The sequence below is a fragment of the Hyperoodon ampullatus genome, assembly GCF_949752795.1.
Source record: "Hyperoodon ampullatus genome assembly, chromosome: 19".
Taxonomy (NCBI): domain Eukaryota; kingdom Metazoa; phylum Chordata; class Mammalia; order Artiodactyla; family Ziphiidae; genus Hyperoodon; species Hyperoodon ampullatus.
In genome coordinates, this window is record NC_136932.1 from 5512411 (window position 1) to 5615199 (window position 102789).

The window sequence follows — 102789 nt, forward strand, 5'->3', positions numbered from 1 at the left end:
TTCAAAGTGGCTGCACCATTTTACCTTCCTACCAGCAATATATGACAATTTGTTTCCTCATATCCCTGTCAAGACTTGTTGTCTATCTCTTTCATTATAGCCATCCTGATGGGAGTGAGGTGGTTTTAATTTGCATCGCTCTAATAACTAATGATCTTGAGCACCTTTTCATGTGCTTATGAGCCACTCATATATCTTATTTGGAAAAACACTTATTCAAATCTTTTTTTTTTTTTTTTTTTTTTTTTGCGGTACGCGAGCCTCTCACTGTTGTGGCCTCTCCCGTTGCGGAGCACAGGCTCCGGACGCCCAGGCTCAGCGGCCATGGCTCATGGGCCCAGCCCCTCCACGGCATGTGGGATCTTCCCTTACCGGGGCACGAACCCGTGTCCCCTGCATTGGCAGGCGGACTCTCAACCACTGCGCCACCAGGGAAGCCCCTTATTCAAATCTTTTGCTCACTTTTTTTTTTAACATCTTTATTGGAGTATAATTGCTTTACAATGGTGTGCTAGTTTCTGCTGTATAACAAATGAATCAGCTATACATATCCGTATATCCCCATATCCCCTCTCTCTTGCATCTCCCTCCCCCCCACCCTCCCTATCCCACCCCACTAGGTGGTCACAAAGCACCAGCTGATCTCCCTGTGCTATGCAGCTGCTGTTTTACATTTGATGGTGTATATGTGTCAATGCTACTCTCTTACTTCGTCCCAGCTTACCCTTCCCCCTCCCCGTGTCAAGTCCATTCTCTATGTCTGCATCTTTATTCCTGTCCTGCCCCTAGGTTCATCAGAACCTTTTTTTTTTTAAGATTCCATATATATGTGTTAGCATACGGTATTTGTTTTTCTCTTTCTCTTTCTGACTTACTTCACTCTGTATGACAGACTCTAGGTTCATCCACCTCACTACAAATAGTTCACTTTCGCTTCTTTTTATGGATGAGTACTATTCCATTGTATATATGTGCCACATCTTCTTTATCCATTCATCTGTCAATGCACACTTAGGTTGCTTCCATGTCCTGGCTATTGTAAATAGTGCTGCAATGAACATCGTGGTACATGTCTCTCTCTCTCTCTCTTTTTTAAAATTTATTTATTTATTTTTGGCTGCTTTGGGTCTTCGTTGCTACGTTGCGGGCTTTCTCTAGTTGTGGTGAGCAGGGGCTACTCTTTGTTGCGGTGCGTGGGCTTCTCATTGTGGTGGCTTCTCCTATTGTGGAGCACGGGCTCTAGGTGCACGGGCTTCAGTAGTTGTGGTGTGCAGGCTCAGTAGTTGTGGTACACCGGCTTAGTTGCTCCGTGGCATGTGGGATCTTCCCTGACCAGGGCTCGAACCCGTGTCTCCTGAATTGGCAGGCGGATTCTTAACCACTGTGCCACCAGGGAAGTTCACATGTCTCTTTTTGAAGTATGGTTTTCTCAGGGTATATGCCCGGTAGTGGCATTGCTGGGTCATATGATAGTTCTATTTTTAGTTTTTTAAGAAACCTCCATACTGTTCTCCATAGTGGCTGTATTAATTTACATTCCCACCAGCAGTGCAAGAGGGTTCCCTTTTCTCCACACCCTCTCCAGCATTTGTTGTTTGTAGATTTTTTGGTGATGGCCATTCTGACAGGTGTGAGGCGATACCTCATTGTGGTTTTGATTTGCATTTCTCTAATGATTAGTGATGTTGAGCATCCTTTCATGTGTTTGCTGGAAATCTGTATATCTTCTTTGGAGAAATGTCTATTTAGGTCTTCCGCCCATTTTTTAATTGGGTTGTTTGTTTGTTTTTAATTAATTAATTTTATTTTTGGCTGCGTTGGGTCTTCGTTGCTGCACATGGGCTTTCTCTAGTTGTGGTGAATGGGGGCTACTCTCCATTGTGGTGCGCGGGCTTCTCATTGTGGTGGCTTCTCTTGTTTTGGAGCACGGGCTCTAGGCACACGGGCTTCGGGAGTTGTGGCTCCCAGGCTCTAGAGTGCAGGCTCAGTAGTTGTGGCGCACGGGCTTAGTTGCTCCGCGGCATGTGGGATCTTCCCGGACCAGGGCTCGAACCCGTGTCCCCTGCATTGGCAGGCAGATTCTTAACCACTGCGCCACCAGGGAAGCCCCTGTTTTTTTGATATTGAGCTGCATGAGCTCCTTGCATATTTTGGAGATTAATCCTTTGTCAGTTGCTTCGTTTGCAAATATATTTCCTCCCATTTAGAGGGTTGTCTTTTTGTCTTGTTTATGGTTTCCTTTGCTATGCAAAAGCTTTTAAGTTTCATTAGGTCCCATTTGTTTGTTTTTATTTCCATTTCTCTAGGAGGTGGGTCAGAAAGGATCTTGCTGTGATTTATATCATAGAGTGTTCTGCCTATGTTTTCCTCTAAGAGTTTTATAGTGTTTGGCCTTACATTTAGGTCTTAATCCATTTTGAGTTTATTTTTGTGTACGGTGTTAGGAAGTGTTCTAATTTCGTTCTTTTAACTCTTCATTGCCGTGCGCGGGCTTCTCAATGCGGTGGCTTCTCTTTTGGCGTGCAGGCTTCAGTAGTTGTGGCTCGTGGGGTCTAGAGCGCAGGCTCAGTAGTTGTGGCACACGGGCTTAGTTGCTCTGCAGCATGTGGGATCTTCCGGACCAGGGCTCAAACCCATGTCCCCTGCATTGGCAGGCGGATTCTTAACCACTGCACCACCAGGGAAGTCCCCTTTTGTTCATTTTTAATAGGGTTGTTTGTCTCTTTAGTGTTGATTTTTAAGAGTTCTTTATATACAGTTGGTCCTTGAACAACACAGGTTTGAACTGCATGGGTCCACTTATATGTGGATTTTTAAAAGTACATAATACAGTACTACATGATCCAAGGTTGATTGAATCTGTAGTTGGAAACTGGATAGGGAGGGCTGGCTGTAAAGTTATACCCAGATTTTCAACTGCTCAGGGGTCGTCGGTGCCCCTACCCCTGTATTGTTCAGGGGTCAACCCTATTCTGGATACAGAGTCCCTAATCAAACATACGACTTGCAATTCTTTTCCTTCAGTCTTCCACAGGTTTTTGTTTTTTGTTTTTTCTTTGTTTTTTCTCTTTTTAAAAATTTTCTTAATGGTGTTTTTTGAAGTGCACAATTTAAAAATTTTGGTAAAGTATAATTTATCAATTTTTTCTTTTGTCATTTGTGCTTTTGCTGTTGCATCTGAGATCTCTGCCTAACCCAAGGTAGGAAGATTTTCCTGAATAATTTCTTCTAGAAGTTTTATAGTTTTAGCTCTTACATTTAGGTCTATGGCCTGTTTGAGTTAATATTTGTACATTGTATAAAGGAAGGGTCTAAATATGTCTTTTGGCATATGGATATTCAATTGTCCCAGAACCATTTATCAAAAAAGACTATCCTTTTCCCCATTGAATTGTCTTGGCACCTTTGTCAAAAATCAATTGACCAGGGACTTCCGTGGTGGTCCCGTGGTTAAGAATCCGCCTTCCAAACCAGGGGACTTGGGTTCGATCCCTGGTCAAGGAACTAAGATCCCACATGCTGCAGGGCAACTGAGCCCGCACGCCACACCTAGAGAGAAGCCCATGCTCTGCAAGGAAGAGCATGCGTGCCGCAACTAAGGCCCAACACAGCCAAAAATAAGTAAATAAATAAATAAATAAATAAAGAGTTGATATTAAGGAAAAAAAAAAAAAAATCAATTGACCAGAAATGTCAGGGGTTTTATTTGGACTCTTGATTCTGTTCTACTGATCTATAAATCTATTCTTTTTTGTTGTTGTTTCTTTTTTTTATTTAAGACATTCAGATATAATTTATACACAGTAATACACATCCTCTTGAGTGTACCGTTCTGTGAGTCCTGTTGTCCATCCACCCGAGATACACGCATCTCCATTACCTCCCCATAAGCTCCTCTGCTGTCAACCCCTCTTCCTCCTCCCCGACTCCCGATCTGCTTTGTGTCCTTAGCATTTTGTCCCCTCCAGAAAGTCATATAAATGGAATCCTATAGCCCTGAGCCCTCCGGGTCTGAGTTGGCTTCCCTCTCCAGCCCATCCTTCAACATCCAGAGTGATTTTTCCAGAATAAAAATCTGCCTGCTCCTCTGTGCCTCTACTTCAGCCCAGATGGACCCTGCAGGGTCTGGCCTCTGTCCATAGTTCCTGCTGGTCTGGACAGACAGGATGGATGGCTCTTAAACCCGGTTTACAGAACAACCACCCGAGGGCTTGTCAGTACCACACATTCCTGGGTCTCGGCCCCAGAAACCGAGATTCAGTAGTTGGGGAGGGGCCCAGGGATCTGCTTTTTTATACAAGCTGAGGGAGATTCGGAGGCCGTGGTCACAGGCCAGTTTTGAGAAACAGAGCCGAGTACAAAGCCTTTCCCCACACCGTCCACACCTGCCCAGCGGCACCTGTGTGGCCTCCTCTCCGTCCTGCTCCAGCCCACTCTGCCTACGCACGCTCTGTCCCATTTAGTCAAGGGCTCGGGCACTTGTTCCATCATCATGAAAGGTGCCCCCGCCTCCACTTCCCATCCACCAATCCAAATCTCTCTGCCCCAGACAACTTCCCCTCTGCTCAGTTGTCACTTCTACAGAGAAGTCTTCCCTAACTCCCTGGGTAAGCCATTCTCCCAGCATAGTTGTCTCCTGTCATTTCTTTCTTTCTTTTTTTTAAGTTAATTAATTTATTTTTGGCTGCGTTGGGTCTCGTTGCTGCGCGCGGGCTTTCTCTAGTTGCGGCAAGCAGGGGCTACTCTTTGTTGCTGTGCGTGGGGTTCTCATTGCAGTGGTTTCTCTTGTTGCAGAGCACAGACTCTACATGCACAGGCTTCAGTAGTTGTGGCTCATGGGCTCAGTACCTGTGGCTTGTGGGCTCTAGAGCACAGGCTCAGTAGTTGTGGCTTGTGGACTCTAGAGCGTGGGCTCAGTAGTTGTGGCACGCAGGCTCAGTAGTTGTGGCTTGCGGGCTTAGTTGCTCTGCGGCATGTGGGATCTTCCCGGACCAGGGCTCGAACCCGTGTCTCCTGCATTGGAAGGCGGATTCTTAACGACTGCGCCACCAGGGAAGCCCTCTCCTGTCATTTCTTATTATTTGTGTGATTCTTTGATTAACACCAGTCTCCCTGATTGGGCTGCATGAAGATAAGGGTGGGGTTTGTTTTGTTGCTCACTGTATCCCCAGTGCCAAGCATGGGGTTGGCATATACTAGGTACTTAACAAATATTAGTTGAGTGGATGAAGGAATGATTGAGTGAGTTGTCTGCTGTGTTCTGCACAAGCTGTCCAGTGGCCCGGGTGACCGTGCCCCCTCCCCCACATCTTTGCTTAGTCCGCTCGTACTGGTTTTTCCAAGGAAAACGCAGTTTGGAGAAAGTTGAGCCTGGAGCCACTCCTGCTTGGTCCCCCAGGGAAGACCTCTTATCACCCCTATGAATTGTTGGTTAACCCACTGTCACCCACTGGGGCTGGGAGGCGGCTGCTGCCTTTGATCTCAGCCTTCCAGGGCCTCTCTCCCTCCACCCTTGTGTTTGCCTAGTGCTGAAGGAGAGCGCTAAGGGGAGTCCCCTGGCACCTGGCCAGAGCTCTCCCCAAATCACTCCTCCCGCTATGAGACCTTGCCTAACCCCTTCGATTTTAGAAGGGGAAGCTGACACCCTGGACTTTGCTTAGAAGGGAAGATATATGCTGGGTGCCTCTGAGGGGCCAGGGTGCAGCCTGGGTGGCCAGACTGTGGCTGGAGGTCAAGGGGCAGGCCATGTTGCTGGACTCCCTCTGGCTGGCTTCCCTCTTTCGCAGAGTGCCCTTTGCTCCAGGGGGTACTGAGGCACTGTCTGAGCAGCAGACAGGCCCCCTAAATTGGCCAGTGAACAGACCAGGTTTGGGGAGGGGCATGGGGAAGAGTGGGCGGGGCCATTTCCCCTGATTTTCCAGGCCCCAGCCCCTCCCTCCCCGGTCTTGAGGATCCTAGATCTTCGCTCTCGAGGCTGTTCAGTTCGACTGTCTCTCCCCTGGCACCTGTTAAGAAGGACAAAAACAATCCCAGCCAGCGTAGAGTGTCGGGGAGTCCCCGCCCCTCCTCCTGTGCTTCCTCCTCCAGGCCCCGCCCCCACCTGCCCAAGATAATTTGTTTCCTTGGGCCAGGAGCCTGGACAACAGAGCTCAGCCTGCCCCCACTTCTGCGTCCAAAGTCAGGACAGCCTCCTACCACCTGTAGAGAAGAGGGAGCAGATCTGAAATCGAGTCCAGGTATCTGATGTTCCTAGACAGAGCCGGACTTCGAACGCTGTGTCCTGCTACTCCTGCTGGGGCTCCTCCAGGTAAGGGGACCGAGATCGGTCCCGGACGACAACCTGCTCCTACCCCCAGCCGCACCAGGGCCCCAGGCTGTGCCAGTCTCAGGGCCAGGAGCTGGCTGGCCGGATGCCCAGGTGGACAGGACGGGCGGCCGCCTGGCTCCCCCTCCGCTTCCCCCCTCAGTGATGTCAGGCCAAGGGCGGGGACTGGAGGGGGACAGGTAATTAAGGGCTTGGAGTCTCCCTCCCTAAACCGGTGGCCCCAGCCAGGTGTACCAACACCCAGGGTCCAGGTAAGGACCAGAGCGGGCACTTCATCTCGGGGGCGGGGAGCATCGGCAGATGCAGGATCAATAAGGAAGAAGATCCGACCTCCTGCCGTGTTGCTGTAGCGGCCTCGCTTTCTCTTTTTCTCCAGTCTCCCATCCCGCCCCCTCCTCACCATCCACCCCCAGTCTCTCCCTCTGCTCACTTCCCGTTCTGCCTGTTCCTTCGTCCTTCTCCGCATCTCCCCCTCCCTAACCTCCCCTACCCCAGACACACTCAGGAACCAGCTGATGGGGTCGGGGAAGCAAGATACCAGATTCTCTTCCCCCCCCGGAGACGCGGCTTTCCCGCTGAAACGAGCCCCTCCCCACATTCCCAGAAAGAGAGCTAGGAGAGGAGTCCGAATACCGAGGGAGCTGCCCCAAGTCTCTCCCTTGTTCAGTCTGACTTGACCCCAGTTTGAGTTCCCCCAAGTCTTTATTAAAGACAGACGTCTCCGCGGGGGCAGCGGGGCACCCTCCAATTGGGAGGGCAGTAAAGGAGAGGGATTCTTTCCCTTGCTAGACTTCCGTCTCTCTGGATTGTATCCTGACCCAGGAACACAGGGTCCTGCCCTCGGGTGGGAAGGTGGGGCTGGGGCCGGCCCGGGGGGCGGGGGGTGGTCTCTTCTGGCTTCAGAAAGAAGTGGTCTCGGCAGGCTGGAGGGCTAGATGCTGGGGGATCTGCAGCCCGGGGGGTTCTGGGGAGAGTGTGTGTGCTTGCGGGGCGGGGAGGGCTGCGTCGTCTGTCTGAGTAGGCTGAGGAAAGACCCGGTCCGAGTCTGGGCCTCCCTGGCACGTTGGGAATGGAGAATGCACCTGCCCGCCATTGTCAGGCCTTGCAACGCCACTGCCCCTCAAGAATGCCCCCTCTTGGTCTGCCTGTCCTGGACTCTGCTCTCCCCTCTCCCCCTGATACCCTGCTGGGGAGGCCCCCCGTGAAGGCTAGCAGCCTGTAATGATTAACTCCACAGACACTCCAGCATTCTTCCCAAATTAAACTTTAAAAGAGCTGCCCCCCGGACTCCCATTGGGCGTTTTTTCCTTAGTTAGGGAGTGGGCGGGGCCTCAGGGTCCGGGGCCCTCCCCCCAGCTCCGGGTCATCTAGGGCTTTCCCGCCTCCTCACCTGGGCCTTCACCCTAAGGGCTCCCCCACGGGTAAAGCCTTTCCCTCCCCCCCACTGAAACCCGATGGGGGCGGGGCGTGGGGTGCTGGGCCAGGCCGGGGCCTTCCCGCCACCTCCTGGCGCTTCCAGCCCCTCCCCCCACCCTGGGAGGTACCGAAGGTGGCCTTGTTTTCTACGGGCCTCTTATGCTGGGCCCTGCCACCCGCCCTCGGGGCCAGCCAGGTGGGGCAAGATTCAGGAAGTAAACAAGGAGGCTGAAGGCCTGGAGGACGGGAAGGAGGGTGGGGCGGGAGCCGCCAGGGCAGGAGAGGCTACTGGGGAAAACGCCGCTGGGATTCGCAGTAACGAGGGGACGGATTGATTTGGGGGGTCGATTTCTTCAATATAACCTTCCCAGGGCCCCAGTGTGAAAGCTTCCGCTCTCTTGGCGATGGGGGTGGAGGCTGCCCAAGCGGGACAGCTAGGACCCCATTCCTGCTCCCTTTTCTCTTTGGTCCCCACTGCCCCGTTCCTGTCTTGCCTTAGAAGGGTCTAGAGAGCAGGGTGGAGGGATCTGAAGGCTAAACCCATCCCGAGGCAGCCTTCCTGCCCACAGAGGCCAGACTCTAGTCTGACTTAATCTACGCTCTTCCCTGATTCCTCTTCCCTCTGGGATGGGGGAAGGCCCAGTCCTCTGGGCCCCAGACCACCGCCCTGTTGGTCTCTGGCTTCCTGGTGGAGGTAGCTCCTGCGGCCCCTCCGCTAGTCCTCCTCGGAACGAAGTCACCAGGGCCGTCTGCCAGAGGTTAGACACGGGTGCGAGTGGAGTGTTGACGTGCCGGTGTCTCTTGATGTTGGATGGTGGGTGTGTCTTCCCCTTCCTGGCGGGACCCCCCTGGCTTTCTCTCTCCTGGCCTTCCCCTGTCTGCCTGTCTGTGTCTGTCCTCTTGTGCGTCTTGACTTTCTACTCCTGTTCCCGAGTACACTTCTGGCCAGGACACCCTGGAGAGTGTATTAATTCGAAGGACCCGCATCCCCCAGGGGTGATGAGGATGAGCCCCATGGGCCAGCTGAGTCCTGGGTGCTAAGGGTGGGCAGCAGCAGCAGAATGAAAGTCTGGTGGGCCCCAGACAGGAGAGGGAGCGCTGCATGTTTCTCTGGGTTCCTTTGGGTGCACTAGGGGCACCCCTGAGAGGTCAGCTCCACTCCAGATGGGCTTCTGAATCCAGGCCAGGCCTTTCTTCTCTGCCTCCCGGGTGAGGGAGCTCCTGGGCTGGGTGGTGGCTACTGGGGCCCATTGCAGGTGCCACCTGTGCTGGAGGAGTTGGAGTTCGGTTAAGGGTGGGGAGGAGGAGATGATGTCAGAGGAGCCTCAGCGGCCCCCCCCCCCACATCCTCCTCCCCCCCCCATCCTGTTCCCGGCCCCTCCCCCATTCCTCCCAGGCCAGTAGGTTGGGGGCCGGAGTGGAGGGGGTGGATAGGGGCAGGGTTGTTTGTGTTGCTCCTAAGCCAGGAAGTTGTGCAGATGAGTCAAGGTTGAATGGAGAGCCCCAGGCAGTGCTGTCCCACCCCACCCTGAGTCACCTGTCCCCCAGACCTCCTCATGCCCTCACTTAAGGGTTGGGGACCGGCCTCATCCTGGGGGTACCTTAGGCACCAAACAGCACTGGCCCCGTGTCTGGAGAGCAAGCAGGGGGCTGAACTGTGCGTCCTCCCAGGTCCTCCCAGGTCTCAGCCCAGCCAAAAGGGTCTTGGTTCCTGTGGAGGAGGGGCCTGCAATGCCTCAACCCACTAGTGGGCACCTTTGCCCCATCTCTTCTCTCCTTACTCGTCCTGGATGCCGGTCGGTGATAAGACATGGGTAAGACCCTGGCCTTGCCTGGGGTGGCCGGGCATCTTCAGACCAGTGGGTGGATGAGACAGGTGCGCGGTAATTGGCACAGAGGCCCCAGCACCGTGGGGAGAGGGAGCCCTTCAGTCTGAATGTGGAAAATCCAGGAAGGCTTCTCAGAGGAAGTGGCTCGCCATTGAGGCCTTAAGAAATTTAGGCAGGACGAGGGGCCTGGGGAAGGCACACGAGGTTTGGGGGCTGCTAGGGCGAGGGTCCCCAGGCTAGCTTTCTCCCTCCCACAGCAGCTGAGCCCGCCTCCTGCCCTCCTGGTTCCTGTCCTTCCGCACCTCCTCCTCCCCTTCTGTGCATCACTCGGCACGTTGCCACAACAGGCTCTGACAACAAAGCGCTGGAAAAACCTGGGGCAGAGCCCAGAGGAGTGAATGCCCCACGTTCAGACAGGGTGACGCCGAGACCCTGAGCCCCAGGCCGTCTGTGCGTCATGGAGTCTGTGGCTGCTGCCTGGCTTGTGGTGGGGGACCCTCTCAGCTCTTCCCCTGGGCAACCTGGGCCTAAGGAAGAGCACTGGACTTGGAGCCCAAACCCCGGGTTCCACTCCCTGGCTCACCTGTGATGGGGCAACAATGCTTCCTTCTCGGGAACTCAGTGTCCCCTGTGTTAAAATGGGCACAATCTACCCTTCCTCAAAGGCTCCAGGGAATGCCAGTTAGCGGGGAGCAAGGAGGTGCTGTGTAAACTCTGGGGGGCACCTTGACAGCAGGGTGAAGTCAGGAGGTCTGGGTCCTCTTGGCCCCTCTCCCCAGGACCAGGGCACAAGAGCAGCTGTGTCAGCCCCCTCTTCTCCCTCAGATGTCATGGAGCTGGGTCTGTCTCCACCTCATCTCGGCAGCTCCTCAGAAGACCTGTACCCGGCCCCTGGGACCCCTCCTGGGACTCCCCCGCCTCCCGATGTCCCTCTGTCTGGGGAGGTGAAGAGGTCCCAGCCTCTGCCCATTCCGACCAGCAGGTAAAACGGGGTGACGGCTGAGGGGGGCGGGGGGAGTGGTCAGCGCCGGGGTAAAGCACAGAGGCTTGCAGTCAACTCCTCACTCCCCCCTCCTTCCCCCCACACCGCCCAGGAAACTTCTTCGACAGGAGGAGCTGCGGTCAACCTCTCTACCCTCCATCCCCAACCCCTTCCCCGAGCTCTGCAGTCCTTCTTCACAGAGCCCCATTCTTGGGGGGCCCTCCAGTGCAAGGGGGCTGTTCCCTCGAGACACCAGCTGCCCCCATGTGAGTTGTCCTGGGAAAGAAAGAGAAGGCAGGGAGCGTGGGGTGCTATGGGACAGGGGTGGACACAGTGCCGCCTCGGAGGAGGTGGGGGGATTTGGTCAGGGATCCCTGAGGGTAGAGCAGACGGGGGACGGGAAAGGACCATCCGTTGCCCTTCCCCGAGTCTTCTGCCGTTCCTGGGGCACAGGTCATAAAGGTGTACAGCGAAGATGGGGCCTGCCGCTCAGTGGAGGTGGCAGCGGGCGCCACGGCTCGCTACGTGTGTGAGATGCTGGTGCAGCGATCTCATGCCCTGAGTGACGAGAACTGGGGGCTGGTGGAGGGCCACCCCCACCTAGCACTGGGTGAGTTGGGGTGCAGGGGGCTGCCTGGCCCGGGAGTCAATGCTTCACACCTTGGGCTAGGCCGGTGGCCCATCCGGGAGGCCTCGTTGGTCTCCACTGACCCCTGCTCTTTGCCCTTGACCCTAGAGCGGGTCTTGGAGGACCACGAGTCGGTGGCGGAAGTGCAGGCTGCCTGGCCCATCGGCGGAGACAGCCGCTTTCTCTTCCGGAAGAACTTTGCCAAGTACGAGCTGTTCAAGAGCACCCCAGTGAGTGTGTGTGAGGGGGGTCTGGGCCCCGGACACCCTGATCCCCATCCTGGACCCTCAGTCCCTGACTCCTGGCTCCTTTCTCCCCCAGCACTCCCTGTTCCCAGAAAAGATGGTCTCCAGCTGTCTGGACGCACACACGGGCATATCCCACGAAGACCTCATCCAGGTGAGGGGACACCCCCATTTTACGGCATATCCATGACTCTGCAGGAATGCCCAGGGCTTCTTGGCCCTTAAGCCTGTGCCTTCCGTCTTTGGGGTGGAAAGCCCAGCACAGCCCTAAGTGACTGTGGACAAGTCACTTTCTCTGCCTGAGCATCAGTTTCTTTGTTAAATGAAGACAATAAATGTATGTGGAGCACCTCCTGCCATAAAGGCAGGTCCTGGGAAGCCCTCTGTGTGTGTGTGTGTGTGTGTGTGTGTGTGTGTGTGTGTGTGGCCACCTCTAGGCCTCTCACCCTGGTCTCCTCTGGCCTCAGAACTTCCTGAATGCAGGCAGCTTCCCAGAGATCCAGGGCTTCCTGCAGCTACGGGGGTCAGGACGCAAGCTTTGGAAACGCTTCTTCTGCTTCCTACGCCGGTCTGGCCTCTATTACTCCACCAAGGGCACCTCCAAGGTGAGGTCTTGAGGGCGACAGCCCCAGCCCCTCAGATGCCCCATCCCTGGTCCTTCTAGGAGCTGCCCCTTCTCTGTTGGAACTCCTGGACCTTTCACCCGCTAGGCCCCGAGACCCACAGCTGCTCTTCTTTTCCTCCCAGCTCACCTGCCTCAGGAGTTAGCAGTGGGAGAGGCAGGTGAACTGAGTTCAAGTCCTGGCTGTACTTCTATGTGCTGTGTGACTTGGGGCACTTCTCTGCTCCTCTCTGGGCCTGAATTCTCCCCAGCTGGCTTAGGGGGGCAGTGATGGGGGATAGGGTCTGCCTTTACCAAGTCTTGCTCACTTGTGCCGTGCAGGATCCGAGGCACCTGCAGTATGTAGCAGATGTGAATGAGTCCAACGTGTACGTGGTGACCCAAGGCCGCAAGCTCTACGGGATGCCCACGGACTTTGGCTTCTGTATCAAGGTGAAGAGGCTGGCCTGGTCTGGGAGAGAGCAGGAGCTGCTCAGGCACCAGGATCCTACATGGGGCTTCTAAGCTCCCTCTGGGACCCCCAGACTCCTCTCCCTGCACCCTGCCCTGCCCCACGGAGACGGGAGACGGGAGACGATCTCTGGTCCTAAAGGCAGATATAGGAGCAGCCAGTTTCCTCTCCCCGCAGCCAAACAAGCTTCGGAATGGCCACAAGGGGCTTCGCATCTTCTGCAGTGAGGATGAGCAGAGCCGCACCTGCTGGTTAGCGGCCTTCCGCCTCTTCAAGGTGAGGTCCTGGCACTGGCTTGGGGGCTGGCCCAGCCCTGGGGATCCCTGGCGTGAGGGAGGAGTTATAGCTCTGCCCTCAGGAAGGCTCCAGAGTGAGGGGGCATCACAGCCTTGCTCTCTCAGCATCCTTGGTCCAAGGCTGGAGTCTCAGCTCTGGCTTCAGGAAAGCCCCTTATCCAGGGGCAGAGATGTAGCCCCGCTCTGGGGGAGCTCTGGTCTGGGTAGGGGGGCTTGCCACCGCCCAGCTCCCAGCACCGGCTTGACCTCCGGCCTTCTTTCTCTCTCCACCTCCCAGTATGGGGTGCAGCTGTATAAGAATTATCAGCAGGCACTGTGCCGCCACCTGCGCCCACCCTGTGTGGGTTCCCCGCCCTTGGTGAGTGTGCCCAGGGGTGTTAGTGTGGGGAGACGGGGGAGGCACCCAGGCCCCGTGCCGGGGATACTTGGGTCCTGCTTTGACCCGTCCCCCCATCCTGTCCAATCTGCAGAGGAGTGTCTCAGACAACACCCTGGTGGCCATGGACTTCTCTGGCCACGCCGGGCGTGTCATCGAGAACCCCCGGGAAGCTCTGAGTGCCGCCCTGGAGGAGGCCCAGGCCTGGAGGGTTTGTACTGGGTCCCCAGGGAGTGGGGAGAGGAAAGCGAGGGGAGAGGGGAGGCCCCCGGCTGCGGACAGAGGCTCTGCACTCCCCAGGGGCCGGTACCACCCCAGCCACGCCCTGAGCCCCCGTGTCCCCCCCGTGCTCTGCAGAAGAAGACGAACCACCGTCTCAGCCTGCCCACCCCGAGCTCGGGCACGAGCCTCAGTGCAGGTGGGTGAGGGCCCGCCGCCCCCAGGGGTGGGGGCTGCCGTGGCTTCTCTGCGCATTCCTCACGGGGGGGGGGTTAGAATGAGGGTCCCCGCCCGGGAGTGACCGCCCCTCTGCCTCCCCTCACCCCAGCCATCCACCGCACCCAACCCTGGTTCCACGGACGCATTTCCCGCGAGGAGAGCCAGCGGCTCATCGGGCAGCAGGGCCTGGTAGACGGGTAAGGGGCAGGGCTGGGCAGGGCAGCAGCGCCGGGCACAAGAGACACCTGGGTCAAGGGGGCAGCCGTGTGTCCTCGGCTACTATTGCCCTGTCTCCCGGCAGCGTGTTCCTCGTGCGAGAGAGTCAGCGGAACCCGCAGGGCTTTGTCCTCTCGCTGTGCCACGTGCAGAAAGTCAAACATTACCTCATCCTGCCGGTGAGTAGTCCCAGGTTCCTGCTGCAGTGGAGATGCAGGACTCCCAGCAACCCGTCCTCCCCGCCAGGCCCCCTCCCCGCCCTGGCCCCCAGCGGGCCTGGGGTCTCCCGCTCTTTCCTTCCTCCTGCTCAAGCTGTGGGGACCTCAGCCCTGGCCCAGGAGGGAGCTCATTCGGCCCCGGGCCCCTCCCTGACCTCCCACCCCCTATGGCCACACCCCAGAGCGAGGAGGAGGGGCGCCTGTACTTCAGCATGGACGAGGGCCAGACCCGCTTCACCGACCTGCTGCAGCTTGTGGAGTTCCACCAGCTGAACCGCGGCATCCTGCCCTGCTTGCTGCGCCACTGCTGCACCCGCGTGGCCCTCTGACCACCACGCAGGCACTCAGCCCACTCTGCGCTGCCCACCCACCTCCGCTCCTAGGGTGCACTCGGAGGGGGCAGAAAGTGGGGCCAGGGTCGTCGTGAATGGCTGGGGGCTCCCCCACTCCGGTTTCCTCCTCGGCTCCTGGCCTCCCTCAGGCCGAAAGTGCCCCCCGCCCGGTCCACCCTTAACTTCTCCTTAAGGGAAGGCACTTGGGTGGGCATCTCCCCTTCCTGGCGCTGCTCTGGGGCAGGACATTATGGGAGAAATGGGGGCAGCCCAGGTGGTCTTTACACTCCACCCTTTGTACAGACTGAGAGGCCAGTTGACCTCTGTTTTATACTAGTGACAATAAAGATTATTTTTTGGTACTCACAGGGGGGAGTTCTGTCTGGCAAGGCACGGTCAGGTGGAGTAGAGAAGAGAGGTGGGCACCAGCCAAGGCCTTGAGAATGTGTCGGATGGATGGAGGCCACATGCTGGCCAAGCCTGGATGTGTCTTGAGGTCCTCTTTTGGTCATCGGAGAGTTTCCGGTGCCCAGCATGGAGCCTGGCCCATAGTGGGTGCCCAAGGATTGCTTGTTAAATGAATGAATGGACAGGGGACTGTCATCCAGGTGAGGTTTCCTGACAGGACCTAAAGCTATGGAGGTCACTCTAACGGGGCCTGGGAGCTGGAGATGAGTCAGACAGCATCCGTGTCCTTGGCAAGTCCTGGGGCTACCTGACGAGATAAGGGGTCCTGAGAAACGCACGATCTACCACCACCAAGTCACACGATGGCTCTGTTACCTTACCTCCAACAGGTCCCTGTGACGCACCCCCCACCCCCCGCCCCGTCAACCCTCTCCCTCCTCCCCAACCCCAGGTCTGCTGCCTGTTCTTACAGTTGGTTCTACGCCCTGCAGAAAGTCCTATAAATGGAATCCCACAGCACTGAGCCCTCTGTGTCTGGCTTCCCTCTCCAGTCTGTCCTTCAACATCCAGAGTGGTCTTTCCAAAATATCACTCTGCCTGCTCCCCCATGCCTCCACTTCAGCCCAGAGAGACCCTGCAGGGTCTGGCCTCTGCCCACTGCCCATACCAGCCCATGTTTTTGTCTAAGAGTTTTATAGTTTCGGCTCTTACATGATGGGGGAGCTTTATAAGAAAGGTATCAGACTGGTAACACCTGAACTGCTGCTCAATCTTCAGATCACAAAGAGATAGACCCTCCCTCCACACGTGTGAATCAACGGGGCATTATTGTTGCCAAGAAATCAAGCTCCCTGAATCCAATGACTAGTTTATCGGAAATAAAAGGAAAAGAGGAACACATGAAATGACACATGGGGATACAATTACCAAAATCCAGATTGGGAAACTACAGGACAGATAACCCAGTTTCTTCTTCAACAACAAAAAATTACAAGAAGAGAAAAGATGGGGACTCTCTAGGTTTCAAGAAATTTAGACATCTATCAAGCAGATGTAATGTGTTGACCTATTTGATTCAAATCCAAACTAGAGAACTGTAAGAAGCATTTATGAGCAATTGGGGGAAATTTGAACTCTGATGAGATATTTGATAATATTAAGGAATTATGGTTAACTTTTTAAGGGGTGATAGTGGTATTGTGGGTTTTTTTTTTTTTTTAAGTCTATACGTTTAAGAGATTCATTCTGAAGTATTTATGGTTGAAATGATGTCTCAGCTTTGTTTTTAAAATAAACCCAGAGGTTAGGGGAGAGAGTATGAGTATAGTCATAGGTTGACCATGAGTTGACATTGAAGCTGGGTAATGGGTACATGCGATTCATTAAATTATTCTTTAATTTTGTATAAGCTTGAAAATCTAGAATAATTTTAAAAACTTTAATGTAGGATCTCTCCCCAAATCTTTGAGATTCGTTGGCCCCGAGGTGGTGGGGTCCCATTTTGTAGGTGAGGAAACTGACTCCTCCTCAAAGAGAACTGCCCCAAATCAGTTAGTGGGAGAGCCAGGCCTGGACTGTTCCCCTGCCCCTGCCTGGCTGACTTCCAGGTGGAATTCCCAAGTGGCCTGTAGGGGGTCCTCCCCTGGAGAGCCCCCTCCCTCATCTGCAGCCCTCTGGCTGATGGGAGGTGTTGTCCTGAGGTGACCTTGAGAAGGACCAACCTCTACAGCCAGCCCTTGGGCCAGGCTTGGCAGCTCCAGCAGCCACTCGTGACCGAAGCATCTCCAACCCTGGCTAATCCCAGGCTGGGGAGCCAAGCCTGTCAGACAGAGGTGGGCAGAAAGGCCTCATGCATCCTCAGCCTGGAACCTTCCGGGGTTTACCCTGAAGAACTTACTGCAGCCCAGGTGTGAGAGGGGTGCAGATTTTGTTTCTTTTTAGCAGGATTTAAGGAAGCAGGGACCAGTGCAACCTGCTGCCTGCCACCTGCCACAGTTCCCAGAACCATCTTATCAGTGGCTGCCCCTCGGGCTCGAGCTGGCTGGTACTGGCTGTGTTCTGGCCATGGATGCCCAGGGCCACTTCCGAAGCATGGGTGCAAGGGGTCCAGGCCGGGGTGAGAGTAAAGGGGTTACAATGAGTCACCTCTTAAGCGTGTCCGGGTGTTTAGGCTGCATAAAAACAGGACACAGGGCTTCCCTGGTGGCTCAGTGGTTAAGAATCTGCCTGCCAATGCAGGGGACACGGATTCGATCCCTGGTCTGGGAAGATCCTACATGCCGCAAAACAACTAAGTCCGTGTGCCACAACTACTGAGGCTGCGCTCTAGAGCCCACGAGCCACAACTACTGAAGCCCGCATGCCTAGAGCCCGTGCTCCACAACAAGAGAAGCCACTGCAATGTGAAGCCTGCGCACCACAACGAAGAGTACCCCCTGCTCACCGCAACTAGACAAAGCCCAGTGCATCAATGAAGACCAAGCACAGCCAAAAAATAACTAAATAAATGTTAAAAAAAAAAAAAAGCTCTATTTAAAAAACAAACAAACAAAAAACAGGACACAGTGTCCCCTCACAGCCTAAGACACAGGGCAGGAGACAAAGCCCTTCTATGTCAATCAGCTAATTGGAGTATGTGAGACAGAGATCATTCCCATTTTATAAATGGGAAACTGAGGTTCAAAGAGAGTCCCCCCGAGGTCATAGATACAGTTAGGGACAGAGGTCAGACTCAGCCCATGTTGCGAGTGGTGAACACAGTTCTCCCTTGCCATGTCCCTTTTTCTCTGCCCCCTTCCGTCTCAGTGCCACTGTGAGGGACCTGGACTGCTGGGGACCTTTAGAGGTAGCAGCTGGCTCAGCCCTGAGCTGGATACTGGAAATCGGCAGCTGGACATCCTTGGTGAGTGGCTGAGATTGCTGGCTTCCTGGAGGAGAGGCAGCAGTTGAGAGTGTGGGAGACAAGGGCCCCTCAGCTCACAGAGAGACCAGGGCAAGATTCCCCAGCTCGGAGGATGCAGCATGACCCACAGAGGCCAGACAGCAGAAGGGACTGCCAAGGAGAGCTGCAGTGCTGGATAGCGGAGGCCTGTGGTGATGAGGAAATCTGGGCTGGCGGGAGGAGGCAGGGCAGGTAGAGGAAGTAGAGGCTAGGGCGTCAGATAATGTCTTTTCAACATCAAGTTATTGGGTTTGATTATCTTAAAAAATGTGCTTGTTAAAGAACATTTCAGAAACCGGAAAAAGACTTTGGGAAAGAAAAGGAAATTCCCCATATCTCCCCCTGCTGAGGAGGACGCAAACATTGAGAGAGGGTGATGCAGGGCCACATGCAGGGAGCTGGCCCTAAAAAGCCTGTAGTACGTCATAGACACTGGTTCCTGGGGCTAGTGTGGCTGCTGTGAGCCTGGCGCCAAGGTGCAGAGCTGTCCTTGGCAGCCACTGGGCCTGTAGGAGGGTGTGGCCACAGGGTTGGCCTCCCTGCCTGCTCAGGTATGGAGGGCAGGGAGGGCTGGTGCCAACTTTCTGGACTCTGGGAAAAGGTGGGCATGATTCTAGGGGAGCCCATCTCTCCTAGGATGTCCTGGGAGGGTCATCCAGACAGACAAAACTCTGGCCAGTTCATTCTCTCCCTGCTCCCCAGACATCCTGGTGAAATCTGTGCAGCCTCCAAGTTCATGAGTGGAGGACCTCCTGGTGCAGGCCTGAGGGTTCCACCTCAGGTCAGTGATCCTGCCTGGCTCCTTCCTCTTTGCTCCAGTGCCAGGCACACCGAGGAGGGAGGGAGGGAGGAAAGGAGAGAGGCAGGGGAGCCCAAGGACGCTCAGAAAGATCCTTTCTTCTGAACTGTCTACATGAGCACTTTTCAAGTGTTCCAGCAGGGGTTTGGGGGCAGGTTGGGGAGCTTTGCACTGCCTTTATATCTGGGTGTTCGGCTTCATGGTGTATTTGGAAAAAAAAAAAAAAAGGGGGCTTCCACTACTGAACCACCTATCTGGTCCAGCAGGCAGAAGAGAGGAGCCAGAGAGGTCAGGGGTTGGTCCAACTTGCACAGAGGTCGGGGCGTGGTGGGGTTCTGTAGCAGAACCTCAGCTTTGGGGCTTGGGCGTGAGGTGTGCGGTAGTCTCTTCAGACAGAGCTTTCAGCTGGGGTAGGGAGTTTGGAGAGGAGGCAAAAGAGAGACTCGGATCTTGGGGAAGTTTGATGTTGCAGACTGGCATCAAGAACCACAGGGGAGGGGCTTCCCTGGTGGCGCAGTGGTTGAGAGTCTGCCTGCCAATGCAGGGGACACGGGTTCGTGCCCCGGTCCGGGAAGACCCCACATGCTGCGGAGCGGCTGGGCCCGTGAGCCATAACTGCTAAGCCTGCGTGTCCGGAGCCTGTGCTCCACAACGGGAGAGGCCACAACAGTGAGAGGCCCGCGTACCGCAAAAAAAAAAAAAAAAAAACCACAGGGGAGTGGGTGATCCTGGGGGCTGAGGCTCAGGGGTCCCTCATGATCTCCATACGGGAAGGGGTGTTGGGAAGTGGTACCATTTGGGCTGAGAAGGGTTGTGCTGGACCAGGCCCTAATGAGGCCTGAAATTCAACCTCATGTGGGTTGAGCTACGATGGCTTCTAGCATCCTCTTGCAGGGCCTCGTCTACCCCAAGGAAGCGGCAGGTTTTTCTTTCCCGGGCACCTGGAGGGCTGTTTAGCCGGAGCTGTGTTTTCATGGTAAGCAGTTTGTTTTTACTCGGATTGGGTTTATCTTGATGTGGTTCTGGGGAGACTGAGGGAGAGTGGGAAGCCAATGCCACTCTGTGAGGGCCACCACGTGGATCCCTCTAAGGTCTCTGTAGTGGCGCTGGGCCCTGTGACCTTGGAGTGTGAGGGGTAGCTGTACGCGGGGACAGAACGGGCCACCTGTACCCCCACAGACCCGCAGCCGATGGACGTGTCCCTCTGCATCTACCTGCCCAACGCGCGCCCTTAGTTAGATCCAAGACAGGGTAGAAGTGCACATTCCTACCAGACGTTCCAGGGTATCTCCTTTCTCCCCTCTCCTCTTACATCCATCAGTCCGATACAGGTTCCCACCTTTTGGTTCCCTTCTCCCAAGCTGAGCCATCCGTCCCAGACATCTAAGGGATGAGCTGGGGGTGGGAAGGGGCGGCTGGGTGAGTAGGAGTGAGGATGCAGCCGGGGACCCATCGCACAGTCGCTCTGGCTCCGTAACACGTGCGCAAGCTGATCTGCACCCTCCGCAAGCCCCTCCTTCCTCCTCTCCCCCCGGAACAAACCGGCCTGCACGCGGTCGCCGGCGCCGACGGGTTCGAGCGGTCGCGGAGCTGCGGGCACCTGTCTGGACAGAGCCCCCTCCGCCTCTGAGGCTGAAAGGCCCGCCGGCTTCGCCAGGGGGGTGCGCTTGCGGGGGGGGCGGTGCCTGACTTTCAGCTGACCCGGCCCCGCCGAAGCCGCCGAAGATGCGCCGTCGATCCCCGGGCCAGCGGGAGTAGGCTCGCGCGGCGCCACAGCAACGAGCCCATCCGTCGCGGGACAAGGGGATTAGTTTGCTCTTCATTGCGAGTCGGTGGGCTGGGTGAAGGCCTCTAGAGACCAGGCGGGTGGAGGGAGGTCTGAGCGCCGCATCCAAGCACCGCGGGGCCTCCGGGGGCGAAGGCCAGGGAGGACCTCGCGGGCTCGGCCGTCCAGCTCCCTGGGACCCTCTCCCCCGCCTCCCGACCGCCCCGAGCCGGCTCAGCCGCGCGGCTGCAGTGACACCCAGTGGCGGTGGCGGGAAGTGCAAGCGCCTCTCCCTTGGCTCCCGTTGTTAAGGTCCGCGCCTCTCGAGGTTCCCACTCGTGGTTACGAGCGGGCACCCCCAGGGGAGAAGGCCTCGCTTTGCAGACTGCCCGGCGGGGCACTTCCCCTTCCCCTCCCCCAGTTTCCTCCCCTGCAGTCGCCCGAGCGCTGGGAGATCCTGCAAGGCTTCAGTGCCCGGAAGGGCGGAGCGGGGCGCAGCGGCGGCGCTGGGCTGTGACCCTGAGCAGTTTCACTTCTGGATCCTGCTCGGGGTGTGAAGGGAGAGTACCTGGGCTGGGGGAGGAGGGGGGACACACGGCTCGCCGAGGTCCAGCGCTCAGGACCCCGAGTAAAGGATGGGTTTTTACTCCTGGGGTGTCACGCGACCCACGCCTTCCTCCATTTTCCATCCCCCCTCCCCGCCCCATGGGTTCCACTCCGCAGTCCCCGGAGCTACCTCTCCTCCCCAGCAGCAGCCGCCTCCGCGGGGGCTGCCGACCCCCGGAGAGGCCCCGAGCGGCGTGGGCGGCAGGAGGAGCGAGCTGTGAAGCCGCAGGCAGGGGGTTAGGCTGCGGGCGGCTGAGACGCCGAGCTGTTTCTCAGAAGTGCCGCTGCCCCTCCCCTCACACCCCCCTCAACTCCCACCTCGCACCGCACTCCTTCCCCCTCCACCCGGCCTTCTCTTTCCTCTCCCAGGCACCCCCAACCCGGGAATCTGGCGTCTGAGTCCACGAAGAGCTAAGAGGGCGTCCTGACAGAGCACGGGGGCCCGGGGTTCAGACCCAACCTCACTGCCCATATTCAGAGTCTCCCACCATTCCACTGTCCGTCCCTGTCCCCAGTCCCCACCCCCAGCTTGTGGGCCGGGATTGGAATTTTATAGAACGGTTTTCTCCGACCACTTGGGAAAATCATAGGCCGCCATCACCCTGGCTCCAGCGCCCCACCTCCCGCCCAAAGAGGGAAGGAAGAGGGGCAGAACCTTCTCTCTCTCCTATTCTTGTTTCTGGAAGATGGGAAAGGTCTGGCTGGAGCAGTGGGGTTGAGGCCAGGCTGTCTCTGGTGGAAAGAACTTCCGAAATCCCTGATGACTCCAGGGGAAAAAATCAAGGCGCAGAGAGGGAAAGCAAAGTGCCCAGGGTCACCCGGAGAGTGGCAGGGCTGGGACTGGCACCCGGGAGTCCAAGTACTCAGCTGGAGTCTGCACGAGGCCAGCATTTGCTTTACGGAGACTACAGAGCTTTGCTGGATTCACTGACTCTGCCTGTTTTCCCCCAATGCACAGACAGACAGACAGATACACACACACACACACACACACACACACACACACACACACACACACACACACACACACACACACAGCCAGGAGTCTAGGGGAGGGCAGGTAAGGTTTGTGAGTGAGAAGAAGGTGGAGGTGCTGAGAATGTGATTCCAGTGGGGGTAGCGCAGGGACTGAGCCAACGGAAGGATGAGCCTGGGGGAGGAGGCGGCCTCTGCCCCCCTAGTTCCCATCCACCCCCGGGGCTGTGGTTTATTTGACTAGGCAGTTCTTCTGGGCCAGGGGGCCTGGGGGACTGGGGGTTGAGGGGGAAGGCGAGGTGATGGGAAAAGGCTGCTCTGGGGCTTCCTGCGCCCCCAGTCCTGGGGAAGGGGGGCAACGTACATCACCCGCAGCCCCTCTAACCCCCATGCTTTCCACTGCAGGCTCTTTCCTTGGTAATGTTCCTGTTATTCTGGGGGAAGCTCTGGTATTTGGGGGGGAGGGAGGCAGCTGCCTACTTCACAGGTCAAGACAGAGTTAAAAACAAAACCGCAGCAAATTCAACACCCCGTGTCCTTCAGGGACTTTCCATGACACCTTCCTTCCCGCCTCTCCCCCAAGCCAGGGAGTACCTCCCCAGAGGGCCTCCCCACCCCAGGTGCAGTGGCTTTTGGCTTTTATGCAAACAACTGTCTGACAGGGAATGCTCTGCAGCCTGACCTTGTGTCTGTCCTGGCTGCAGGACCTCCTCTACCAGTCCCCAGCGGCCCTGGCCTTCCCAGAACTACCCCCCCCGCACCCCCACCCATCGCAGCCACTCTTCCTCAGACTCTGGATTCTAGGGGATGGGAGGGAGGGAAGGGAGCTGGGTCTTGTCCCCCTGGCTGCCCTCGGGTGGAAGTTGCCCGCAGGTGGAGGTTTGCACCTCAGCCTGGGTGAATGGCCTGCTTGTGTTGAGGGATGGGGGAGGCGGAGGGTGCAGGTGTAGGGAGGCCTCCAACGCCAGCCCCCCACCCCCACCCCCAAAGCATCAACTTAGTTGCCAAGAGATAGTGAAGGAAGCTATCGTCAAGCTGGAAGGAAGTCCATTCAGCCCCAATCCCAGACCCAGCCGGCTGCCGGGCTCTCTCCTCAGCAGAGGAGTCTCCCTGCTTCCCTCTTTTCTGAGCTGCTTCTGCTTTGGGCAGGGAGTGAGGATGGGGAAGGCCACAGACTACCCTCTCCAAGCCTGAAAATCAGCTCCAGAGGGGCTATTTTTGAATGTATTTAATGCTCCAGTACACAGGCAGGCTGCAAAGCCATTCCTCTCTCCCTGGCCTTAGTGCTGAGACTGGAAAACCTGCTGGAGAGTCTCAGGGCGGTCTAGTGGTGCTGAAGGGAGGAGGATGGTGCTGAAGACAGAGCCAGTGAAAGCTGCCACCGACCTGGCCCCACGTTTGCTAGCCCCTAACTTCAGGAACATCTTCCTCCTGCCTCTTCCACAGAGGAGGGGAGAGGTAAGGTGTTCTGGATGAGGCTAAGCAGAAGGCCAGACCACCCCTCAGACTCTTTTCCGACCTCTTCTGAGAGAGAGCAGAGGATATCAAGACAGGAAGAGAGCCACGTGATCCCTATGCCATTCTCCTAGGAGTTTCCCCCAGCGCCTGAGGCTTGGGCCTCCAAGTACCTACAGACTACATTTCAATGTGGCCGAGTTCAACTGCAAGTTGAGTTTCCCAGCGTGGATGTTTCTGAGACCCCAGAGATGGAAAAATCAGGACTTGCCTATCTTTTAGGAAGGATCCCTGCTGGGAGGGAGGACGGGCTGGCGTCTTGGAACTGGGAGACACCGTGCCAAATCTGTGGAGCTTGTCACGTCCAGGCCCCGAACTCCTCAGATCCCCTTAGTGAACTAAGGGCCAGTGGAACCAGAACCCCACCATGGGGACATGGGGGCCAGCAGCAGGATACCAACGGCAGGTTCAGCAAGGCATCAGGCAATATGTTTTATTTCAATGATAATTCTGTTTATCTAGGTATCTGAACTTTAAGAAAGAGCCAGAGGGGCTAAATTAAGAAAATATTCCTAGGGGTAGAATTAATTCCATTTTCTGACAGCAGCAACGACAAATGATAAGCATGCACAATGACTAATTTTAAACACACCAGTATTTTTTTTTTTATTTTTCAGTGTAAAAATCAAACATAATACAGAAACTTTGAAAACTATCAGCAGGGTTGTTTGTGATGCGGGAACGCATTCATTATGGTTCTGGCGAGGTTAGCATTGCTACATTTCAGAAGCTGATTCTTTACACAGTCTTTACAGAGAAGTAGGGTACTACAGGGCTCCAAGGGGTCAGACTCCAGGTAAAATCCGAGAGCAGTCAAGAGAGAAGGTCACTGCTGGGCAGGGAGGGCATTTCTGAGAAACCCAGATGAGCGTGCTGTGAGCACAGGCTGTGTCAAAACCACTCGGCAAGTTCTCTCTCCCTCACTCCCGGTGGGAAGGCCACCCTGAGCCCCAAACCATGTTCCCTTCTCTGCCCCGCCCCCGCCCCATCATTCTGCAGACAAGGGTCATCCACAGACCACACATGTGGTGGCTTTGGTAACCAGAAATTTAAAATAAACTATGTTTTTTCCAGTAGCCAAAATGATCCCTCACCAAAGCTCACAGACTGAGAACTTGAGCATGCAAAACCACAGTCTGGGTGAAGGGATGTCTGCTTTTCAAATGACCTGCTAATTCTTTGCAACCCACAGTAATTTGGTTTCTGTGAACCCACAGAAGCAGGCCCACCGAAAAGGACCTTGTCTGCTAACCTGGAAAAGTCCTTGTGTAAATGAGTCATTGGCAATGGGATCAGTCATTTTTAAGGCTGCCCCATTTTCCTAACATGTCAAAATGTCTGTTCTCAGTCTTTTTAGGAGAGGAAGAAGCAAAGCTGCACCCATATTCAGAAAATGAACTAGGCCCCCCAGATGCATGGCATGGGCTTGGGAGAAGGTGGGTGGCATCATGGGACTGCTCTCCAGGCTTTCTAGAGTGGGGTCGATGGAGAGATGGACAGTGAGGACCATTTGAGGAAACTCTAAATCGCTTGAAGAATTAATGGTTGAGGGCTCGTAAGATGGTGAGAGAGCAAAGCTAGGCTACTTCCCTGGCTTCAAAGCCATGAAGTATCTGTACCATGTGGTTCACACACATTGGTTCTAAGGCTCAGCATATTCTTTACTCTTAGGCATTAAAACAACATGAAGGAAACATGTGTGTTAGAGATCAGTTGCCTTCATTGGCAAGTGAATTACTATCACGGTCCTAGTATGGTCTTTGAATATTTTCCACGTCTTTAAATCCAGATACAATACATATAGTGGAAAATTTGCAACCATCCAACATACTTTGCCCCCACGCCCACAAAAAACAGAGTAACTTTACCTAATAGACAAAATTACATGAAACCTCACAACGTCCTTGGGAGGTAGATATTGTTATACCCTTACATTTTAAAAAATCAAAACATTAATATTCCAGTTTCAAATAACAACTCAATATCAGCATATAAGACACTCCAATACTGTAATATTCAGAGGAAACTTGCCTCCAGCTTCTTCAAAGTGCAAAGACCTGTTTCTTATGTTTTTTTTAAATTTTTTTAAAATTTATTATTTATTTATAAATTTATTTGTTTTATTTATTTATTTTTGGCTGCATTGGGTCTTCGCTGCTGTGTGCAGGCTTCCTCTAGTTGCAGCGAGCGGGGGCTACTCTTCCTTGTGGTGCACAGGCTTCTCATTGCAGTGGCTTCTCTTGTTGTGGAACACGGGCTCTAGGCGCTCGGGCTTCAGTAGTTGTGGCACGCAGTCTCAGTAGTTGTGGCGTGCGGACTCAGTAGTTGTGGCACACGGGCTTAGTTGCTCCGTGGCATGTGGGATCTTCTCGGACCAGGGCTCGAGCCCGTGTCCCCTGCATTGGCAGGCGGATCCTCAACGACTGCGCCACCAGGGAAGCCCCTGTTTCTCATGTTGCTGGTATGATGTAGGACACGCTATATACAGCTTGCGTAAACAGAGGTACAGTCTTGTGCTATGAGCTCATACAAGTCAAAAGCCTACACCTCTCTTCTAGGCTCTTCCAAGTCCACAGTCTCCGACCCTGGGTTCACTCATCCTTCTCAGAACTGTTCAGTCGGTTAGGCCTTTCCCTGGGATGACCCAGGTTTAGCATTTGGTTTCAGGTCAAAATTGTCCTCTTTACAGGCACTTAAATCCCAAATCATTCTGCTTTTCTGAACTCTGCCTATAGAGATTCTCTGAACTATACTTTCTGTCTGAGCACAAAAATAGCTCCTAATTCTTTAAAAGATAAGAGAGCTCACTGTGTATCTCTTGTCTTCTGCACAGCCTAATTCTATTTTCTAGGACAGAAGTTTCATCACTCCACTTTCTTTTCTCTTCTTGAGCTCAAACTCCTAATTCTGAGTCTTTGTCAGAGAGCCTGGACACTCTGAGAACTCAAATCTTAAGTAAGAGTTTCCAAATCTCCACTAGAGACCAACGTACCTACTCATAGTGGAGTACACTTTAAAGGTAGGACTTCAAACACTAAACATTTAACATTTCCATTACAGTCTTACTGGCTGTCCTGGGATATATACCAGAAGTACTGCTTTTTTCCCCTGAAAACATTCTAAATCTCACATTGAGCAGGAGGAAAAAAGCAGAGGATAAGAACAGTGATACAGAGGCTACCTAGAAAAAATGTTATGTTGGCGTGAGATTTGTTAATAACACAGTGTTTCAACTGATTAAAATTTTGTGTTTTTAAACATTTCTCTTTGCAAAAGAAATCTGAGGTCGCTTTACTTCTGGGTCTGGCAAAATGTTAAGCCTTGCATTTAAAAGGTGAGACATTTTGTCACTGACAAAGTCAGAAGCTGAGTCAGGAACAGTTCAGAATGGGTAACAAGCATATGATTCGCTAGCTTATCTGTGTCAAGGCTAATACATCTTTTTGGGAGAATGACTTAGGGAATCTAAAGCCTGGTGGATTTATTAACATCTCTCTTTTTCCTGGTGGTGCTGGTGGAGGGTAATGGGGGAGACACCTCTGTTTGGTTCTCTGCCAGGAGGAAAACCTATGCAACAACTCAAATAGCGGTAAGGAATATTTGGAGAGCCAGCTCTCGGTCTTTTCCACCCTCATCCCAATTCTGCCACCTTGGCTGTAAGGCAAGTTTTCACGGGTTTGGTTGTTCCTCAGATTTCGGCTTCCTGGGTGTGTGGTGGGGGCCTGGCTAATAAGAGGGTTGGTGGGAAATGGAGAGAGAAGACCTATGAGGCTCACGCTCACAGGGACTCTGGCTGAGAAAGGAAACGTGCTGTCGGAAGCTGCCAGGGGACCTCACCGTCCAGCAGGGCCAGATGTGAATCTTGCTTGGTCCTCCTTTCTAGGCACCTTGCTAAGGTTCTCCTTTACCTTCTTTCCCACCCCCAGCAAGGGAGGGGTTTAAGTAGAATAAGGAGTGCCTGCAGAAGTAAGTGTTTACCTGTGTTGTGGGAACCACTACATACCACCTGGCTCAACTTCAAGATTTAAGAATGTGGAGTTTCCACATATACATTTTCTCTGGACTTGACACGTCCCAGTCCAGGCTCAGAACGCGACAACGAAAGTGCAGCCTGTGTGAGTGGTCGCCCCACTCAGAAAACTGACCTCAGAAGAATGGAAATCATTCAGAAAATCCATTACTCACAGAGAAAATGAGGGTGAAACTTACAGAGTCCCCAGGTTGGTGGGATGGGCCTTAGTTTCACTATCTTAAGGTGCAGGAGTTGGTCTCTTCACTAAACACTTTCCCACTAATCTGGTAGAAACGCTCGCTTTCCCTAGCTTTCCTACTAATCCTTGCTTCCAAATGCTCTTTCTTTTGTCCCCTGAAGAGTCAACATGATGTGTGATATTTCAAGAATATAATAAGCAGCTCTTCTTTCACAATGGGTATAAGCAACCTGGTGTAGCTTGGAGTCCAGGATTACGGAAATACAGTGAGGTACTGAAGACTACACACCGAAATACATCTAGTCTTTTAGCTGAAATCTCAAACGTGTTGGGACTGTTGCCATGGAATTTCACAAAATCTTTTTTCCTGAGACAGACGCCATGCTACAAAGAAGGATAAACCATTTGTGCAGTCTGAGGTGGAACATTTTAATTACTGGCAGCACATAAACGAGTTGAGTTTGAGCCTAATGCATAAAGCCTTTTCGAAATATCAAGGCAGATACATAAAACGCTAATCCACCAGGAACTGTGGATTCTTGGCTCTGGTAGAAATGTTCACACAGCTGACTCTTAATTTGTAAATAGGCTCCATGAAGTTGTTCCTGGAAGCAGAATTTATTTTCCCTAACATAGGTTCTTTAAAAGGAGAAAAAAAAAAAAAGGCTTTGGCAAGCAGCTGCAGGTGCCCGTTTGTGTGTACACTCTGGGGCAAGATCAAAATACCTTCCTGTGTTTTGTTCCTCCCCACCATCTTCTTCACACCACAACTCAGTGGTTAAAGGAAAAACTTAACAATACTTCCATTTTCACACCAAAGAAATGTGAAACATATATTCATATACATACTCTTCTGCTTAATACCCATACATTAAGAGCTTTAAAAAAATAATTGTGGTTACTGCATAATCACATAAATTTAAAGCCGCAAAGGACCTTCGAGAACATCTAAATCCAATTCCTAATTCTATGGTTGAGGAAACTTAGTTTTAAGAGTTAACTGATTTGCCCAAAGTCACCTGGCTAAGGAGTGGCAAATATGGAATCAGCAAACAGATTTTGTGACCCTCATTCCAGTGCTGATTTTACAATCATTACATCGCTTTTCCTGGATAGCATGTCTCCCATAATTAATGATAAAGATGACCGACACATCTGCAGAACCAAGATCAGACTTTCAGGAATCTTTGTGGAAAACAACAGCTCCATTTAAAATGGGGGGTAGGGGGGTGGGGGGGGTGGGGGGGTGGGGGGGTGGGACCCGCCCCCCACCTGCCTGGTCGAGGATATCCTGCCAGCAGAGGTGCTCCCTTCCTCACTCCAACCTGAAGTGCAGCTCTGGTCATGGTCATCCTCGGTTCCTTTCCTGTGGGGAGGGGGAGGCTAAGTCATCCTTTCAGGATTCTTTGGTATTTTTTTGGTCAAAAAATCATTGGCAAGTGTGCTCTGGGTTTGTACGCCAATATTCCATGAAGGAGATGAAGAACTTTCAGGTGGTTGTTCCTCCTTCCCTCCATCCCTGGTGGCGCTGCTGCTAAACAATTTCCCCCCTCAGAACCAAGCCTGCCAGTCGAGATAGTAGGAAATGGACGTCATCACCCGCAGTGGACACCCTCCTGGAGTTCCCATGACAGTCTGTATTTAAACCATTAGTTCTTCTGAGATAGAGTTTCTCCTCTGCATGAATGGTTTAACCCAAAGCAGCTTTTAATTGGAGACGGGAGGGTAAAGAGTAGAAGCAGAAGAACCATCAGAAAACTTGGGTTATTTTTGCTTGTGTGATAAGAAGTGGATCTGATGCTTGGAGACTAGGGGCTTCAGTTATTGGTAGCATTTTATGGCTGTTCTCTTCCTTATTGTTAGACTATAATTTGCGATGGAAGGTTTATATCCTAACCCTTTAGTCTTGTGTGAAGTGCAGAAGGGCAAGGCTTCCCAGCAAGGCCAGCTGGTCAGCGGTTCTTCTCTGTGGACCTGGGCATATGGCTAAAAGTCTTTTCCACATATGGCTGATGTATCTCCGAAACAATGCCTCATGCAGCACAACCAGGGGACTCTTCTGGTTGGCAACAGACTCCAAAGAATGCCTGTCTATTGCTGCAAAAGATAATGACCAAATACTTCATTGGCTTTTAAATGTCATAAAATTCAAGTCCCTGATGGGAAAACAAAGGTTTCACAAAAGTAGTAACATGATGTATCTGCAAACAATTGCTGAACGGGGACAGCATTTCTCTGCTGCCCATGTGAATGTGATCCTTTGGACACTAAAATGGCAAGAAAAGGGGATTGGAACTGAGTTTGTTTTGAGAGTGATTTGTTAGGCGAGGGGTATTACCAGCTTTTAAAAAGGATGTTGAATGCTCAGGTGCAAATCACCTCTGGGCCCAGATCTTCACTTCAGCATGGCTCGGTGTTCTCCTCTGGCTATGTGAGATGAGAACTCATAGCGGTCGTGGCTTCGATAGCCACACATGTTACACTCAAAAGGGTCACGAAAGCCGTGGCAACCCATGTGAATAGTGAACATCACGTAATCCAGGAAGAGGACTCGACAGTGGTCGCACCGGTACACATCCATCACCTCCCCTTCTTTGTTGATCACTTTGATGGAGTCTCTTGGGCAGATGGGTGGGGGCTTGAGGAGTTCATAAGAGCGGGGGACCTCCTTCAGAAGTGGCATCCCATTGCGGGCCCGAGGAGGGACCATGTGATTTTGCTGGTAGATGTGATTCTGGCGTTCCTCATGGTTGCTGTCAGTGTCCGTGGAGTCGTGGCCACTGTTGTTGGGGGAGAGGCCTCTTTCAGAAGGCAGGCTCTTCTCTGGCAGCTGGACGTTCTTCTTTTCCAGGTCCTGGGGGGCACCATTCGGCATCTCGGCACGGGTGAGGGCTATGGGATACATGCTGCTGATAACTGGGACCATCTCTGAGGTGGGAGCAGGCGGTGTCTGGACCAAGGGGCGCAGGGCTTCGGCACCAAGGTAGCTGATGGCGTTATTGATGGCCTGGTCCATCATTCGGGTCTGAATCATCTCACTCTCTTTCTCATACATATAGCTGGGATTATAGCTGACGTCAAAGCAGGGGCGCTTCTCACCTAGAACAAGGGAAAGAAAGAGTGACAAAAGGAACAACACAAAGGCAGAGAGTTTGTAAAATTATTTTCTGGAGTCCTTGAAAAGTGAGGAGGGACAAGTGGCCTGTTCAAGGACACTCAGCCCAGGCAGAATGGTCCCACACGGGTGCTGAAGGCTCAGGGGACAGTGATTGACAGCACATGCTTGGACAGTCAAAATAACTGAAACCAGCAGGCAAAAGGGAGAGTCAGAGATGTCACTAAGTTGAGGCTCCAATGTGAGTTGTTTCCACTGCTCATGTCAGAAGGGAGCCCTGGAGAAAAGAAGCAAGAGAACACCAGGAGGGGGCTTAAGAGGGGGAAAGGCAGCTGCCAGTGCGCAGGAGCACGGGGACCTCTGCACTTCTATTGTTCATGAACTCTGAAGACACGGTCAATCCCCGAACTCTTAGTTTGCTTGTTCTTTTCTGCTTGTAATACTAGGGAGCCGGGGGCCGGAAGTGCTGCAAAAAGTGGGGATGCTCTGGCCTCGGCAGCTTTTTAAATAGCTGCAGAGGCAGAAAAAACAGCCCCCAAAACTCCAACTTACCACTTCCCAAACACGTCAATTATCAAACTGACTGAGATTTAAATAAAAGAGCTTCACATGTAGAGAGTTTTAGAAAGGCTTTCTTGATGAAAGATCATGATGATTTGTCCTCTTCATAAAGTGTGTTATTCTTCTTTTGCTTGAAAAGATGTATCATTGATACATATGTGATCATTAGGACTTATCTCACACTTAACTGAAAAATTTACTTGTGGTCACCCTCTCCTATTTCTCATGTCAAACTGCTGAGAAATTTTGAAAACAGAGTTTAGCCACATTCAGGGCGTGTGGGTGTTGTGTGTTAGAAAACAGAGGCTCTCTGGCCACAGGGAAGGCAGGAGCGGGATCTTCAATGATGGCAGATGTGCTCAATGGTGAGTGGCTGGTAGAGGCAAGAGAAAGTGGGGAAGATGTGTCAGGGGCTGGAGGTGAGGCTAGCATTATCGCTGATGCTTTTTCATTCCATAGACATTGGATTCTGAGAGATTTGCTAAACCATATCCTCTCTTCCCTAACATTTCTTAGGCATGTTGTGGTTCCAGAACGAGTCACTGCCATACAGTAAAGGCTTCGGGGAAGACAAAACACAAGAAAACAAAAAGGATTGGAAGAACCAGTTTCTGTTCTTGAGGAATCTCCAACCTAGGGGGAGAGAAATCAGACTTGGCTAGATGGAATTAGAGAAAAATAAATGTTAAAAGTTGAGAAAGGGCTGCCTTGCTCTATGGAAGCTTTTGATTTTATTTTAAATGCCATGTGTGAGGCGTTTAAGCAGGGTGGGTGACGTGTCTTCTGTAAAAAGAATTAAAAGGGAAGGGCAGGGTGGTTTGTAAATATACAAACTGTATATTTAAGTGTTATGGGAACGCAAAGAATTCAGGAGTACTTGTGGAAGGGAAAGCATTCTTGGAAAACCTAAATTTTGAGAAGGGTCTTGATGAACTGGTAGGATTTAGATTTTCCGAGAGGTAGAAGAGATATCCTAATTGAGGGATGAGCATGAATCAAGACAGACACGTGGGACCGCCCAAGACATGGGCAGGGAGGGGTAAGAGAGTCTGGTTAGAGCAAAATATCAAGAAGCGTGGAAGAAAGTATTTTTCAAACTCCACTTAGCCCTCCACATTCCGCAATATTCATACCCCAGGGTGCTGTGGTGGTTGAGAGCATGAACTCTAGAGTCAGATGGTGTGGATTCGATGCTGCCTCATCATGACTAGTTGTGTGACCTTGGGTAAGTTACTTAACCTGTCTATGGCTCCATGTCCTCACGTAAAATGGGGGTAATAATTGTACCTACCTCAATTGGTAAGTGCTTAGAACAGTGCCTGGCACATAGAAAGCACTTGGTAAATGTTAGGGTTTTTCATTTTGTTTGAATCAGCTCACATTTCCTTTCTTTTTTGGCTGAAGAAATTTGTTTTTTAAGGACACTGTATATCACTAACATAAACAGAAAACCAGAATCACTTGCCACAAATAGAAGGTAACTATGAAAAATAAAGACAACGAAACACAGCCATTTATTAAAGTTTGAGCAGATACTGTCAGTACCTGGAGACAAAGATCCCCTCTCTTTGCTAAAAATAGAGATTATCAAGTGTGTGATTAGTGTTGAAGACAGTTAACATCTAATTACGTCTAAATCGTTCTCCTTGGTATAATCAGGAAGATTGAAAAAGAACTAAAAAGAAAATAACTTTCTTGCCATGTGGATCAAGGTTTTAAAATGCTATGTGAGCCTTGTGGAACTTTGCCTCCAACATTTTAGGAGATACTGAAAAAAGATAACACATGGTGAGACCAAATGATGGGCATTCTGAATAAACAACCACAGTGTTTAGATCTGGACAAACAGCAAACCTCTGCAAACCGCACTGAGCAAGAGATGCTTGTGGTCAAAATGTTATTTTCAGGATATTAATGTAACAGCAATGTGTAAGATGGACTAGAACAGTGAGAAATTGGAGACAAAAAGACCTGCTAAAAGATCCAATCTAATCAGATAGATTTGTCCTGTATCCCCACTACCTTAAGGCCAACCTGACAGTTTCCAGACAAATACCTGAGAGAAAAAATATGCACAGAAAATCACCGTACCTTGGCAACTCGATAAAAAGGAACAGAAACGTAGGCCTTTGCCAAAGTAATCGACGGTTCTTCTTTTCAACTGCCAGATTGGATAAGTCTCTGATTAGAGCTGTTTGGAAGAACGAGACTGAGAACATGAAAGCTGTCTAAAGTCACAAATCTTGATTCCCCTGAAAGTGACACAGAAATGATGAACTTTGGTTTCCTGGCCTTTTCAAGGTTACTGATGATTTTCCAGTGTGGTTGGCTCTACTCAGTTCCCCAAATACCGGGGGTCCCTGGAAATCTTTTTATCTTTTCGCCTAACAGAGAGGCTCCAGAAAGTTTCCGAGGTGGGGCAAGCACATCACAAACTCCGCTTTTATCTCTTCTCCCAAGAGTTGGTTTTACTTAACTAGGCCTACAATTTCATAATCTATACCAACTGCAGCACATGTCAGAAAACAGCTGAGTGCTGAAGTTGTAAGAGGCAAAACAATAAGAGGAAAATCAACCCCTGGATGAGTGGAAATATGTGACTGAGTTCTGTGGTTAACGCAGACCATTGTTCATTGTTAAGAAGATGGGAGAGCCTCAGATCTTCACGTGCACGCAACCTGCACTCATCAGGTCCCCTCATCTCCGAGTTACGGTAACTTGATTAGTGCAGATGATTATCAGTCACCTGTAGACACGATGACTCAATGTGTATGAAACTCAGAAGGGGTAAGCTACAGTAATTGAAAAGCCAACAACTCACGTTTCTTTAGTAATACTCATAAAAAAGGTTACTCAAACCACAAGAGTGTAACTGCTCCCAAACCTGCACAGAGCTTCTAGTCCAGCTTCTAGTCAAAATCGTACCACACATGTTTGAGTGATTAATGAGAGAAGCTTCGGGCTGAATTAGAGGTTTTCTCCCAATGATAATACAAATGGCAACAACAAGTCCTAAGTTTAGAAACCAAGGCTACTTGGTTGGGCCGTTCCCTACCTGTGATCCCTTTTAAAGGTGTCAATCCCTACTATCTAGGCTTTGGTAACGTTGAACTGAGCAACTGCCTGACCTGAATTGCTGCAATGTGGTGAGGGCATATGGTTGTTGGCTTCTAAGTGCCAACTTGAAAGTACAGAATCATAGCCTAAAGCTAAAAGGGACCTTAGCTGAGCATGTGGATTTAGACCTCTGCCTTTGGGATGGAGGGACAAGATCCACCACTCTAACCTGTTTACTTCTCTACTTCACAGTACTGAGCACTGTGCCTTATATATAATACCAAGAAGAATAGCTACTATTTATTGAGCCGCTACTATATACCCAGTGCTGTCCTAGGTACTTTGCATATTGTCTCACTTTACCTAAGATGAATTATCATCTCTTAGTCAGATGAAGCACCTAAAGCACAAACGGGTTGATTAACTTGCTCAGGTTGCTCAGCTGGTAAATGGAGAACCAGGATGCGATCCAAGGGCCCATATACCTCAGTATATGTTTGAGCATTAACTGCTGTTTCCTGGCTGCTACCTCACCCATGGCTGCACAACCCCACCACTAGCAATGACTTCAGATTCTCTGCTGGGATGGTTCCCATAGGCAGTAGAAAAGCAACTGTGCTTTGTTCCATATGGACCAGTAGCATGCATTCAAGAAGTATCTATGATGGGCTTCCCTGGTTGCTCAGTGGTTAAGAATCCACCTGCCAATGCAGGGGACACGGGTTCGAGCCCTGATCTGGGAAGATCCCACATGCCATGGAGCAACTAAGCCCATGCGCCACACTACGGAGCCTGCGCTCTAGAGCCTGTGAGCCACAACTACTGAGCCAACGTGTCACAACTACTGACGCCCACGCGCCTAGAGCCCATGCTCCGCAACAAGAGAAGCCACTGCAATGAGAAGCCTGCATGCCGCCAGGAAGAGTAGCCCCCGCTCACCACAACTAGAGAAAGCCCGCGCGCAACAATGAAGACCCAACGCAGCCAAAGATAAATAAATAAATAAAAATTAAAAAAAAAAGAAATATCTATGATGAACAGAGTTGTCATGATGTCCATAAAGTGCTTAACAGAGTACTGGCACATGTAAGCACTCAATAAGTGGTAGATCTATTATTATTATTATTGTTATTATTATTGTTATTTGCCTCACACCATGTTAAGTGTTTTGAAGGATACAAACTTAATTGCAACCCAGGAGGAGATGTAGTATGTACACAATTTCATTACAAATTAGTATCCTTAATACTATGTGGTGGAACAAAGTATAGAGTAGCCAAGAGAGTGGAGAGAGAAAAATACGGACCATGTCTCAGATATGCCACGTAACACGGGACAAATATTAATCTATTCCCTAAAGTCTCCTTGAAATCTGAGGTGGTAGTAGTGGTGGTGGTGGGGACAATTACACACATCACAAAAAGCAGACTGTTAAACTCGCCTTGAGTGCAGGGGGAGAACAGAGAAGAGAGAGAATTCAGGCAAGTATGGGAATGTAGACCACGTGGAGGTTTAGGGGGCAGAAGGGAGGGAGGCCATTCCAGACAGTGAGCATGGAAAGGTGGATTACAAAGAAGTGGGAGTAGTTCATCACGGCTGAATTAAAAGATTAGCCGGCTGAAATGATACATTTAGAAAAGATAACTTAGAGACCGATTGTGAAAGACTCAGAATGCCTGGGTGGCTTGGATTTTATTCTGATGGGGAGCCACTGAAAGATTTTTTTGAAGAGGAGGAGACATTATTTGCACATTAGAAAAATAACAATTCTGAGGTTACAGTCATCATGATGGGGTAATGTGAAATACTGGGGTTTTCTTTAAGCCTTTAAGTTTCTTCAAGTCACTTAACTGTATCTGCTGATGCCTTCATACAATTTCCCAAGTGTATCATCGATTACTCGTACTCCAAGCACATATCCTCCCCCCAGAAAAGGGCAGGTAAGTAGGGTAAATGGAATGTCTGATGACGATGATGGCTCTGATCTCAATCTAAATGAGACTGAAGTGGCTAACACGTCTTCCAGGAGGAGGAAGGCAGAGGGTAGGAAGCCACAGAACGAGAAGCAGGAAGGAGGAGAGAGAACAGAGAGAGCCACGGGGGTGGCAGTGAGGAAAACTGAGCTGGAAACCACGTTTTGCTGCTGCAGAAGCCTTAGTCCTCTGTGAGTCACCGTGAAGTGCTATTTGGTTGTCATCTGCCCTGATGGAGTCACCACAGATCTTTTCTCAAGAAAACACACCCTTAAGAGAGAACGACTGCCTTCTTCAAGGCTTTTTCTTCCACCAGCTTTCAGTGACTAGACCCTTCCCTTTCCAAAGCTCCTGTGTAGAACACATGACATGCACTGCTCTGGGTGACTTTCTGGGGGAGGAACGCCTTGGACTGCGGCACTTTATAGACCCAGGCTCTGGCCCTGCTCTGTCACCTACGAGCTGCATCTCTCCATCTTTCCCTTCCCCCTTCCCTCCTTAGTAAAAGAACTTCACTGGGTGGTTTCTAATATCCCTTCAAACTCAAAAACGTTATGACTTTTGATGCTTATAGGATTAGGGATTTGGGCCCTTTGGGAAGGGATGGAAGAAGATACGTTTTGCTTTTAGAAACAGGCATTAAAACTGCTTCCTGTTGCTCCGTTAACCAAAGCAGACAATTTCTCATTAGTTACTTCACAGGGAGAACCGACAGTGTTTGGTGAAGTGTCAAAACCTCACAACATGTTTACCGGTGGGGGGGGGTGAGTGAGATCTTTTGTCATGTTCTTTTCAACATGAAAACTTCCTTTAATAACGTAATACATGAAATTTTAAAAAATAGGGAGATGCTATGGTAACCACTTTGGTCTGAATAACACATCTGTTTTTGGAGAAAGAATGAAAATCAGAGAACGAAATATGCAGAAATGTAGTCATTTTCCTCCTCCCTTCAGGAGAGAAATCTGGCCTCTATTTTGAGCCAAGTATTTGAAGATGGCCTAGTTAGAAGCATAGTCAAGCAAGTTTGTAACAGGAGAATAAGATTCAGAAAAAAGACAGTCCCTAGAGGGCTTAGGTGCTAAAAGCAAGGTCTTCTTGTCCTTTGGAAAGAACACCTAAAAAGAATTATTTTGATGACGTAAAGATGCTGATGTCTAATGAATGTGTGTCAATTTATTTCCTATTTTATAGAAAGTGATTCACAATTTCTTGGAGAACTAGGAAAAAAGTGATTTCATTTTTCTCCTACTTGGGTAATTTAATTTTACTCTTACTCTTCAACAGAGGCATGTTTTTGTGTTTCTAAATGCATTTAGACTTAATCCAATCCATCCCTCTTCCTCAGTCCATCTCTAACGGATGAAAAATGCTATCTACTGGTAATCCTCTCAAGCCTGTTAGGAAAGTAACAGGCTGACCTGATGGTATAATTTCACCTTTACCCTCATAGTTCAAGAGGTCAGGGAAGCCAAGCTGTGCAACTGTCAACAAGGATTAAAGGGGGTGACTCATTCTTTTTTCACACTTTACCCATTGCCATCTCCCTGGCAGCTGAATCTTTTCAGAAAATGATGCCTTGGAGAGGAAAGACAGGAGAGAGAAGAGAAGGAGGGAAGACATTAGCCCCATATGTTTTATATCACTTCATCCCATATACTGCACAGTGTCAAAATGTTCCTTTATTTTCCCCTTGATATTACTATTTTCTATCAAAAGGTGGATTCGGTTAAATGATTGAAGGGGTTTCTTTTATTTTTAAAAAAATCTCTTATGGTTCAGGGAATAAGCTAATGCTAGAGGATTAGAACAGTGCTCAGGAACAAGAATATCACGTAGGGGCTTCACGTAGGTGGTGCAGTGGTTGAGAGTCCACCTGCCGATGCAGGGGATGCGGGTTCGTGCCCCGGTCCGGGAAGATCCCATATGCCACGGAGCGGCTGGGCCTGTGAGCCGTGGCCGCTAGGCCTGCATGTCCGGAGCCTGTGCTCTGCAACAGGAGAGGCCACAGCAGTGAGAGGCCCGCATACCACAAAAAAAAAAAAAAAAAAAAAAGAATATCACGTATATGGCAGGAGCTCTGTAAGCATTTGCATGATAAATGAATGGACGAAAGAGTAAATAAATAAGTAGTAATGTACTAAGTAAAATATATAAATGTTGAACTAATGCAGCTGTTTTATAGATTCTCAGATTAAATGACATCTTCCTAAAAAAAAACTCCTAAATTATATACTATGGTTTATAACATAAAATAACATACCATATCTGTACAACCTTGAGAAAAAAGTTATCTGAAGTTATACATATGGGTTTATAAAAAAGAAGTGGTGCTCATTACTGCTGCCTTTTATAATTCATATTGCAGACTTACAGAAAGGTAGAGCTGTGAGGGATCTTCTCGATCACTTCATCACCTGTTCGGTCTACTCATTTCACAGGTGAGTAAACAGAGGCCCAGAAAGCTTACGTGATTTGTCTAAACATACGCAGTTAAGAAATGACTGAACTGGAATCACAACCTCAGTCTTTTGGCTTCTAAGCCAGTGCTCTTCCTACTGCACTTTACCACAATTTATTTAAAAAAAAAAAAAAATTCCCCCAGCTATTCAGGGCCCCAAAGTCCAGAAGGTGCTACCTCAGCTCAAATCAAGAGCTAACTCTACTGGGTTTCCTGATTCCATCTCAGAGAGAACATGATGGTTCAGAAGATGACAGAAATCAGTACCTACAAGATCAGCACCTCTCCTGAGTCTGGAAATGGAAGAGTGAAAATCCTCTGGTCACAATGGTAATAAACAAATGGAATGGATCCCTTATGCAATAAGCAAAATGGCATGGACTTGGACATGTGAAACATGTGTTTTTAAACCCATGAAGATACCAAAGCAACTTTTATCTTATTAAGTAGGGCTTTAGCTCAAGGACAGGTTTAGGGCAACTATGTGAACTAAGTACCTTCTCTCATATTTTAGTTCTCTTAGACCAACATGCATTGACCATAACTGGATTGAAATTAAGTCACTTTACATTTTTTTTCTTTCCCATTTCTTCCCATGTTTCTCCCCACCCATATCAGCTGCAGCCATTTCTACAGTCAAAACATCCCCCAAATTAAATTATACTCATGGCATAGAATAACAATCCAAGCTTCCTTTTGTACGCCAGCCAGAACCTCTTCACGTAAGTACAGCTCAAAAGAGGTATGAGCAATGTTCTAAGATAATGTCTTGGAATCACAATTGGTCCACTGTGCCTAAACCCCATATGAAAGTCACTACACGCCCCCTGACATTTCTCACCAAGGAGAGGGAAGATGGTAAAGAGGAGAAGGTCTCTCTGAAATGAAACTCACCAACTTTAGTCTGACACAGTTTATTCTTAAAGTGACTAAAAGAATACAATAACTTCTCAGTCAAACAACATAAAATAAATAAGTATAAATACCAAGCTAGGAGGACAGGAATAAAGACACAGACGTAGAGAATGGACTTGAGGACACGGGGAGGGGGAAGGGTAAGCTGGGACGAAGTGAGAGAGTGGCATGGACTTATAAATACTACCAAATGTAAAATAGATAGCTAGTGGGAAGCAGCCGCATAGCACAGGGAGATCAGCTTGGTGCTTTGTGACCACCTAGAGGGGTGGGATACGGAGGGTGGGAGGGAGACGCAAGAGGGAGGAGATATGGGGATATATGTATATGTATAGCTGATTCACTTTGTTATAAAGCAGAAACTAACACACCATTGTAAAGTAATTATACTCCAATAAAGATGTTAAAAAAAAAAAAGCTAGGTAGCTTTGAAATATATGGGTTCTTTCAATATATCTCTATAATTCACATAAAATTAAAAAACTAATTAGACCAGAATTTTAAAATTACTTAGACCAGAATAAAGTTTAACCAGATTTAAAAACCAGGCAGGCACTTGATATCTGTAAAATCTATTGAAAAGAATAAACACAAAAGGACTGAAGTAAGAAATCAACAGCAGCAGCAAGTAGCTTTGGAAAAACAGACTGACAGGTTTCTAAAGTATTATTGGTGTTGAGGGAGGTCTATTTTCATGTGATAACTATTTTTGTTCAATATCACCGACTTTCAATTTATAGCAAAACCAATACATTCAATTCAGCTGCCTGCTTCACAAATACACATCTGTTTTAAATATCATAGTCACATTTATGTAAACATCTGGGAGAATTCAACACAATATTTCTGCCATTAGGCAGTCCTAACACTTTAATGGACATAATTATTTCTTAGCCATCTCATTCTTGCTGTATTTTTTGACAATGTGAAAACCAATGGTATAAAAATTCACTCCAGTAAGACAAATGATGAACTCAAACCTTGTTATTTAAATCTATGCATTCCCAACCACTTTCTCTTAAAACCAAGTCTCACTCAAATTCAAGAAAATATGGCAATACATTTTAGAGCATGAAAAAAGTTTGAGCGTGATAAGGGAACCAAGTTGTAAAACATAGTTGCAAAAGATTACAAAAATGCTATCTTGAACATCTTACTGGTATCAATTGCACAAACTCTCTCATGGAACATATGTCATTCGGAATAAAGAGGAAGGAACAGCATTTTTAACACCAACTTCATTTAAGAAATTGGATACCAAATAATCCCATCTTCAGTAGTTAAGATTCTTTAGTTAAAATATTTTATCATTTGCTCTAGTTACCAAAATGAATCCTGAAGAATAAAAGGTGTACAATGGAAAATCAATTACCTTATTTTAACAGAGACTAAACTAGGAAGGGCCTGTGTAGTAAGCATCCTATGTTATCTCATTCAAACTATCTGCTAACAACAGCAGGAAAAAGGGCTGTATTCTTACCAATGAATTTCTGAGGCATTGAGCTTTTTCGCTTTGCCACATTGCTTGCTAATCTGTCCAGAACGAGAGCTCTTTCACTTCCCATCTCTGCTTTGAGGTGTCTTGCCTCCGCACTTGCTGGTTTGGAAAAATGAAAAAAGAAGAGGGAAAAGAACACGTTGATAAATGGAGAGAAAAAGAAATAAACTGGAAGGAAAAGTGTCAACGGTCTGATGCAAACTCTGTTGTTACCTGTTATTACTGCTCAGATTCTTGCCTGGGGTACCTGCTGTGGTCAGTGAAGCCAACACCAGGGCACATTCAAATCTTGCAGTCTTATGCCGACATGGGAAAGCCCAACCCATCCCCAACCAGTACCTTCATTAGCAAGAGGAAGTATTAAATAAACAGCCTGGACGTGGTTGGTTGCAAAAAGATAGATAGATGGAGATCTTCTAACCCCCGATCAGCCTTCTTTCTGATTCTGAGTAACTGCATGTGACACCTGCAGACTGATATAATTCTTCTTAACAACTTTGAAAAAAAAAAGGACGGTAACGACGGTGCCCCAGATTTACTGCTATGTTTATGTTAATAGCACTTTTGAAAATAGATACACTTACCCAGACAGCAAGAAATCTACTCAGTGATTTGTGTATTGAAATTCTGAGTGGTTTTTTCTTTTTTCTTTTTCTTTTTTTTCCAGCATGCTCCTTTCAGTTCCTGTCTTTTAAATTATATTTTTCTGGTCTCTGCATTATCTGTTTCATATGCTCTTCACATTTCAAAACTGTCTCAGTTAAAATTTCCCTGAGCAACACTTCTGTCTTGAAATTAAAGAACAATTTGTATAATGCATCTTTATTATATTTCTAATGAAAAATGTGAATAAAAACTGCCTAAGAATATGGTCCAATTGTCAATCCACAAATAGACGTTTAAGTGATATAGGTCTGTTGTTCTCAAACCTGCCTGAACATTAGAATCACCTCAAGAGCATAGAAGACACACATGCCCAGGCCCCCCTTCAGATCAATTAAATCAGGATCTCTGGTGTAGGGGCCTAGGCAACAGCATTTTTAAAGCTCTCCAGATGATTTTTAAGATGCAGCAAGAATTGAGAACCGCTAGAAGAATATATAAATAGTGCCAACATCGAATCAACTAAATAGTAAATTGGAATAAATATAGTACAGTTTAGTCTGGTACAGCAGGCAATACCCAATAAGAGTTTATGTCTGAAGTTCAAAGAGATACCAGCTGCTCTAAATACAAGGCTTTTAATGTTAACACATGATGCTAGCCAAAGCTAGGGATCAGTAAACTTTTTCTGTAAAGGGTCAGATAGATAGTAAGTATTTTAAACTTTGTCGGACACGTATAGATAGTAAGTATTTTAAACTTTGTGGGACACGTACAGTCTCTGTTCCATATTCTTTGGTTCTTCCTTGACCTTTAAAAATGTAAAAACCCCTGTGCACAAATAGGCCGCTGGCTACATTTGGCCTGAGGGTCATAGTTTTGCTCACCCCTGCCTTAAGCAAACATGTTGTGATGCCACAAACATTTCCCTCTGTTTTATCATAAGCATTTCAGGATATCCAAGCTAAAATGAAGTATCTCTACATTCCTAATGTCTTTAAGGAAGAAGAAATTGAAATCAGCTTAAGTGACTAGAGTAAAAAGCAAGTGATGATTTTTACAGAATGGATTTTTTTCCCCCACATACATACACGGATTTAGGAATTGTCAGTGCTCATTCTGTAGCTGAGGAGTTTGCTGTGTGAAGAGATTCTAATATACAGAAAAAATGTCACAAGTTCCATGGTCTCTCAGATATTCAGTATTGTAAATGGACATGCCCAGAGAGAAGAAAACTGGCCATCTCTGAAGTAAATGAAAGACAAAAACTGACCTCAAGGAAGGGACTTCCCTGGTGGCACACACTGGTTAAGAATCCACCTGTCAATGCAGGGGACAGGGGTTCAATCCGTGGTCCAGGAAGATCCCACATGCCGTGGAGCAACTAAGCCTGTGTGCCACAACTACTGAGCCTGCGCTCTAGAACCTGTGAGTCACAACCACTGAGCCCACGTGCCTAGAGCCCGTACTCTGCAACAAGAGAAGCCACCGCAATGAGAAGCCCACGCACTGCAACGAAGAGTAGCCCCCACTCGCCACAACTAGAGAAAGCTCATGAGCAGCAATGAAGGCCCAACGCAGCCAAAAATAAATAAATAAATAAATAAATAGGTAGGTAGATAGATAGATAAAAAGAAAGACCTCAAGGGCAAGACTGTCAAGTATGGCCAGGGTGAGAGAACAAAGCCAAATCAGAAAGAGAGAATTCAAAGTCTTAAATATTTTTCATTTTATTATTGGCATAGCTTTGGTTCTGTTTTTTTAAAACTCCTTGACAGTCATTACACAATACATTATAAAGCTCAGGGTTTTAAAAATTCAAGAATAGTGGCTCCAAAAATGAGTAAGAGAAGAGAATGATGACAATGGCCATATTTACTAGACTTTGTGAGTTTCTTATCAAAAATAATTCTATGCTCTAAAGAAATAAATCCCAGCCTCCAGTTTAAGCTATTAACAACACTGTTTGTGTAAATGAAAACAATAAGGGTCCAAATAAGGGAACTGGGCAGCTTTGGGGCCAGTGGTAAAGCACTGCGACTTTAGCTGACCGATCGTTGTAAATAACGGGCACTTTAGTGACAGAACACTGCTGTTGAGTGAAGTGGGTTAAATTCTGTCCAGCACAGGGATAGGTTTAAATGACCAAACAGGAAACTATTATACATATTATTTCCTTTCACACAAACCACCACCAGATGTGGCACTACCCAGAGCCCCAAGAGCAGAGAGATGAAAGACAAAGGCCTGGGATTTGAAATAAGTTCCTAAGGCTGTTAGAAGGAGGCTTTTTCTTAGAAGCATCAGAGAGGCAGCTAGGTTTGTGCTTTGACTAGGAACACTCATTCTGGTTCCAGCAACTTTGAGAGGATTAAAGCCAGGTAAGGTCCTCCCCCACCCCCATGCCTGCCCCATGTATTTATTATCAAAAAAGATTTATAGTAAAACAAGAATGAAAAACAGTACTGTGGGAATTTTTAACTTTATCCCCATTTTACCACTACTCTTATTTAGTCTTTTAGTTACTCCCCGTCATTACCCAGAGATCTGTTTGTCAGTCCCAGTACTTACTGCAAGCGTTATGCTTCCAGTTTAGTTTTCTCATTTGGCTCTCAGCATCTCCCTACATTTTACCAAAGCCACCATCAATTACCACAAGCATCCTTCTGAGGACACATACTCTATATACTCTATATTTGGAAGGAGGCTAAAGCGGGGATACACTGACCTAAATAACATAATTGGGGCATGTCTCTAAATGGAAACCTTCAGAGATAACATCATCTTTTATCCCTGGTTACTCACCAAGCTTGTCATGACAGTCATTTCTAGGTAAATCTTACTCTGGAAATCAGTGACCAAATGCCTGACATTTAAAAAGATAAAATTCTGGAGACTGATAATTTGAGGCAAGGGTGGAGACTTTCCCATATTCCACAACTCTGGTTGGATTGAAAGGAATCCTCTGAAACTACTAATCTAGAGGGCTGCCATCTACCCACACCCACCCGCAGGGTCATTCACTCAAAATATCAGCTCCAAGATCCCAATCCTCATTGTACATGTGAACACACTCTAGAGATTAAGTTCATCTTTACTGAGTTAACTGTGTTTTCTAATTGGCAAGTTAGGCAAAGGCCAAAGTTTCAACTGACTATGGTATACTCTCATTTTCTTTCCCAAACTCTCAGTCTTGTGCCTTGCAGTTGTTGGACAGCTGCTGTCCTAAATGAACACCCTTTAAGACACAAAGAAATGCTTTGGAGTCAAGACAATCTCTTTGGGATTACAAGGAGCTTAGGCAGTACACTGAAAGGGGGAAAAGAAAAAAGAGGACTTGGCGTTTGGTCCTCTGCATCAACTTTAAGACCCAACTGTCTATTTATACAAATAGTCTAGACTTGTTATCCTGCCACATCACATCTCAGAATGTAAGTGGAGGGAAACCAGTTTGGCAAGATAGTAAGGGAACAAGATAATGGGTTTAAATGATGAAATAGGAAATCCGTTCCTGGGTGGTGTTTGGCAGTTTAGTGTTGCAAGGGGTGGGTGTGGGGAATATGGGACGGTGGCAAGGGACAATTTGCACACTTGGTTCATGAGTGAGCACAGTGGGAGGAGGACTATCATTCGGGGTCAATTCCCCTTCATGTTACTTGCCTACTAGTATATAGTGGATATACCCATTTTCATTAGCAAAATGATTTTAATGACATGTTGAAAAAATAAATAATAAAACTCATACGAAGTCAAAATTACAGAATAGGTTACTACCTTTAACCTCTGCAAAAGTGTTACTAGTTTGTCTGGGTTTTAGTTAACTGTTTGCATGATGCCATTTCTATTTCAAAGTGATTGCAGATTTAACTATATAATTCGTTGTGTTTTTGCTTTTGTTCAAAATCCTTCATTAGATCTTGAAGTGTTAAATGGATCTCAAATAAGAGGCATTTCTTCCTGTCTCTTCTATGGTGTGGTCAGCCAGTAACTGATGGAGAGTGGAACAAAGGGGTGTTATTATGCAATAAAAATTGTCTAACAAGAGACTCCTATCAAAGAGCAAGGCAGGTTCTAATAAAAAAGTTACATAAAACTGTTGCCTTTTTGAGCAAGTAGAGTGAATACTACTTGTTGAGTTAGTATTGATTTTCTAATAATCTGTTGGGAAAATAGACGTTGAAAACATTTTAAGCTTTTTCTTTGGACTGCTATTTGGTAAAAATATAAATTTATTCTGAAACTCTCATGCTTGTATTATCTCAACCGCAACAATGAGAATGAAGACAAAAGGTTTTGACTCCTAGATTCATAAATAAATATAATTATTCAATTAGTTTAAAAATCTTGTTATTACTAGAACTCATTGTCATACAAAAATATGTCCCACTCCAAGTATTCGTAATTTGTGTGAAATGAGGCTAAATGAATCTCTCTACCAGCTGTTAGTCCCTTTCTGGAATAAGGATCAAGCTAATGAGAAAATGAAATCTGTGATCGTCTATATTCATTCTTCTTTTCATATATACTCCATTAAGACAGAATTAGAGTATCTTGATGATGTCTGGTATAAAAACTTGGACTGAAGTAACACTATCACATGTATCTCTATTAGACCTTTATATTAACAGATCAAGTACCCGGTCCCTTGTTGGACTGTGGATACTTTAAGGGTAGGGGCTTAACCTTCACTCATCTTTATAAACAGCTCTGACACACAGCCTGGCATATGAGAATCCAACGCATGCTATCTGAACAAAAGAAAATGATCAGCAAGGCCAGAAGCCCTGATGCCCAACAAGACCTTCTTTTGCAGATTGGTCTCCAGTCCAAGGCCTTTTCATTTGTTCTGCTTCCATAAAGGCCTGCTTCCTGACTGGTGCAGGTTTGTCCCAAGGCTTGGCTCTCACTCTAGGCTGCACTTCAATTTACAATAAGCCCTTGATGAATAAGTGCCACATCCACAGTGCAGCATCATCACTTTAAAAGCTAGGGATGGGGCTTCTCTGGTGGCACAGTGGTTAAGAATCCACCTGCCAATGCAGGGGACACGGGTTCGAGCCCTGGTCCAGGAAGATTCCACATGCCGCGGAGCAACTAAGCCCGTGAGCCACAACTACTAAGCCCACATGCCAGAACTACTGAAGGCCGCACACCTAGAGCCCGTGCTCTGCAACAAGAGAAGCCACCGCAATGAGAAGCCCACGCACTGCAACGAAGAGTGGGCCCCACTCGCTGCAACTAGAGAAAGCCCAGGTACAGCAACGAAGACCCAATGCAGACAAAAATAAATAAATAAAATAAATTTTAAAATAAATAAATAAAATAAAAGCTAGGGAGGTACCACTGGTGACACTATATTGGTCAGGCTCAAAATGGAACACTATGTCTAGACTGGGACTCTTAATTTTAAGAAGGAAACAGAAATGGAAACCATGTAAGGAGCTGTGGCAATAATAAAAGGATTGGCTTGTGTTTGAGTAAACATTCTTTATATTTTGGATTTCAGGAAAAATCATGAGAACTATTTGAAATATCAAAGGTAGACAGGACATGCAGTATTTATTATATTTGATTAAGCTGTGACTTTATACATTTTCTAACCTGAAACCACCATAACGACATATTTGTTTTTTAAAAAAATCAAAAGTTGCTGACTTAGTTAACCCTTTATTTTTTTTGCTGAGACTTAAAGTGTGTTGCATGGATCCATCAAACCAGCCTCTGAAATGCAAATTAACTCAACCTCTGTAGTTCAGTATTTCCTGAATCACCTTATACCACTGAAGATAGTGAAAACATTTCTTTTGATACTTTTCTAATATGAAATTCCTAAAAAAGGTCATGGGAATGGGAAGTAAGGTGGTGACCTTACTTTAAAATCAGCAATTTTGAGCTTACTGTCCACAGAGGATATTTTACTCAATTTTTTCCCGTTTCCAGGACAATCAAGACATATATGCATACGTATGTGCCTATTAGTATGTGTGTTACTCTACTTTTGCTAACTAGATAATACATAACCTTTAAAATATATATAGCTAATTAAGCCATGTTTCCAAAAGTGGGAAAAAAACCAAATGTCCATGAACTGATAAATGGATAGATAAAATGCAATGAATCCATATAATGGAATATTATTCAGCCATAAAAATGAATGAAGTACTACCACGTGGATGAACCCTGAAAACATTATGCTGAGTGAAAGAAGGCAGACATAAAAGGCTACACATTATATGATTCTATTCACGTGACATGTTCAGAATAGGCAAATCCACAGAGACAGAAAGTAGATTAATGGCTGCCGGGGGCTGGAGAGAGGGGGAACAGGAGTGACTGCTAATAGGTACAGGGCTTCTTTTGGGAGTGACAAAAATGTTATGAAATTAGAGTGGTGATGGTTGTATAACTTTGTGAACATGTTAAAAACTACTGAATTGTACACGTTAAAAGGGTGAGTTTAATGGTATGTGAATTATGTCCCAATATGTCTTTGAAAATAAAAAAAAATAGCTAATCATGAAAACAACGAAAGTTCTAGTGATTTTTAAGTAAGTCACTGAATTTTTGATGAGTCTCAATATCCTCACCTCTAAAATGAACAGGTGATAGGGAGGGTGGGAGGGAGGCACAAGACGGAGGGGTTATGGGGATATATGTATACATATAGCTGATTCACTTTGTTATACAGCAGAAACTAACACAACATAGTAAAGCAATTATACTCCAATAAAGATGTCAAAAAATAAAATAAAATAAAATGAACGGGTGGGATTAGATGCTGTCTTTAATCCTTCTTGCTTTAAATATCAATGATTCTATTTGGAATATAATAGATTTTCATAACTTGAGAATTTCTCACAGTAAGAGCTTTGTCTATTGTCTGAAATATGGAACGTCAAGTAAATGCCCAGGTATTGCCTGACTAATCTTAAGCATGTTGCTTTAAGACGTCAAAACCCAAGTTTTAGGTGCCTTTTTTTTTTTAAGAGTAAACATTTCTTTTTAGAAATAAGGAGGAAATCCAACTCCTTGATAAAACTAAAGATGCCATCAGGATAAAAAGCAGAAGCAGTGCAAACCAACAGAATTCAGTTGGCTAGCTCCTAACACCATAAAACAGGCTTTATCTAAAACAAAAGTTTCCTCTCACTCAAAACGGGTACAGTTAAACTACTCATGATTTTTTTTTTTAACTACTCATGATTTGCCCTCCATTTTTCCTGAGTTTCACATTGTTTCTGTCACTTTTTTGTAATCTTTCTGTTTTAGAATGTTCAAACTATTCAATTGCAAATACTGCTGTCAAACACCAAATCCCACAAGGGTTTATACCTTCTCTAAATAAGCAACTGGTTCAAGTAAACAAATAAAAATATCAGGCAATCCAAGCTGCAGAACCAGGCTGATGGTCCACTATATGGGTCAAAGGACAACTGCAGAGATGTGACACAAAAAAGTTTCAGGTTATTTCAACTCAAGAATGAAAGGAAATAAAACCACCACTGATACATGGAAAGACATCCAGTGTTTCAACCAATTGTCCCTAGGTATGTAATTCAAAACACTGAATAAAATATGAAATTCCCAGAACCAAATATAAGCATCACAGTAAGTGATATGAGTTGACAAGTCCATGACCTGGGGGCCTTGTGCCAAGAAAATCCTTTTGGTTTTAATGCACTCTGCCCTAGCCACCCCTCACACTGCCTCTACCCTCCATCTTTACCATTTCAGTTAATGGCAACTGCATTCTTCATCACATCCACAACAACCTGTTAAGAAATCCTGTTGGTTCTATCTTTAAACTATACTGTATAGAGTTAAAACACTTTGTACCACCTCTACCATTATCAAGACACAATTTTTTCTTGCCTGAATTATTGCAATGGCCTTCTAACTGTACTCCCCAATTTCTAATCTTGTCCCAGATACAACCCATTCTCAGTAGCAAGTAGAGTGATTTTTTTTTTCAAATGAGAAGTCCAATCATGTCACCTCTCTGTTCAAAATCCTCTGAAGCTTTTTAATTTCACTCAGCGAAAAATCCAAGTCTTTACAATGGCCTACGAGGCCTGGTAAGATCTGGTTTCCTATTTCCTCTCTGGCCTCCTGTCCCACTACTCACTCTGTGCCAGCCACAAAGGGCTATAGCTCTACTTCTTCAAATTCAAGGCCCAGGTCCTTTGCACTTGCTGTTTCCAAGTTATCCGCAGGGCTCTCTCCTTATGCTTTTAAATCTGTTAAAATGTCAGCTCCTTGATGTTTTTCCTGATTTACCATCAGCCCCCAGTACCTGCATTATTTTTCTCAATAGCAATTACTACCTTCTATTGTGTAAGGTACTTATTCTCTTTGTTTTTACTCTGTCTTTCCCTGTGAAAATATAAACTCCAGGAGGGCAGGATTTTTTGTATTTTTGTCTACTATTGTATCCTACCACCTAGAACAGTGGATGCTCACTAAACATGTGCAGAACGGGTGTTGAATGAACTCACCAGTCTCAGCCAGGTCAGTGCTCTGAAGAAATGTACGGCAGCGCTCCTTGTGCTCCTCAAGGGAACTTCTCTGCTTGTAACTCCTGCCGCAAAACTCACATTTATAGGGTTTCTCAACTATAAGGAGAGCACAAGGGGTACTCAGTGACCCTCAGGGGTTATAGAACAAATGGTGTATTGGGGCCCTGTGAAAACTGTCCACTAGGAATGAGACTGCTGAGAGAAGCCAGAGTATTTGGATACTTGTGCACTTACAATTACTTTTAAATTTAGTCAGCTGAAATAAGGTTATGGCCTACGATTGACTATTATGTTATTCTTTGAAAGGACAGGGTCTTTTCACAAATGAAAGGATTTGGATGTAATGACTATCATGGAGCATAGTGTTTTGGCTCCCGATCCAATCTTGGTTCTTCAGGAAAAAAATAAAAATAGGAACTTTTTATTGTTCAAGGAGGTTAGTGTGGTTTAAGAATGAAGTAGGGGGCTTCCCTGGTGGTGCAGTGGTTGAGAGTCTGCCTGCTACTGCAGGCGACATGGGTTCGAGCCGTGGTCCGGGAGGATCCCACATGCCGCGGAGCAACTGGGCCCGTGAGCCACAACTACTGAGCCTGCGCGTCTGGAGCCTGTGCTCCGCAACAAGAGAGGCCGCGATAGTGAGAGGCCCGCGCACCGCAATGAAGAGTGGCCCCCGCTTGCCACAACTGGAGAGAGCCCTCACGCAGAAACGAAGGCCCAACACAGCCATAAATAAATAAATAAATAAATAAATAAATAAATAAATAAATAAAAATTAAAAAAAAAAGAATGAAGTAGGAAGAAATCCCATATTCTGTGACATCCAGCTGGCTGTAAGTAAAGAATGCTGCAGTTTGTGGGAGTTAGCCATTCAGTCTTTTTAGAACATTGACATATTTCGATAAATGTAGCTTGTCCTTGCTCAGTGGCTATAGCAAAGTCTGGGCTCAATCAATAAAAACTGACCTAACCAACTGAGGATAGTTTTTGTTTTCTTTTTTTAAATTTATTTATTTATTTTTGGTTGTGTTGCGTCTTCGTTGCTGCGCACGGGCTTTCTCTAATTGCGGTGAGCAGGGGCTACTCTTCATTGCGGTGCGCGGGCTTCTCATTGTGGTGGCTTCTCTTGTTGCGGAGCACGGGCTCTAGGCACGCGGGCTTCAGCAGTTGCAGCACATGGGCTCAGCAGCTGTGGCTCACGGGCTCTAGAGCACAGGCTCAGTAGTTGTGGCTCATGGGCTTAGTTGCTCCGTGGCATGTGGGATCTTCTCGGACCAGGGCTCGAACCCGTGTCCCCTGCATTGGCAGGCGGAGCCTCAACCACTGTGCCACCAGGGAAGTCCCTGAGGGTACTTTTGAATAATAGAAATAAGAAGGAATTGCAAAAATGACTTCATCTTAACTTCTAAGATAAAGCAAAAGTTTCCACAAAAGTTTATCCATACAATTCAGGCCACCTTTTAACCTCCTAACTCCTCCAAATGAGTTATTTTTTAAATTATGTATTTTAAATTATGTATAACTTCAATTCTGTGTTCAGGGCTAGCATTTCTGACTTGTCGTTGAAATGTACTCCATGATTTTTCAGAGTTTTAGGGACTGAGATTTTTTTATTTTCTAATCCTCTTGCTCGGTTTAAAACAGTGCCTTTGGGACTTAAAGCACTAAAAGATCCTTATGGAATCCCAAGTTAAAATAAATGCATCTCTGTTAGGGCTAAGAATGTTAAGTTTCTGCATAAATTGGGGTCCTCTAGAATCTGTCTTAAAAATGACTATTATTGTTGGATCTTACTTGGAAAAAGCAACAGAAAAGAACTACTCTAATTTTTTGGACCAAATTCAGTCATAATTCATTACTTTGAACAATGAGCTGTAAAAGAAACCCTTCTTTTGCCATTTATGATCTCTCATGGTGGGTTTCGTTGGGGCTGATTTGTTTAATCCTTAGTCTCTGAATTGTGACCAGTTGCGGGTTTGGGGCTGGGTTTTAGTCAAAGCAGAATGTGGATTGACATAAAAACAAAGCTTTTTTTTTCTTCAATTAAAATTTTGTCAGATAACATCAAGAACATGAGGTCCCAAATTTGAAAATAAACTCAGTTTTATTTTTCTAGGAGGGAAATTCTAAATGTTGAAAAAAATGTATCTTCTGTGGTTAAAATAAGGAGAGTGAAAACATCAAGACAGAACATAGCTTTTTATGAATTCTTACTGCTGCTCATCTTTTAGAGATTAAACATAAATAGGCTGATGAAGAAGAAAGTTGGGTTTAAGAAACTTAGCTCATATATACCTAAAACTAATACCATGTTATATTGTCAATTATATCTCAATGCAAAAAAAAGAAATTTAGACCAGAATGGCCAAAACTCCCCAATTTAGCCCAGACTAGCCAAAACTAACCCCCAACAATGAGTCATACCCAGTTTACAGTTTTACATAATTTACAAACAGTACATCATTTGCTTTATCCAGGCTTTTGAATGAAAAGTATGTGTGTATACTTTTAGGAAAATAATCTTTTAATAAAGTTTACCATAAAAATACTGATAGCTATAATTTTTTTTTGCGAAAATTAAAAAAGCATTTTTATAGGGCAGGCTTTTCCTGTCTGACTGTGATGTTCTCTAGGGGTGCAAAGATGGTACGGAGATGATCAACCCCATTGAGCCAGACGGAGAGCAATTAATGCCTTAATGGAAGTGCAATTAGCCCTAGAGGTCTCTGCTGTTGTAACCCTTCAGAACCGGAGTGACAGATTAAAGCCCCCATACTTAACTCTTTCTAGTTTCCGCAGTGGGCACTGAGAAACACACATTTACTAGATGTGGAATGCTCATTGCTCTCACTTACCAGAATGTGTCCTAAGATGACCTGTGAGTGCATCTCTTCTCTGACATGCGTAGTTGCAGAGGTGACACTTAAAAGGTTTTTCTCCTGTGTGCAGTTTAATGTGGCGGAGGAGGTTACCTTTCTGAGTAAAAGATGCCCCACACTGATTACACTGGAATGGGCGTTCACCTTTAAAAAGGACAAAAAAGAGATTTCTGATCACCCAGCAAGTGGCGAAACATATGCACAGATTAGATGCCTATGGCAAAAGCTCATTTTTTAGATAGTTTCTGTTCATATTGGGATCAGATGGGAGCTGTATTTCAAGGCAAGCCTAAGACTTACTTATGGAATCTTCCCTCCAGAAGAGAAAAAGCACTCACCTAGCAAGGCTACTTGAGGCATCTTGTCTTGGATCAGAGCAAAAAAATAAGAGTAGCTTTAGAAGTGCTTTCTAGATTTAAGTTTTTACATTACTTAGCATTCCTTTTGAAAATAATCTCAATCTGTAAAAAGAGTCACAGACTGAAGTCTTAACAAGGTATAAAGAGCCAGAAATGTTTTTTTTCTTTAATTCAAGAGATGTTTTTTAAAGTCGTCATATCCGATGTCAGATGAAATCTATTGGGCTCATTGGGAGTGTTATGTTTGTATGCATTTCTATTGACTGCCTTTTTGTTGTCTGAAAATAAAATTTTTTAAATTGTTAATAAAAGCTATGTCCTTTCATCTACCAAATTTGAACCCAATACAATGAGATCTGCTTTTTAAAAAGTTATGCAAAAATATATGAAAGACGCCTAAAAAGCATATCACACAATTTAACTCCCACTTATTAACTGAAGAAAAATATGTGGCTGACCTAGAACACTGTGCTCTCTACAGTCTTCTTTTATTCATAGCATTTGCAATATGTTTGCCAAATGTACCATGAAGCAGGAATAAAAATCACTGGGTAAATGGAAATACAGAGAAGGAGAGATACATCAGAATTATAGCAAAAGTCAATGAAAGCAATCAAAAGTAAGTCCTAAATTCCACCACTTCTTTTCTCATGTGGTTGAATTAGGACAGTTTTCAGAACAATGGATAAAGGAGACTATTTACCAGTATGGCTCCGCTTATGAACCATTAAGACATTGAAGCTGATGCAGGATAATCCACACACATCGCAGTTCATCTTGCCACTGGTTGGCCTGCTACTATCGTATGAGACAACGTGTCTCTCCAACTTAATGTTTTCATATTCATTATATTCTCTTGAATAGCTGTAAGGAACTTCAGGCTCTTCTGCAGTTCCCAAGGGTTCTGGCTTTAAAACATTCTCATCCCCTTCACTGTATTCATCTTTCACTTTCATTGAATCATCTGCAGGGAGGAAAATGCAAGAAATGAACAATGATTGGTTTTGGAGCTATCAAAGCAGCTCAAAGAGCAGAGACCCACAACTGACAATTAAATACCAAATGAAGCTAACAATATTGTACATCCACAAAACAAGAAAATACCATTAGGATGATCACTCGTTATTTGAATTCAGAACCATAGTCAGGGGAAAACACAGACACGTGCACGCGCATGCGCACACGCGCACGCACGCACACAAAGAGATGACAGCGTTTTAAGCCATCCAGAAAATTAGAGATAATAGATTTTAGCTATGACTGTTCAAAGCGACTATGAAAAAAACATTTTGAGCAATTCTTCTCCAGTACCGGAGGAGAAGAAAGGTTCTCAGATTTAGTACTTTTTTGGTGGCTGCAGTTACAAGGCAAGGTGATGTTCTCCTTGGTTTCAAGAAGAAAATGCTGTTTTAATTCTTCAGTTGCATCCAATTTATGCCACTAAGACTGAGAGTTGAATAGTTAACATGTTTTTTTTCTGATTTTAAGCCATGCTTTGCCTCTTCCTCTTCCATGTATACCAACTGCTAAGATGAGTCTTATCTCTCTCTCTCTTGGAACCGATAAAGAGAGAACACTGAATGTAGAGGAAGCTGGCAGTACTAGTGAAATAGTGTTGAGAAAGAGAAAAGGAGAAGTAATCCTTTAACATAACCTTCTAAGGAGTCATTTTCATTGACACAGGTAAATGAAGCTCAACCTAAGCAAGGGGAAGGGCACCTATACCCAAGTTAGGGAGGGCTAAACTCGAGGTCCTAGAATTGTAGCACTGGATAGGAGAGGTGGGGCTGGCCAGAGTGAGTTGGCTGATCAGGTACTATCTCAAAAAGAGGTGCAGCACTCTTAAGCTGAAGAACATAAGAAATGAAGAAGGTACATTTATGTACTGATACTAAGAAAACCTAAACATTTGCCTGATATAATAACAATAAATATTTACAAGGGATTTTTTCATATATATAAAACGCTGCATAAATGCTTACTTTAAAAAAAAATTCATTCTTAGAAACTGGAAATTGTAATGCTCCATGAGGCATCACAAATCAATGGAATTTCAGGGCTGGAAGGGAATTTAGAGATCATCTAATCCAACCCTTGTTTTTCAGGTAAGGAAATCCAGGATGAGAGACGTCTTGGGTGAGTAGTCCAAAGTTACACAGCCAGTTAATAGCAGATTAACTGTGCTTAGAACACTGAGCTTGGATTTGGCCTCACACTCTGACACATCAAGTCTAATCTGCCCCTTACTATCATATTCCACACTCCCCCATCAATGGGGTAGACTTTAAAAACCAAAACACGCTGAAGAGAAGATATTTTGAAAAACGACATCCCTTCCAAACAACACCAGTAAGTGCAGCTCCTGTTGCCACATAGGAGGAAGTATAACTGCAGCTGTGCCTGGCTTGCTACCTTCCACTCAAGTTTCAATTTTCACTTCTATCAAGGTTACCTTTCATCTATATTAACTGTGTTTGCTTAATAGAGCAAGACAGGGCCTAACCACCAACAGAGGAGCCATTGCTGCAACACTGTTCCACTGCTTCTCATCACGGTTCATGGTTCACAATCTTGCACTCTGTGATTAGAAGAAATGTAGGGCTGCAGGAAACATCCAACGTGTTTCAAATTTGCCCATCCTATGCATCTGGATTATACATGAATGGATATCTGTTTCCTACGGGAAACGGATGAGAAGGGAATGGAGAGAGATTCATTCCCTTCTTTCTCTGGACACATCTTGCCTGCTTTCAGATGGAATTTGTTTTCTTAAGTGGTTTTTGCTTTTTAAATTTTTTTTTTTTAAGAGAAGGATGCACCTGAGGCTTGTACCCCCCTCCCTTCCTCCATCACTCCAGCTGTGGGTGATATCCCACCAAAGCTTGAATGCTCTTTAGTTTGCATGTAGGCGTTTAAAAGAAACTCAACGGAAAACTTCAGCTACTGAAAACCAAAAACAGCATATAGAAAGGGCCAGAAGAGAAGGATCCTTTTCATTTTCGTTGTAAATGTTAATATGAACAGACTCAGGCCATTCTGTGGTCAGTGACAATTAAAAACTAGTAAGATCAGTGTTTCGGGTCTTTCTGAAAACACAAGACATGAGAGGGTTGCTCCTTCTCTCAGGATTTTGGCTTATAATGGGCTTGACCTAGAACTCAATACTACCCCGACCTGGCTCAAAACAAATTCTTGGCTTTTGTCATTTGGGACTTAGCCATAGAACAAGGAAGACAGTATTTGAGACCCAGGGCTCTAAGGGAACACATACAGACACATAGACAGGGCATTAAGGAAGTCCCTGGGACTTAGCGGACCAAAAGAGCTCCTGGTATAGTTATTGGTTTACCCTTGGAGTCCTACCAGTTTTAGATAAAAGAACTGGATGTCCTCTCTGCATGGTTACTGGGGATCAACAATTCATTATGGTTTACCATGTGAAAATAAACAGAGCTGAATATTAGAATACATTAGTATCTAAGATACAAAAGGGATTCCTGAGAGATTATTGGGCTTAGCACCCAGTCTCCAAATATAGTCCACCAAAACTACCAGAAACGACACTAGTCTGCTCTAAGGACTAAGAGATTCATTCCCTTCCTTGGGAGGAAAATTTACTGGAGCAGAGGAAAGGTGGGGGCATTCTACTTAGTATCCCTTGAAAACATTAAGAAACATATCTAAAACCAAACTTGTCATCTTTGAACCCAAAATTGCTGCTAACTTATGATGTCTTTATAGTCACACATGGCATCTTCCTTCTTCCATTCTCCAAGTCTTGAAACTGGAACCCTTTTCCGTCCAATCTCCACATCAAGTCAGTCTCCAAGTCCTATAGATTCTATGTCCTCAGGTTCTCTAGATGCCAACTCCTCTTTTCTATTCCCTTTGCAATTTAGTTTAGCCTCTCACCCCATCATACCTAAACTCATCCTCTCTCAACATTCCTTTCTAGATAGATTTCATACAAAAGTAATCTGTGCTTACTGCCTCTACGATCTCAAAACTGATATAAAATTCCTTGTAATCTGGCTTCTGCCTCCATAATTCACTGAATCTGCTCCCTTGAAGATCATCAGTAAACTCCTGATTCTTAAATCTAATGGCCTTTTGTGTGCCATTCTCCCCAACTTCTCTGTAGCCCTTGATACTCTTGACCTCCACTCCTTGTTCTTCTGTATTCCTACTTCTTCAGTGAAACTCTCCCTTCTTTCCTCACCTTTCTGATTGCTTCTTTCTAGCTCTTCCCCCCAGCTCTGCCTCCCAAATACTGTCCTTAACCCCCTTTTTTCTTCCCTCTATACCCCCTCCCCTATGGCAATTTCATCACATAATTAATCACCAGATATGTATCTCCAGGTGTAATCTCCCTCCCCTTCTTCAGTCCTCTGTTCCCAAAGGCCTCCTAGGTATCTTCATAGTTATTCAGGTTAGAATCTTTACAGTCATCTTTCCTTCCTCTTGTTTGCACCCCATGTTTAATCACCGATTGGTTTTATTTTATTTTTTATTATTTGTTTTGTTTTGTTTTGTTTTGTTTTTTTTGCAGTACGCGGGCCTCTCACTGTTGTGGCCTCTCCCGTTGCGGAGCACATGCTCCGGATGCGCAGGCTCAGTGGCCATGGCTCACGGGCCCAGCCGCTCCGCGGCATGTGGGATCTTCCCAGACCGGGGCACGAACCCGCGTCCCCTGCATCGGCAGGCGGACTCTCAACCACTGCGCCACCAGGGAAGCCCCCACTGGTTTTATTTTTGTACCCTCTCTCCAATCTGCTTCTCCTCCCCACTGTTGTACACACTCATTATCCCAAATCTCAGACCCTGATTGCTCTCCTATTGTGGTAGCCTGTACATTGTTCTCCCTGTCTCCTTTCTCTTTCCTTTCCAGCTCATGCTATACCCTGCCACCAGATGGTTCTTGTAAACTGTAGCTCTGGTCATATCATGACCCTGTCTAAATTCTCCAATATTCTCTGCTGCCAACAAAATAAAATCCAAACTCAGAAACAAAGAATTTAAAAGACCTTTCAATATCTGGCCCCAACAATTTTTGTAATGTTGATTCTGAATACTCAGATATCTTTAACCAAACTAAACAACTTCTAAGTATCCTTCCTTTTATTATTTCCACTGCCCAAAAGGTCTTTCCCCAACATTACCATAGGTCCAAATCCTACACATCTTTTAAGGCAAAACTAATATGCCATTTCCCCCTACTATGCCTTCCCTGATCCCCCTGGCTGCAAAATAATCTGTTCCTTTGTTCTCTGAGTTACTTGTAAACTCACCTCATCTCCCATATGGACATGTAAGCTATCTGAGGTCAGAAGCTACACAGGTTTGTTTTTTGTTTTTGTTTTTTGTTTTGTTTTCAACTCAGTATCCCCTATGACACTGCTTCACCTGTATCTGTAAGACGAGAAGTTGTGGGGTTTTAAAATAGAAATTTTGGGGGTCCCAAAATTGGGGGTGTGGGGGCTGGAAACATGCATTAAAAATATGTTTTCTACTCAAAATGGATTAAAGGCCTAAATGTAAGGCCAGACACTATAAAACTCTTAGAGGAAAACATAGGCAGAACACTCTATGACATAAATCACAGCAAGATCCTTTTTGACCCACCTCCTAGAGAAATGGAAATAAAAAAAAAAAATAAACAAATGGGACCTAATGAAACTTAAAGCTTTTGCACAGCAAAGGAAACCATAAACAAGACCAAAAGACAACCCTCAGAATGGGAGAAAATATTTGCAAATGAAGCAACTGACAAAGGATTAATCTCCAAAATTTACAAGAAGCTCATGCAGCTCAATATCAAAAAAAACAACCCAATCCAAAAATGGGCAGAAGACCTAAATAGACAATTCTCCAAGGAAGATATACAGATTGCCAATAAACACATGAAAGGATGCTCAACATCGCTAATCATTAGAGAAATGCAATAAGGTATCACCTCACACCAGTCAGAATGGCCATCATCAAAAAATCTACAAAAACAATAAATGCTAGAGAGGGTGTGGAGAAAAGGGACTCTCTTGCACTGTTGGTGGGAATGTAAATTGATACAGCCACTATGGAGAACAGTATGGAGGTTCCTTAAAAAACTAAAAATAGAATTACCATACGACCCAGCAATCCCACTACTGGGCATATACCCTGAGAAAACCATAATTCAAAAAGAGTCATGTACCACAACGTTCATTGCAGCTCTATTTACAATAGCCAGGTCATGGAAGAAACCTAAGTGTCCATCAACAGATGAATGGATAAAGATGTGGCATACATATACAATGGAATACTACTCAGCCGTAAAAAGAAACAAAATTGAGTTACTTGTAGTGAGGTGGATGGACCTAGAGTCTGTCATACAGAGTGCAGTAAGTCAGGAAGAGAAAGAGAAAAACAAATACCGTATGCTAACACATACATATGGAATCTAAAAAAAAAAAAAATGTTCTGAAGAACCTAGGGGCAGGACAGGAATAAAGACACAGACGTAGAGAATGGACTGGAAGACACGGGGAGGGGGAAGGGTAAGCTGGGACGAAGTGAGAGAGTGGCATGGACTTATATACACTACCAAATGTAAAATAGATAGCTAGTGGGAAGCAGCCGATCAGCTCGGTGCTTTGTGACCACCTAGAGGGGTGGGATACGGAGGGTGGGAGGGAGACGCAAGAGGGAGGAGATATGGGGATATATGTATATGTATAGCTGATTCACTTTGTTATAAAGCGGAAACTAACACACCATTGTAAAGCAATTATACTCCAATAAAGATGTTAAAAAAATATATATGTTTTCTAGGCAAATCTTCTGCACAATGGAGTTTGAGAACCGCTGCTCTAGAATCTGACACAATGCTCTGCATAAAGTACCTACACAATAAATACATGAATATACCACTACATTAACTTCCTAACTGGTCCACGGTATATGTGACCTCTCTTTTAGATTATATCCTATTGCCAGATTAATCATCCTGTAGTACTAAAACTCTTGTTCAGAAACGTTCAAGGATTTCATTTTGTTTACACAATAAAGTCCAAACTCCTTAGTGAGACATTCAAGGACCTGTCTAGAATCTGCCCCAAGCTGACCTGATCATCTCATTTCTCACTAGACTCCTTGAATCATCCTTCTCTCTAGACTAGAACCTTGCTACTCAAAGTGAGGTCCTTGAATCAGCAGTTCCAGCTTCCCCTGGGAGCTTGTTAGGAATGCAGACTCTCAGGCCTCACCCTAGACTTACTGGATCAGATTTTGCATTTCAACAAATCCTCAAGGATTCTTATACACATTAAAGTTTGAGAAGCACAGTAGCCTTCTTACTAACTGCAGTTTTCCAAACCTCTTCTCCAGTCTTTCCTTTACCTAAAATGCCCTTCCCCACATCAACATTCTATTCAACCTTCCAGATGCTGTTTAAATGCCATTTCTTCCATGCAGTCTTCCTAGATACCTTAAACTAGCAAAAAATTCTCCTGTTTCTGTCTTCATAAAACATTACATGTAAAACCAATAATATGGTTCCACAGATTTACATTATACATTCAGAGATGTTTATCTTCATTTTTCCTCGATTTTTCAGTTGTCAGTGACTGGCAACACCTGAAGTGTTAATAAAGGCAGAAAGTCTTAAAGATCTGGCAAGAAATACTTGAATATACTTGAGGAGAGGCCCCCACAGCATCCTGAAGTCTTCTGTACAGTGAACAGACCTTTTGTAATGTGAATAATCTCCCATTTCAGTTTTGTAAATTCCAGTCTCTTATTAAATATATTAGGTTTCTTAGACACATGGCTTAAATTGCCACTTAAAAGACTATCAAGAATCCTCACAGGCACTAGCAATATTTTATTTCTTAAGCCAGGTGGTGGGTCCGTGGATGCTTGTTTTGCTATTATTCTTTAGACATGTACTTATATTTGCCTTTTTTATGTATGATATACTTCCTAATAAAAAATGTTAAAGGCTTCCTGAGTAAATTTTTTATAACTGAGTTTGTGGAGAAAAGAACATACCAAACCACAAATTGCTGATAAAGGTAATTGCTAAACATTCCCAGAGCGGGGGAAGATGTCTAAATTGAATCTAACCCACAGAAAATTAGATTAAGCCGAACTTCTTTCTAAAGGAGCTACTCTGGGGTACAATTGCTCCCATCTTTGTCTATGTTCTGGAGGCCTCTTAGGAAGATGACACACACTAACACACACACACACCCCAGAGAGAATTTTGTAGGCTGAAAAGAACAAAGGCTTGGCTCACCGGGGCTGAGGCACATGGTCTCATTTCCTGGGGTGATGGTTATCACATGAAAGGTTTGCACTCCAGAGTAGACATTTTTGGTTTCACCTGAGACATTGCAAAAACAATGGGTCTTGGAAAGGATCCAACAGCTAAATCCTTCAGGGGCAATAGCAGTCTCAGCCAACTGTGCCTCAGTTTGTTTTACAGGCACATAAAATGCTCAGTTGGAGAGAAGAACCTATCAAAGATGGCAAACAGAACAGGCAACTTGGGTGTCTTGGATAACATGTTTTTAGTATGAAGTTCCCAGTGTAAAAAGCAGGTTCCGAATTTCCACTCTGAACTATGAGATCTCAGAATCCAATTTAAATCGGGACAAAGTCTGGAGTAATAGCTTCAAGTTTGCCAAAGATATTGTGAGAAGGGACAAAACCAGATAGCGACTGTTAGACCAGGAAGACACAAAACGGTGATGTTGTTTAAGTGTTTTACAAGGATTGGGGGTCATAACCATGAAATCCTCAGCACATACAAAAGTCAACTGGATAACAAAGAAGCTTAATCATCTTAATGTGGCATTTTAATGATGCCACTGATTTGCTATGCCAATTCAGAGATAATGAGGCCCTAATGCTACAGATGTTCAGCCAGGCTAAAAGAAAGGGTGGGGGAATGGGCTTTTCTAGCATGTCATTTTCTAACTAACCAATTAAACAAATTGTGAAAGCATCTAAATAGTTTACCAGGTTTTGACAGCTGTTAATAGGATTTAGAAGCTTGAAGCACTAAAGAGCAAAATGGGAGGTATATGTATTGTAGGTATTTAGTCTACAGAGTTTGTTGCTATCACCCAATATAGCACAGACAGATTAACTAGAACAGTTTTCTTTATAAAATTAATGTCTGTACCCTTTTCCCACAATGGCTTCTTTGTATTACGAACAAGAACACTGAAATTATGGGTCATTTTCATTTTCTAATTTACATTTTTCTGTGTAAAGTGAGAAGGGAGAAAAACCAATGCTATTTTGAGAACTAAAGAATACGAAGTTTTAGTATTTTCTAATCAGTAAAATTATAAAGTTTCAATGAAAACAAAACTTTTGGTCATTGATTTATAGTATCCATTATGTTTTAATTTTTCTCTTCTTTTAAAATTTAAAATGATAGACATCTAGTAACTTTAAAACAACTATTTTAAAATTAGGAAAAAATTGGAAAATGTGAATCAGACTAATAAGAGAAAAAATATTGATATCTCAATAGCGATGAAATAAGAGGTAGCAGTTTGGACAATATTTGATTTGGTTTAAGTTCTCATTAAAACGTATTCTTATCAGACTTTTAAACTTGCCCTTAAAGAAGCTAAACTGGTAATCAGTAAATCATGTCACTTCAAATTCAAGAGCATTAGCATGAAAACATGAAGAAAGTTTCAGCTGCAAAGGAACCACCCTCAATTTTACTGACATTAATCTCTGTCTTATTACCTGACTATCAAATAGCTCATTCATTGCCATAATAGTAAAAATAATTTTGCTTAATAATTTCAGTGCTATTCTCTGCTTCTCCATTAGAACAAGAGGAGATTTATTACTTTTGACAACAGTAATACACTACATATCAGCAGTAGGTACGGTTACAGCTGATCAGTTGGGCTAAGCTCTTCAGCTACCATCGGGCCAGGTGAATTCTTTGAGTTGTGAGGATTGAAAAACATGATGTGTGGAAGTTCCTTCTAAACTATAAAAAAGTATACAAGTATACTTTTTCATTTCTGTCCATTATAGCTATGAATTTTTCTATTGATCAGCCTGTGTATTTATTATTTTATATTTATATTTCTGAGAAAGAACTGTTATCCATTGAAAAATATTGACTGAAAATACGTTTAAAGAGGTTAAGGTTTTAGATGTTGCCTAAACATACTAGAGATAGACTAAAATATGTACCCGGTAGATATTTCATTTATAAATCCAGAAGAAAAAACTTTCTTCTCATTCATTATTTTCTTGTATAGAATATTCACTCTATCTTTCTCTTAACAGAGTTCAGTTTTAAAAATTTAAGGCATAGGGCTTCCCTGGTGGCACAGTGGTTAAGAATCCACCTGCCAATGCAGGGGCCATGGGTTCGATCCCTGGTCCGGGAAGATCCCACATGCCGTGGAGCAAATAAGACTGTGCACCACAACTACTGAGCCCGTGAGCCACAACTACTGAAGCCCGCACACCTAGAGCCCGTGCTCTGCAACAAGACAAGCCACCGCAATGAGAAGCCCGTGCGCCGCGACAAAGAGTAGCCCCCACTCGCCTCAACTAGAGAGAAAGCCCATGGGCAGCAACGAAGACCCAATGCAGCCAAAAATAAAATAAATAATTTTTAAAAAAATTTCATGCATATTAAAACATAATTCTTAGAAAAATTCAAAAATTGTCATCCAACTACAATTAAATTGGTTGCAAACATTCTGACTGTCACAACACCAAACTCAGGATCATGGGTAAGGGAAGGAATGAAAATGTCTTCTATCTATATGCAGAGCATAAGTAGTCCTTGGTATACATAGTACATGTATGTGTTATGTTAACTCTATGACAGTAACATGTTTATTTCCCATATAGATCAGAAGCATCATCAAGGCAGGGGCCAGAACCTAGAACTTTTGTGTTCCCTAGAACCTGTCAGAGGGCCCACTTATCGTAGGTATTGAATGAATAAATGAATGAATGAATGAGCTCCTTGGGCAGCCTGAACCACTTTAATGATAACAAGAAGGCCAGCCAAGGAAGAAGTCAGTCAGTTTGCTGTATCACCCCCCAACTTGTCTACAACAGTCTGAAGATGAGCTGTAGTATGCAGAGTTTCTCCTCATGATACATTAGAGAAAGTCCCAAGCCCTACAGTGACGATCAGTTTTCCAGATGATTTCTTCAGCCCCCCCTACTCTGCTACTTTAGAACAGGATGCCACTGACCAGTCCCTGCTTCTTGAACCTCTTCCCTCACTCTATTCATTCCTCGTTCTATTCCTACCTAATTTATTTTCCATGTTTACTCCTCTTTCTCTGCCTCCTAGGTGTGAATGGTCTCCAGGGGTCTGTTTCTTGAAACTTTTGTTTTTTCACTTTACATATTCTCCTGATCCAACTTTTTGTTGCCAATGACTCCCAAATCTTTATTCCAGCCAGTCCTCCCTGCTGAACCCAACAGATACTTCCAATCGCCTCTTGGATTTCTTACACTTGTTTCATACTCAACCTAGCTCACTGTTTCTCTCTTCTGTACTTCCTTTCCACGTCTGCTCCCCTATGGTAGTCCCCATTTTCTTCTCTGGGTAGTCACTCCTTGATGTCAATGTCTGTATATCGTTCCACTAGCGCCCTTAATATTTAGCACTCTGCTGGGCACATAGTTCAGCGACCGCTTACCAAGTGAACAGAAGGAAGGAAAGAAAGAATGCAAGGAGGAAGGAGGAGTAAACAATTATTTGTTCTTTGCTTCAAGTACAAAATTAAGGTTGGAGATGTTTCCAAAATATTGCACAGGTTGTAATTTTGCCTAAGGCTAGCCTCTTAGGCCACAGCAGAAGAAAATAATAAATTGTATTTCTAACTTAAAGTATACCAACCAGACCCAAAGGGTATAAAGGATTCTTGGAAGAGAGAAAAATGAATATAAGGCGTAAGAATTAGAAGATTCTTGCTCTTTTAAACATTAACTTAATTAAAACAAAATAATATAAAATTTACCATCTGCTATATATTCTTTGGACTTTTCTTCTTCTCTGCTTCCTCCCTTCCCCGCTCTCTGTTTTTCAAATAATGGAATTAGAGCACTAAGAAACAATGGAAGGAACTCAGCACTGACTTGTCCTAGGTGAATGTACAACGTTAAAAGCACATAAGGGAATAAGCTATCTTGTCACTGGAACATGCTCGTCCCTGGAGGTAAAGTATAACTGCTTAACAGCTGCCCAGTGACACACTTCAAGGCTGCAAGCAAAACTGCATCCTAGCTCCACCAGAAACTGTGGAGGGAATATTGTCTGGCAGAATGAAACAAGGATGGAATCTAGGCAACAAACTGCTGTACGTGCCCCTTTCTATCTGAAAAGGCAACTTCCAATGATCACAAATAGAGGTTTCTAATAACAGTATTCAAATAGCACCAGAATGGGTACTAATAATTATAAGGAAGGGACAATAACATATTTCACTCTTATTTTGCCCACAGAAAATAGGTTGGAATGTCTTTTTTTAAAAAAAGTTCTAATGAAAGAGCTTGAAGTTTGGAGTATAAGACAGAATCTAGGTTCAAGCTGTGCTAACTAGTTGTGTGATCTCAGCAAGTCACTTGACTTCTGTGAATTTTCTTATTTGTGCAACAGTGATAACATCTACGCCTAACAAGGTTGTTACTGTAATTAAATTAGGCAAAATAATGTATAGAAAGGCCTAGCATATTAGCTGAGACATAATATCTTTGTGACCTTGGAATCTAGATTCGATACCAAAAGCATGATTCATAAATGAAAATTTCTTACAACTCAATAATGAGACAAATAACGTAAACCGAAAACGTTAAAAAGATTTGAATTGACATTTCACCAAAGAAATTAACCAAATGAACAATAGGCAAAGATACTCAACATCATTAGTTATTAGAGAAATGTAAATTAAAAAACCACAGTGAGATACTGCTTCACACCCACTAGAATGGCTATCAGCAAAAAGACAGACAATAATGAGTGTTGGCGAGTATGTGGAAAAAATGGAACTCTACCTAATACATTGCTGGTGGAAACGAAAAATGGTACAGTCATTTGGAAGAAAAGTTTGGCAATATACTAGGCAGCCTTCTGAAATGGCTCCCAATAATCCCCGACTCCTAGTATTCATATCCTTGTGTAATCTCCCCTTGCATGTAGGTTAGACCTAGGTGATTTGCTTCTAATTAAAAGAACATGGCAGGGCCTCCCTGGTGGCGCAGTGGTTGAGAGTCCGCCTGCCGATGCAGGGGATACGGGTTCGTGCCCCGGTCTGGGAGGATCCCATATGCCGCGGAGCGGCTGGGCCCGTGAGCCATGGCCGCTGAGCCTGCGCATCCGGAGCCTGTGCTCCGCAACGGGAGAGGCCACAACAGTGAGAGGCCCGCGTACCGCAAAAAAAAAAAAAAAAAAAAAAAAAAAAAAAAAAAAAAAAAAAGAACATGGCAAACGTGATGGGAAATCACTTCTGTTATTATACTATAAAAGAATATGACTTCCATCTTGTTCTCATTCTCTCGCGCACACGCTCATGCTTCTCGTGAGCTTCTCTGATGAAGTAAGCTAGACAGTTCACATGGCAAGGAACTGAAGGCAGTTTCTGGCCAAGCTACAGTGAGGAAATGAGGCCCTCAGTCCAAAAACCTTCAAGGAACTGAATTCTGACAAGCACGTGAGTGAATCTGGTAGTTGATCCTTCCCTACTAAAGCCTTCAGGTGAGACCACAGTCTGGGTCAATACCTTGATTGCAGCCTATGAGAGAGAGACTCTGCAGCAGAGGACCAAGGCAAGCTGTGCCTCTGTTCTTGAGACAATAGCTTTGTAATGTTTTAAGCTGTTATGTTTTGGGATAATTTGTTATATTGCAATCAATAACTAATATAGACTGTTTCTTTTTTCTTTCTTTTTTTTTTTTTTTTGCGGTACGCGGGCCCCTCACCGCTGCAGCCCCTCCCGTCGCGGAGCACAGGCTCCGGACGTGCAGGCTCAGCGGCCACGGCCCACGGGCCCAGCCGCTCCGCGGCACGCAGGATCCTCCCGGACCGGGGCACGAACCCGCGCCCCCCGCATCAGCAGGCAGACCCCCAACCACTGCGCCACCAGGGAAGCCCTAGACTGTTTCTTATAAAATTAAACATAAATTTACCATACAACCCAGCAATCCCACTCTTAGGCATCTACCCAAAAGAAATGAAAACCTATGTCCACACAAAGATTTGTACACAAATGCTCATAGCAGGATTATTCATAAAAGCCAAAAATAATGGAAACAATCAGAACATCCATCAATTGGTGAACTAATAAACAAAATGTACTTTATCAATACAATAGAATACTATTCAGAAATAAAGAGGAACAAAGTAATGGTACATGCAACAATATAGATAAACTTAAACAAAAACATTATGCTAAGTAAAAGAAGCCAGAGCAAAAGAGTACATATTGTATTACTCCTTTTAGATGAGAGGTCCAGAAATGGTAAGTCTATAGAGACAAAAATCAAATTAGTGGTTGCCTGGTGCTGGGAGTAATAATGGGGATTGACTGCAAACAGGTACAAGGAATTTTCTTAGGGTGACAGAAATGTTCTAAAACATGGTGCTAGTTGCCCAACTCTGTAAATTTACTAAAAATCGTTGAACTGGACACTTAAAGGTATGTAAATTATAACCACACTAAAGCTGTTTTTTTTTTTTTTTTAAAGAACACTATAAGGATTAAAAAAAAAAAACCCCAACAACTGATAGCCAGCTACACTGATACTGACTGTCTCAAGAGGGGAGAGTTTAGCAGCTCATTCACCAACTATTACAAGAAGCATCGTGACAAGTGTAACTTTTGAGCTATGATTAAACTCATATGACAAATCCTCATAAGACTATCTTTAACTCCTTTTGTTCTTATGCAACTAATTCCATGCCCTTTTCAAAGAATTAAATAAATTTTTTGTTAAAAACACAAGTCGGATCTGCTACTTGGCAGTAGGAAAGAGGCTAAAACAATCAATGTAAAGTTGGCCTCATAGGACATCTATAGTACTTAATTATTTTATTATCCACTTCAGAGAATACCTAAGTAACTACTGATTTTTGCTCTCTTTCTAAATTGTACTAAAATCCATAAAGATCCAGATTTTCTAATTGTATTCGTTCTTTGTCACATTTTGTGCTTTTATGTCTTTGTATGTGTTTTTATGTCTCACTTTCTATTCTGTTAATGGTTTAGTGTGCTTTACTAGGCTATGACTATTACTTAATTAACGAGCACTGTCCCTGACCTACAAGTCAGCAGTGGTACAAAGCACATGGGGAAGCTCTCTGAGGGTTCACTCAAGAATGTGAGAGTTTAGTTCTCCCATAAGAAAAGAAGAAAATAAAGAGTTATCTTTTCTATATAGTCTAAGAGAGAGAACTAGTATAACCTGAAGGACTAGAATCGGAAAAGCAAGTTAAGGGTGAGTAAGAGTTCATACAAAAATGCCAGAAATAGTTCTGGGCTCCAAGCAACGAAAAAAGATAATAAAGGTACATTAAAGTGGGTGAGAAGTATGGCCAGAAGCCTAGAGTGACTTAAGAGAAGCTAATAAAGAGCCTTTCCTATTTTCTCTAGGGCTGCTATGAACTTCTTTGAGGAGTAACAAAGGGTAACAAAGGCATGACTGGTAATTCTGCCTCTGCAGACGCAGGTGCAGAAAAGCCTGGTTCTAACAAATCCTGTCAACGTTTTTAATGCCACCAGGCTGACTAATATAGTGAACTATCTACTGTGATCCCATTTTTACTTATTCAGTTGACATAATTAACAAATCTATTAAGGGTAAGGTCGCAAATTATTTTAAATTATTAAAACATGGATTTCCATATGTTACTGTTTAGACAGCATCACTCACTGAAGAATATAGTTTTCAAGACTGTCATTTCTGCAACCTCAAATCTAGATCGAAATGCAGTCGGTTAAAAAGCAGATTTCAACCAGGCAGCTGAATGAGAAAACATCTGGACCTACCAGTCAGAATGAGAAAGGTCACATGTTAAATCCAGATAATCTTGTTTATTGGTGTTTGAAGGTTATACAAGGGCTGGATTACCAGAGTCCTCCTTTAGCCCGGCTCTGACATCTTCATTCATCTGCTCTGGGTGTGACACTTCAAAATCCAAAGCTTTAAAACTACTGCGTTGTCAGTCATTTCCAAATGTAATTTTCTTAATTCTAAGTCTGAATACTATGTCAACCTATTTGCTAGACTGCTGGGTATCAAATGCTGGAAGAAACCACATAGAATTGCCAGGGGCAGATGATGTCTATTCTTTTAAAAACTGTTTTCCAAATTGCCACCCAGCATTTTTCCATGGATGAAGCACTTCCAAAATTCCCTATCAAAATTAAGAAAAAGGAAAGGCATTTGAATCAACAAGGAGTACAATTAAAAGGTTGCCTAGGATAGGGTTCAGGCTGGTGATGAAGTAAGGGGGATTATGCCTATTTCATGATTTTTCATAATTAGTATATATTATTTTATACACATACAGAAATGAACCAAAATTGTTTATGTTAAAAGCATAGAGACCATTACAAATAAACTATAACAAAAACAGCGAAGTCAAGAAGACTTAAGACTTTATACACTTTGGTCAGGGCTTTTTCATCTTTTCTGGGTTGTGGACCTACCTCTTTGAGAACTATACTGTACGTAGAAAAATGTACACATAACGATAAACACAAAATTACACAGTTTTGAGAGGTTTCTCAAACCTTGAAGTATCAAGTTTGTATTAGGCCGTTAAATAGGTTTAGGCTTCAATTGAAGGCTCCTTATGTTACATTTTATATACTGTACATGACAGTGGCTGGTCTTCAAATTTTTTGCTCGAGTACTCTCAAAAGAATTTTGAAAAATTATATTTCTCCCTTGTATATAGTGGATATTACGTTGACATCTATAATTTCTCATCATAAGTTAAAAGTTTTTAAAACAAAAACACATTTTTGTTCATTGTAAATAATGATGGTTAAAACTGTTATTGCACCCTTTCAAATGGGTGCATATGGAATATAAATAATAGTGATTTGATTTACTCCCTCATAAATTTAAAAATACATAAATAAGCTTTAAAAAATGAGAAAATTTCTCCTTGAAGTTCTATTTCCATTCCTCTTTTCTCATAGAATTTTACCTTTATGTGCTAGTCTTTTATGCCTGAATCTTCTATTGCTCATCCTATCTTATGTCTCTACAAGAAAAACAACTATAAATAAAAATAAAAATATTTTTATGAAGTGCTATGTGTTAAAAATTCTTTGGGATTGAGTTATCATTACAATTATTAGCATACAATTGATGAAAACAATATATGTATGCTATAAATCTTGATCAATAATTATTAAATATAAAAAGTAAAACTTGCTGGGAATGCACCTCTAAATGAGATGGATGGAGGGGGGCATGCATTTATGAAACTTTGATAAGAGGAATTATCTAATTGACCCTTTATTTGGCATCCTGGAAATATTTACACTTTAGGGCAAAGAAGTAAAATTTGGGATGGGTGAGAGTGGTCTCTTTCTTTTACAAAGTGGAAAAGGATCACTGTGAAAGGGGAGGTGGGAAAGAACATCAAAGACAACAGCCTTATAGGGGAGACCTGCTTCAGGAAAGAGAACATAATGAAGGTGAAGACCTGGAGATTGATTCTCTTAAAATTATCCACATCCATGTAATCCTTGGAAAGTCTCCCCATATCCCAGTTTGAAGAACACTGCTAAAGAAGACCTCAAGGCCAAAATGTACTCACATGTTCTTTTTCACTTTACTTAATCAATTGACAATTATTTAGTGAGCACTTGGGAAAAGTGCAGGGGATGAATGGATAAATGGATGGTTGGATGGAAAGGCAGAAAGAAAAATGGGTAAATATTTAGCATTTACCGTATACCCCAAACTTCAGCATAAAAGAAGAATGAGAGGGCTTCCCTGGTGGCGCAGTGGTTGAGAGTCCGCCTGCCGATGCAGGGGACACGGGTTCATGCCCCGGTCTGGGAAGATCCTACATGCCGCGGAGCGGCTGGGCCCATGAGCCATGGCCGCTGAGCCTGCGCGTCCGGAACCAGTGCTCCGCAACGAGAGAGGCCACAACAGTGAGAGGCCCATGTACCCCCAAAAAAAAAAAAAATACTGTCCTTGCCATGTCATCAACTCTTTGGGATCAGTGAAGTAGAGTAAGACTTCACTGCAATGCAATATGTATTGATATCAATTTGAATATAACAGGATTGGTGATTGCCTCCAGCTGTTCACTCTTCTTCCCTTCTCTGATAGGAGCAAGCTAAAATTCTTATGTTATGGGATTGGGTAGGAAGTAACTGCCTCATGATTATTTGAGACTTTTAAAGTTTAATGTGTGGTCAGTTGTGTCTAGTCTAAATTTCACTGTTGTTGCTTTGTGCTTTTTGTAACAGTAGCTACCAAAAACCTCCTATATTTTATTAACTTTGTAATAATGTGACCCCCATACCTTAAGGATAAAATTTCTGGATCGTGCCTACTATGTTGTGGAGATATCTCACCTACTCTTCTCCAACACTATTCTCTTTTGTGCAAATTACCAAAAACAAAACAAAACAAAAAAAAACCCTCTGACGAATCATGAAAAATGGTGACCTAGTGAGCCAGAACAGGGTTTCATTCAGTCTTCAGTCCAGTGGTATGCTGGTAAATGCTTAAAAACCCACTCAGAGGCGGGGAAGGGCTTCTTCGTAGCATTTGCTGATGTCAGTGGTATAAATACCATGGCCCGTTTCAAGCCATCAATGTGAAGTCAGCCAGCTCACTGAAAATTTAACAAGTGGTTATGAGCTGACTCTGGCACACCACTGGGACTCCTCACTGACCCCTCAGCAGGGTGCATTCACGTGGTTACCAAACTGTACCAGGGTACACAATGGCCCGGTTCGCCATACTGGGTGCCAAACTTAGTCTGAGTGGCCAAACTCACTTGGCAAGAGTAGATGCTATGAGAGTTAGCGGGCACAGATGGGTGTTTCACACGTACTGCTAACCAACTGGACTGGAATCTACATTGTTTTTTATTTCATTCGTCTTGCTTCCACCCCAAGGAGGCACCAGTACTATTGCTCCATGGTTAAAAGAAAGCCAAAGGAAAGAGAAAGAATCTTGGAGGACCCCCTAAGGACGGTAGGCAGACCTATTTTTCTGTCAACTATTACAACTGTACATTCCTTTTTCGCAGATGCCAAATATCTTCCTATAAGTTCCTTTTAGTTCACTGTGCCACTTAGCTTGGTTTAAAAAAAAAAAAAAAAAGAATCCGGGTGTTTTTTGTTTAAAAAAAAAAAAGTCAAGGAGAGGTGTCTGGGTTTCATCACCAACAGAACTTACCCGTTTGACACAGTATGAGCCGTGAAGCCTCTCTGCCCATTGTGAGCACTTACAGAAATCCCCTGTGAGTGAACTTCTGCAGCAAAGCACTGCTGATTTTGTAAGATAACCCCTGCATCCCATGAGCGACAGGTCTTGATCTGGGCTTGAGAGATGTAATATTTTGATAAAAAACGGCACTTCCTTTTGAAGCATGTATTTGCGTGTGTTGAGCAGTACCGCTGGAACCTCAGTGAGCGCCTAGGCGAGGCTGACAGTCTCTCCCAGCTCCCTCCAGACATAGACCCTCCTTCACATATCTAAATGTAGCAGTAATTAGCATCCATAAACCACAAATGTGGCTTGGTTTTTTTCCCCCCACTTTCAGAAGCATCAAAACAGTTTGTATTTCTCATGAGTGCAAAAACGTTGTACACCTCAAAAGATATTGAGACCCTGACATGGAAAACTACTGGGGATGGGGGCTCTAGCTCCTGAGGGGGGGACAATTATTTTTTCAGCAAACTTTCTAATTAAAGTTCTTATCTTTGACCTAAGCATCACACAAGGTATCAGCATAGAGAAAATTTAAGGCCTTCCTTTCAAAAAATTATGATTCAACTTTTTTCATGGAATCAGTCACAATCCTAACTCTTACACAAAGGAATAATTAAATAAATACACTAATTGATCACCACTGTACAATTAATTTAAAAGAAATCTATTTCACATTGAGAATTAGGTATATCTCATATTCGATTGTAAAGATTTTGAAGATGAAGGGTGTAGTGCACTGAATGTATCCCCAAAGTTCACGTCTGTCAGGAACTTCAGCATGTGACTTTATTTGGAAATCAGGTCATTGTAGATGTAATTAGTTAAGAGGACATCACCCTGGATGAGGGTGGGCCTTTAACCCCGTGACTAGTGCTCTTATAAGAAGAGGAGAAGACATACAGATATATACTCAGGGAAGAAGGCCGTGTGTTGACAGAGGCAGAGATTAGAGTTGTGCTGTTACAAGCCAAGGAACACCCAGGATTGCTGGGGGTCACCAGAAGCTAGAAAGAGGCAAAGGAGGATTCTTTCCTAGAGCCTTTTAGAGGGAGCATGGTGGTGCTGACACCTTGATTTGGGACTTTTACGCTCCCAAACTGTGAGAGAATAAATTTCTGCTGCTTAAGTCACCCGGTTTGTGGTAATTTGTTATAGAAGCCCTAGAAAACTAATACAAAGGGTAAATGTGGAACTTAAGCAGGGTAAACAGCTGAAGCTGATGGATATTGAGATATATTGTGTACTTTTTGCCCAGTAGTAGCTCCAGAAAAAACTGCCAGTGTAAGTAGAAAAAGATGGTGGTTGGTTTTTAGGTATGCTGAAAAATGGAAGCCAGTATCATGTTCAATGCAGGGTGTTGATAGCCAAATTCATATTCCCTAATTATTCAAAGAAGAAAAGCAATGCCATCAGCATATTCATGGCGAATCAAAAACTCAAAACATACATACAAATGACAGAATCTTTCCTTCCTTATTCTAAGTGGGAAATGGCAAAGATGGGGATCCAATTTCAGAGGAAGAAGGACTGAAACAAAAAGCTGTGAGGTTCTACCTCGGTCATTCTGCCCTTAACTGCATTTCTTTTTCACAGGGCCCCGCTGGGATGATATTCCACCATCTGGTGTGTCATCCCTACCTAGTTATATCCCTGGGTACACTACTGTTGAAACACATCTTATCTCTAACCCTGATCTCCAGAGGCTTTATTTTATTCTGTTCCTCTGTGAACACAGGCCAGATACAAGCCATAAAGATATTCTCTCTCATGATATGTTATAATTGCTTTAACACCTGCTTTTGATGTTACAGTATCTCAGTGACATTTTACATCCCACAGGAAAGTCCCACTATCCTCCGTATTCAGTGAAGTGCCTATGATACTCCCAGCACTCACTCAATGCTAAACAAATATAAAGACTTGGGGAACCCTGGGTTATTTCCTACTGCTCAAGACCAGTCTGACAACAGTTGGAGTTGGTCGTTACTAAGAAGAGAAATAATAATTGTTCGTAGGAGTCAATGACCAGGCTGGAAAAAGAACTCTCAACCTCTTCAAAAATCTAGGTGGGTTATATCACTTCTTAGGTAGGTATTTTTAGAAAGATGTAAATGTGGGCTACTAGGGCTTTTTTTTTTCAAAAAGTTTGTAATGTAATGGGGTGAAAGTTTGTCATGCACAAACAATTCCAGATGGATAGAGTATAATTAGGCTTAAATAAGTATTAATTAAACACACTCCAAAAACTCAGCTCTAATGCCACACTTGGGGGAGCTGGGACAGTGCAAGCAGGCCTCATGGAGGAAACAAACTGGAGTTGATTTAAATATCTCCAGTGCATCAGTCTACTAGGTTTAAATTTTCAGGAAGAAAGGAGGAACCAACTAAGTGGTAAACACAACATTGAATCCACATATGGTTTTATTTGTGACCAATTAATTTATATAAGTTATAGTGGCACAGAGATATACCCACAGTATATGTGTATGATAAACAGGGCTGTTAGTGATGTATATTTTTCTAATTTAAAAAATAACAGTGTTAGGGACTTCCCCGGTGGTCCAGTGTAAAGAATCCGCCTTCCAATGCAGGGGACGCAGGTTCGATCCCTGGTCAAGGAACTAAGATCCCACATGCCACGGGGCAACTAAGCCCGTGCGCCACAACTACTGAGCTGGCATACCTCAACTAGAGAGCCTGCGTGCCACATACTACAGAGCCCACATGCTCTGGAGCCTGCCCGTCACAACTAGAGTGAAGCCCATGCGCCGTAATGAAGAGCCTGCATGCCACAACTAAGACCCAACGCAGCTAAAAATAAATAAAATAAATAAATCTTAAAAAAAAATAATAGTGTTAGACTCCCCATTGATGCCCTTTTGATATGCTTACATGAACCTTGTTCCTTTCAAGAACCAAAAGCTGTCTTAAGTCATCACACAATAAATGTATACACTAGGCCAGGGGTCAGCAAACTACGGTTTGCAGGCCAAATCTGACCCACTTACTGCCAGTCTTTTTTTTTTTTCTATTTTTTTCACCCCCCTCAAGATTTTATCATGAAATTTTCAGAAATACAGAGAAGTTGAAAGAATTTTACAGTGAACAACCATTTAACCACCCCTGCATTCTATCACTAACGCCAGTCTTTATAAATAAAGTTATTGAATGTCACATGCATTAATTTCTGTATCTGCTACAGCTGCTTTACACTACAACAGCAGAGTTGAGAAGCTGCAACAGAGATCGTGTTGCCCGCAAAGTCCAAGATATTTACTACCTGGCGCTTTGCAAAAAAATTTGCCAACTCCTGCACTAGGTTCCTAGGAATATATTGTTTAAAAAAAAGATTAAAATATCTTTCTTTCCCTCCAATTAATTATTTATTTATTGATGGCTGCACTGGGTCTTCATTGCTTCACACGGGCTTTCTCTAGTTGCAGTGAGCAGGGGCTACTCTTCATTGCGGTGCATGGGCTTCTTATTGCAGTGGCTTCTCTTGTTGTGGAGCACGGGCTCTAGGCTCACGGGCTTCAGTAGTTGCAGCACGCGGACTCAGTAGTTGTGGCTCGCGGGCTCTAGAGCTCAGGCTCAGTAACTGTGGCACACGGACTTAGCTGCTCTGTGGCATGTGGGATCTTCCTGGACCAGGGCTCGAACATGTGTCCCCTGCATTGGCAGGCGGATTCTTAACCTCTGTGCCACCAGGGAAGTCCAAAAATATCTTTTTAACTTATGGGAAACAAGTAAATTTAACTTAAATGTTTATACCTTTAAAAAGTTTTTTTCCAAATATTTTATTTTGCTTCTCAAACAACAATTCTAGTTGGGTAAAGACTTTTCCTTCTAAAAATTTAGTCTGCCTTTCCACTAGAGAAAAATAAAGTGAGTGTTTCTAATTTTTCTATAAGATAATTTTCTAAGAGTTGGAAAATTAGAAAGATGCACATGATATGTTTAAACATGTAAATTAAACATGACGGCAATTATTCTGAATTTAAAACATTCCAAGACTGGTCTTAGTTTCTAAAACATTTTAGAGGACATTAAAAAAATGCTTCCACTAAATTTAAACAGACTAAAATCCTCTAAAGCATACTTAAAATTTACTTATAATCATTATTATATTATAGCTAAATTTCCCTAACTACCTTTAAAAGTATAATCCTAATTCTAGTCTTAATGTTTCCCTATGCTGAATATGGCAGAAGTGCCTTAATACATATTAAGATACATTATTATATAACTTTTACCAGGTAATGCTACTTTTCATTTCTGTTATTTTATAATTTAGCATATATAATTTGTATATACTAATCATATTATATCTTTTGAAAAAGCAGGGGCCTGGTAACACCCTTTCCCCAGATATATGACCCAGATTAAGTGCCAGCATTACATTACATTACAGTACAGTAATCAGTTTGGAGCTTAATCATGAAATGATGAATTAATCTTTCAATGCTAAAGTTAGCCTATTCACTTTTTACTAAGTCAGGTTTAGAAGAAAGAACTGTTTCTTCTCTTTTCCAAATTATTTAGAATGATTGATTGTATCGTCTAGTCTCTACCAGGAACTACATGACACTCCCAGACCACTAACAACTGAGAAAAATACACAGGTATCCCATTAATCCACTGACATGTAGTTGGAGGTAAGGTGATAGAAACGGCATAGGCATCACAGCAGTTGAAGATGACCCTTGGAAGCACTTCTGGAGCAGGGTCAAAACACAGAGGCCAGGAATCTATTGTATGGATTCCTAGAGAAGTGCTGTACCACATGGTTTTTAATAATATCTGTTTCAAATTCCTATTGTTGAATGGAATTATTTGGTTTCTTGTTTATACTTGAGTATTTCATCTGTTTTTTCCCCCGACTACCTGAAAACATAAAACTCAAAGGCTACTTCTGAACTCAGAACAAATTCTAACATAAATTATAAATTCCCAGACCAAAAGTTGTATAGGGATCATTTCAAACCTAAACTTCATGGTGTTTACTAGTAGAACCCAGAAACCCTAACTCAGAAGAATGCCAGCCAAAGGCACAGTTATCATTTGCCTCTTTCTGAGTGTGCCTCCATGGATGTCACTTTCAAAGTTTCACGAAGCTGGTAGAACACCATATGACTTTCCTCAGCACAAATGACCACATCCTGTGCCAGGCAGCATTTTTCAGTCTCTGTGGTTGAGAACTGGTACAAATTAATGTATAGCTAGGCAGAGCTGGAATATTAGTTGAAGCTGTGATTTGAGTCTCAGAAGTTTTAGACATAGAACTCTGTTTCTTGGTCCTTAAGAATCTAAGACAAAAGAAGAAGATCTGGAGAAACAATTTTTGTCTTCTTCTTTTCTTCCTTTAAGGAAAAAATGTCTGTGTGTGTATGTGTGTGTGTGTGTGTGTGTGTGTATTTTTTTTTAACAAAACAAATATTTACTGCACATCTACTATGGGCCAAGTACTATTCTAGGTGTTGCAAATACCTAGAGAGAAAAAGAAAACTCAAGATCCTGGCTCATGAAGGGTGGAGGGAGAAACACAATAAACAAATAAAACTCCAAAATTATCCATTGCAAAGTGCCATGCAGAGAATTACAATAGCCTATTGCATTAAAATAACTGGGTTGTCAAGGAAAGTCTCTCTGAAGAAATGACATTAAGATGAGATCTGAGTGATATTCACAAAGCAATAGTGATAAGTTTTAGCAACATAAATATTAGTATAAAATGTTTGCAATGTTAATATAAATATAGTGCTCAAAATTCCAAAAAAAAGCCTGGAAGTATTGCATAATGCTAATACAGACTATATTTGGGTGGTAGGATAGAAGTGGGTTTTTCTTTTTTCTTTCTACTTCTATGAACTTTCTAAGCTGTGGTAAAACACAAAAATGTATTTAGTCTTTGTCCCCAATTCCTTACACAGAGTTCCTAAAACCCTTGAAATTTCCTGAGTTATAAGAGTGTCTTCTGCTATTCATAACAAGCCCCTTTCTATCACACCTGAGTTTATGCTACTGAGGTGACTTAGGGTACAGCCCCTAGAAAGCCTCAGGATGGGTTGGCCACCAGAAAGACCAAGTGATTAGAGGGTTGGAACTTTCAGCCCCACCCACCAACCTCCAGGAAAGGGACTAGAGATCAAGCTCTATAAAAACTCTTGAACTGTAAGATTCAGAGAGCGTCTGGTGAAGACACCAAGCTGCTTAGAAGGTGGTGTGCCCAGAGAGGACATGGAAGCTCTGCATCCTCCCACCCCATAGCTTGCTCAATGCACCTCTTCCATTTGGCTGTTCCTGAGTTGTGTCCTTTACGATAAACCAGTAATAGTATGTAAAGTGCTTTCCTAAGTTCTGTGAGTCACTCTAGCAAATTACCAAACCTGAGTGGGGGTTGTGTGAAAACCTGAATTTGTAGTCAAGTTGGACAGAAGTGCAGGAAACCTGGGGGCCTGGTACTTTCAAGTGGTGTCTGAAGTGAGGGCACTCTTGTGGGACTGAGTCCTTAACCTGTGGGTTCTGCGCTAACTCCAGAAGTTAGTAGCAGAATTGAATTGATGGTGAATTGGTGTCTGAAGAATCAGTTGTTGGTGCTGGAAATGTCCCACAATAGGTGTCACGAGTGGGATTTGCTAGAACAGTCCTGGCTCATGGAAACATACGGTTTGGGAAGAAAAAGGAAGAAAAAGCAAGGGATGAAGAACCTCTGATTCCTGGCTACATGGTCACCCGTGTTATGGAGCAGCAGTTGTGCTTTGATCAGTTACTAAAAGTAAAATTACCACGGGTATTCAGAGGTGGATCCAACTCTTGGGAAGTTGACTCACTGGATATGTGTAGAAACGCAAACTAATAAGAGAAAAGTGAAATGTACAATTCCTTGGCCACTGTTATCTGCAAAGCCAAAATGAAATGAAAAGAGAGTTCTGGGTCAGACCTTGATGATAAACCAAGCTCAGATTTCAGTTGGTTTGTGCTTCAGATACTAGGCTCAAAGATTCCCCCAAAGGGAAAAATTATGTGGGAACAGTAGAGAGTACCTCTAAGACTTCTGGTCACCAAGAAGGTGGTTCATATGGCGGGAAGGCAAAACCAAGAAACTACTGAAACCAGGGGGGAAGGGTGTGAAGCAGTTGTCTTATTTTTTGAATCAGTATCATCAGCTTCCTGAAGAACCTTTACTAAAATGGATTGTGAGAGTGACTAACTTAGGGGCATTGTCTTTAGTTTGGGATGCTGCAGAGTGGAAGAGCATGTCTGGGTTGATCTAGGACCCACAGCTCACTACGGATCAATGGCAGATGATTATACATGATCCACAAACACAGCACGTTTTTCCTGAGGGAATGGCCAGCCTAGTTGACTGGATAAAAGCCACTGTAAGGTCTGTTTACCCTGAGAAAGAGGACTGTCCAACTCCCTCTATAAGTGCCAAGTAGAACAACCCAGATGAAGCAGCTGATATGTTTCATATGTAAGCCATATGGGACTGACTTTATGATAACCAAGATAGTCACTCACTAAATATGCCTATTACCCAGGTCTTGGTAAATGCTGTGGATTAAGGGGGTGTTCTAAGCATGTACATGTTGTATATAGTATGGTAAAGTTGGTGCAGCCACAGGAGGAAATGGGAACAAGGTCTGGAAGGAAGAAGTTTATTATACTCACAGGGTCCATAGAGGGGGTCACCACACAGGTGGTATAAGAAGTTTATTATACCACACAGGGCCACAGGGGGAAGCACCAGTGTCAGTCAGGATGCAGAAAAGAGGAAGGAAAATCCTAGGCTAGAGCCTTCACTGGAGTTTCTGAGAAAAGGCAAGGCAGGCAGGATAAACAGTTTAGGACTGCCTGGTTTGAATAATTCCAGCAGGCTTTGGGACACAGGAGTGGTCTCTAGTTGTCTGCTACTTGGCCTTGGATTGATTTCAGACAGGGGAAATATTAGTTCAGTTCATGAGATTTAGATAAGGAGATGGTTGGGGGGTATGGACTCTGGATTGGTTGGTTTATATAGGAAAAGCATGCTCCTGGCCAAGTCCTTTGCTGTCTCTAAGAACTGGCTATCCCTGGGAAGGACAGTCTTTCCCTGGGTCTGTAAGGTCCCCAAATATCAAAGCATCAAATATACAGAAAATAAGAAAATATAGTTAATAAAATTGGCCCTGTGATGAATAGATGCCAAAAAGACAAATACAGAATCTAAGTAAACACAGAACAGGGGACCTCTTTTGCATGGGCATCCCATTTAATATTACTGCTTCAAAATCAAGCAACAGTCTGAATCTTATTGAATCTGCTGTCTCAGCTTCCTCTCTTGGGTCTTTCAGATGCTAATAAAAACATTAGGTTAATTAACAAGAAAATGAGGAGAGGCAAAAGGGAGAGTCAAGGGACTTGTCCCATCGAGGTGGAAAATTGTAAATGGTTATCAAGAAGTAAGATGAATAAAGGAAACATTGATAGGGCTAAAATAAAGAAGAAAAAGAAAGGGGAGAGTTAAGGGACTCATTTCAGCAGGATGAAAATCTTTAGATAGTTATCAAGAAATGGGATAAATAAAATGGACATTGATAGAGTTGAAACAATGGTCTTAATACAGCACTATAGAAAGTTGGGTGGACCAAAAGGACCTCCTGCCAGTTCCTCTACTTTAAAGGGCCCTAAATAAGTCCACTCTATTCACTCCAGTGTAAAAACTAGAAGGCAAAGATTGCAATGAGAAATCTGACCTGAAATCACCTAGGGCAACGGGCAGGTTAATCTTTGTCCTAACAAAAGAGCCAGGGTCCCCTGGTTCAACCTCTCAATAGGGACCCAAATTCTTTTGCATATGAAGAGATAAAATAGTCAGAGGGGTAGAGAAGAAAAGTTTCTGGAACTCCCTGACATGGGTACCTCATGCACTGTGTTATCAGAACATGTTAGTGAAGCCCTAAAGGGGGCTCCGATTAGATTGAGAGAATATAGAAATGTAAGGGTTGATAGGATTAAGGTGGTAGTTTGGATGAAAACTGGGATGTTTTAAGCAAGCTTTACATGGAGAAATTGTGTCTCCTTTACCTGAATGTTTTATGAGAATGGATATTATGTCCAACTGGGGAACATCTCTCTTACCTAATATTGTAAAACCAAAACCTGTTGATGAAGTCCTGTGGAGGTTACAGTTAGGAATATAAGGGTTGCAATAAAAAAAAAAAAAGGGCCGAAGACCTAAATAAACATTTCTCCAAAAAAGACATACAGATGGCCAACAGGCACATGAAAAGATGCTCAACACAGATAATTATTAGAGAAACACAAATCAAAATTACAGTGAGGTACCACCTCACACTGGTCAGAATGGCCATCATAAAAAGTCTACAAGTAACAAATTCTGGAGAGGGTGTGGAGAAAAAGGAACCCTCCAACACTGTTGGTGGGAATGTAAATTGGTGCAATCACTATGGAAAACAGTATGGAGGTTCCTCAAAAAACTAAAAATAGAGTTCCCATATGATCCAGCAATCCCACCCCTGGGCATATATCCAGACAAAACTATAATTCGAAGAGATACATGCACCCCAATGTTCATAGCAGCACTATTTACAATAGCCAAGACATGGAAGCAACCTAAATGCCCATCAACAGATGCATGGACAAAGAAGATGTGGTATATATACACAAAGGAATACTACTCAGCCATAAAATAGAATGAAATAATGCCATTTGCAGCAACATGGGTGGGCCTACAGATTGTCATACTAAGTGAAGTAAGTCAGACAGAGAAAGACAAATACATATGATATCACTTATATGTGGAAGCTAAAATATGACACAAATGAACTTATTTACGAAATGGAAACAGATTCACAGATATAGAAAGCAAACTTACGGTTACCAAAGGGGAAAGGGAGTGGGGGAGGGATAAATTAGGAGTTTGGGATGAGCAGGTACAAGCTACTATATATAAAATAGATAAACAACAAAGTCCTACTGTATGGCACAGGGAACTATATTCAATATCCGTTTTGTAATAAATCAAAATGGAAAAGAACATTAAAAAGAATATATATATGTATAACTGAATCAATTTGCTGTACACCAGAAACTAATAGAACATTGTAAATCAACTATACTTCAATTTTTTAAAAAAGGAATATAAGTGTTGGTTGATTAAGGTGAAAGTTTGGAGGAAAACTGGTATGTGCGAAGTGGTTGTACCTCTTTTACCTGAATGTATTATGGGTATGGATATTATGTCTGACTGGGGAACTACTTTGTAAAACAGGAGGCATGTAAATCTATCCTTCAAGTCCAAGTCCACACAGTGTAGAAGAGAAGCTGGAGTGCTGGTGCGGACAAATTCTGTGTGATAGCTCTATGTAGAACATAGGTTGGGGCTTACGGCAAAAGCCTGGGAGTGCTTCCCAGTGACAACTATGGGGAGGATGGAATAGAGAATTTCTATTTGAGGGGCAATTAGTAGGCTGATATCAGACATTAATTGAAATTGCCCCTACGATTGCAGGACAAAAAATAATCTTAATATCTGAAACACCCATGATGTCTTAGGAGATGTCAGAAAAATGCTCTAATGGGGAGGGCAACGCCCAGAAGAATTCCATAATAAAATGCAAATGGTTTATACAGGATTGTGCTACAAGGGGAATGTAAGCAGGAGATACTCACAAGCAGGGAGCCTCTTTTCTCCTAGGACTGACTTTTGAACTGTGTAAGGAGCTGCCGGATTCTATTGTGACTTGGACAGTGCCCTATAAACAGCTCTTGACTGACCAACAAAACGCTGCTTGGTTATGGATGGCAGTTCCAAGGTAAATGGCCAATATCCTGTTTGGAAGACTACCACTCTGATTGAAGAAGTTAAAAACAAATCAGTTTGGTGGGATGAATTACATGCTGTTTACCTAACAGGGATGGAAGAATTGAACAACAATGAAAGCCTCTATGTTTTGTTTTTTACCTGACTCATGAGTGATGGCCAATGGTCTGGCCATACCGATAAGCAGAGGGCTATGGAAGTCTGGTCTATTAAAGGGATGTCCATATGGACATAGCCCTATGGAAATCACTATGGGAATTGGACGGGTACATTAAAGTAGGACAGGTTGATGCCTAACAGAAGAAACCCCTTCCAGGATTGGATGATGACCAATCATCCATGGATATTATGGGGTATTAGCTTGAGGTGGCCACTTGGGTCCATGAAATAAGTGGACATTTGGGGACCAAAGCAGTGCAGAGGGCTGAATCTGCACATATTCCTTTTGTACCCTCTGAGGCTCAAAATGCCAACAAGAACTGTTCAGTATGACAACAAGAAAAACAGAGGCTGCAGATGGCTATGGGGGAGATTCCTCAGGGGGAAGACCCCACACACAGCTGGCAAGTGGATTACACTGAACCAATGTCAGTAGCCCCAGTGGGGCTACAAATGGGTTTTGATAGAATAGGCATTGACTCTGGACTGGGCTTTGCTTACCTGGTGGTAGATGCAAATGGTCCAAGTACTATAAAAGAACCAGAACAGAAGATACTGCACCCATTTGGACCACCAAATCACATTTATTCAGAGCAAGGGACACACTTTACAGCTCATAATATCAAATAATGAGTAGGCAGAGAGATATTCTCCTCAGAATAATAGTTTCATAGAGAATTGGAACAGGCAGTTGAAACATTGGTTGTTTAAAACAGGGGGAGATGTAGGCATGAAAGGTTGGTTTATATGTCTTCAAGAGTGTGTGTTCAGGGACTTCCCTGGTGGCGCAGCGGTTAATGAATCCGCATGCCAATGCAGGGGACACAGGTTCAAGCCCTGGTCTGGGAAGATCCCACATGCCACGGAGCAACTAAGCCTGTGAGCCACAACTACTGAGTCCGCACGCCTAGAGCCGGTGCTCCACAACAGGAGAAGCCACCTCAATGAGAAGCCCACGCACAGCAATGCAACTAGAGATAGCCCGCACACAGCAACGGAGACCCAACGCAGCCAAAAATAAATAAATAAATAAATTTAAAAAAAAGAAAAAGAGTGTGTGTTCACACTCAACATAAGGGGAGCTAAGGCAGTGTTGTCCCCACTAGATAGATTCCTCTGTTTTTCTGGTGCATCTGGGGAAGAGACGGTGGGGAGAGGCTGCTAGTATGACTATGCAATTTTTTCCATGGGAGGAAGATGATGGTATGATTATATGATTCTTTCCAAGGAGAGAGGACACTGGTACGATAACTATACTTTTTTTTTCTTCTCCACATACCTCAACTTTCTCTTTCCTATCTGATGCCCTGTAGTCACAGGACCAGGGATGCAACTACAAGTGCCAGAAACAGGGATGATTCCTAAGCAAGAAACTGTAACTATAGTTTTAAACCTTTATGTCAGAATTCCGAAAGGCCTGAAAAGGCAGGTTATGTCTTCATTCCATTTAGCAAAATCAAGGTTAAAACTGAAAGTAGCCACTGCCTGGTGGTAAAAATAGCCCACTAGTTCCGTACCTAAGTAACTCTACCTTATATGAATAGACGTGAACTGAAAGGGAGACACTTACTAGACTAGTATTGTTGCCTGAAATCTAGAACATCACAGTAGCTGAATCTAAAGTTCCTTCCAAACGTGGAAAAGTTTAAGTATAAATAAATGGAGAGAAGGAGAAATAGTAGTTGAGGGCAAAGGAATGAATCAATGGGCTATGCAATGAAGGAAATCCAACATTATATTACAATCTCAATAGAGACTCAGAGCAAGGGAATAATACTGTGTTTTAGCTTAGTTATACCAGATGCTTGAAAAGATGCTGCCATGTATTGCTGAGACCACTCCTGCATTTGGAACCTGACAAGATCAAATGGAAGCCTGCAAATCTGAGCGGTCTCACCCTAGAAGACATTTTCATATGCTATGATGATGGACTGGACTAATGACTGAGTGTGACTCTAGTAATGTGCCAGTATGTTTTGACTTCTATGATGCATTTGCTATAAGAGATTCATGGTCAAAGATTACCTTTGGTCTTTGTCCCAGGTTCCTGGTATGAAGTTCCTAAAACCCTTGAAATTTCCTGAGTGATAAGAGTGTCTTCTGCTATTCATAACAAGCCCCTTTCAATCACACCTGAGTTTATGCTACTGAGGTGACTTAGGTGCAGGCCCTAGGTAGCCTCAGGATGGGTTGGTCACCAGAAAGACCAAGTGATTAGAGGGTTGGAACTTTCACCCACCAACCTCCAGGAAAGGGACTAGAGATCGAGCTCTATAAAAACTCTTGAACTGTAAGATTCAGAGAGCGTCTGGTGAAGACACCAAGCTGCTTAGAAGGTGGTGTGCCCAGAAAGGGCATGGAAGCTCTGTACCCTCCCACCCCATAGCTTGCCCAATGCACCTCTTCCATTTGGCTGTTCCTGAGTTGTGTCCTTTACGATAAACCAGTAATAGTATGTAAAGTGCTTTCCTAAGTTCTGTGAGTCATTCTAGCAAATTATCGAACCTGAGGGCCGGGGTGGTTGTGGGAAATCCCGAATTTGTAGTCAAGTTGGACAGAAGTGCAGGAAACCTGGGGACCTGGTACTTTCAAGTGGTGTCTGAAATGAGGGCAGTCTTCTGGGACTGAGCCTTTAACCTGTGGGTTCTGCACTAATTCTAGAAGTCAGCATAAGAATTGAACTGAATTGAATTGCTGGATGCCCAGTTGGTGTCCGGAGAATTGGAGAATTGGTGGAAAATATCCCAGACAAACTTTCGATCATGAACATGTATTACTTTTATAATGGAAAAGAGTAAAATAAACATATTATTTTAAAAATGAAATACAAAAAGACAACCCACAGAATGGGAGAAAATATTTGCAAATGAAGTGATCTACAAGAGATTAATCTCCAAAATATACAAACAGCTCATGCAGCTCAATACCAAAAAGACAAACAACCCAATCAAAACATGGGCAGAAGGGCTTCCCTGGTGGCACAGCGGCTAAGAATCCGCCTGCCAGTGCAGGGGACACAGGTTTGAGCCCTGGTCCGGGAAGGTCCCACATGCCGCGGAGCAACTAAGCCCGTGCGCCACAACTACTGAGCCTGCACTCTGGAGCCTGTGCTCCACAGCAAGAGAAGCCAACGCAATGAAGAGTAGCCCCCGCTCACCGCAACTAGAGAAAGCCCGCCTGCAGCAACAAAGACCCAGCGCAGCCAAAAATAAATAAAAATAAAATTGTTTAAAAAATGGGCAGAAGATCGAAATAGACATTTCTCCAAAGAAGACATAAAGATGGTCAAAAAGTACATGAAAAGATGCTCAACATCACTAATTATTAGAGAAACGCAAATCAAAATTATGATGAGGTACCACCTCACACCGGTCAGAATGGCCATCGTGAAAACAATAAATGCTGGAGAGGGTGTGGAGAAAAGGGAACCCTCCTACACTATTGGTGGGAGTGTTAATTGGTACAGTCACTATGGAGAACAGTATGGTGATTCCTTAAAAAACTAAAAATAGAGCTATCATATGATCCAGCAACCCCACTCCTGGGCATATATCCAGAGAAAATCATAATTCGAAAAGATACATGCACCTCAATGTTCATTGCAGCATTATTTACAATAGCCAGGACATGGAAACGACCTAAATGTCCATCAACAGATGAATGGATAAAGATGTGGCACATATATACAATGGAATATTACTCACCCATAAAAGAACAAAATTGAGTTATTTGTAATGAGGTGGATGGACCTAGAGTCTGTCATACAGAGTGAAGTAAGTCAGAAAGAGAAAAATACCATATGCTGACGAATGTATGTGGAATCTAAAAAAAAGGTACTGATGAACCTAGTGGTAGGGCAGGAATGGAGACGCAGACATAGAGAACGGACTTGAGGACACAGTGGGGGAAGGGGAAGCTGGGACAAAGTGGGAGAGTGGCATTGACGTGTATGCACTACCAAATGTAAAATGGATGGCTGGTGGGAAGGTGCTGCACAGCACAGGGTGATCAGCTCGATGCTTTGTGATGACCTAGAGGGGTGGGATAGGGAGGGTGGGAGGGAGGCTCAAGAGGGAGGGGATATGGGGGTATATGTGTACAAATAGCTGATTCACTTTGTTGTGCAGCGTAAACTAACACAGCATTGTAGAGTAATTATACTCCAGTAAAGATGAAAAAAAAAAAGATGTGGTACATATATACAATGGAATATTAGCCATAAAAAAGAACTATACTCCAATAAAAATTAATTTTTAAAAATTTACAAAAAGGAGTTAGTATAACTTGAACACTGAATAAGTACCTTAAATTCTCAAAATTTGCTGACATCCTGTAGCAAATTATTAAATGTAAATATTTGTAAAGTGAACAAAACTGAATTCCTTCCAACTCAACCCACAAATGCAAGTCTTCCTTGGAGATTTCCTGATTTCTTCTCCATGTTGAGCCTGAACGATATCTTTAGTTTCTGGTCTCTACACTACGGCTTACCTCCTATGTCTTCATCTTGATTGGCTGGGCCTTCTGTACCATCCACATTTTCTGTTTCATGAGGTTTGGTTAAATCGTAGTCATGCAAAAGCACCGAACCTTCTAGGAGATAAGAAGAATTTTAACTATGCAGTCAACTTTAAAGGATTTTTATAAACATGTATTAAGTAAGACTCCTATTTCAGCTTCACCCAATCCCTTAGTGATAGACAATATTGCTTTCACATACACCCAAGTAAGATATATGTGAAAACTCTTGAGGTTTAGAAAGATGCCCAAGGTTCATGTGCCTTTCCATTAGACATCATTTTCTTGACTATTTCTTTCACCTGAGTTAAAATGCACTCAAGTTCCTTTGGATTGAAATTCTCTCTCCTTTGGTATATCTCAGAATATTCAGTAGGATGCTATTGCTAGTTAAAGACCAATAAATATTAACATATAGTGATGAGAAATACTGAGTCTGAAACTACTGGCATAACTCAATTTGGGAAAGATGCTTTCCTGAGAGGAAGCCTGTAAGCTTCTGTACCAAATCCTATTTTCCCTTTCTGTTCACATTATAAATGTGGTTCTGTGGAAAGCATATTGGCCCCCAAATTCCTGTATTTCATCAAACATTGACTAAATGTTGACAAGGCTGCAGATAAGAATAGGTTATAATTCCTGTCTTCAAGGAGCTTATACGTTAACAGATGTAGATGAAACAAACGCACAACTATAATGCAAGACTCAGGCCTATAATGCAGACTTGGACATGAGATTAAGGGGAAAAAAAAGTGTTATGGGAGTTCCTAAGTAAAAGGCAGTAGACACAATAAAAGCATGGTTAAATAAACAGCAAACTTACTAAAAATCAAGTTTAACAAAAATATAATTTTGTACAATAAATATTGATAATATCAGAAGTAAGGAGGAAGGCATGATGTAGCTGGAATTATTTCACATATAAGCATGGTAGCTTAACAAAAAGATGATAACAAAAGAAATGAACAGAAAAGATACCCGCTTGCCATCAAACTCCTTCCCAATTTTCAATAAAATATTTGCTGAGAATCTATTACATGCAACAAATAAAGACACTGAATCCTGTGGCACTAAGGAGGGGCTGAAATACGAGAGGTGATTAGAAACTGCAGGGGCTTCCTTTCAGCTGCAGGCGTGACTGAACACATGGAGCAGGACATTTTACTGGCAGGTAGGCATAACATGGAAACATATTACATAAAATCCATGACTAAGAGGTCCTGAAAATGTGGTCATCATGGACTCAGGTTTTGATTTATAGGTAAAGTTTCTCTTTTCTGCATATTATAACATATACTCTTAGACAGTAAGACTCTAAATAGTTTACTTTTCTCAAGCCTGAAATAATGGACGTAAAGTGCACACCCGAACAACTAATATGAGGTACAGGTTCAATTAAAACATAAGGTTAGGGCTTCCCTGGTGGTGCAGTGGTTAAGAATCCACCTGCCAACGCAGGGGACACGGGTTCAAGCCCTGGTCCGGGAAGATCCTACATGCCACAGAGCAACGAAGCCCATGCACCACAACTACTGAGCCCATGTGCCACAACTACCGAGCCCGTGTGCCTAGAGCCCGTGCTCCACAACAAGAGAAGCCTCTGCAATGAGAAGCCCGCACACCACAACGAAGAGTAGCCCCTGCTCGCCGCAACTAGAGAAAGCCCGTGCGCAGCGACAAAGACCCAATGCAGCCAAAAATAAGTAAATAAATAAATTTTAAAAAGCCAAAAACCAAAAAACATAAGGTTACAACTCACAGTAATATAACAAGGCACTTAAGTGGTAAATTTTGTAATATAGCAAAAGCTTTGATTCAAACAAAGTGAGTTAATCAATGGAGAAAACACAGAAGTTATTTTTAGGAAATAGATTACTTTAAATGTTTATAGTTTATTCTAGAGCAGGGGTCAGCAAACTGTGGCCTGAGGCCAAATCTAGCCATGGTCTGTTTTTGTATGGATCCAGGAGGTAGGAATGGTTTTTACAGTTTTAAAGGATTGTAAAAAACATAAAGAGGAGTATGCAACAGAGACCTTATATGGCTCACAAAGTCTAAAATATTTACTCTCGGCCCTTCACAAAAAGTTTGCTGACCACTGTTCCTGAGTGAAAAGCACAAGTTGTTCAAATATAAGCTACTATACTGTTCAACAAAAACTGTCTTTATTCAAACCAATCAGTTGAAAAAATGTGAAAAGAAAATAAAAAACCAGTGATTAACGTTAGGTAGATGGTTTGGCTCCGTGATGCCAAAGAACTTGTATGATCTAAATGGATATGTTATTTTTGTATCAGGAAGAGACAACCACATTTTTTCCCCAACACATTTCCATAGCATTTTTATTGCAATCAGAATATTCCTCTTCCTTTGGTCTATTTAGTAACGGTATATTTTTAGAGTGGAAAGACCTGATGTTACCTGTGGGCACAGACTGCTCTTGAGTGCTTTTCAGTTCCACATTTGGTTTTATATCTGAAAAGAAAAGGATTACAAATATTAGCTACTTAGAGTAAATGTTTTCAGATTTGAGCACTCTAAATTTAATAAGAATACTATTTTGGAAGACTTAATTGCTGATGTCCTCTTCAGAGCAGGACTATTCTTTCTCTATATCCTCCCTAAAATATGCCTCAAGGAGAATAAAAGGAATCCATGCAGCAATTATACTTTAAAGAGATTAAGAGGAACAAATTAGTACTTTGTATTCACCCACATACTTACCATTTCTGGTGCTTTTCATTTTTTCATAAAGACCTGAGTTCCTACCTGGTATTGTCTCTCTTCAGTCTAAAGAGCTTCCTTTAGCATTTCTAGTAGGGCAGTTGTATGAATGACAACTTTTCTTAGTTTTCATTTATTTGGAAATATCTTTATTTTGCCTTCAATTTTAAAGGTTGTTTTTACTTGACAAAGAATTATGGGTTGACAGTTTTCTTCTGGCACTTTAAAGATGGCATTCCACTATCTTCTATCCTCTGTTGTTTCTGATGAGAAGTCAGTGATATTTTGTATTGTTGTCTTCCTATTTATATGTATTCTTTTTCTCTGAATGCTTTCAAGATTTTCTCCTGACTTTTGGTTTTTAGCAGTTTGACTATGATATGTCTAGGTGTGGTTTTATCTGCATTTATCCCACTTGGGTCCACCGAATTTTTTATGGGTAAAATTATGTTTTTCACCAAACCTGAGAAATTTTCAGCCATTATTTCTTCAAATACTTTTCCTCCTCTATTCTCTTGCCCCTTTTCTTCTAGGATTTCATTTACATGTATGTTAGACTTTTTCATATTTTCCCACAATTCCCTGAGGTTCTATTCTTTTCCCCGCCAAAATTCTTTCCTCTGTTGCTCAGACTGAATATTTTCATTGATAAATCTTCAAGTTCACTTACTCTTTCTTCTCTCATCTTAATGTGCTCTCAAGCCTATCCAGTGAGTTTTCTATTTCAGATATTGTAATTTTTAGTTCTAGAATTTCCATTTTGTTCTTTTTTCTAGTCTCTCTGCTAGATTTCCTATTTGTTAATTCATTACAAGCATATTTCCCTGTGCATCTTTTTTTTTTTTTTTGCGGTACGCAGGCCTCTCACCACTGTGGCCTCCCCCTTTGTGGAGCACAGGCTCTGGAAGCACAGGCTGAGCGGCCATGGCTCACGGGCCTAGCCGCTCTGTGGCATGTGGGATCCTCCCAGAATGGAGCATGAACCCACGTCCCCTGCGTCGGCAGGCGGACTCTCAACCACTGCGCCACCAGGGAAGCCCTCCTTTGCATCTTTGAGTATAATTATTATACTCGTTTACGATCCTTGTCCAATACCTATGTCACTTTGGGCTCAGTCATCTTTGGTTTCCTTTTCTCTTGAGTATGGGTCACATTTTCTTGTTTCTTCATATAACCTAATAATTTTGGTTTGTACCCTGGACATTATAAAGATATTACAGAATTTCTGGAGTCTGTTATGTTCCTTTGAAGCATATAGGATCTTTACTTTGTTTATTTTACTTTTTAAAGCATGTAGTTAAACTCAAATTCTTTCATTTGTGGTGGGCAGCAGCTAGCATAACCAACTGTCCCAGTATACTTGGGACTGAGGATTTTCCCAGAGCACAGAACTTTCACAGCCTCAGGGAACCTGGGACAAGTTGGTCACTCTTGCAGAAGTGTAAATCTCTATTCAGTTACTTTCACCTCTGATGGATTGCTCAGGGTATGACCCATACATGTGTAGTTCAAGGATTAGCTAAAGATTTGGTCCAGCCAGAGAATTTATACACAAAAAGCCCTCTCTGTCCTCTCCATTCTAGGATTTCCCCCTTCGCCTCCCAACTGTTGTGATTGCTATCGTTTTTTAAGCTAGTAAAACTGTGGATTATCTACTTAAGTTTTGGTCACCCTGATGCTAAAACTGGGCCTGCCCTTGGGCAAAAAAGCCATAAAAACAAGTTGGTAACCGGTAACAGATTTTTTTTCATATTTTGTCCAGAACCTATAATTGTTATCTGTTGGAAGTTTGGTTCAATAGGAGATACTCTTTTATTACTAGAAATTGAAACTCTTGAGACTTCCCTGGTGGCACAGTGGTTAAGAATCCACCTTCCAATGCAAGGGATATGGATTCAATCCCTGGTCAGGGAACTAAGATCCCACATGCCACGGGGCAACTGAGCCCATGCACTACAACTACTGAGCCGAGTGCAGCCAAAAAAAGAAAGAAAGAAAGAAATTGAAACTCTCCTTTGTTCTTTTTTTTTTAATATTTATTTATTTATTTGGCTGCACCAGGTCTTTAGTTGTAGCATGCAGGACCTTTGTTGCCACGTGCAGGTTCTTTGTTGCAGGGTGCAGGATCTTTAGTTGTGGCATGCTGAATCTTTGGTTGCAGCATGCGTGCTCTTAATTGTGGCATGCGGGATTTAGTTCCCTGACCAGGGATCGAACCTGGGCTCCCTGCATTGGGAGCACGGAGTCTTAACCTCTGGACCATCAGGGAAGTCCCTGCTCTTTATTTTAATAGCGATCATATACGCAAAACTGCTCCGGATAGCACTGATTTCAAATATTCTATACTATACTTCAGACATATTCCAATTATTGTTTTGAAAAATATAGTCACTGTACTTACATTCTATCCTAATTTTAAAAGTTTAACGTACCACCCATTAGATGTCAGCAGCAAAGCATAAGGGCAGGGAAAATACAAATATTTTTAAAATAAGCAAAGGGGCAGCCTGCTATGTGGGGTCAAAACCCAAGACGGGTGAAAGAAACATCCATACAAGGAATGGGGACAGGCCCGGCAGGCTGCTGGAGACCAACCAGCATGAAGAGTGTGCCTGTGTGTGGTGAGCATTCAGAATGAAATGAGGAGGGATTCTATATGAAGGGCAGACAGCATGGGAAGTCAGAGCCTGAGACAGATAAGAAGGGCGGGAGAATTACGTGGTCTGGAGTGTTACAATCTGAGAGGCGTGAAGAGGATATCCAAGTAAGTGACGGCCTAGCATGAAGAGTCAGAGCCTGAGCATAGTGAAGAGGACATCTATGCCTGGGGGTGCTCTGGTTTCAGAGAGTAAACAGGGTGAGCAAGGTACCTGCACAGGGACAGTGGGGGCTGGCACCAAGGAGCCCAAATGGAGTGAGGAGAGTTTCTGTGCATGGATGCGGTCCAGTGCAAAGTGTCCAAACTTGAGTGGGGTGAAGAGGGCATCCACATATTAGGTGCAGCCTTGCACTGGGATGTCAGACTCCAACAGCTGAAAAGGGTGTCCACATAGATCAGTGGCTGTAGTACAGGATGTCAGAACCCAAATGAGGCAAGGAAAGCATCTTCACAGAAGAGGAGATGGCAGTGGCGATGGATGACTGGTTATATATAGGAGGATTGATCAAATTTAAAAAATATAATAACAGATAATGAGACCCAGGTTTTTCTCTGTCAGAGAAGGGAGTTACAAATATGGAAACCTGTGGTCCTATATTGGAAATGCAAGTATTGGCAGGAACACATGGCTTCTACTGTATATCAATTGATACAAAATATAGATGTAAATGTGTGTATATGTATGGCATACATACACATAGTCTCTAGCCCTGTCCACTAGAGCACATGGGAGCAGTGACACCACAACAGCTTCTAGCATATAGATATTAACTTCTAAATATCATTCTCAACTTAAAGGAACCAGATTCCTTGGAAAAGTGGCTGACTCCAAGGCTGGGGCAGGGGAAGTACAGGTGAGACTGGAACATTTTGTTGTGCCAGAAAGCAAGGAAGTGCTCACAGAACGAAGAGGATATGTTAAAAGGATATAGAAATCATTTTGAAGGGGTTTCCACTGGCCAAATCTGAGACAAGGGAGCATCAATATTATTATGATAGTACTAGATTATAACTCATTGAAAAAAACAGAAATTCATGAGTCCATATTGACATTAATAAGAAAGTTAATAAAGTGAAAGCCTAGTAACGAATGGAATATTTATATAGATTCAAAGTGCTTCTCCTCAAAATACTTATTATTACAAGCATGAAAAGAGAAACTACATAGTGGAGAGCCCTGTAGACACCACTGTAACTGAGCAAAGCGATCATCATCACTAATGGGACAAATGAAAATTATGTGTCCACTGATAATGAAAAGAACACAGCATTGTACTTCTCTGGTAGCGCAGTGGTTAAGAATCTGCCTGCCAATGCAGGGGACACGGGTTCAAGCCCTGGTCCGGGAAGATCGCACATGCTGCGGAGCAACTAAGCCCCTGCGCCACAACCACTGAGCCTGTGCTCTACAGCCCGCGAGCCACAACTACTGAGCCCACGTGCCACAACTACTGAAGCCCGCACGCCTAGAGCCCATGCTCCACAACAAGAAAAGCCACCGCAATGAGAAGCCCGCGCACCGCAACGAAGAGTAGCCCCTGCTCGCTGCAACGAAGCCCGCGCGCAGCAACGAAGCCGCAACGCAGCCTAAAATAAATAAATAAATTTATATATAAAAAAACCCCACAGCATCACTTTTGTGATATTCTTGTCAAATATGCACAACATGAAGCTAAACGTGAGAAAACAAACTAACTGAGGGTAATTTACAAAATATCTGGCTTGTAATCCTCAAAAGTGTCAAGGTCGTGACAGACTGAGAAACTATTCCAGACTGAAGGAGAGTGAAGAGACGTGGCAACTAAATGCAATGTATGATTCTGAGCTGAATCCTCCTGAAGTAAAGGACGTTATAGAAGTAACTGGAGAAATCTGAATGGGGTCTGAGGATTAAATGGTAGTCATGGGGACTTCCATGGTAGTCCAACAGCTAAGACTCCATGCTCCCAATGCAGGGGGCCCAGGTTCAATTCCCGGTCAGGGAACTAGATCCCACATGCCGCAGCTAAGATTTCACATGCCGCAACTAAAAGATCCCGCACCCAGCAACGAAGATCCCCCATTCCGCAACTAAGACCCGGCACAGTCAAATAAATAAATAAATTTGTTTTTTAAATGGTAGTCATAGATCAATGTTAATTTCCTGATTTTAATGGTTGTTTTGTGGTTATGTGGGAGAAGGTAGAACACACACTAAAGTATTCAAGGGTGACAGAGCTTCATGTCAGCAACTTACTCTCAAAATTTCCGGAAAAAAATAGTTTTTTGTACAGTATTGCAACTTTTCTGTAAGTTTGATAGTGGGTTTTTTTCAGTTTTTTTTTTTTTTTTAAAGCTAACTGTGAAACTTTTAACTGCACACTAAAGGGATTCTGAGCAGAAAAAAAAAGAAAGAAAACTAGCTCAAAAGTTTCACATGAACAACCTTCATGTGAAAACACCTTTTAGTTACTACAGAGCAAGATGGCTTTTGATTTGATGACCTAAAGGAAAAAGGTCCTGGTTCCCTGAACCTTTTAAACTCTCTGACAGTGACATTTAAATATCTCTCAATATTTTTTCAAGCAGCCTTTGTGTGCTGTAAATAACGCCAGAAGGAGCTGAGTACAGTTTCCAAGAGAAAAAGATTTGACTACCTGAGTATTCAGAACTTGAAGGAGACATTAAAGCCATCTATAATCAGGCTACATGGATGTTCTTCTTAGGTGCCAAAAAATACTTAAAAGACAAGGAAAAAATAGACTGAAGTGCATTTCCCCCCTTGAACTAAAAGGTCTTTATAAACATATGAAGTCCAGTAGTGAATAGATGGTAAAGGAATTCCCATCTGAAGACCAGAAACCTGTTAAATATTTCTAAGTGCAGCAAAAGCTTTACAGTTTTTAATGGATCATTTTGTAATTCCTTCATACTTCAGCCCAAAAAAGACTTCAAAAAGTTTCCATGATGGGGTCTACTGGGGTCTTTTTTAATGTGTTGGCAGTCAACATAGTTTTAAACTATTTTCCAAAAAGAATGCTCTAGAAAGCTGAGAAGGAAAGGTCCCTATATTGCTTTTGATAGAAATATAGTTCCCTTTACTGATATTTATACATATCTGATACAAATGATGGAAGAATTCCAAAGTGGGTTAATTTTGTTGAAACATACAATTCTTGTCAATTTTCTACATCTCTCCTCTTACTTGAATTGGTAAAGCATGCTCCTGCCTCAGGACCTTTGCTTTTACTCTTCCCTCTGACCAAAATGTTCTTCCCCTAGATAGCCACGTGGCCTACTTCCTTTCTTCATTCAGGTGTGTGCTCAAAAGTCACCTTATTGAGCAAGCTTTACCTAACTACCCTATAATAAAATGTCATCCTCCATTGGCACTTTCCTTTCTCTTTATTTTTCTTCATAAAATTTCATTTTCGGACTTCCCTGATGGCGCAGTGGTTGGGAATCCACCTGCCAGTGCAGGGGACATGGGTTCAAGCCCTGGTCAAGGAAGATCCCACATGCCACGGAGCAACTAAGCCCATGCACCACAACTACTGAAGCCTGCATGCCTAGAGCCCATGCTCCGCAACAGGAGAAGCCACCGCAATGAGAAGCCCGTGCACTTCAGTGAGGAGTAGCCCCCACTCACTGCACCTAGAGAAAGCCCCTGCGCAGCAACGAAGACCCAAGGCAGCCAAAAATAAAAATGAATAAATAAATAAATTTATTTTTAAAAATTTCATTTTCACCACCTGACATATATTTGTTCATTTTTAAAATCTGTCTCCCCCCACCAGAACGTAAACTCCATGAAAACATGGATGTTGACTGTCATTTTTATCGCTATTTTGCTGTATCTTCAGCTCTCAAAATAGTGCCCAGTTGTGATAGCCACTCAATAAATTTGTTGAATTAACACATGAATTTTTATATCTCTATCTTTGCTACTTATCAACACTCTAGGTCAAGGTTCTGCAAACTACAGCTTATCACCTGCTTTTGTATGGCCTGTGAACTAAGAATGATTTTTACAATTTTTAATGGTTGAAAAAAATCAGAAGAATACTGTTTCATGCGACTTGAAAATTAGATGGAATGCAAATTTCAGTGTTAATAAAGTTTTATTGGAACACAGCCAAATCCGTTCATTTATGCGTTGTCTATGACTGCTTTTGTATTCCAACAGCAGAGTTGAGTACTTGTAACAGAGACTATATGACTTGCAAAGCCTAAAACATTCACTATCTGGTACTTTACAGAAAAAGTTCACCAAGACCTGCTCTAAATCTATTATTAATTCTAGAACTAATACTGAACTGTCCAATATAATAGCCTCTAGCTACATGTGCCAATTTGAGTTTAAATTTAAGTTAATAAAAATTAAAAATTTAGTTTCTCAGTTACCCAACCACATTTTTTTTTAAGATTTTTTTTAAAAGGTCAAGTCTTTTACTTATTTATTTATTTTTGGCTGCATTGGGCCTTCATTGCTGTGCGCGGGCTTTCTCTAGTTGCAGCGAGTGGGGGCTACTCTTCGTTGCAGTGCGTGGACTTCTCATTGTGGTGGCTTCTCTTTTTGCAGAGCACAGGCTCTAGGCGTGCAGGCTTCAGTAGTTGTGGCACACAGGCTCAGTAGTTGTGGCTCACGGGCTCTAGGGCACAGGCTCAGTAGTTGTGGCTCACGGGCTTGGTTGCTCCGCGGCATGTGGGATCTTCCCGGACCAGGGCTCGAACCCAGCTCCTCTGCATTGGCATGCAGATTCTTAACCACTGCACCACCAGGGAAGTCCCCCCAACCATATTTTAAGTACTCAACAGAACACGTAGCTAGGGGCTTTCATATTGGATAACGCAGATAAAGAATATTTCCATCACTGTAGAAAGTTCTACTGAATAGCACAGCTCTAGATTTTAGAATATCTCATTGCTGCTTGGGGTACCACTCACTGCAAAGCTATTTATTTAAAACAAACATTAAAACTCTGGATCAGGAAAAAACAAGTAGATCAAACCATGTATAAAAATTAAATATCAACCAAAATTCTAAAGATATTATACTAGGAAACAGCTTAACAATGACCATCTTCTATCAATATTTCCAAAACTCCTCCAAAAATGTGGCATCAAGCACTTAGCCCAGGAGTGCAAATGAGGTTTCGTATTATCTCATAGCATCTCTGGAAGATAAACACATGCAATGGCATTTATTATTCTCTCCATTTTACAAACAAAATTTAAGACACAAAGAATGACAAAAAATATAAAATCATGTAAGTGTCCAAAGGTACAATGTCAGTGGCACATTATGAAGAGAAGCAGGATTCCTTTCTTGAGTTTCACCTTTGTTTCAAAGAATTTAAATAATGTTTTAAGGTGCTTTCCTATATAGATTATAAATCTTAGAAGAAAGTCAGAACTAGAAGAAATTTTAGACCCAATTAATTTCAAACACCTCAAGTGACTACGACTGAGAAAAAGGAAGATATTAAAAAGGGGGACAAAATAAATAAATAAATAAATAATTTTAAAAAGAACAAGAAAAAGGGGGGCATGCCTTAAAATGAGAGTAGTCTCTCCAGCCATGAAATACTTCCTTCCCTTCCTCCTTGGATTAAGGTAAAGGTTAAGAAACATCAAGACTACTTGTTTAAGAACATTGAATCAAATACAGCCCACGTTACCATTTCAATACTTCCCACCTTACCCTTTTTTACAAAATACTCCATTTTTCCCCTAGATTAAATTCTAGTGAAGAAATTATAGACTGTGGGGCACAGGTTAAAAGAGCAAATTCAATATCTAATGTTCTTTTCCTTGAAAGGTCACTCTAAAGTTGTAGAAAAATAAGTATATTTATATTTTACCATGGATATCACATGCCAGCAAATGAACATGTAGAGAGAAAAGGAAGAATGGGCATTTCATGTCATTGATACTTTGAAAAACTGTGCATAAGTGGTTGAATCCAACATATTCCAAGTAAGATTTTCATTTTGTAACTGTAAAATGCCTAGTTTCTGTTATAAAATAACTGATGTCAAAAACAGTTATGATGTTCCTATTATGATGTCAAGAATCATCAATTTGAAGTGGGTAATAGACTTAAATGTGAAACTTAAAACAAGCAAATTTCTAGAGGAAAACACAAGAGAATATTTTCATGGCTTTGGATAGGCAAAGATTTCTTAAGCAGGACATAAGGTGCACTTAATCCCAAAAGGAAAAAAAGTGATAAGTTAGTCTTCATTAAAATCAAGAATTCTGGGCTTCCCTGGTGGTACAGTGGTTGAGAGTCTGCCTGCTGATGCAGGGGGGACGTGGGTTCGTGCCCCGGTCCGGGAAGATCCCACGTGCCGCGGAGTGGCTAGGCCCGTGAGCCATGGCCGCTGAGCCTGCGCATCCAGAGCCTGTGCTCCGCAACGGGAGAGGCCACAGCAGTGAGAGGCCCACGTACCGCAAAAAAAATAAAAAATAAAAAAAAAATAAAGAATTCTATTTATCAAATAGATTGAGAAAATAAATAAGCAAGTTACAGACTCAGAGAAAATATTTGCAATACACATCTGACAAAGTCTACGTTTCTAAAATTTTTTTTAAATGCCTACAAAATCAGTACGAAAAATACAAACAATCCAACTTTTTAAAAAAACGTACAGAAGACTTACAGCACTTCAGGAAAGAGAATATATAAATAGCCAATAAGCATATGAAAAGGTACTCAACATCATTATTCACCAGGAAAATACAAATTAAAACAATGAAATACCACCAGAATGGCTAAAATTAAAAAGACTGACAATAGCAAGTGCTGACAAGTTGTGGAACAACTGGAACTCTCAGACATTGCCAGTGGGAGGGTAAACTGGCTCTAACCACTTTGGAAACTGTTTGGCAGTATGTATCAAAGCTAAATACACACCTACCCTATGACCCAGAAATGCTAGTCCTAGATATACATCCAAGAGAAATGAATGTATATGTCCACCAAAAGACATGTATAAGAATGTTCATCATATAGACAAACACTGGAAACAATTGAATGGCCATCAACAGTACTATGTATAAACAACTTGTGGTATATTCATACTATTCAATAATAAAAGAGAATGAACTACTAATAAATGTAACAATATGGATGGATCTCAAAGGTATCTTGAGCAAAAGAAACCAGACACCAAAAAAGTACCTACTGTATGATTTATATGGAATTCAAGAACAGGAAAACTGATCTATGACGACAGAAGTGTAAATAGTGTTTTCCTTGGGGTAAAGGGAGGTTTTTTGTTTTGTTTTTGTTTTTGTTTTTTGCGGTACGCAGGCCTCTCACTGTTGTGGCCTCTCCCGTTGCGGAGCACAGGCTCCGGACGTGCAGGCTCAGCGGCCATGGCTCACGGGCCCAGCCGCTCCGCGGCATGTGGGATCTTCCCGGACCGGGGCACGAACCCGTGTCCCCTGCATCGGCAGGCGGACTCTCAACCACTGTGCCACCAGGGAAGCCCACTAGCAAGTTTTATGTTGCCAAAACCAACCCCCACTTTTTGTCCTCACCTTACTTGATTTTCCAGCAACATTCAACATAGCTAACCACCCACTCCTTCATGAAACACTCTCCTCTCCTGAATTTCTGTTACACCACACTCTGCTGGTTTTTCACCTGTCCTGCTGTGCTGTTCCTCTCATGCTAGCCCCTCCTCCTCTATCTGACCACCTAAGTAAGATGCTTCTCAGGGCTCAAACCCGAGGCCCCTTCTCACAATACATTCTCTCTTTAGGTGATCCTAATCATTCCCATGGCACTAAATATCATCTATGGGCTGAGGATTACCAAATTTCTATCTCTAGCCAGACCTTTTATTCAGAGGAGAGGTTCACCAGCCCTGAACCGACCATTATTCTCCATTTTAGCACTTTTTAATTTCCTTCATAGCACTTAAAATAATTTTAATTATTTCATTGGGGATTTATTTGTTTGGGAACCTACCTTCTTCATCTGACTGTAAATTCCATGAGCGCAAAAGCACTGCTGTCTTGTTCACCATTGTATTGCCAGTATTTTGCATACATGACACATAAGAGGCATTCAATAAATATTTTTGAATGAGGAATGAATGAATAAAGATTTCTGGCTTTTGAATTATATTGTGTTATAAATGTTGTATTACAAGGTAAGTCAAAATTGAATGTTCTAAAACTTTCATTGCTCAGCTATCTTTTAAAACCAGCATTTAAACAATAAAAAATATATTATAAATACATATATAAAGATGATCCACTACTAATCCAACATGTGCTTATGAGAGTGATAATAAGTTTCACTAATACTTTTCAAACTGTGAGCAATGCTCATCAGACTTTAGTGTGCACAAGAATGCCCTAGCAATCTTGTTAAAATGCAGATTCTGATTCAGCAAGTCTGGTCTGAGATTCTGCATTTGTAACATGTTCCAGATGTTGCCAATGCTGCTGGTCCATAGACCATACTTACAGATTAACAAGGGTCTAAAGGATCCTTGTAAATGATTTATGAATTAAACAGACCCTAACTTTGTGTCTAGTAGATACAAGGTGATTTTCGTACACATTATCTTATTCAGACTGTGGCTGGTCTCGTAGTATAATAAACTTAGAGTGGTTCTCAGCCTTACCAAGACCAAGTGCCCCCTCTTTTAGAAAAAGTATTTTATAATACCTCTTTACTATTGTAAATTAAATATAACCTATCCACATATCCAAGTTTTCTAAAAATAAAGCCCTAACTGTAACATAAAGGTGAAATAAATGATAATAAAATAATCTGTTTGTTTGTTTGTTTTTGCGGTACGCGGGCCTCCCACTGCTGTGACCTCTCCCGTTGAGGAGCACAGGCTCCGGACGCGCAGGCTCAGCGGCCATGGCTCATGGGCCCAGCCGCTCTGCGGCATGTGGGATCTTCCCGGACC

The 102789-nt window shown here is 43.9% G+C and overlaps 2 protein-coding genes across 2 annotated transcripts; one reads left to right on the plus strand and one right to left on the minus strand.

Moving 5' to 3' along the window:
- The first annotated feature begins 10385 nt into the window (after positions 1-10385).
- On the plus strand, positions 10386-14740 carry GRB7 (growth factor receptor bound protein 7). The gene is made up of 14 exons (XM_079724529.1): positions 10386-10552; positions 10665-10818; positions 11006-11162; positions 11289-11410; positions 11502-11579; positions 11893-12030; positions 12369-12479; positions 12676-12774; positions 13072-13152; positions 13265-13381; positions 13528-13588; positions 13718-13805; positions 13910-14003; positions 14225-14740. The coding sequence occupies exons 1-14, from the start codon at positions 10401-10403 to the stop codon at positions 14369-14371; spliced, it is 1599 nt and encodes a 532-aa protein (XP_079580655.1). The 5' UTR covers positions 10386-10400; the 3' UTR covers positions 14372-14740.
- A 15249-nt stretch (positions 14741-29989) lies between these two features.
- Positions 29990-88537, minus strand: IKZF3 (IKAROS family zinc finger 3; the record flags this gene model as incomplete). The annotated part of the gene is made up of 3 exons (XM_079724564.1): positions 88462-88537; positions 41157-41273; positions 29990-30693 (listed from the first exon to the last, which is right to left on the minus strand). The coding sequence occupies exons 2-3, from the start codon at positions 41239-41241 to the stop codon at positions 29990-29992; spliced, it is 789 nt and encodes a 262-aa protein (XP_079580690.1). The 5' UTR covers positions 41242-41273; positions 88462-88537.
- Positions 88538-102789: the final 14252 nt, after the last annotated feature.

Excerpts from the sequence above, each read along its gene's own strand:
- GRB7 (XM_079724529.1), top strand. The coding sequence starts at position 10,401 with ATGGAGCTGGGTCTGTCTCCACCTCATCTCGGCAGCTCCTCAGAAGAC. Across the intron at positions 11,163-11,288 it reads CCACCCCCACCTAGCACTGG|AGCGGGTCTTGGAGGACCAC; the intron begins GTGAGTTGGGGT and ends CCTTGACCCTAG. Across the intron at positions 11,580-11,892 it reads CCCACGAAGACCTCATCCAG|AACTTCCTGAATGCAGGCAG; the intron begins GTGAGGGGACAC and ends CTCTGGCCTCAG.